Source organism: Pelophylax lessonae (genome assembly GCF_965119305.1).
Source record: "Pelophylax lessonae genome assembly, chromosome: 4".
Classification (NCBI taxonomy): domain Eukaryota; kingdom Metazoa; phylum Chordata; class Amphibia; order Anura; family Ranidae; genus Pelophylax; species Pelophylax lessonae.
Window position 1 is genome coordinate 142,248,858 of NC_138771.1, and position 144,179 is coordinate 142,393,036.

General features: G+C 43.6%; 3 protein-coding genes across 3 annotated transcripts in view; 2 read left to right on the plus strand and 1 right to left on the minus strand.

The window, feature by feature from the left end:
• Window positions 1-14,792: 14,792 nt before the first annotated feature.
• LOC309552080 (very-long-chain 3-oxoacyl-CoA reductase-like) lies at window positions 14,793-80,447 on the plus strand. Its single transcript, XM_082252854.1, has 11 exons — window positions 14,793-14,997; window positions 24,067-24,113; window positions 27,456-27,531; window positions 31,888-31,998; window positions 38,651-38,718; window positions 38,894-38,938; window positions 50,086-50,120; window positions 50,192-50,273; window positions 66,470-66,535; window positions 69,237-69,386; window positions 80,239-80,447. The coding sequence occupies exons 1-11, from the start codon at window positions 14,826-14,828 to the stop codon at window positions 80,356-80,358; spliced, it is 972 nt and encodes a 323-aa protein (XP_082108980.1). The 5' UTR covers window positions 14,793-14,825; the 3' UTR covers window positions 80,359-80,447.
• A 13,249-nt stretch (window positions 80,448-93,696) lies between these two features.
• LOC309552079 (hydroxymethylglutaryl-CoA lyase, mitochondrial-like) lies at window positions 93,697-128,871 on the minus strand. Its single transcript, XM_082252853.1, has 9 exons — window positions 128,717-128,871; window positions 121,407-121,490; window positions 117,457-117,564; window positions 115,256-115,351; window positions 111,996-112,144; window positions 106,061-106,124; window positions 105,774-105,962; window positions 102,723-102,848; window positions 93,697-94,191 (listed from the first exon to the last, which is right to left on the minus strand). Exons 1-9 carry the CDS (start codon window positions 128,774-128,776, stop codon window positions 94,090-94,092), a joined length of 978 nt encoding a protein of 325 aa, XP_082108979.1. The 5' UTR covers window positions 128,777-128,871; the 3' UTR covers window positions 93,697-94,089.
• A 171-nt stretch (window positions 128,872-129,042) lies between these two features.
• Window positions 129,043-144,179, plus strand: part of LOC309553832 (uncharacterized protein) — a 29,972-nt gene continuing 14,835 nt past the window's right edge. Inside the window, exons 1-4 of the mRNA XM_082255287.1 lie at window positions 129,043-129,192; window positions 131,390-132,051; window positions 134,157-134,798; window positions 143,402-144,064. Coding sequence (XP_082111413.1) covers window positions 131,517-132,051; window positions 134,157-134,798; window positions 143,402-144,064 — 1,840 coding nt within the window. The 5' untranslated portion in view covers window positions 129,043-129,192; window positions 131,390-131,516. The remainder of the gene's footprint in view (window positions 129,193-131,389; window positions 132,052-134,156; window positions 134,799-143,401; window positions 144,065-144,179) is intronic.

Genomic DNA, 144,179 nt, shown 5'->3' on the forward strand with positions numbered 1-144,179 from the left:
GTAGCAGAAAACAAATTGGCCTAAAATGTTAAAAATTTTGATTTTTACATTTTTTTTGGGGGGGGGAATTTCATATTATAAAATGTGAAAAATATTGTTATTTTTGCAAAACTGTCGCTCTTTTTTGTTTATAGCGCATGATCAAAAAATTGCACAGGTGATCAAATACCACCAAAAGAAAGCTCTGTTTATGGGGAAAAAAGGACGTCAATTTCATTTGAGTACAGCATTGCACGACTGCGCAATTGTCCGTTAAAGTCACGCAGTGCCGAATCGCAAAATAGGCCCTGGTCGGGAAGGGGGTAAAATCTTCCGGGGCTTAAGTGGTTAAAGTCAGTAAAACTGATATACCTATATTCAAGTGTCATTGTTGTTTCTCTGAACTACCATGTCAGAACCTATAGTGTCAAGCGGGTTGGAGGTGCCTCAGCGTCAAGGAAGTGTGGAGGAAACGAACATATTCAGCAGTCCCTGTGGGGGTCGTGCTACACAGGCATATGAGCTTACAGGCAGAAAAAACCCCATCAAACTCACATTTCGAGCAGAAAATATGCCTAAGCGCCCAAATACACGTGAAAAAACATGAAAAAGTGTGAAAAAGAGCTAGAAATGCGCACAAAGAAAGAAAGGAAAAATTTGCTGAGGGGAGGTTTTGTGAAAAAAAAAAACACTTCTGCTCAAAAACCTGCTATAAAAACACGCGCAAGAGCGCAAAAAGGCACAAGCTTCTCCAAGCGTTTAGGCGGAGAAATAAAAGCTCAAATGCCTGTAAAAGCAGCTTTTTTTGAGTTGCAGTGTGCATGAGCCCTATAAGTCGGTATTTAAAGTGAACTTGAAGCTGGTTTAAAATATAAAAGCTGGACTATGATCTAGGGAGTGCCAAACCTGCACCACTCAATATTCAAATGTGAATTTGCAGCTAAGAATTCAAAGATCTGCCACAGATAAGATATTAGATTACATTCCCAGAATCAGATAAGTGACCAGATGGACATTGCACTCTAAGGCTTCATTCGGATGGGTGTTGACACCCATTATGTACGCAGGCTGTGTAAGTGCAGCCAGTGCGTCTACATCTACATCCACCTCAATAGGCTGCCTGGGTTCAGCCCATGGAGGATGCATTCACAATACCAAACAACCTGCATGGAGAACAGGTATCAATGTCCATGTGGATGAAGCCTAAATATACCTCACGTTACGTACGAGTCTTACGTTCACTTTCCTGTTACCCCTAGGGTTGCCTCCTCATCCCTATAAAACCGAACACTTATTAACCACTTCTGGACCGGAAAATTTTCCCCCTTAATGACCAGGCCATTTTTTTGCAATTTGGCACGACGTTACTTTAGCAGACAATTGCGTGGTCTGCTGTACCCAAATAAAGTTGATATCCTTTCCCAAAAATAGAGCTTTCTTTTGATGGTATTTGATCACCTCTGTGATTTTTATTTTTTTGCTCTATAAACCAAAAAAAAGAGCGACAATTCTGAAAAAAAAAAACAATATTTTTTACTTTCTGCTATATAACATTCCCCAAAGAAAAGTGTAAAAATTAATTTTGCTGTTTTACCTCTTGTACATTGTGAGTACCCAGTATGGTGAATTTTTAATAAACACCGAGTCATATTACACTTAGAGTGGCGCTGTCTTCTCTCCTAAAGGCTGTGTCCTCAATCTCATCTCTGTGTCTCAAAGGGGAAACATCCGAGGTATGTTTAGACCCCTTATATTTTACCAAAGCCCCCAACAGGGCTCCTAAAAAAATTGTACAAAAAAAAAAAATTAAGATTGAAAACAAAACAAAACAAAACAAAATACATTAAAATGGTAAAAAAAAAATAAAAATAAAAAACTACTGACCCCAGTGGCAGAATTATCAGGGTTGCAGGGGCCCGGGCTTAACATCAACATGCGGGGGGGGGGGGGGGTTAGGATGGCAGGAAGGGGGCCTGCTGCAGAACATGTGAAAGGGTCCCACTGCGGGACTGTAATAAAGGACACCGCATTGGGAGTAAATGGCCCAGGTATAAGTGGGAAAGGCCCCCGGGCTTGGAGGGAAGGGCCCCAAGCTCATAGGGAAGAGCCCCAGGTAGGGTCCAGAGGGGCCCTTCATGGTTTCTTGCACTGGTGCAAAAAGGGTTCTAGTTATGCTTCTGGTGGTTAGAAGCGCCTAGTGAAAAGCAGTCATCTCCCTTGAAGGTTTTAATGAATAATTTATTTGAACACAATTCATATTTAGTATATTTTATTTTCTACTAAGTATTGCCCATTTTATAATATAGCAATTGGACTATCTAGAGATCATCTATACTAAGGTTAAAGTGGTAGTAAACCGAAAAAAAAAAAAATCTTCACCCTGCAAATCACATTAGATTAGTCTTACCTGACACTGGTAGTGCTTCCATCTTCACCCGGTCTTCCTTACCGGTTCACAGGCAAACGTTGTTTGACTGACCAAGCCACGATAACGTCACTCCATACATTCCGTCCATTGAGAGTGCAGTGCGCATGTGCCGGTGACATCACCAGTTCTGCTAAAGTAAATATTTCCTAAACGGTGCACATTAATTGATACCTACAGGTAGGCCTTATTCTAGGATTACCTATAGGTATAAATGAAAAAGAAAAACTGTACTACCACTTTAAGGGATATAACCTATGTGAATCTTCTGGGATGTATAAAAAGAATAAATCAATAAATACATCAAAGTAGTCCTTCTGGTCCAATTAAAATACACTTTAAAAAAAAAGTAAAGGAACACTCTGAAAACACATCAGATCTGAGTGGGGAGAAATCTCATGCTGGATATACTGGTGTATATACTGATATGGACTGGGTAATGGGTTAGGAATGAAAGTATGCCCCATTGTTTGATAGAAATGAAAACGATCAACCTACAGAGGGCTGAATTCAGACATCCTGAAAATCAGAGAGAAAAAATTATGCAGCAGACTAGTCCATTTTGCTGAAATTTCATTGCAGAAATTCAAAATGGTACTCAGTAGTTTGTATGGCCCCCACATGCTTGTTTGCATGCCTGACAATGTCGGGGGATGCTCCTAATGAGATGATAGATGATGTCTCCTGGGGTATTTCCTCCCAGATCTGGACCAGGGCATTACTGAGCTCCTGAAAAGACTGAGGTGCAACCTGGCAGCGTCGGATGGACCAAAACATAATGCCCCAGAGGTGTTCTATTGGATTTAGGTCAGGCGAGCATGAAGGCCATTCAATGGTATCAATTCCTTACTTCCTCCAGGAACTGGCTTGCATACTCTTGCCACATGAGGCTGGGCATTGTTGTGCACCGGAAGGAACCAAGGACCCACTGCACCAGCGTAGGTTCTGACAATGGGTCCAAGGATTTCATCCTGATACCTAATGGAAGTCACGGTGCCATTGTCTAGCCTGTAGAGGTCTGTGCGTCCCTCCATGGAAATGCTTACCCAGATCATCAGACCCACCACCAAACCTAACAGGCTGAACGATGTTACAGGCAGCATAATGTTCTCCATGGCTTCTCCAGACCCTTTCACATCTGTCACATGTGCTCAGGGTGAATCTGCTCTCATCTGTGAAAAGCACAGGGTGCCAGTGGCGAACCTGCCAATTCTGGTGTTCAATGGCAAAAGCCAATTGAGCTCCACGTTGCTGGACAGTGAGCACAGGGCCCACTAGTGGAGGTCAGCCCCTCATGCCACCCTTATGAAGTCTGTTTCTGATTGTTTGGTCGGAAACATTCACACCAGTGGCCTGCTGGAGTTCATTTTGTAGAGCTCTGGCAGTGCTCATCCTGTTCCTCCTTGCACAAAGGAGCAGATACCAGTCCTGCTGATGGGTTAAGGACCTTCTAAGGCCCTGTCCAGCTCTCCTAGAGTAACTGGCTGTCTCCTGAAATCTCCTCCATGCTCTTGAGACCGTGCTGGGAGACACAGCAAACTTTCTGGCAATGGCACATATTGAAGTGCCATCCTGGAGGAGTTGGACTGCCCGTGCAACCTCTATAGGGTCCAGGTATCAGCTCATGTTACCAGTAGTGACACTGACCCTAGCCAAATGCAAAACTAGTAAAAAACAGTCAGAAAAACATTTTTAGTAGTCTTTACCTGTAAAACCATTACTGTTTTGAGATTGTTTCATTGTTGCCCATCTAGTGAACCTGTTGTTAATTTAATTAAAACTAAAGCAGCTGAAACCAATTAACAACCCCCTCTGCTACTTAACTGACCAGATAAATATCCCAGGAGTTTAATTGACTTGATGCTATACTCTGATTAAAAAGTGTTTCTTTACTTTTTTTGAGCAGTGTACATTCAATTCAAGTACACTAATTATGCATTTGGGCAGATTTTTCTCAGGAGATCAGTTAAATCATGATTGTACTTTATAATCTAGCATTAGTAAAATTGACTGGTTTCATTTACATGGATTGCTTAAACCTCTTTTTTAAAAAAAATATTATCATAATTATTTGTATTATATTTCCAATATATTTTATTGTATTTTGCATGTTTTATATAATTGTATATGACTATTGCATATCTTAGATGGTATGATATATTGTATCTTTATTACCTTGTCGCATGTTAGCCCTGAAGAAGGGGGAGTCCAGTTCTCTTGAAACACAGTATATGTATCTAACATTTCTGTTCAGATAAACAATTCGAATGAAGCTCCAAGCCAGATGACTGTTTTTCTCATCCTAACCACATATTCAGGATTTTACCTTCTGATGAGCGATCTCCTTATCGCAAACCGAGAGGCGGCAGCCAAGGACGCCAACCAGGTCCACATACACTGCTGTTATCACGAGTAAGGCTGGGTTCACACTTATGCAAATTGAATGCAGGGTTCCCAGCAGGAAATTTGCATGACAGAAGAGTGTGGCCGGCTCCCCATGGAGCGGGTTCACAACCCTGCAGGGCGGCTGCGGTCCGCACTGGAAAAGGGTCCTGTGCGTCTTTGGCTCTGTTTCAGGTCCAAATTCAGGCAAAAATCATCACTGACTGTGGAAACTTAACACTGGACCTCATGCATCTTGGATTCTGTGCCTCTCCATTCTTCCTCCAGACTCTGGGACCTTTATTTCCAAATGAAATGCAACATTTTCCACAGTCTGTGATGATTTGGGGAGCCATGTCATCTGCTGGTGTTGGTCCACTGTGTTTTATCAAGTCAAAAGTCAGCACAGCCCTCTATCAGGACTATCTAGAGCACTTCATGCCTCCCTCTGCTGACCAGCTTTATGGAGATGCTGATTTCATTTTCCAGCAGGGCTTGGCACCTGCCCACACTGCCAAAAGTATCAATACCTGGTTTAATGATCATGGTATCACTGTGCTTGATTGACCAGCAAACTGGCCTGACCTAAACCCCATAGAGAATCTGTGGGTTATTGTCAAGAGGAAAATGAGAGACACCAGACCCAACAATGCAGATGAGCTGAAAGCCACTATCAAAGCAACCTGGGCTTCCATAACACCTCAGCAGTGCCTTAGGCTGATCGCCTCCATGCCACGCCACATTGATGCAGTAATTTAGGAGCCCCGCCAAGTATTAAAGTGCATACTATACTGTACATGGACATACGTTAAAGTAAGCCAACATTTCTGTATTAAAAAATCCATTTTTTTTTTTTATTGGTCTTACGCAATATTCTAATTTTCTGAGATACTGAATTTTCGGGTTTTCACCAGCTGTAAGCCATAATCTTCAAAATTAAAAGAAAGAAATGCTTGAAATATATCACTCTGTGTGTAACGCATCTATATAAAATATATGAGTTTCACTTTTTGAATTGAATTACTGAAATAAATTAACTTTTCTAGCTTTATGAGATGCACCTGTATGTGCAGGTGATCCTACATACTCACACCACCCACACTGGCATAGACAACAGATTGGACACAGATTTGCTGTCTGCCATGCGCTCTCTAAGCTGCACAGCAAATCTCTCTCATTAGTTTTAATTGACCTTAACCCTTGTATATGTGAGGGGGAATCTAGATACACAAACCTGCCAACACCGGTGCTATGAATTGTGTGCAGATCCACTGTCTACCATGCACCCTCCATTTTGTAAAGCACATTTCAGGAAGGATCCATTCTGCTTGTTATCTATTTATTATACACTTGTGCACAACTCGCTGCTAGGGTGTTTAAACTATTCTTTGTTCACCTCATATTTGGGTTTTCAACTGGATTAAGCCTAGAACACATTGGCTAAATGTAGGCCGGTTCAATAGAAACCATCGGACATTCTGCCCGTGTGTATGGCAGCCAGTCCAACAGAACCAACAGAAGCTGGCTGAAGGTCATGACCGAAAAAGGTCTGCCAACCAGCTCCCAATCAGCGCTCTCAGCCAATGGCAGAGAGCGATGACCAGAGGGTTCTGGCGGGGGGGTTTCGTACCCCTATCAGAACACAATAGTGTACAATAGTGTACCAGGCTTTATTCTCTTTATTACAGTTACATTGGTATGCTTACTTGTTGAGCCTTATCTTTAAACGTGTTTTGTGTTCTCTTTGCTGCTACAATTTTTCACTTTGTTTAAATAAATGTAACTTTTTTCTTTTTACCCTTAGTTTGTAATATTTTTTTTCTTTTTATAGCAGGTAGGCTTTATTGAACATCATAAAAGATTCCATTCTACAAACACGCGATAACATGAATTCATGTTTGCTCTGTCCTATCTCCAATTAAAACTGCAGTCACACCTGAGCGTTGTGTTTTTAAGCGATTTTGTACAGAGTTTTTGAAGCATTTTGAGCTTTGGCGGGTTTGTTATTAGCCATTTAGCCATTAGGAAAATATAATCTGTTTCACTATTTGTTGTTTGGTTTTATAGCTTTTTCATTTGCTTTTTACATTTTTTTTAAATTATTATTTGTTATTTGTTTACATATTATTATGATTTATTTTTTTAAACTTTTTTTGTAAGGTGTTAGGGTTAGCAGTTAAAGGTTATGGTTAGGGAATCATTTAATTATTATTTTGTATCTATATATATTTATTTATTTTGTTAGGTTAGTAATTAGGATTAGGGTTAGAGGTTAATTTTAGGGTTAGGGGTCAGGATTAAGGTTAAGACTAGAGGTTAATATTAGGGTTAGGGTTATTTTATTTATTTATTTTTATTTATTTCTTTAGTTGTATTATTTATTTATTTAAGTATTATTATTATTTATTCATGTATTTTATTTATTATTTATTTGTATTTAATTATTGCATTTGAGCAGAAAAATGCTCAAACATGTGCGACACGTGCACTAAAATGCTCAAAAACACTTGAATCAAGCATTTCCATGCATTTTTAATAGAACAACAAAAAAAAAAAAAACACTTTAAAAACGCACCAATCTGCCCGATTCGAGCTACTAAAAAAAAAGCTCCAGAACTTTTTTGAGCTTCAGGTGACTTGTAGTTCTTGCAGTGGAGATGTGAACCATACCACCCCTCCCCCCCCCCCCCCAGAGCATCCGTGTACAATACACATAAAATAAATATATATATATATTTTTTGCTCCGCACCAGGCACTAATGCATTGTTATTTTAATGATGCTGCCTGCTGTTACTCCACCTGTCCACCTGGAGCACCGCCCGGGCTGTAGGCTTGGCTTGGGATGAGGGAGGCTCTGGCTGACAGTGCTCTCGTCTGTCTGCTCCGCCTCCGCACCTCTTTTCTAATCCAGACTGAGACTCCAGAGACATGTCTTGACTTGTCCAGCCAGTTACAGAAGCTTCCAGGAGGACAGCAGAGTGGGAGGGAGCGAGTAGCACCTATCCCGCCCACTGACAAAAAAGATCGGCTCCTCCTCTCTTCCAGCTGCCACTTCCTGCCTTTGGCTGTTGCTTGGGGAAGGAGCTGCCTGAGCCTGAGTGTTGTTAGCTCAGCTAAGCATGCCTGCCTGCTTGCCAGTACCACGTGAAAGGCTCATCTCAATTTACTCTGAAGTGCTGCTGTGCTGGAGTTCCGACCTTAACCTTAACTCGAGGAGGACAGTTCACCAACAACCATCAGGTGTCTCTCTCCCTAAGTGCTGTGTTCTAGATCTGAACTTCAACCATGGATCAAGTTCAATGCTGCTAGAACAGTTGGAGTTCAGTTTTTTTCTTCTGTTCTTTTATAAACTCTTTCATAATATCTCTTCTTATCCTCCTCTTATTTCATGCTTCGAATGCATACCACAGTCTCAACATTAGAGTTTAAAATAGGTGTAAGGTTGATGATCTCTTACAAAAGCCAATCCTGCCATTCTGAATATAATAACAGTGGGCAGGATGGATTTTTTTTTGTTTGCTCTTGTGTTATCTATTTTATGATTGGCTCACAAAGGAAGGTGACCTACAAATGAACAGTCTCTCTCTCCCCATGTGTGTGCTATCTGCATATTCACATAACAATGGGAACATTCTGAGATTTACCCTTAGCTGTATGGAGTGCGGTGCTACTACATTTGAATGCTGCCCTAAAGGTTATTAATCCCTATATAAATGTGTGCTTCTAGCCTGCTACATTGTACAGTATAACTGCTGAGGAAGTTGTTGACCCTTTCCATGCAATGCTAGGCATACTGGTCTTAGCTTTAAGTGGTAGTAAACCACAAAGAATCTTCTCCCTGAAAGTTAATGGCATAATGTGCTAGTATGCATCGCATACATTATTATTATTATCACATTATTTTTATTATCACTTTATTTTTGCGTGGCTCTTTTGTTACATATTTGAATGTATTCTGTGTTAATTATCTCACAGCAGAGCAGAGTCGCTGCTTATATCACCAATTACTTGTGATTTTAATAATGATGTTTTCCAAGTGCAGTTTCAAGTTTTGGATTTTAAATATATATATATATATATATGTATATATATAAGTGTGTGTGTGCATGTGTGTGTCTATTTCCATTGTGTGCTCCTCAGGCTAAAACTGCAGCGCAGAATTTCTTTCTGTCATTGATTCATACTATAACTAGGTATCTGAGATTGTGGGAATTGCTGAAAAGTTTGTTGATTGAGGTGCTGGGTGCTGAGTCTTCTATAATTGCTGTTGTGTTAGCCTGTTGGGCCCTAACTGTTCACATGCAATTTGGGATTGTGGGCAGAATATCCCTGTGATTCCCCCCGCCGCCACACCCAGATTCCAATCCAACGGCACGGCAATGCTGGCAAAACACAGCACGTGTGTTTGTGTTCTATTCCATACATACAGAAAAAGAGAAGATACTTAGAATGCGGTGCACCCGGGAAACACAACAGTATCACAACAGCATTGGAAGACTCAGCCCAGCCTTAGTCGATGTCATTAAGGCTCCGTTCACATGTAGTGATTTGGGATCATGGGCTGGCAGTATCCCCGTGATTCTGCCTGCAATTCACACTGCAATGCTGGCAAAACGCAGCACATGGGTTTGTGTTCCATTCATTTTAGTGACACCAAAATTTGGTGCGGTTTTGCTGTGATTGTTGAGCGATTTATCACACAAGGATACAAAACCACACCATGTCTTGGTGCCACTAAAAATGCCACTGGTTTTCTGTATGTATGGACTCTGCGGTGTCTGCAATGTACCACTTCTCCTGCCCTGTATGCCTGTTTAACATAAAATCAGTGTGTGCTTTGCTGCTTTCTTCCACAAGATGGTTCCCTTTGCATCTGCCCAGTAAAGATTCCAAATTGCTACATGTGAAAAATCAGGGCCTAACAGGCTAACATAACAGCAATTATGGAGTCCCCAGCCTCAATGTATTTTATCGGTACAAGGAAGCCCAGGTTTTGTTTAACCATGTCTCTTAGACGCTCCCACTCTAATGTTTTACCACACCCACTTTTCTTGCTGCGGCGTGCTGCTAGGCGAGAAGCAAGTCACTTCCTCCCTGTCATGTCAGGTATGTTCTGTATGTATGAACAATGCACAGTGCCGCTTCTCTTGTCTGGTATGCCAGGTGCTTCCTTCCACAAGATGGTGCCATTTGCCCCTGCCCAGTAAGATTGGCTATTACAGTGCACCACCCTGTGGGCAGTTCAATGGCTTAACACAGTGAGTTTTAGTACAGTGATCTGTCAGTTGTTTTCCTTCAGCCAGTACCCAGCTTTAGACTGGACAATAGCCAACCAAACTGGGCAATGTTCATAAGAACTGGAAGAAGGCAAAACTGAAATCAAGCTCAATTTTCAAGAGGATCTGAGAAGATAGAATTAAGAATGTGATTGCTTACTATGAGCAACACATAGTTTTTCCTTTTTCCAGCTTTTTTTAATTTAGCACAATTTAAAAAGACTTTTACTTAGTACCTACTGCTGAACCTCCCCCCCCCCCAGAACAAAAATTTATCTGTTTTGTTCTCACTACACGTATGCCCCAGGCATGTGTGCAGCTCAACATACAGCTAAACTTTCAATCCTATTATAACCAGTCTTTTTGTAACTTTAGGCTTTATTCCAGTGAAAGAATGGTGGTCACATGAAACAGGATATAAGTCAGATAGAATGGATATGCAAATAGGATTGAGAATAGGATTGATGAGGTGAAACTGGAAATAAACAGATAAAGCATACAATCAGTATATAAACATAAACAAGATATGCACTGAGTATATAACTAACAGTTCATAGGCATACCAGCGATGCTTCCTAGAAGGGTTCAGGAATCTCCCACAGGAAAATGAGATGCTGCTTGGCTTGTGTCCATGAGGTCTAAAATGGAGATTTTCCAGAGAGAGGTGGAACTAATACCCAGTGATAGAGAGCAAGAAATACCATAAAGTACTGTCCAACAATAGTCTTTGTCACAGTGGCATCTTGTGGACAATATTGGTATTGCAAGTTCCAATAACATTAATTACCCCTAGGCTGAAGGCATGACATTATCTATGGCCCTGTTCAGGGCTTTGGTGTTTTGAGCATCAAGCTACAAAACGCTGGGGTGTGATGAATGTGGCCTAAGCCCTCGTTCATAATAACTGCATTTTTAAAATTGTGCGATTTCAAAGCGTACGTCAGTGCAACTTTTAAGACATCTGTGTGGCTTCATGCACAGATGTCTATAAAAGTCGCACCTGAAATCGGAAAAAGTAGTGCAGGAACTACTTTTTAAATCGTTGCGGCACCGCAAAGTCGGCATCCGATTTGAACAGTGCCATTGCCAACAATTGGGTGCGACTTGTCATGCGATTTGACCTGTCAAATTGCATGACAAGTCGCTCCGTAGTGAACGGGGGTACATGCATGCTGGGGTTAAAAATCGCTGTTTCTACAGGAGTTTTGCATTTTGGCTCTAGAAGCAGCTCCATATTATCCTATGTGTCCATGCAGATTAGAACATTTAGAGACATATTTTAAGCTCAGTGCTTAGAGGCAGAAAAAAATACCCTTCTGGATTGCCGGATTGCGTTTTTTAGGGGACGCACCTAAATGCGTGTTTGTGAGCATTTTCTTCGGCCAAAAGAACTGTTTTTTTTAAGCCCAGTGTGCATGGAGCCTTAAGGCACTCATTTTCCTAATGGTAATATTAGGATTTAGTAGACGAGCATGTATGATGATTTGTGTTTATATTGTTTGCAAATAACTAGTTATATGATAATAAGCAAAAGGACAGCCGGCAACTCTGTAAATCTTCTAATTCTTTATTGTCACAAGGTGGCTAACGCGTTTCGGTGATGAGCCTTGAACACAGCACTAGTCATATGAGGCTGCACCTTGTTTTTCCATAGTTAAAGTGGTTATAAAGGCAAAAAAAAAATTCTTACCCCCTTACTTCTATATATGGGTGTGACGTGCTGCTAAAGATAAATCTATCCTTTAAATATTATCTTTGTCAGTAACATCATGGGATGTCTGATCTTTTTATGAATATTACATTTATTTATATAGATCTCTTTTCTAGATCCCTGGGAGCAAAAAGAGGAACATCTAAAGAAAGAGGGATAGATAAATGACAGACTGAGGGGGGGGGGGGGCAGTGGCACATCATTAGGAGGTCTGCCAGCTGAACCTGCCAGCAGCCTCCTAATGATGTCACACAAAACATGGTGACGCGGGACGAGCGTTGGCAGAAAAAGAGGATCTCAGCAGAACAAGGTTGGATCAACTACCGCTTGGTACCTCTACGTGTTACACCACATCCATCATGGCTTCAACTGGCTTTTTTTTTTCCTCTCCTCAAGTTGAAGCCATGATGGATGTGACGTAACACATAGAAGTATCAAGTGGTGGGCAGGTTTGACGCTCTTCAATGCAATCACTGTTGGAACTGTGATTTTTAAGCTGTATTTTATCTCAATAAATGTGAGTTTAATGTTTGAAGCTGGGATCTGTCTTGATGCTTCCTAAACGGTTGGATTTTGCGCCATTGGAGATTGTCTCTTTATGTTTTTACATGTGCTATTTTGAAGCATTGTCAAGGACTGTGGAGTAGCCTAGAGCTAATTTAGAACATTACCAAGGAGTGTGGAGTAGCCCAGGAAGTGGACGGCAATGATTCTCTTTCTTTTTGTTTACAAACTTTTATTCAGGGTGTAAAAAAGACATTACAAAGAATCAATATGCATTAACAAAGGTGCATTACATACCATATTAGCATAATGACACTTTAAAGCGGAGTTCCGGGCACAAAAACGATTTTTTTTTTTGTGCCCCTCCGCTAGGTAGACCTGACCTGAAAAGGAATTGGATAGTTATTTTTATTTTTTTTTGTTTACTCACCTTTTTATTGAAGATCGTAAATACTCACCTCTGACTGCTTCCTCCCTAGGAGCCGCGGCTCACCCCGTCACTTCCTGCGCTGCGATGATTCCTGGGAGCTAAACGTCATCGCTCCCAGGAATCAATGCGCCGCACCGGCCCCGCTCGTCACTTCCGGGCGACGCCGCATTCCCCTGCTAAACAGCTTCTGGGCATGCCCAGAAGCTGTTTAGGAATGCGGCGCAGCGCCGGAAGTGACAAGAGGGGCCGGTGCGGTGCATTCTGGGAGAAGAAGACGCGGAAGAAGACGCAGAAGAGGACCGCGCCGGCTTCAGCTGCCCACAAGAGAGATGGAAACGCAGTGGAAGAAATTTTCTAAGTAAGTATTTCTTCTCAAAGGTAAGTGCGATTCGGGACAGATCAGAGGCTAGCCATTGTGGAATGTGCTAGCCCTGACTGTCCCGGGGGTATGTTCATCAAAAAATGACATCTGTGCCCGGAACTCCGCTTTAAAGAGTATCAACAATGAAAAACATACGTGGCTGAGTTATTGACATGGTACTCATCAATATCAAAGAAGTATCAAAAATAACAGAGCGGTATATAAATCAAAACCCATATGTAAATGAAGGATGTAAGACTTCCTCAGTCATCAAATCTACTGAAGAGAATCTCAGAGTGGCTAAAGCAAGTATTCCATTTGATTATCTTTCTTAATATTGCCTAATGCCCCATACACACGTGCAGATTATCTGCAGACTTTTGTCTGCAGACTTACCTTTTCTATGTAGTGCAAGGGCCTGCCGGATTGCATACAAATTGAAAATGTTTAGGTTTGACCTCATATTATATGGTTTTGGTAAGTCTGCAGACAAAAGTCTGCAGATAATCTGCACGTGTGTAGGGGGCATTAGACCTCTAGTGGGTTAATTATGGAGGTGAGCAGACACTTCACCTGGGTATTGCAACACAAGTTTTAGGGAGTGGACACATATGGAATGATTCACATATTTCACCGCTTATAGAGTTTTGGACTCTTTTTTGCACATTTTGCACATAGCAGTGCTGCATTTTTCTTTCTTTTTATTTAATATTTTTTGCACTTCAGGACTTATTGTCTTCACTTGCACCTTTTAATACCAGAGACGTTGTTTACGTACTATTGTTGCACTTTAGGAGGTGCTCACTTTTGGATTGCATGTATATAATAATTCTTTTTGTTGTTTTATCACATCAATATGTCATAATTTATTATTTTCTGTTAAGGTTTGTCTATTCATTTTAGTCAATTGGTTTTTGGTTTATGCTAGCACAGCTATCACATAGTTCTACCATTTATCACCCTGCAGATGTGGGAACACATGTAGGTGGTAGCAGCAGCTTTATTAGTTATCAACTTGGTTTTTCTAAAGCCCCGTACACACGTACCGATTGTCGGCCGTAAATATTCGGCCGACGACCGATCGGCCGATTGTAGGCTTGATAGTATGATGCTTCCGACAGCCAACAACGCATTTTCGGCCGAACGGAATCTGTCTTGCAGGCATTAAAATTTTTGTTGGCCGTCACCAGAACGGCCGATTGTTCGCCAGTCAGTACAGATTTCGGCCGACAGACAGCAGATTTGCAAGACTGGGCATGCTCAGAGAAGAAAAAAGACAAGGAAAGTTAACCATCACATGACATCACTTCTGCAGTCGGCTGTTGTTGGCCGAAAAAATTTGTGTGCAGTCTTTTGCAGTTTTCAACAGACATGACAGCCCTGGACAAAAGACGACCGATCGTTCGGCCGATGATCAGTACGTGTGTACGGGGCTTTAGGGTAGCGGTAGCGCACAATTACATACATTTTTTTCAAGATATAAATGAATGGTCACCCATGGGGCCCCTTCAGTTTGTGGGACCCCGGAATAATAATATGGCTTCCAGCCTTGAGGGGGGTGATAACTCACATGCTAAGATACTTGTACACAGAATTAGTATTTCTTTGCACTGGTCCGAAGGTGAGTGTGAGTACATTGTCCTCCCAGCAGTGTCCACACTCTGAGCTGTGCTGTGTCATCACTATTCAGTGATAAGGAGCCCTGCCTGGGATCTGTATCTGAACACATTGTACTTTCTGCTGTACACAGAAGAACATGGAGGAGTCCAGGGAGCCGAGCGTACATGTGAGAGTGTTATCTGTGCTGGGGCTGCTGGTGGCCGGGGCTCTGATACTGAAGCAGGTACTGAGGATCCTGCGGGGGCTGAGGATCTATGTGATGTCCGGCTGGTGGAGGAGCGATCTCACCCGGTATGGGCGCTGGGCAGGTAAGAGGAAGCCCATGTCATTGTATTATTATAGCCTATGAGCGGCGTGTGTAGGGGGAGCTCAGTGCCATGTGTGATCAGTGGACTGTGAGGACTGCACTGTCACATGGGCTGTCACAGGACTTACTATAGGGGCAATGTCCGGAGCACACAAACTGTGATGTATAATAATATAACATAACAAGAATACTATAATCGTATAAGATAACCTAACATAATAAAAAGCATACATTATATAAATATAAAAATATAAATAATAATAAAAATAATACATGATTATTATTATTAATAATAATAATATAAATTGTAATTATATAAGATAACATCATAATAATAATCATAAATTTTAAAAATATATGTATGTATGTGGATCGAGAGAGAGAATAACCACAGCAATGTAATATAACAGTAATAATATAAAATATAATATTATAACATTAAATAATAATACATACATGATAAAAAAAAACATAACAATAATAAGATAATATATTACATGCATTATAAAATAATATATAACAATGCTTAAAAAAACATACATTATAAAAATATATATCATAATAATAATACTAATAATAATAACATTATAATATAACATAAAAATATAAAAATAAAATATAAGATAAGATAACATTGCATAATAATAATAATAATAATAATAGTAGTAATAATAATACTAATAATACATGCATTATAAATAATATATAAGATAATAACATTAATAACACCATTATAATATAACATAACAATAATAATATAAAATATAATAATGTAAGATAACATAATAATAATAATATCATTAGTAAAACATACATTATAAATAATATATAATATAATAATAATAATAACAACAACATTATAATATAACATAACATAAGTTACAACCATAGGTGTGCGCAGCCTATTGCATTAGGGTGTGCACCCCAAATGTATTAAAACATGGATGGTGTTGGTAGGGCAGTGGATGGTGTCATTAGAGCAGTGGACTTGTCAGTAGGGCAGAGGTTGGCATCAGTAGGGCAGTGGACTTGTCAGTAGGGCAGAGGTTGGCATCAGTAGGGCAGTGGACTTGTCAGTAGGGCAGAGGTTGGTGTCAGCAGGGCCCCAGACTTGTCAGTAGGGCATTGGTTGGCATCGGTAGGGCAGAAGACTTGTCAGTAGGGCAGAAGTTGGTGTCAGTAGGGCAGAGGTTGGTGTTAGTAGGGCAGTGGACAGTGTTAGTAGTTTTTTATTTTTTACTATTGTTTTTAGGAGTCCCGTTGGGGGGGACTTGGTGAAGTATTAGCAGGGGGAATCTGCGCTGCACAGGGTGATTAGGGTGTGCCCAGGCACACCCGGCTCACCCCTGCGCGTGCCTATGGTTACAACATAAACGATGTGAAGCGTAGCACTAAGTATTACCAATTCACTAAATTGTGCAATACATTACCAATATAAACCATCCAATAAACTGCTATTTTAACAAATAAATGCAATACTATTCATTTGCTGCTGTGCCTGTGTTTTACACAGGAAAAATGTCCCTGCATCATTTTGAAAACGCAGCAGGCGGGACATCGCCATGTGATTTCCCTGCAGTTTCTGCACCCGCAGACATGCTGCGTTTTGAGGTGCATTGAAGCACCATTTAGGCTAGGTTCACATTATTGCACATGGTTGTGGGTGCAGGAATCACACCTGTTCCTGCACCCGCAAACACCTGCAGCCAAAATGCACTGCTCTTTAAAAATGGCAACCTCACACATCTAAAAACACAGCGCGGGAACCACAGGGAAAAAGCAGCATGCAATTTCCAGGGCCGCTGTATTTTCAAAATGCTGCAGGAACCTTTTTCCTGCATGAAACGCAGGCACAGCAGCCCATTCGAATGAATATAATGCCATGCCCACACAAAGGTGGCCCACAAAGCTGCAATAGTGTGAACCCAACCTAACAATGAATGGCAGCCCTGTGCATTTTTTAAGAGTAGCGCATTTTGGTTGGGTGTGGCGGAACAGGTGTGATTCCCACACCTGCCACCACCTGCAACAGTGTACACATTGCCTTAGGCCAGATTCATAGTTCACAGTATCGGGGGTCACGTTGGTGCAGGCACGGCAACCCATTCATTTGATCTGCGTTTCATGCAGGAAAAAGGTTTCTGCAGCATTTTAAAAACGCAGAGGCCGGGAGCTGGTGGCAGCCTCGCGCCTTTTTAAAAAGCAGTACGTTTTGGCTGCGGATGGTTGCGGGTGTGGAAACAAGTATAATTCCTGCACCTGCAACCAACCACAATAGTGTGAACCTAACCTTACCGATACCTAAACTAACATTAAGACTTGGGTCCAAACTGCTGCACCTCTGAAACATGGACCACGTTTGGATCGCTTTTCTAGGGTGCTTGAGGTGGCATAGAGGTGATATGACACTTCTTCATGGTCAGTTTAACTAAGCAAATGCCACACTAATTTGCAGCAAGTGTGCACTGCCCGCAGTTGCAGGGCATCTGTTGCTGGTTATTCGCTTGTATGGGTCACATTCAACAGTGGTACCCAGCAAAAGCAGCAGGAGTGATGATTTTTGCCATGGGCGCAAAGTATTATGACCGCAGCATGTGAACATCCCCATTCACTGTCTTTGCAGCTTACAGCTGATGAAGTGCGTCAAAAGGAGAGTCTGGGAGCCACTGTTATCAGTTAAGCAGCACTGAGTGGGGGAAGGGGCCACTAATCTGACTACAGGAGATGCAGGATGCCATGCATAAGCATGGCATCCTATACCAAGAAGAAAAAGCCGGGGTGTGCATACTGGCCATGTTAGCAGGAATCTGGCTTCATGCTTTCGGTGGTCAGAATGAAAATTCATGTACAGGAACTGGCAGGATCACCAGGTTTTGGTAAGAATTGAAAAAGTTTGAAAATCACAGGCGCTATTTACTGTATGTTGTATAACATGTAATCACATTTATTTGTTTGCAATACCATTTTTTTGTGGTCAAATACACTATAAAATGATAATAAAGCATGCAGATGTGTTTTTGAGCTGGGCTGTGTGCATCCATAGACATACACAGTGCCAGTAAGCCACACCTCTGCTCCCTCCTAACAGGAGTGTGACACAACAAGAGATGACATCAGTGTGTCCTAACTCTGTCCTACATGTTTTTGTCAGATTGTCCAGAAACATGAACAGAGGAGCCATGTCGTTACCTCTGCCAGTAATATCGATCGGCACTGTGTTTTTTTTATTTTTATTTTTTTATACAGATCAGTGCTTCTTTGATTTTTACCATGGGTGTTTTTAATTCAGATTTTTATTAAATTGTGTTGCTGAATGTACACTGCCGTGGGTGTCTCTTTCCTTATGCTTTCATGTATTTTACTGTTGTGAGTAGGAGAGTTTTAGGGAATGCGTGGTATGAGCTGATACACTTTTCATGCCTGTTAAGATCACTCCGTGACTGAGGGTCATGTCTAGACGTGTGCGGATCGTTTCGTTCTGAATTGAACTTCAGACGAGTTTTTTGTTATTTGGAAGTACAGTATCTGAATTTCTGAATGACAATAGTAATACATTTTAAACAAATCCGAAATAACAAAAACAAGGTTTTGGACGAAATTCAAATTTAAATCCTTTTCTAATAGCATTTGAATAGTTTTCAAATTGAATTTGACTTGTTTTCAAATCGAATTCGAATTTCCAAAGAGAATAAAATAGAATCGATTTAAATTGGAATAGAATATAAAAGAATAAAATATAATAGAACAGAATACAATAGAAAATAAAATGATAGAATAGAATAGAAAAAGAACAATAGAAAATAATAGAATATAACCTCTTCTGAAATTCAAATTTCAAATAGAATAAATTCAAAAAGAATATATTAGAAAAGAATAGAATAGAAAATAAAATAATAGAATAGAATAGAAAAGAATATAACAATATAGCCATCTTCCGAAATTTGAATTTCGAATACAAAACATTTGAATAGAAAAGAATAGAATAGAAGATAAAAATAGAATAGCATGAAATAGAATATAACCACCTTCCAAAATTCGAATTTCAAATAGAATAAAATTTGATTGCGAATGGAATTCGAAGTTGAATCGATTCAAAATTTTCTGAATTCGGTTAAACTGAGTTCAATTTTCAGAAGTCGGAAAGTTCGAATTGATTCAAATTTGAATAAATAAAAACAAATTCCAAAAAATAATTAAACAAATTTAACTAAACATATTTATGTAAACAACAAAACTAAACATTTTTTTTTATTCTGTACATGTTTAATCATGTCACTCTTGTAAGCATTTCGACTTCTTCATCTTCACCTTGGCATGTGGACTTCTGTGATGGACACTTATATAAAGTGCACTTGGGACTGAGAATATTTTATTTGGATATTTTATGCACATTGAGTGATTTTTCTAAACACAGATATTGACATTTTTTGTACAGCATTTTATGAAGTGATTTCATTTTTATAGCATATGCATTTGGGTACGCACAGTCTGTCTTCATTTTGTTTAGTATTATTTTTTAACTATATATATAGTGTCTTACCTATTTATTCACCATTTTATGATGAATTATCTGTATGTATATGAAATTTTACAGTTTTGCTCATGTTTAGTTATTGTGAGAAGTATACACATTTAGCATTGCGACAATTACCATTGCCCTCCTAACCGTCTGTATTTTCCAGTTGTCTGAAACCAGAATACAGAGTAAAAATAAATAATACCTATTTTAAATTGGCATACAAATATATATTTGAAATTAAATCTTTATCATTTTGTGGCAATAACATAGTGTGGTTGGATTTCTGCCAGTCACACCCCTCCAACTTGAGTCTTAGAATAAGAGGAAGGTGAAACCTCCATCAATCTGCATGAAATATCCCACCCCAATTGTGTTTAGCTGGTTAGTGGACATATAGAAGGAGGGAGGGAGTGGGATGTCATTTACCACTGTGTATATGCCCACATGTGTGACTCTATAGTCACATGGGCTTCTCAGATGTAATAGAGAGAAATAGCTCAGCATAGAAACTAACTGAAAACTGAGCATGTGCAGAGTTGCCACCACAGGTGCAAAATCCCTAGCTGAATTGGTGGACATGAACATAAGGGGGAGATAGAGAGCAGCAGGATCAACCAGTTTTTTTGCAGAATATAGAGAACGAATCTTATAGTGACTGTGTGAGTATGAACAGCATGTAATACACCATTTATAGATAACTTTTTATGATAAGGGTTTAGTGACACTTTAAGGTTAAAAAAAAAACTTCTGGGGGCAGCTCCCTCCCAGCCCCCCCCTTATACATACCTGGGCCCCATCTTGAGCCACTGATGGGCATGAGAGCAGCGGCTCTGCCGAGTCTCTCTCTCCTCATTGGCTCGCACAGCAGCGGGAGCCATTGGCTCTGTCAATCACAGCCAGTGACCCAAAGAGAAGAGAGCAGGGAGCGGGACTGGGCTGTGTTGTGTCTGTGATTGGACAATGTCCAGCGAGCCTGCTCGAGTGCCCTTATAGCAAGATATTGGGGGCGCTCAGCAGGTGGAAGGAGCCAGGACCATCAGCGGGAGACCCAAAAAGAAGAGGATTGGGGCTGCTCTGTGCAAAACCAATGCACAGAGCAGGTAAGTATAACATGTTTGCTATTTAAAAAATAATAATTCTTTCCTTTAGGCTCCATTCACATGTGAGCGTTCTGCCCGCAATCCGGAGATTTATGCAAATCGCGGGACGCCTAGCGTTGCCCGTTGATTTGCAATAGCCCCCCAAACGCCGAGCGATGTTGCCGCGATTTCCGCCTGCCGAATCGCGGCAACATCGCGCAAACAAAATCGCGGGACGCAATACGCTCCAAAGAAGCTCTTGTACTTTTTTGGAGCGTATTGCGTCCCGCGATTTTGTTTGCGCGATGTTGCCGCGATTCGGCAGGCGGAAATCGCAGCAACATCGCTCGGCGTTTGGGGGGCTATTGCAAATCAACGGGCAACGCTAGGTGTCCCGTGATTTGCATAAATCTCCGGATCGCGGGCGGAACCGCGGCGGTTCTGCCCGCGATCCATATGCTCACATGTGAACGGAGCCTTAGAATCACTTTATGTACAAAAAATAGCTCTAGCAGTTGCTACTGTCTGACCTGGTATTTATCAACATTGATTCAATGTCAAACAGAAAGATACAAAGTAATATTGTGACTCTTTTATCTACTCTGTTTCATTCTTGCTGACTACATTCACACCTGAGCGTAGCGTTTTTCGCGCGTTTTTTACCGCGATTTTACCGCGATTTTTGCGGCGTTTTTTACCGCGATTTTACCGCGATTTTTGCCGCGATTTTTGTGCAGGCGTTTTTAGATTGAATAGAGATCAATGGAAAACGCCTGTAATCTGCCCAAAAAGAAGCTCATGTACTTTTTTGAGCGTTGGGCGTTTTGTATACAGCTTCAAAACGCTCAGATGTGAACAGGGGCCATTGAAATGAATAGGATTTGTCTTGTTGGGCGTTTTGAGAGCTGATCCTAGAGCAGAAAAACGCCCCAAAAACGCCCCAAAACGCCTACATGTGAACGGAGCCTAAAGAACTGAGCTCCCATCTGCAGATGGTGTCAGGTAAAGCAACCTGGAAAGTAAAAAAAAAAAAAAATGTCTGTTTAACCCCTTATTAACTCTTAGTTTACTCTAATTAGTCATAATTAACTCCTCCTTCCTTTTCTCCATTCAACAATTATTTTTCAGCTGATCTTTTTGTTTATTTCTATTTTATCGACTTTTAGGCCTCATGCTCAAATGTTTTTTTTTTTCTCCCTTGGACACCTTTTCTCCAGGAAGGAAAAAAGCAGCTTAATCACTTGACCACTTGACCTCTAGAAGGTTTACCCTCCTTCATGACCAGGCCATTTTTTGCGATACAGTTACTTTAACTGGCAACTGCGCAGTCATGCGATGCTTTACTTAAACAAATGTCATTTTTTCCCCGCAAATAGAGCTTTCTATTGGGGGTATGCGATCACCTCTGCAGGCTTTTTTTCTTTGAGCCATAAACAAAGACTGACAATTAAAAAAAATAATAAATAAATATATATATATATATATATATATATATATATATATATATATATATATACATATATATTTATATTTACTTTTATACTTTTATTTTCTTCTATAAAACATATCCAATAAAACAATTTAAAAAATCAAATTTCTTTATCATTTTAGGCCAATGCTACATATTTTTGGTAATGGATTGGTGTCCCTGCTTAGCGGTGACACAGGATCCATGTCTTCTGTAGTGACAGAATGGCGATCTGCCTTGTTTCAATAGGAAGACTGCCGTTCTGACTGTGTACCGAACGATCAGCAGGTGCCAGCAGATGTCGAGTCCACCGTACCCATTGATCAGCTCCTAGCTGTGTCTAATCCCTGCCAACAGTGCGCACCCCAGACCCAGAAGTGCAGGATCATAGGTACATGATCCTGCGCAGGAGAGCCGCCTTGCCGCCGTATATATACAGTATACGGTTGGCAAGCGGTTAAGAAACATGCATGTTTTGCAAGCGCATCAAGAGTTTTTTTTAGCATTCATTCATCCCATTGGCCAGAATATTCATTTATTCCAGACATTGAAATGAATGAACACTCAAGCCCAAGTGAAATAAACACAATGTGTTAGGTATGTTTACATGCATTTAGGTGTGTCAAGCATTCTTTTCTGCTCAAGTGCTCCTCTCCTAAGGCTCCATTCACGCCAATGCATTTTTTCATGCTTTCTGAAGAAATGCAGGACATTTTTTTTAACATGGGTTCCTATAGAACACGTTCACATCAATGCATTTTTGTGCCTCTGTGTTTTTTTGAAAAGGGTCAGGGACTTTTTTTAAATGCAAAACAGTGCTTTTTTTTTTTTTTTACTTTTTTGATTCCTTAGACTTCAATGGAGAAGCTGCAGAAAAGCATGTAGTGCGTTGTTTTGTTTTGTTTTTAACAAACAAGGAGTGCTTTATTGAAAAAAAAAAAAGAAACAAGGCAAGTAAATGCAATACAAAAGATTAACAACACAGGGAATAATAAAAAGTGAGCATACAGTGAGGTAAACAATGGCGTAAAATAAACCAAAATTCCACAGCAAGAACAGTAAGTAGATGCCCCAGAAAGATAATACATGGTTCAATCAGCAGCAGCAAAGCCAGGTTTAGCTAACCTCTAGAGGTGCGGGGGGTGTAGTGCATTTTTAACTGCAATTTAGCATTTGTAAATCTGCAAAACAACTAATCCCCCCCCCCCTTCCAAACAAAAGCATAAAAAAAATGCAAATGCGGTAAAATAGTGGTAAAATCGAGGTAGAAAAATGTGGAAAGCACAGCAAGAAGCACTACAGAAACAAAAGCAACACGCATAGGTGTGAATCGAGCCTGAATGATGTTTTTTTTATTTTCTTCAGCCTCTAAAGGCTCCTCTTGTAATACATGTGTTTATGGTCACATAGGCTAACATAGAGGTGCAAATAGACCTGGTTCACATCTATGCATTTTTTTCGTATATTTTCAGTCCATTTCACATGGTTTCCTATGGGTCACGTTCACATCTGTGCATTTTATGGAAAGGACCAGGGACTTTTTTTCTGGTTTTTGATTCCATAGACTTTAATACATCAAAAACGTGTATTGAAAAACACAGAATGCACAAGGAATATGTAAACTGGAGCCTGCAAAGGTGTGGACCAGGCCTAAGAGGCTTAAAAAAAATTAAATGCTTGTAAAAAAAATGTTTTTTTTACGTCCTGTGTGAATGGGGCCTTATAACATTTTGTAACTGGCATTAGAAATAAGAGAACTTGTTTATTGCCTGAACTGCATTATAACCAATGAGTAGAAGTGAGAAATGTTTAAAAGATATGGAAATATATGGATGCTTTTAACATACTTCATTTAAGGCAACCACATAACTGACTACAGAGAAATAGTTGTTATATGATAACTTTGTCATACTGCAGTGTTGTGTACAAAAAAAGAAAAAGTAGCGTGTACTCACTGTCAGGGTGCATACAGAAAAGGCCTCATGCCTCTGTCTTCTTTTGCAGTGGTGACAGGGGCTACAGATGGCATAGGGAAGGCATATGCACAAGAGGTAAGTCATTGCGTTTAGATGATGATACACATCAAAGCTGAACTCCAGGAATTATTTGTATTATAGGCTTACATCGGCCATGCATTGCATAATTTGTGTGTGTGTGTGTGTGTGTGTGTGTGTGTGTGTGTGTGTGTATATATATATATATATATATATATATATATATAGTATCTCACAAAAGTGAGTACACTCCTTACATTTCTGTAAATATCTTATATCTTTTCATGTGACAACACTGAGCAAATGACACTTTGCTACAATGTAAAGTAGTGAGTGAGTGTACAGCTTGTATAACAGTGTAAATTTGCTGTCCCCTCAAAATAACTCAACACACAGCCATTAATGTCTAAACCTCTGGCAACAACAGTGAGTACACCCCTAAGTAAAAATGTCCAAATTCGGCCCAATTAGCCATTTTCCCTCCCCGGCATCATGTGACTCGTTAGTGTTACAAGGTCTCAGGTGTGAATGGGGAGCAGGTGTGTTAAATTTGGTGTTATCACTCTCACTCACTCATACCGGTCACTGGAAGTTCATCATGGCACCTCATGGCAAAGAAGTCTCTGAGGATCTGAAAAAAAGAATTGTTGCTCTACATAAAGATGGCCTAGGCTATAAGAAGATTGGAAAGACCCAGAAACTGAGCTGCAGCACGGTGGCCAAGACCATACAGTGGTTTCACTCAGAAAAGGCGTCGTCCAGGGTCGACCAAAGGGGTTGAGTGCACGTGCTCAGCATTATATCCAGGGATTGTCTTTGGGAAATAGACATATGAGTGCTTCCAGCATTGCTGCAGAGGTTGAAGGGGTGGGGGTTCAGCCCGTCAGAGCTCAGACCATACACCGCACACTGAATCAAATTGGTTTGCATGGCTTTCGTTCCAGAAGGAAGCCTTTTCTAAAGAGGATGCACAAGAAAGCCTGCAAACAGTTTGCTGAAGACAAGCAGACTAAAGGCATGGATTACTGAAACTATGTCCTGTGGTCTGATGAGACCAAGATAAACTTATTTGTTTCAGATGGTGTCAAAGCGTGTGTGGCGGCAACCAGGTGAGGAGCACAAAGACAAGTGTGTCTTGCCTACAGTCAAGCATGTTGGTGGTGTCATGGTCTGGGGCTGCACCAGGGAGCTACAGTTCATTGAGGGAACCATTAATGCCAACATGTACTGTGACATACAGAAGCAGAGCATGATTCCCTCCCTTTGGAGACTGGGCCACAGGGCAGTATTCCAACATAATAACGACCCCAAACACACCTCCAAGATGACCACTGCCTTGCTAAAGAGGCTGAGGGTAAAGGTGATGGACTGGCCAAGCATGTCTCCAGACCTAAACCCTATTGAGAATCTGTGGGGCACCCACAAATGGAAGGTGGAGGAGCGCAAGGTCTCTAACATCCACCAGCTCTGTGATGTCGTCATGGAGGAGTGGAAGAGGACTCCAATGGCGACCTATGAAGCTCTGGTGAGCTCCATGCCCAAGAGGGTTAAGGCAGTGCTGGAAAATAACAGTGGCCACACAAAATATTGACAAAGTTTCCTATGCTTCAGTGATGAATGCACACAGGAGTGATTGGTATCAATTACTCACTGAGTTCATTTAGGAAATTAAGGGGTCAGTAAATGACATATTTACTGGCCCCTTCCCCTGCTTTCCATTCTAAAACATCCCCCTGTGTGCCTGCAGCAACTGCCGGTGAAAGAGGAGAGGACGGAAGACAGCAGCACACGGGGTGCCCAGACAGCAGATGGAAGGGACGCATGTGCTAGAACCAATCCCCCTGCAGTGCAGCCAGAGGGAGAGAGGAGGAGAAGCTGGCACTGCTACAGGGGAGACAGCGGAGGATCAGTGTTTGCAATAAGACAGTACAGCTGCCCCTCCTGCTCATCAGGTGCCCTGGCCCCCCTTTTGAACTGATGGGGCCCAGGCCCAGTACAGGAGGGCTGGCTGTACTGCCTTATCAGCAGCCCTGTGTACTTGTGTCACTTGGTGGGAGAGCCTTAAGGAGAACAGAGACTAGTTCCCCATTGGGGGGGGGGGGTGCTAAGAGGGGGAATTGAAGGGGATTTGTGCTAGAAGGGGGGATTTGTGTTGGGAAGGGGGATTTGGGGGGGGGGGATTTCAAGACACCACCACTCGCTTGTCTTCTTTTAAGTGCTTTTCTTGCCCATTTTTATTAAAAGAAGGTTCGGAAAAAACAAACATAGGTTTCCCTCGCAGGGGTTTTCAGTGATTCTTCTCCAACATAAACAATATTCAGGCCTCCTGGCTTGTGCTTGCAGTACTGCCGCTCTGGTCTTACACTTCAGGCCTGTGTCTGCATCCTACAGACTGTTCACCGACCAACTTGGTGCACACAGCTAACATCCTCTTGCTTCACTGGCTCCCATGTGGAGCCCTCCTGACTCTTGGGCCAGACCTCCTGTCTCGCAGGGAGGAGCCCAGAACCATGGTCAGGTTACTACTAAAAGCCCAGCACACAACTGATCAATTAGTATGCTGGCTGTTCTGGACCCAGGATTCAAGCTTTCATCCCACCTGGATCTTTTAGAAATCTCCATGCTCCAGGCCCCAAACTGGACGTAGAAAACACTGAGGCGACTGAAAAGCCAGTTTCCTTTTCATGTCACAAGCCACCTGCAACCCCTCAACCCGTCTGGTTGAGAATTCTGGGTCAAAATTTCTTTCTAAACCCTGGCAGGGCAACGCTCTGCCACAGGGGGCATAGATTATGCAGGGTTGAGGATTGCATTGGGAGGTGGAACTTGTAGTGGGAAGAGGGGCAGATTTTGTTTGGGAGAATTTGGCTTTCAAAGGGAATTTATGCATAGGGGGTAAGTGTGCAGATTAGTGCTCAGATTTTTTCAGGGCTGTCAGGCAATTTTTGCTTACACACATCAATACATCTTGGGGGAGGGGGGGGGGGCGCCATTTGGCATCCTCGCCCTGGGTGCTAAATGGCCTTGTCCTGGCACTGTCGAACAGGGAGGGAGCAAAATGAGAAAGGATTGTGCAGTATGGACACTCCAACTTCAGTGCCTGGACATATACTGTACCTGTCTGAGGTAGGTGCATGGATTGTTCCACAAACACCAACAATTTAGGTTTAGTAGCTGAAGGAATTCTAAAGTGTATCTAAAAAAAGGAATTCCCTCCACTCTCTTTTTAGAGATATTATAATAGCGCTCCAAATAGCAAGTTCAGAGTTTTAACATGGCCAACTACAGTATTTTGTTCTTGTTAACTAGTGATAATATGTTTAGCAATGTATTTTCTTAATGTAAATGTGGTTTACATATTATTCTTTAAGTTTAAAACATTTCTGACGTGTTTCCTAGCTTGCAAAAAGAGGTCTGGATGTTGTGCTAATAAGCCGTACTTTGGAGAAGCTTAAGAAGGTGGCTGCAGAGATAGGTAATGTCTGTGTGATTGGTAGCAAACATTTTGTCTCCCACCTTGGGTCCTCTGTGTTCATTTATAATCGTATACACATATACACACTTTTAACAATATAAGTATTGAGAATAGTCTACCTCTTCTGTGAATTAGATGTTCAACAATAAAAGAGCCACTAAGAGTATGAGAAGCGTATGCATGAAAACCACCAAACACAGCTGTCCCTCATATTCATGTGCACTGTTTCACCAGTATATTCCTGTGTAATCTTGCCCACCTATCCTCTTGTTTATTGGCAGCCTCCTCCCTCTACTTATCTTTGCCAATGCTGCAACACACTTCATGAAATACAGCACTGATGCAAGCAGATAGGATGAGGCCATCTAAGATGAGAAGGAAAAAATACAACCTCAACATAAATTGCACCATGGTAGAAGAAGTACTTTCTAAGATAGCTAAGGATAATGTAGCACTGCCCCGTAGGGACTGCTTGATATTCACTCTGCAGGTTCTCCCTGGTTACCAGCAGCCAGCCATTAGTAAAGACAAGTCCTTGATTCTCCTTGGCTCACACTTCAATAATCAATCCAGGGGTATTTGGTTGTTTTGTGATTTATTGTAAAATGGGGATAGGAGAAGGAAATAGTGGGATACTCCAACCTTAACTATTCACAGTGATTGATGACTCCGATCTTCTCTGCTTTGCCATAGATTTGGAACAGCCAGGCTGTTGATTCATCCTGCCACTTTGGATGAATGTGAATTAAGCCTCTTATCCCTAAGATGACTTGGTGAACAACTTGTTATCTTCATTACACTCTCCCTAGTATCCTCTTTCTTCTTCGGCTGACACCCGTCCACTGATTGCCCTACTAGCAGGGGTGGCCCCCCTCAGGTCAGGCCCCTTGGCATAAGTCCCTGTACTCCTGATACTATAGTCCCAGGGTCTCCAGTGTCTCCCCTCTCAGTTAGCTCTCCTGGACCTCTAGGTTCAGCTCCTCTTAACTGCTCCTCTGGCCCTCAGGACGACTTCCTGTGGCCACATGACACTTCTACAGAGGAGGAAGCAGCCGTCCCCTCCCTCCGGAGCTCCACTCTTCAGCCAAAGAACCCATAGCACATGTGCTCCTGGCTTTTATACAGTATCCAAGAATGCACCGAGGCGACCTGCCCTCTGCCAATCACCAAGACTGTATCAAATGCCTATGCACCCATTCGTCAGGTTTCCTCCCACTGTCCAACATGCCTCCCTATTGGACCAGCGCAAAACACTCTCCAGACTGAATTAATCGCATACTGAGCACAATGAGCAGACCTCACTAACAGGTCCTGCTCTCTGATAGGCAGAGAGCAATATAGATTTACCTGCAGCTCCTTTGGTAAGCAGACAGAGCTCAAAACTATACTTTTTCACTAGCACCTACCTAGGAGGGTGCTACAATAATATTATACACTATATTGTCAAAAGTATTGGGACGCTTGCCTTTACACGCACATGAACTTTATTGGCATCCCTGTCTTAGTCTGTAGGGTTCAATATTGAATTGACTCACCCTTAGCAGCTATAACAGCTTCAACTCTTCTGGGAAGGCTGTCCACAAGGTTTAGGAATGTGTCTATGGGAATGTTTGACCATTCTTTCAGTAGCGCATTTGTGAGGTCAGGAACTGATGTTGGAGAGAAGGCCTGACTCGCAGTCTGCACTTTAATTCCTTCCAAAGGTGTTCTATCGGGTTGAGGTCAGGACTCTGTGCAGGCCAGTCAAGTTCCTCTACCAAACTCACTCATCATGTCTTTATGAACCTTGCTTTGTGCACTGATCCAAATCATTTAGTGGAGGGGGGATTATGGTGTGGGGCTGTTTTTCAGGGGTTGGGCTTAGCCCCCTAGTTCCAGTGAAGGGAACTCTTAAGATGTCAGCATACCAAGACATTTTGGACAATTTCATGCTCCCAACTTTGTGGGAACAGTTTGGGGATGGTCCCTTTCTGTTTGCGACACGACTTTGCACCAGTGCAAAAAGCAAGGTCCATAAAGACACGGATGAGGGAGTTTGGGGGGGAGGAACTTGACTGACCTGCACAGAGTCCTGACCTCAACCTGACATAACACCTTTGGGATGAATTAGAGCGGAGACGGTGAACCAGGCCTTCTCATCCAACATGTGCCTGACCTCACAAATTTGCTTCTGGAAGAAAGGTCGAGCATTACCATTGACACACTCCTAAACCTTGTGGACAGCCTTCCCAAAGGAGTTGAAGCTGTTATAGCTGCAAGGGTGGGCCAACTTAATATTGAATCCTACTGACTACAATTGGGATGCCATTAAAGTTCATGTGCGTATAAAGGCAGGTGTCCCAAAACCTTTGACAATACAGTGTATCATGCAATTAAGCTAATTGTATTATTCTAGATAAGTAATTCTCAACCAGGATATCGTGGAACTTTAGGGTTACTCCAGAGATTGCTAGGGGCTCCTCAAACTTTGGCTGACAGACATCCCATTTCATGGTGCCTTCTTAGTCTCGGGGCCAATGCCATATGGCAAAACCAACATCATGACACCAATCATCTTGTTAGCCATCTGCTGACATTCCTCCTACTGACAAGGTAAGGGGCATTTTCTCCATTGATCCCTGATGAATTGGTTTTAGTGAGGGTTCCTGAAAATTAGTTTAGAGGTTCCTCTGTGGATAGAAAGGCTGTACGAGGTTCCATAAATGCGAATACTTGTAGTATGGTTGTATAGAGATCCCTTAAAGCTGAATTTTAATCAAATTATTTTTTATTACTGATCTTTAGTATTCTAAAGATTTTTTTAAAACCCTTTTATTAAAAAATCTAAAGCATACCTGAGATCATTAGAAATGTTCGTTAGCAGTGTCCAAGGCCTGATTTCTTTACCTTGTGCTGCAATCTGTTATTAAGGGAGAAGCACAACCAAAGCTCGTGCTGCACTCCTGAGACCTGTTTTCAGTCGACAGCGTGTTTCACCTGCTGTCGGCTGACATCAAAGAGCCGTTCCAGGCTCGGGAAAGATCGCCACCATATGGTCAAGATCCACCCACATGCCTGGACTGGAACCCGGGTCACCCTCTCAGTGAGCCACTGAGAGCCTGAGCCACCGGCTCCACAGCCCAGCACTCCAGTGAGTGCGCGGGGGCAGAGCAGAGAGCGGGTAATATACTTTGTCAGTGACATTATGGGATGTCTGATCTTTTTATGAATGTTACATTGATTCATATAGATCTTATATAGATCTTCCAGGGCAAAAAGAGGTACATCTAAAGAAAGAGGGTGGGCGGGATTTAGTTCCAAAAGAGGGTGAGTCCCTGTAAATGACTGAGGGGGCAGGCCCAGTGGCACGTCGTTGGGTGGTTTGCCAGCTGAAAGCGCTAGCAGCCTTTCGATGACATCACACAAAACATGGCGGAGCGGGATGAGTGCTGGCAGAAATGAAGAGGATCTCAGCAGGACAACTGAGTGGGTGAGTCTCTGAAATGTGCAGAACACATCACCTGGTAAGCATAGGTTAAAAAAAATTGGGAGGTGGAAGATCTGCTTTAGGCCCCTTTCACACTTGCGCCACTTGTCCTGTGATTTGGGACTGCAAAGTCACATGACAAGTCATACCCCACGATTTTCAATGAGTACCATTCATATCTGTGGGACTTCAAGTCGCAAGGACTTCAAAGTAGTCCCTGCACTACTTTGGTCTTACTTTGATGCAACTTGAGGTCCACAGACCTGAATACACAGGCATTGCTTCAAGTCGTGTCAAATTCGTGTGACTTTCAGGGCGTACAAGTAACAAATGTAAAAGGGCCCTAAAGTGGTTGTAAATTCTTACATACACCCAATGAAGTGATTGACCAATGACCTCAGGTGATACACAGAGATTAAAGAAATCCTCCTACATACATTGTGCCTGTTTATCTGCAGTCTTCTCTTCTCTACATCCCTTCAATGTGCTGAATTCATAAAGCTTGTCTGAGAGTTCAGAAAAAAGGGGACAGAGCTGAAATGACAAACTGCAGAGCTCAGGGAGGGGAGGTCTGAGAGCTGATTGGAGGGAAGGGACACACTCCCCCCTTCACAAAGCACACAGGAACAGAGCTGAGGCTGTCCATCAGCTGGAGATCCCTCCCCTGTCACCTTTTTTCTCTTTGTGTCAGGAAAACTTGTCATAAGTGATTCATGCTGATAGCAGAGGAACGGCCGACAGACAGAAATTACATTTAGTGCTCTGGATTGAGACAAGTACACACTATAGAGGGATATGCTTTGTTCATATTTCATGCCCGAGGTTTACAACCACTTTAACAATTATACACATTTTGTGATTCATGTGTTGTTTTTCTATGTTTGAAAAAGAACAAGAATTTGGACGCAAGACTCGGGTAATCCAAGTGGATTTTACGAACGGATCACATATCTACCAGAAAATTAAAGAAGAACTGGAAGGACTGGAGATTGGAATTCTGGGTAATGACTGACATGTTGGATTGAATTATGTAAGAAGTTTTGGCTACTTCTTCATTCCATGGATGTACAAATGTAAGATGATAGTGTTCTGGTAAAGCCAAATCTTTCAAGCCTCAACTAGACATTTCCAAAATGTTCCCCACTTAGGATGTTGGGAATTAAGAAGATTTTAGTGCTGTCTTCCTCCAATTTCACCCCACTTCATCATATGCAGTTACATTGCCCTTAGACATACTAGTTCATACCTTCCAACATTTTGGGATGGGAACAAGGGACACCTATTAGCAAATGTATGTAGGGATAGGACACACCCCCTGCCACGCTGCCTTATAGGAGAATTATACAAAAAAAAACAAAAAGGTGGGTTAAAACCACAAGTACTTTTTTATTAACCTCTTCCTGACCGCCCACTGCCTTTCAACTGTGGCAGTGCTGCCCTCCTGTGCAAACCGACGTAGACCTACGTCGGTCATGCGCTTGCAGCTAGGGGGTGAAACTGTGAAAAATATTGTTTTTTCTTTTTCAGAATTGTCGCTCTCTTTTTTTGTTTATAGCGCAAAAAATTAAAATCACAGAGGTGATCAAATACCACCAAAAGAAAGCTCTATTTGTGGGAAAAAAGGACATTCATTTTATTTGGGTACATCGTCGCATGACCGCGTAATTGTCTGTTAAAGTATTGCAGTGCTGAATCGCAAAATATGGCCTGGTCATTAAGGGGGAAAATCTTCCGGTCCAGAAGTGGTTAACCACTATTATTCCTTTATACCAACTTTTGAACTGTATAAAAATGCAGCAATTTAGAAATTGGGTGGAAGGTTTAGCACTGAGAAACACTTTTTGAAAGGTAACAAGTACATTTTATATAGAGCTATAAAAATCAGACCGAAATGAGGGAGAAATGAGGAGGCAAGAGGGACAGAAGGACTTTGTTCCAAATCAGGGACAGTCCATCGAAATCAGGGACAGTTGGGAGCTATGCTAGTTACATAGTTACAGTAAGTTGAAAAGAGATAGGTGTCCATAAAGATTAAAAAAATGAATAAACATATCAAAATACCTGCACCCATAGAACCCTAAACCACTGATCCGCAGGAAGGCAAAAACCCATTTATTTTTTTCTTTTTATTTTTTTTCCCCATTTATAAAGTATAACCCAATTCGCTTCAATAACGCAAAAAATGCCTTTCTGATCCCGTAACGCAATCTCATATTTCTTGTATTGCTTTTAGAGATTATAATCCATTTATATTTTGTGTGTTTAGAACACATTGGGCTTCTTATAAAAAAAAAAACCCGTTTAGCTGCCTAGAACTGTGGAAAGCTATTCCAAATATTGCAAGCTCTTACTATAAAGAAACCTTTTTGAATGCAGACGTTACAACTTTTTCATCTAGACGTAAAGAGTGCCCCTTGTCATTTGCAATGGCAAGGGTCTGTATGTCCAGACTGCAAAACGGATATTCACGGACAGATGTAAAAATCATGGATTTTACAAGCGGTCTGTCAATTTACTGACAGTTGGCTCTTTCTATATGTGGAAGATGACACTGTAATTATTTTAATTAAAAAAAAAAATCGAACTACCTCTTTTCCTAGCGAACCAATGCAAACTTAGTGTGCCGCTGTTGAAGTGGGGTGTATATGGATCTTTGAGCAACTGTCACTGGGAGGGTTGGCGCGGGATGGAGCTCATCCCAGCTCCTGCTATGACTTGTACAGAAGAAACAGATCCCTGTAGCTGCACATCTGTGTGGTCCCTGAAATCAGTGTGAAAGGGGCAACTTCAGCCTGGACTCCAGCCAGGCCATGCCACCGATGCGTTTCGCTCTGCCACTCGGAGCTTAGTCATGGAGCCATGACTAAGTTCCAAGGGGTGGAGCTAAATGTGTTTGGGGCGTTGCCTTGCTGTAGTCCAGGCTGGGGTTGCCACTTTCAGCCCCTGTTCACACACATCGAGACAATTTGCCACATCCAATTGCAGGCCAAATGGCATCCTATTGTCGGCAATGGCACCGTCCGAATCGGTGTGACTCCAACTTGGCGGCGCCGTACTGATTTCCAAAAGTAGTTCCTGTACTACTTTTGGCGACCTTCAGGGCGATTTCAATAGACCTCTGTGCAGTGAAGCTGCACAGATGTCTTTCAAATCGTCCACCAACTCTCAATCAAATGCGGGTTTGAAATTGCGCAAGTTCAGCTCCAATGTTATTGTACCCTGGCCTTACACTGATTTCCAGGACCACATGTGTGACTACAGGGAAACCTTTTCTTCTGTACCTAATTAATATACAACATTCACATGACCCACCTCTTTCCCAGTCTGTCTGAAGAGAGCCAGGCCTTCTCAGCCAACAACAGTGCCTGACCTCACAAATGTGCTTCCAGAAGAATGGTGAAACATTCCCATAGAAACACTCCTAAACCTTGTGAACAGCCTTCCCAGAAGAGTTGAAGCTGGTATAGCTGCAAAGGGGGGCAACCAGTGGTGTATTTAGGTTTTGTGCTGCCCTAGGCCGGACTAAACTTATGCACCCCCTAATTTACCTACGACCCACCCCTTCCTTTCAAGGCCACACCCCTTCCTGTTTCAGACCCGCACTATCATCTGTAAACCACACCCCTTCCTCTTTAGGCCTCACCTCTTCCTCTCTGTACATTAAAAGTGGGTACAAAGTGCCTTCTAGTATATTTCGTTGTTTTATATGGGTACGTTGGCTCGTGGGAGCACTCCTGGGGGCCCCCACTAGGCAGCGGGGATGCCAATCCACGGGGGCAGCGGCCACAATTGCGGCCGGGCACCCGCGATCGCTCCCTGCTGAGAGAGAACGACGGCCTGCTGTTGTAAATGCAGCTGACCGTTGTTCTCCCTGAAATGATCACAGAGCGCCTGTGATCCTTCTATATAGGAACACAGGTCTCTATGGTCATTTCACAAGCCCCTCTCCCATACAGTTAGAAAACACCACCTAGGCTCACACTTAACCCTTTGATCACCCCCGGGTTAACTCCTTCCCTGCCAGTGTAATTATTACAGTAACAGGGCATATTTATAGCACTGATTACTGTAGTAATGTCACTGGTCCCCCCCCAAAAGTGTCAAAAATGTCAGTTAGGGGTCCGATCTGTCCGCCGCAATGTCGCAGTCCCGCTAAAAATCGCAGATTGACGCTATTACTAGTAAAAAAAAAAAAAATAAATAAAAATTACATAAATCTTTCCCCTAGTTTGTAGACACAATAACTTTTGCACAAACCAATCAATATACAGTTATTGGGATTTTTTTTTTTTTACCAAAAATATGTAGCAGAATACAAATTGGCCTAAAAGGATGACAAAATTAGATTTTTACATTTTTATGGGGGAATGTTATATAGCATAATGTGAAAAACAATATTTTTTTTCCGAATTGTCGCTCTTTTTTTGTTTATAACGCAATAAATAAAAATCGCACAGGTGATCAAATACCACCAAAATAAAGTTCTATTTGTTGGAAAGAAAGGACATTCATTTTTTTAGGGTACAGTTTTGCACGACCGTGCAATTGTCCTTTAAAGTAATGCAGTCCCGAATCGCAAAAAATGGTCATTAAGGGGGAAAATCTTCCAGGACTGCGGGCATAGTGCAGGGGCTGCAGACATGGTACAGGAGATGCTGGGGTTGCTGGCATGGTGCAGGGGCTGCAGACATGGTACAGGAGATGCAGGGGTTGCTGGCATGGTGCAGGGGCTGCGGACATGGTACAGGAGATGCAGGGGTTGCGGGCATAGTGCAGGGGCTGCAGACATGGTACAGGAGATGCAGGGGTTGCGGGCATAGTGCAGGGGCTGCGGACATGGTACAGGAGATGCAGTTGTTGCGGGCATAGTGCAGGGGCTGCAGACATGGTACAGGAGATGCAGGTATGGTGCAGGGGCTGCGGACATGGTACAGGAGATGCAGTAGTTGCGGGCATAGTGCAGGGGCTGCAGACATGGTACAGGAGATGCAGGGGTTGCGGGCATAGTGCAGGGGCTGCGGACATGGTACAGTAGATGCAGTTGTTGCGGGCATAGTACAGGGGCTGCAGACATGGTACAGGAGATGCAGGCATAGTGCAGGGGCTGAGGACATGGTACAGGAAATGCAGGGGTTGCTGGCATGGTGCAGGGGCTGCGGACATGGTACAGGAGATGCAGGGGTTGCGGGCATAGTGCAGGGGCTGCAGACATGGTACAGGAGATGCAGGGGTTGCGGGCATAGTGCAGGGGCTGCGGACATGGTACAGGAGATGCAGTTGTTGCGGGCATAGTGCAGGGGCTGCAGACATGGTACAGGAGATGCAGGCATAGTGCAGGGGCTGCGGACATGGTACAGGAGATGCAGTAGTTGCGGGCATAGTGCAGGGGCTGCAGACATGGAGATGCGGTGCTGTGGGCATGGTGCAGGCATGGTACAGGAGATGAAGGGCTGTGGGCAGCATGGTACAGGAGATGCAGGGCTGTGGGCAGCATGGTACAGGAGATGCAGGGCTGTGGGCAGCATGGTACAGGAGATGCAGGGCTGTTGGCATTGGGCAGCATGGTACAGGAAATGCAGGACTGTGGGCACTGGGCAGCGTAATACAGGAGGTGCAGGGCTGTGGGCACTGGGCAGCGTAATACAGGAGGTGCAGGGCTGTGGGCACTGGGCAGCGTAATACAGGAGGTGCAGGGCTGTGGGCACTGGGCAGCGTAATACAGGAGGTGCAGGACTGTGGGCACTGAGCAGCGTAATACAGGAGGTGGCTGTGGGCACTGAGCAGCATAATACAGAAGATGCAGGGCTCTGATCAGCATAGTACAGCCGATGCAGGTGCTGCAGGCATGGTACAGGGAAATCTCCTGTACCATGCCCGCAGCACTGGCATCTGCTGCGGAGGAGTCCGAGTCTCACTTACCTTGAGGCGCCTTCCATTTGAAAATGGCGCCGCCCGGCGCCATTACGTCACCGTGCACGCGCCGCCTGCCCGGGAATAGCCAAAGAGGTTCGGGTATTCCCGAGCGGCACCGGCATATGCGCAGTGCGCATGTCGGGCCGACCGCGGCCATTTGTTTTCCTTTCATGTTTTCGTAGTGGTACGGGGGTTTTTTCATGCAGGGGCCAGCTTTTTTGCCGCCCTAGGCCTAGGCCTTGTCGGCCTAGGCCTAAATACAGCAGTGGGGGCAACTCAGTATTGAACCCTACAAACTAAGGGCTCTTTCACACGGTCCGCATTCCGTTGCGGACCATGCTCTGCTCAGTGGGGATCGATCCGCCGATCCCCGCTGAGCTGGAGGATGACAGCTCTGTCTCCGCACTGTGTGCGGAGAGGGAGGTGTCAGAGCCCCGCTCTCCTCTATGGGGAATCGGATGAGAGCGGACCGCCTGTCCGTTCTCATCCGATCCCATCCGATCCGTTCCCCAGGACGGATGAAAAATAGGGTTTCCATCCGTCCGGATTTCACGCACAGGATCGGATGTGGATGGCAGCGGGTGTCAGCGGACATGTCACCGCTGACATCCACTGCTCCATAGGGCTGAATGGGGCATCCAATCTGATCCGCCTAAAAAACTGACAGGCGGATCTGATCAGAACGCCCGTGTGAAAGAGCCCTAAGACTGGGATGCCATTAAAGTTCACGTGCATGCGGCAGGCGTACCAATACTTTTGGTAATATATTGTATGGGGTATCACTGTGATCGTAAGGAGCGGGAGAATTCATTTTGGGTTGCTCTTAGGTGGTAGGTTATGGTAGTAACAAGAAATATACAGCTACTTTTTAAAAAAAAAATGATTTTTTTTTATTATCTTTGGCCAGTTTTCCTTTGATAATAATAACAAAACAAAAAAAAAAAAAAAAGGAGATATACATTAACATTTACTACCAAATGAGCCCAATTTGTTCTGAAAAAAAAAAAACAAGTTGTAATCCACCAGGATGCACAAAGTAGTTGTGATGTTTTATACGGCTTTACTAACACATGTCAAAGTTGCAAAAATGTGCATAGGCATTACGATTTGTTTTACCCTTAGGTGTGAAGGGGTTAATGATGTGGGTTTAATGACACTTTGAGAATTTATCACTGCCATAGTGAAAGAATCTTAAAGCGGCGCTAGTAAGAACTATTGAAGTTTACCACACATGTTACCATAAAACAATTGTAATTGTCTATACAGTATTGGCACTTTTCCACTGCAAGTACCGGCTCGGCTCCACTCGGCACTTCTTGGCCCAGCTCGGCTCAGTTTGCTTTTCCACTGCGTGGTACGAGTCGGGAACCTTTCAGCACTGTATAGGTTCTACTCGGCTCGATTTGCTTTTCCACTGTTGTAGTACTTAGTAGTTAGTGGGTGGGATTACAACGATTCTCTGACCAATCAGTGGCTAGTAGTGACAAACTGGCTAGTAGTGACAATGCTGCATGCAAAGGATTGTGGGATATGGTATCGGTATGGCCTGCTTGGAACCCCAACCCAGGTGGTACTGTTTAAGCGAGCCGTACGGACATCGTACCATGTAGTGGAAAAGCGCCAAACCGATCCGTACCATGCAATGGAAAAGCACCATAAGAGATGTACTTTGTGTGAAGAGAGAAATGGTTGTTTTTTGGTTGGTACATTGCTCATGGTATTAAAATCTTTCTTTTTCAGTAAACAATGTAGGTATGAATATAGCACTGAACCCATGCAGATATTTGGATATCCCCAATATAGATCAGGTATGTTCTTTGATATTAAAGAAGATTCTAAAACTATAATTGATTTGTTTGTAGAAAAGGGGATCTTCCTGGGTGACAGTTCTCTGTTATTCCTTACTATATCCTCAACTACAGAAGAATGTATTATGTGTAATGAAGGCATTGTGGATAATCTTCATTTCTGTGTATTTATTAGATGCTGGACAAAGCAATCAACTGTAATATCATGTCAGTATTATGGGTAAGTGTATGGCAAGATTTGCTGTTAACCACTTCTGGACCGGAAGATCTTCCCTTCTTAATGACCAGGCCATATTTTGCGATTCGGCACTGCGTTATTTTAACAGACAATTGCGCAGTCGTGCGACGCTGTACCCAAATAAAATTGATGCCTTTTTTTTCCCCTACAAATAGAGCTTTCTTTTGATGGTATTTGATCACCTGTGCGATTTTTATTTTTTCCGCTATACACAAAAAAAGAGCGACAATTCTGAAAAAAAAAACAATATTTTTCACATTCTGCTATATTAATAATAACATTCCCCATAAAAATATAGAAGGATCACACGGGCTCTATGATCATTCCAGAGAGAACGGTCAGCTGTGTTTACAAAAGCTGCCTGTCCTTCTCTCTTAGTCCCGGTTCACACTAAGGCGACCTGTGAGGCGACCTGGTCGCCTCACAGGTCGCCGTAGGTCGCCTCCCATAGGGAAGCTGTGGACCCGTTCTAATAGGAGCGACACGAAAAAGGGTCCGGAGCTTCTTTGGGGCGACCAGGAGGCGACCGCCATAGACTTCAATGTTATGAAGTCCGTGGCGGCCGCTCCGAGGTCGTTGCGCGCTGCTCGCACCTCGGAGGTCGCGGTGCGAAGTAGCGTCGCCCCTATGTGAACGGGGCCTCAGCGGGGAATGATCGCGGGTGTCAGGCGGCAATCGGAGCCACCTGCCCGCTGCATCGGCTTCCCCGCTGACCAGCGGCGGCGGGGGCGCCCCCTACCCTTCTGCGCCCGACCGACGTATAGTTACGGCGGTTCGCACAGGAGCGGCTGCCTGCCGCAGTATAACTCCGACGGGCGGTCGTAAAGCGGTAAAAAACATCCATATATCAATGATTGCAGATTACAAAAATAAATGTAATTGAATTTGCAATGTGATAAGAATTGACGTTCTTTTCCTGTTTCTGTAATTGCAAGAATGGGATGACCTTTTGTAACATGTTACATTCATATTCAGGGTGTAACATGTAACATGTTACAATCAGTGCCATCTAAAGAGCATTAAAGGGCCCCGGGCAATGCAGTGCACTGTGGCCCTGTCTACACAATCACCCACGAGAATAAAAATGCAAATTATGGATAAGGCGATATTTATTGGTACAGCAGTGCCAGGCTAATGACAGCTTCCAAGTTGGGCGGCTGGGTCCAGTGAACACACACACGGATGGGAGTCAGACTCGACTGTCCTGTGTGTGTCTGTTCCCATGCAGGCAGACAGGCATTCCTGCAGTTGTGGGCTCTCCCTCCACGGCCCAAGTGTCCTGACAACAGCGCAGGGCCCACTGGCATTAGCCACCTGCTAAGGGAATCGGGACTAATGCTTGGCTGGGGCTGGGTTGCTGGGCAAGTGGGGCCCCTGGGCAACTGCCCAGTGTGCCCATTTGGTAAGATGGCCCTGGTTACAATTGCACCAGCCACTACCTGGAGAAAATGCAGCCATGCAGGGCTCCGCCCACGTCATCCTTTCAAAGTGTTGTGTGAATCAGAAAATGACAAATACTGCTTTGCGGCTGTCAGCTTGTAGTTCTTTATGAACAACAATGGTGCTGTTGAGTGCTCTGCTAGTACATTGTTTCTTCCTGTCAGTGTGTAACAGCCTACCCATATGAGGTACGAGCAGACAGATACACTGACAAGTCATGCATGGTGCCCGCAATCTACTGATCACTGGTGCAATGCTTTACAGGCTCCTAGTAAAAATTAAAAAAAAAGCAAATTTTTTACCTGCAAAAAGATGTTAATTTATTATTATTGTAAAAAAGATGAACTGATCCTTGAACACTGACTTTTCTTTAGAATGTATCTAAACCATAAAGCAAAAACTGTGGTATTTTGCAGCTCAGGAATCCTCAGATGAGGTGGCTGCATTAATTTTAGTTTTTTAGGCTTTTTCCTTTATTTTCAGCTGGTGATCCAGCCAGTAAGTCTGTTATTTCTTCTCTTCCTTTAACAGCCCAAGCTGTCCTAGAGATGTAACAGTTAGAGGATTAAGACAAACCATTTTATACTGACGGAGTCCATGGAGTTGCTTACAATGGTCAACTCTTATTTCTTATATATAAACATTTTATCCCAAAAAGGAAAACCATAACTGCTTAAAAAGTGTTAGCTGCAGTTCAGCTTCAATTTGTTGTGGTTGTAATGTAAATGTAATTTTTTTTTTTTAATAACAAAAAGTTTTATACTTACCTGCTCTGTGCAATGGTTTTGCACAGAGAGGCCCTGAATCCCCTCTTCTCGGGTCTCCCACCAGCCCTTCTGGCTCCTCCCTTCTGCAGAGTGCCCCCAAAGAAAGCCGCTTTCCACGGGGGGCACTCTGCAGCCTCTCTCACGAGTCTCACTGTCTGCACTGCTGAAGTGTTATGGAAGCCCAGGTTGCTTTGATAGTGGCCTTCATCGCATCTGCATGGTTGGGTCTGGTGTCTCTCATCTTCCTCTTGGCAATACCCCACAGAATCTCTTTGGCGTTTAGGTCAGGCGAGTTTGCTGGCCAATCAAGCACAGTGACACCATGATCATTAAACCAGGTATTGGTACTTTTGGCAGTGTGGGCAGGTGCCAAGTCCTGCTGGAAAATGAAATCAGCATCTCCATAAAGCTGGTCAGCAGAGGGAAGCATGAAGTGCTCTAGAATTTCCTTGTAGAGGGCTGCGCTGTTTTTGGACTTGATAAAACACAGTGGGCCAATACTAGCAGATGGCATGGCTCCCCAAATCATTACTGATTGTGGAAACTTCACACATGACCTCATGCAACTTGGATTCTGTGCCTCTCCACTCTTCCTTCAGACTCTGGGACCTTGATTTCCAAATTAAATGCTAATGCCATGTCATCTGCTGGTGTTTGCCCACTGTGTATTATCAAGTCCAAAGTTAGCACAGCCCTCTACCAGGAAATTCTAGTGCCACAGGCTGATCGCCTCCATGCCAGGCCGCATTGATGCAGTAATTTATGTAAAAGAGCCCCGACCAAGTCCTGAGTGCATACTACACTGTATGTGGACAGACTTTTCAGTAAGCCAACATTTCTGTATTACAAATCCTTTTTTTTATTGGTCTTATGTAATATTCTAATTTTCTGATATACAAAATTTAGTTTTTTCACTAGCTGTAAGCCATAATCACCCAAATTAAAAGAAAGAAATGCTTGAAATATATCACTCTGTGTGTAATGCATCTACAAACCCAATTCCAATTGTGAGTAAAAAAGGAATGGACTAATTTACAAATCTCATAAACTTATATTTTATTCACAATATAATATAGATAACATATCAAATGTTGAAAGTGAGACATTTTGAAATGTCATGCCAAATATTGGCTCATTTTGGATTTCATGAGAGCTACACATTCCAAAAAAGTTGGGACGGGTAGCAATAAGAGGCCGGAAAAGTTAAATGTACATATAAGAAAAAGCTGGAGGACCAATTTGCAACTTATTCGGTCAATTGGCAACATGATTGGGTATAAAAAGAGCCTCTCAGAGTGGCAGTGTGCCTCAGAAGTCAAGATGTGCAGAGGATCACCAATTCCCCCAATGCTGCCGCGAAAAATAGTGGAGCAATATCAGAAAGGAGTTTCTCAGAGAAAAATTGCAAAGAGTTTAAAGTTATCATCATCTACAGTATATAATATCATCCAAAGATTCAGAGAATCTGGAACAATCTCTGTGCGTAAGGGTCAAGGCCGAAAAACCATATTGGATGCCGGTGATCTTCGGCCCTTAGACGGCATTGCATCACATACAGGAATGCTACTGTAATGGAAATCACAACATGGGCTCAGGAATACTTCCAGAAAACATTGTCGGTGAACACAATCAACTGTGCCATTCGCCGTTGCCAGCTAAAACTATATAGGCCAAAAAAGAAGCCAAACCTAAACATGATCCAGAAGTGCAGGCGTTTTCTCTGGGCCAAGGCTCATTTAAAATGGACTGTGGCAAAGAGGAAAACTGTTCTGTTGTCAGACGAATCAAAATTTGAAGTTCTTTTTAGAAAACTGGGATGCCATGTCATCCGGACTAAAGAGGAAAGGACAACCCAAGTCGTTCTCAGCGCTCAGTTCAGAAGCCTGCATCTCTGATGGTATGGGGTTACATGAGTGCGTGTGGCATGGGCAGCTTACACATCTGGAAAGGCACCATCAATGCTGAAAGGTATATCCAAGTTCTAGAACAACATATGCTCCCATCCAGACGTCGTCTCTTTAAGGGAAGACCTTGCATTTTCCAACATGACAATGCCAGACCACATACTGCATCAATTACAACATCATGGCTGCGTAGAGGAAGGATCCGGGTACTGAAATGGCCAGCCTGCAGTCCAGATCTTTCACCCATAGAAAACATTTGGCGCATCATAAAGAGGAAGATGCGACAAAGAAGACCTAAGACAGTTGAGCAACTAAAAACCTGTATTAGACAAGAATGGGACAACATTCCTATTCCTTAACTTGGGCAACTTGTCTCCTCAGTCCCCAGACGTTTGCAGACTGTTATAAAAAGAAGAGGGGATGCCACACAGTGGTAAACATGGCCTTGTTCCAACTTTTTTGAGATGTGTTGATGCCATGAAATTTAAAATCAATTTATTTTTCCCTTAAAATGATACATTTTCTCAGTTTAAACATTTGATATGTCATCTATGTTGTATTCTGAATAAAATATTGAAATTTGAAACTTCCACATCATTGCATTCTGTTTTTATTCACAATTTGTACAGTGTCCCAACTTTTTTGGAATCGGGTTTGTATATAAAATACTGTATATGAGTTTCACTTTTCGAATTAACTAAAATAAATTAACTTCTTGATGATATTCTAATTTTTATGAGATGCACCTGTATATACACAAAGAAGCTCAGATGCCAAACCTGGACCCAATTGAAATCAGTGGGAGTGTGTCAAATAAAAAATGCCCATTTTCTGGGCTAATAGGCGAGGGGGTGTCCAAAAATAGCATTAGGGTGGGAACTGCCTTGGGAAACATATACAAATGCACATTTTTTTTTTTTTTAACCCATTCGGCAAGAAGCAGTGATCATGTATATATACCCCTACTGTGATCAAAGGCAGCAGGAGCACAGTGGCAGGTACTGAGGACTTAATGTCCAATGGCACTTGCTGATGATCTAGCAGAGAGGCAGAATCTATGTAAACAATGCGGATTGTCGTTCTGACAGTAGGGAAGGCATGGATCCTGTGTCTCTACAAAGCAGGTACAAGGATCAATGTCTTCCCCAAGTAAAAGCCCCTCCCACACTGTAATAAAACACAGACTAGGCACACAGGTAACCCTTCGATTGCCCCTAATGCTACTCCCCTTCCCAGCCACTGTCATTAGTACAGTAACCACATATTTTTAGCACTGATCACTGTAGTAGTGTCACTGCACCCAAAAAGTTTCAGTTAGTGTCTGAATGTCTGCTGCGATATTGCAGTCCTGCTATAAGTCATTGATCACCGCCATTACTACTACTAAAAATAAATAAATAAAAATATCCCATAGTTTGTAGACGCTATAACCTTTGCACAAACCAATCAATATACGCTTATTGGGATTTTTTTTTACCAAAAATATGTAGCAGAATACATATAGGCCTAAACTGATGAAGAAATTCGATTTTTTTTTACCATTTTTTATTGGATAGGTTTTATAGTAGAAAGAAAAATATTTTTTTTTTTTTTTTTTTAATTGCCGGGCTTTTTTGTTTACAGCACAAAAAATAAAAAACGCAGAGGTGATCACATACCACCAAAAGAAAGCCCTATACATTGGAAAAAAAAAGGACATAAACTTTATTTGAGTACAGCGCAATTGTCAATTAAAGTACCACAATGCTGTATCGAAAAAAAATGATCTGGTCATGAAGGGGGGTAAACCTTCCGGAGGTCAAGTGGTTGAAGTGAAACATTATAAATTTCCAATTCCCTTAAATCGGAGTTCTGGCCTCAAAAAATTTTTTTTGATAAAAATACCCCTGGAACAGTTAGGGCTAGTGCATTTCAGCAATGATAGCCTCTGAACTGTCCCTGGGTTCACTTACCTTTTAGAAGAAATACTTACCTTGAAAATGTCTTGTCCAGCGCTGCCATCTCAGGTGTGGGCAGCTGAAGCCGAAGCATCCTCTTTGGTGTCCTCTTCGGTGACGTCGGAGAACCCAGAATGCCTTGCACTGGCCCTTCTCTTCACTTCCGGGACAGGCGCGTCATCTCTGCACAGCTTCTGGGCATGCCCAGAAGCTGTTTAGCAGGGAATGTCACGCCTGCACCGGAACTGATGAGCAGGGCCAGTGCAGGCCCATTGACTCCTGGGAGCGATGACGTTCAGCTCCCAGGAGTCAATGCAAGTAGGCAGGAAGTGGAAGGAAGGCAAGTATATTTTCTTCAAAAACAAGGTAAGTAAAGCAAAAAAAAAAATTGTGATTATCCAATTCTTTTTCAAGTTACTTAGAGCAAGCGGATGGCAAAATTTAATTTTGAGGCTGGAACTCCTCTTTAACTACTTGCCGACTGCCGCACGACTATTTACTGCGGCAGTCAGCCCCCTACAGGCAAAGTGACGTAGGGGTACATCGCTCGCCCACGAGCCTGTAGGGGGCGAGCACTCCCGCCTCCGCTCATTCCCTGCCTAGCCAGCGCGTGTGACCGGCGGCTCCGACATCCACCGGCCACTCGCAATCTCCCTCAGGAGAGGGAGAAAGACAGACGGCTGATGTAAACACAGCCGTCTGTCATTCTCCCTGAAGTAATGACAGAGGCTATAGGATCCTGCTATGTAGGATCATATTTCTCTGTGATTACTTTACTAGTCACGCCCCCTAACAGTTAGAATCACACCCCTAGGGACACACTTAACCCCTTGATCACCAATAAAGTTAACCCCTTCCCTGCCAGTGTAATTTTTACAGTAACAGTGCATATTTTTAGCACTGATTACTGTAGTAATGTCACTGGTACCCCCAAAAGTGTCAAAAATATCAGTCAGGTGTCCGATCTGTCCGCCACAATGTCGCAGTCCCGCAAAAAAATTCGCAGATCGCCTACCGGGCACTTTCACCCCCTTCCTGCCCAGGCCAATTTTCAGCTTTCAGCGCTCTCCCGCTTTGAATGACAATTGCGCGGTCATGCTACACTATACCCATATGAAATTTTTATCATTTTTTTCACACAAATAGAGCTTTCTTTTGGTGGTATTTAATCACCTCTGGGTTTTTTATTTCTTACAAAAAAAAAAAGAAAAAAGACAAAAAATTTTGAAAAAAAAAAGTTTTTCTTATTTTCTGTGAGTAAATTTTGAAAATAAATACATTTTTCTCCTTCACTGATGTGCGCTGATGGGGCGGCACTGATGGGCACTGATAGGCTGCACTGATGGGCACTGATGAGGTGGCACTGATGAGGAGGTACTAATATGCCGCACTGATGAGCACTGATAGGCGGCACTGATGAGCACTGATAGGCGGCACTGATGAGCACTGATAGGTGGCACTGCTGGGCACTGAGAGGTGGCACTGCTGGGCACTGAGAGGCGGCACTGACGGGCGGCACTGATGGGCACTGAGAGGCGGCACTGCTGGACACTGATGGGTGGCACTGACGGACACTGACGGGTGGCACTGATGAGCACTGATGGGCGGCACTGATGAGCACTGATGGGCAGCACCATCAGTGCCCACACTCAGTGCCCATAGTGCTGCTAGTCAGTGCCCATCAGTGCCTAGATGAGCAGGCACTGATGGGCACTGACTGGCAGCACTATGGGTACTGATTGTGGGCACTGATGGGGGGCACTGATGGTGGGCACTGTGGGTACTGATGGTGGGCACTTGTGTTATTTTATTTACCTCTTTTAATCAGTGCCCTGATTACATTTTTCTTTGTCCCCTAAGCGCTGATCGGCTCTGCTCCTTCCTCACAAGCAGTCTCTGTGTGAGGAAGGAGAGCTGGCGATGAGAGATGATCTCATATGTTTACATATGAGATTATCTCTCATTGCATGGTCCGATCACGTGGTAAATGGCCGCTGTGATTGGCCATTTACCACGATCTGTGATTGGCTGTGTCCAAGGGACACGGCCGACACAGATTTTCCCTGATGCGCGCTCGCGGGGAGCCTGTTACTGGGAGGCCGTTTAAAGACGGCCTAGCGGAAATTAGAGCCCGCGCTGTAGCCGTCTTTCGGCTATAGCGCAGGCTGGAAGTAGTTAAAAAAAAAACAATAAAAATGACATAAATCTTTCCCGTAGTTAGTAAACGCAATAACTTTTGCGCAAACCAATCAAAATAGGCTTATTGCGATTTTTTTTTTTACCAAAAATATGTAGCAGAAAACAAATTGGCCTAAAATGTTAAAAAATTTTGATTTTTACTTTTTTTTTTTGAGAATTTCATGTAAAAAATGTGAAAAATATTGCTATTTTTTTCAAAATTGTCACTCTTTTTTGTTTATAGCGCACAGAATAAAAATCGAACAGGTGATCAAATACAACCAAAAGAAAGCTCTATATGTGGGGGAAAAAGGACATCAATTTCATTTGGGTACAGCATCCCACGACCACGCAATTGTCTGTTAAATTCACACAGTGCCGAATCGCAAAATAGGGCCTAGTCATTGAGCAGCCAAATCCTCCGGGGCTTAAGTGGTTAAATAACATGCCTGGAGGGTGCCCTAATCCTGGCTGTGAAGAGGAACATCTCTGTAGTGTACAGAAAATGCAGCAGCAGCACTGACACATAGAAAGGAAAAAATAAAGTGCCAGCAAATTACCTTGACCAAAAAAAAAAAAAAAAAAAAAAGAAAACCGCACACAAAGTATCAGAAGTGATTATCAGAAAGTGTATCAGCCACTACTACTGACCTCCTTCAGTACTGTACTAATCTACACTATCCAACTTCCAAACACACACTGCATGTCATTTCAAATAAAGTAATAATAAAGTCTTTTTTTGCCGGTTGTCCATAGACACACACAGCCTCAGTAAGCCATGCCATTGCCATCTCCTCACAGAAATTTGACTTTGGAATCACTTCAAAGCTCTACTTTTAATTATATTCTAATTGTATTGAGGTGTATTGTAACTGTACTGTCTCCATTCACATTGTAAAGTGCTGTGCAAAAACAAAAAAAACTATATAATATTTTGATAATATTTTGCAGCTTGGTAGTCCTGGTGGCTGCATTTGTTTTCTTTTTGTAGACCTTTTGTTTTTTATTTCCCCTGGTGATCAGCCCACACTTCCTTTCTTCCTAGCGATCAGGTTCAAACTGAACTGTGGCAGTTTGGGCATTCACAGGAACACCTGAACTTTATCCTGTTCATAAGGACCCTTGCATCATATATAGAATTGGTATTTCTACCACCTTTAGGCCCCTTTCACACTTGTGCGACTTAAAAGTCAAGTGATTTTACCACGTTTCTGTTGCTGCGATTTTACCGTGATATTGACTGGGCTTGAAGCAATGCCTATGTCTTTGGACCTCAAAACGCATTAAAATCGGGCCAAAGTAGTGCAGTCGCACAGATATGAACGGTACTCATTGTAAAATAATGGAAAACGACTTGTCATGCGATTTTGCAGTCCCAAATCGTAGGACAAGTCACACAAGTGTTAAAGGGGCCTTAGATATGACAGCTGTCTACTGTCACGGCAAGCACCTGCAGCCCCCTTTTAACCACTTGCCGACCGCCGCAAGTACATATACTGCGGCGGTCAGCCCCTCACAGGCAAAGTGACGTATGGGTACATCACTAGCCTGTGAGGCTCTGGGGAGTGAGCGCGCGCCGCCGGAGGCGCGCTCCCGTGCGGTCACAGACCCCCCCCCCCGCGCGTGTGAGCGGTGGACCCGATGTCCGCCGCTCACTCACGATCGTCCGTGACAGCGGGAGAAAGGCAGGCGGCTAATGTAAACAAGCCGCCTGTCATTCTCCCCTGTGTATGCATGGTGATCATACGGTTCTATTATGTAGGACCGTTGATCACTGTTCCTACACCTCAAGCCACAGCCAATCACAGTTAGAATCACGCCCCTAGGGACACACACAGCCCCTCCCTCTCAAAAAAAAGTTAACCCCTTCACTACCAGCGTCATTTTACAGTAACAGTGCATATGTATAGCACTGATTACTGTAGTAATGTCATTGGTAACCCCAAAAGTGTCAAATATGTCAGTCAAGGGTCCGATCTGTCCGCCCCAATGTCGCAGTCCCGCAAAAAAGATCGCAGATCGCCGCCATCACGCGTTAAAAAAAAAACAACAAAAATGACAAAAATCTTTCCCTTTGTTAGTAAACGCGATAACTTTTGCGCAGACCAATCAAAATACGCTTTTTGCGATTTTTTTTTTACCAAACATATGTAGCATAAAACAAATTGGCCGAAAATGTTAAAAAATTTTGATTTTTACATTTTTTTTTTTGGATTTCATATAAAAAAATGTGAAAAATATTGTTATTTTTGCAAAATTTATGCTCTTTTTTTGTTTATAGCGCATGATCAAAAAATCGCACAGGTGATCAAATGCCACCAAAAGAAAGCTCTGTTTGTGGGAAAAAAAGGACGTCAAATTCGTTTAGGTACAGCGTCGCACGACCGCGCAATTGTGCATTAAAGTCACGCAGTGCCGAATCGCAAAATACCCCCTGGTCAGGAAGGGGGTAAAATCTTCCGGGGCTTAAGTAGTTAAGCAAAGGGGTGGGGACAGAGGTAGCACCACTGGCTATATTATATATTATTATAATAACAGCAAAAATGACATTTACAAAGAAAAAAAAGAAGATGCAGTTAAATTGCCAGCAAATTACTTTCATCGCCAGCTTCTTTCACACAAACCCTTCCAAAGGTCCCCCAAAATACATAGCAGACTCTGACACTCATCCTGTACTTTATTATTATTATTATATTATTATTCTATAGGATTTGTATAGCGCTGACAGTTTACGCAGCGCTTTACAACTTGAGGGTAGACATTACAAATACAATACACTTTAATACAGGAGGAATCAGAGGGCCCTGCTCGTTAGAGCTTACAATCTAAGATTTATAGGTCTCAGTATGTAATAATAGAATTTCTTTGTGTAAAATGAGTAATCCTTTTTTTTTTTTTTTTAGATGACTCGGAATATTCTCCCTCAAATGTTGCAGAGGTAAATATGGAGCTTCAAATTTGGGTAAGGTGCTGATGGCTGCATTCAGAATCTATGCTACTGTCTTTCAGAAAGAAAGGCCTGATTATAAATCTTTCTTCCGAAGCTGGAAGCCGCCCATATCCAATGTCACTTGTATATAGTTCCACAAAAGTAAGTCTTTTTTTGTGACAATTTAAACAAATATATGTTAAAAGTCTAATGTAACTTTCAGTTTAAATCCACTAAATACATTCCTGGTGCATCAAAACTCAAAAAGTTGTGCAAAGTTTTACAGTTGGTTTTCATTAGTACAGCCATAGCAGGAGTAGGAAAGCTTATCATTTGGCAGCATGCTGCAGAAAATGACCCTTGTTCTCTTTGTGGAAGCAGCAGTTTCTCTGCAGAGGTCTGACACGCCTCTCCCGCTAAGTTAAGCTAAAGCTGTCCAATTAGCAAGAAGTGTGAGCTTTATTGAATGGAGAACTCTAGTGTAGACTCAGCAGAACCCGTTTCCATAGCTTCCAACTGTCCCTGATTTCAAGGGACTGTCCATGATTTGGATCTAAGTCCCTCTGTCCCTCTTTCCTCCTCAGTTTGCCCTCATTTTGGTCTGATCTACATATTTGCATTTAAAATGCACTATATATCTTTCAAAAGTGTTTCTCTAGTGCTAAACCTTTCATCCAATTTCTAAATTGCTGCTTTTGTAAATTTCAAAAGCCAATATAAAGGAATAGTATTGGTAAAAAAAAAAGGACTTGTGGGTTTAACTAATATTTATTTGTGTATAATTCTCCTTTAGGGAGGCGTGGTAGGGGGTGTGTCCTATGCCTACATACTTTTTCTAATAGGTGTCCCTCATTCCCATCTTAAAAAGTTGGGAGGTATGCATTTCAGAACTCTGCAGAGAGACTCCTGCTTCCACACAAAAAACTGAAAATTCCTATCATACTTACCGTAATTTTCCTTTCCTGGTGGTCTCCATGGCAGCCTACGTGTGGGTTAACCCCGCCTCCTCTCCAATGGTATAGGACCCCCCTCTATAAATTTCAGCTTGCAGGCACAGCCAGTGTTCCATATCTTAGCCGAATCCAAGACCAGAGGATGGGAACTCTGGCTGCCATGGAGACCACCAGGAAAGGAAAATTACGGTAAGTATGATAGGAATTTTCAGTTTTCCTGGCAGTCTCCATGGCAGCCTACGTGTGGGAAATAACTAGCCCAAACCACACGGGTGGGAATGTTTCAAATCAAATTTTACTTCAAATTATTAGCAGACAAAACAGTCAAGCCAAAATTAACTGAAGATAAGGAGGCTGGCTCCACACAATAATGTGTCATAAACGTATTTACAGAAGACCAGGAAGCTGCTCTGCAGACTACTTCTGGTGCAACATGATGTGAAGCCGCCCAGGACGTTGAGATGCTTCTCGTTGAGTGGGCTGTCACCGCCTCCGGAGGAGCCAAACCCTCTACACAGTAAGCTCGCTGAATGGCAGACACAATCCAGGCTGCAATGGACCTTGACGAGGCCCGTTTCCCTCTATTCTTGCCTGAGAAAAGGACGAAGAGATTATCCGATTGTCTGAAAGAAGACGTTGACTGGAGATATTCCATAAGAGTTTTCCCTACATCCAAGGGATGAGGTTCATTATCCTCTGAAGAACGAAAGGTAGGAAGTACAATCTCCTGGTTCTCATGAAAAACCGATGATACCTTCGGATTAGAATTGAGCATCGGGATTAGGACTACTCGGTCCGGAAAGAACGTGAGGAAAGGTTCTTTATGACCAAGGGAACTGATCTCAGAAACTCTTTTAGCTGAAGTGATTGCCACTAAAAAGGCTGTTTTAATGGTAAGATCTCTGATGGAGTCCGACAAACTAGATCTTGAAAGGACGTTAAGGACAAGGGGAAGGTCCCATTTTGGGAACCTTGGCTTCCTCTGAGGTCTGAGTCTGACCGCACCTTTGAAGAATTGTTGTATGAGTATATGCTTGGCCCAGGAGAACCCTGAGAACACGGATAAGGCTGATATTTGCACCCTGAGAGTCCCAACTGATAGGGACTTATCCAGACCTGCTTGAAGGAACTTCAGGACTTCTTGAACTCCGAAATTCAGGGAAGGATTTCCCTCCGGGTACGTGAATTCCAAGAATCTAGACCAGACTCTACAGTAAACTCTGTTCGTGCTAGGTCTCCTGGAGTTCATTAAGGTAGGGATTGCCCCAGGAGGGCATCCGAGTGACTCCAACCTCTCCCTCTCAAGAACCAGACCGTTAACCTGAGCAAGGCGGGGCAGGGGTGTAATGTTGTTCCCTGCGAGAGAAGGTCTGGTTTGATGGGCAGGGGAATCGGGCTCCGATAGCTGAGTTGCAGGAGAAGTGGGAACCAGGGCCTGTTCGGCCAGTTAGGGGCTACCATGACAATCTCCACATCTTCTGCTTGGAGTCTCTGAAGAAATCTGAGGATGATGGGAAATGGGGGAAAAGCATATGCCCTGCTGAATTCCCATCTGTCGGTCAGAGCATCCGTTCCGCATGCTTGGTGACACTTGCTGCGTGTGAAGTACCGGACCAGCTTGTGGTTGCATGGAGATGCAAACAGGTCTACTTCGGGTGAGACCCCTAGGGACAGAATCCACTTGAATGAGTTTATGTGGAGAGACCACTCGTTGTGATTCAACTGAACTCTGGAAAGGAAATCTGCCTGAACATTCTGTGGCCCCGGAATGTAGGCCGCCGAGATGTTGGACAGATGGGCTTGGGCCCATGTCATGATTGGGTCTACTTCCTGAAGAAGGGAGAGACTCCTGGTACCACCCTGTCTTTTCACATAAGCCACTGCCGTGGTGTTGTCCATTCGAAGAAGTACGGATTTGCCTTCTATTAGATGATGGAAAGCTTGAAGAGCTAGAAAAGCCGCACGAAGCTCCAGGACGTTGGAAACCAGGGAGTGGGCTTGCGGAGGCCATTTCCCTTGAGCCACCTCTGTCATGCAATGGGCTCCCCAGCCAGAGTTGCTGGCATCGGTTGTAATGATGACCCATGTGATGGGAACTAGAGAATGGCAATTGAGCAGGTTCTTGCGTTGGAGCCACCATAATAAGCTGCTCCTCATGCTGTGGGAAATAAAGATACGCTGATCGTGATCTTCCGGATTCCACTGCCGAAGGAAGCCCCTCTGAAAGGGCCGCATTCGCCACAGTGCCCACTTGACCATAGGGGCCGTCGAGACCATTGTGCCGATGATCTTGAGACACTGGGATGCCATCAGAAAAGAGGATGAGAGGGCTGGAAGGATCCTCTCCCGAACCACCGGGATTTTCTCTAGAGGCAGAGAAAGTGTATTCTGAACGGTGTTGAATTGAGCCCCTAGATAGACCAGATGTTGAGAGGGCTCCAGATGACTTTTTTGAAGATTCAACAACCATCCGAACTCCATGAGAGTTGTAGTGACCAGGTCCCTGTGGGACAAAAGTTGATCCCCGGTCTTGTGACAACAGTAGAAGATCGTCTAAGTAGTGATGTAGACGTACACCCTTTGCTCTGATTAGAGCTACCACTGCTAGAAGGACCTTGGAAAACACCCTTGGGGATGTGGACAGGCCAAAAGGAAGGCAGATGAACTGGAAGTGTTGATGTTCTACCGCGAAACGAAGGTACTTGTGGAAGTTTACTGCTATAGGCACATGGAAATACGCGTCTTTGAGATCTATTGACACTAGCCAGTCTCCTGGAAGTACTGCTTTCTGGATGGTAGATAAGGTCTCCATTTTGAACTTTTCGTTCTTGATGAACCTGTTGAGATAGGTGAGATCTATCACAGGGCGCCAGGATCCATTCTTCTTCTGTACTAGAAAGAGGGGCAAATATACGCCTTGGAATCTTTCCTGCACGGGCACCGGAATTATTGCGCCCTGAGCTACCAAAGTGCTTACATAGTCGAGCAAAACACTTCTTTTCTCGTCCTGAGAAGGCAAGCGAGTGGGAATAAATCTGGACACAGGATCTGTTGAGAAAGTCCATGTGTGTCCTGTGGACACTGTCCTGATGGTCCAGAAGTCTGAGATTGAGGCCGCCCAGACACGCTGAAAGCAGAGCAGGCGTGCCCCCACCTGGCATGTCTGAACGGGCCCAATCTCAAAAGGACTTTGAGGTTTCTTGACCGGAAGGTGCTGAGCCTCTGACCGGCTTACGAGAGGATGCTTGGCTGCTCTTCCAATTTCTCCTGTAATCTCGCCCAGGCCTATATGAGCGGGCATCCTTTGATCGCTCTGCAAACTGCTTTCTTGGTTGCTGCTTCTTAGGGCCAAAGAGGCGCCTATCTTGGGGAAGGAGACCTGACTTTCCACCCGTCACTTTAGTAATTGCATTATCCAATTTTTTTCCAAATAAAGAGGAACCTTCAAAATTGGATTTTGCACCAAGCCTGTTTAGAGGCTGGGTCTGCCAGCCAGGGACGCAACCACAGGGCCCGTTTGGCTGTGACAGAAGCCAACATGGATCTGGATAAGAGACGTAACACATCAATGGATGCTTCTCCAAGAAACACAGAAGCTAACTTCAGTTCCTGAACAGGAGAGTTCTCTACTGCATCTTCAGACACACTTCTTAATTTTAGTTCAACATCAGAAACACAGGTTTCCATGGCCTTAGACATGGCTGCTAGTGCTAGCACAGGTTTACAAGCCGCACCGGCTGTGACATAAATTCTTTTTAAATCCAAGTCCATCTTCCTATCCAGAGGGACTTTAAAGGACACCGCATTATCCAGCGGGAGTGTAACGTGTTTTGCCAGCATCAACTAGAGGAGCTGATTCCAGGTGACTGACTTCCGATTTAAAAGGATACAACTTAGACAGTTTGGAGGATAAGGAGGTCTTGCTATCCCCTTTACTCCACTCTTCTAGGATGACATCCTTCAATTCTGACAGGAGCGGAAAGTTTAGCCGCTCTTTCCCCAAATGTTTGAAAAACCTTCTCTGTTTTACTTGTGGAGTACTGGGATCTTCCCATTTCAGAGCCTCTTTGACTGCTCTTATGAGAGGTGCAACAAGGGCAAAATCAAAACCCCCAACTGCACCTTCCTCTTCTTCCGAATCACTCTCTGAGGATTTCCCGGAAGTGAAGCTTGGCTGAGAGGGACCTTGCTCTTCAGGAGCATCAGCAGGAGAGCTGGGAGTAGCAGACCCAGGTGTGGGACTAGCATTCCACTCTTTCATGGATTGCTGGACAATCCGTTTCACCAGGGATTCCAATCTCTGATCTTCAGACTCTCTTTCACCAGATGCACGAGCGAAACAGGGCTCGCAAAGGGACTTGTCCTCCAGGACATGCGCCCCACAACCCCAACAGGCTCTCTGGGCCATATGGCTACTGTGACGATGTGTGCGGTGTCTGGAGGAGGAATGTGAGCGTCTCCTCTCATGTCTGCTCCCTGATGGAGACTCACGGCGTCTTGACCTTGAAGACGATTCTCTTCGTGGCCTGACAGGGTCTCTTTCTTGACCAGACCTGGAGGAGCTGGGAGAAAGAGAAATCCAGGGAGACACAGGATTTAGCCATGAATCATGAGCCAGCATCCCTCCCTTCATATCCCTCTAAATGTACCAGCACTCACCTGTTGTGAGAGGGCTGGCCACAAGAGGGCGGTGAAGCAGGATCCATGTTTCAGGCAAAACCATAAACTCACTAGGAAGTAGAGCATACAGCGGATCACTACAAAGCAATAAGGAACATTCAGGTGTTGTCCTAATATGCATCCAACTGCTCTCCCCCCCCCCCCCTGCACACCACAAAAAGGTATGCAGCATCCGGTCCCCACATACCTGGTAAACAAACGGACAAGGTACCGGGAATACAACGCTATGCCCACAGTGCATTCCCAAATGCTCTGGAGCTAACAGGCGTTTAAATTTTCGCAACAGGATGACGTCAGCGACGGCCGGCCGTAATCGCAAGTGCGCATGCGCGGACCGGGCCTCGCTTCCGATCTCGGCGAAGTGCGCATGTGCAGGCAGCGAGCGGAGCTCCATTACCATACAGCGCATGCGTCCGCCGGACTGAGCGGAGGGGAAGCAGGAAGGAGATGGCTGGAACGCATGGAGCGTTCCAGCCGCCATTGGGCCACCAGGGATAGCAAAGAAAGATAGTTTGGGACAAACAAACATAACAAAAACACTGCCATGGAGGAGACAAATCTTCAGACCCTGTCAGGATATCCGTCGGCCATCCGAAGCACAGCACAGTTATCAGCCAAAGGGGATTTTGAAATGTCACTCACCCGCCCATGGCTGGGCCCTGGACATAGACACCGACTTTTCATTCTGAGGTAAGCCGACCAAATTCCAACAGGAAATAATCCAAATAGTTGGTCCTTGGAGGAGGACAAAAAAGGAACACTGGCTGTGCCTGCAAGCTGAAATTTATAGAGGGGGGTCCTATACCATTGGAGAGGAGGCGGGGTTAACCCACACGTAGGCTGCCATGGAGACTGCCAGGAAAGAGTATATTTCTTTTTTTTCTGCAACTTGCAGACAGGGGGCAGGCTTTTATGCTCAGGTTTTTTGCTCAGGCTGTGGCCGATTTTTTTTAAAGAAAATGAACTGTAACACTTCAAGCATGTTTTTTTTTTTTTTGGTGTACTTGAAATGTTTTTAGCTGACCTGAAATTTTAAGTTCATTTGGGCTTTAAAACCCAACTCGAGGCAAATATGAAAATTATTCCTTGAACTGGGACTGTGCCTCACTGCAAGGGTTAATTACTTGTTTATGTCTAGGTCAGTAATTGAAGGAGATATACTTACATGATCTTCCGCTCCTCCCTGCAGCTAGACCGGTTCCTACAGTTTCTGCACCCCCACTTTCCACCGGTCTAGGGTCCTGACTAGGGTTGAGCGAACACGGACTGTATTATTCGTGTTCGTACCGAATAATTGGATTTTTGTTACCCGAACACGGACCCGAAAACTTTACTGTATATTCGGGTAAAAATCCGTGTTCGGTCGTTTTATTTCCGGGTTTTGCATGCATTGGCGCGCTTTTCATGGCGGGCTTTCAACAGCCAATCAACAAGCGTTTAACTGGTGTGCCTAAGCCATCCCAGCCATGCCTACAAATGTATTAGTAGCTGTGATTGGCCATCTGAAGCATGTGACCAAGTCTTTATAAGTTCGAGGCAGCGCCGCTGCGGCGTCATTCTGCTGTGTTAGTTCAGGGACAGAGCACACATCAACGTGCTGGCTGCTGATTAGGGACAGACAGAAAAAAAAAAAACATTTGTGTCCGGATAGAATTGAGGGACAGGTCGGTGTGTGTTAGGCAGGGCGAGTTGTAGGCATTTTAGGGCGAGGCTGCTGCTGATTTTTAGGGTCAGTGTGTATCCGGATAGAATTGAGGGACAGGTCGGAGTGTGTTAGGCAGGGCGAGTTGTAGGCATTTTAGGGCGAGGCTGCTGCTGATTTTTAGGGTCAGTGTGTTCTACAAACTACAATCGATATTGCTGTGTGGGGTGGGGTTTGCAGTCACCCGATCTACGATCATCATCTTATCAATCCTTTTAGGGAGAGAGTCTGCTGATTTTTAGGGTCAGTGTGTTCTACAAACTATAATCGATATTGCTGTGTGGGGTGGGGTTTGCAGTCACCCGATCTACGATCATCATCTTATCAATCCTTTTAGGGAGAGAGTCTGCTGATTTTTAGGGTCAGTGTGTTCTACAAACTGCAATCGATATTGCTGTGTGGGGTGGGATAGGAGATAGGCAGGTGTCAGTGGTCCACATCCATTTTGCTGTGTGTGGGCTGCTGTGAACACAATCTTTTTGGGGTGCAGTGAACACAATCTTTTTGGGGTGCAGTGAACACAATCTTTTTGGGGTGCAGTGAACACAATCTTTTTTGCCCACTGAGGGAGAAAAGTATTTTTCTATCAGTCACTGTGTGCAGCATTTTTCCTTCAGCTGTGCTGTGCTGACTGATCATACACTGCTGTGTTCAGTTCACATGTGCTATTATTGAGTGGTTTCAAAAATCATACACTTTTTTTCTATTCCACTATTCAATATACAGCCTTGGGTTAAAAAAAATTAAATTGTGGCCTGCAGCAGAGCTGAATGATATTTGGGGTTTTTGGGGTTCATCTCATACTTCTGAAGATTTGAGGGTGCTGCCTGTTCCAAACTCCTCCTACTCCTCATCCAGCCTTTTAGGGGTACAAACAATAGTAATTGGGGCCTAGTGTGCTTCTGTACGTGTGAGATACATACACTTTTTTTGATCATATTTCCTATTCCGCTATTCAATAAAAACCTTTGGGGATCAATTAAATTGCGGGATAGTCTGTGTTGGTACGTGTGAGATCCACCTTTCCAAGTTTTTGGGGTTCATCTCATACTTCTGAAGATTTGAGGGTGCTGCTTGTTCCATACTCCTCCTACTCCTCATCCAGCCTTTTAGGGGTACAAACAATAGTAATTGGGGCCTAGTGTGCTTCTGTACGTGTGAGATACATACACTTTTTTTGATCATATTTCCTATTCCGCTATTCAATAAAAACCTTTGGGGATCAATTAAATTGCGGGATAGTCTGTGTTGGTACGTGTGAGATCCACCTTTCCAAGTTTTTGGGGTTCATCTCATACTTCTGAAGATTTGAGGGTGCTGCCTGTTCCATACTCCTCCTACTCCTCATCCAGCCTTTTAGGGGTACAAACAATAGTAATTGGGGCCTAGTGTGGTTTTATACGTGTGAGATACATACACTTTTTTTGATCATATTTCCTATTCCACTATTCAATAAAAACCTTTGGGGATCAATTAAATTGCGGGATAGTCTGTGTTGGTACGTGTGAGATCCACCTTTCCAAGTTTTTGGGGTTCATCTCATACTTCTGAAGATTTGAGGGTGCTGCCTGTTCCAAACTCCTCCTACTCCTCATCCTGCCTTTAGGGGTACAAACAATAGTAATTGGGGCCTAGTGTGCTTCTGTACGTGTGAGATACATACACTTTTTTTGATCATATTTCCTATTCTGCTATTCAATAAAAACCTTTGGGGATCAATTAAATTGCGGGATAGTCTGTGTTGGTACGTGTGAGATCCACCTTTCCAAGTTTTTGGGGTTCATCTCATACTTCTGAAGATTTGAGGGTGCTGCCTGTTCCAAACTCCTCCTACTCCTCATCCTGCCTTTAGGGGTATAAACAATAGTATTTGGGGCCTAGTGTGCTTCTGTACGTGTGAGATACATACACTTTTTTTGATCATATTTTCTATTCCGCTATTTAATCAAAACCTTTGGGTATAAACAATTAAATTGCGGGATAGTCTGTGTCGGTACGTGTGAGATCCACCTTTCCAAGTTTTTGGGGTTCATCTCATACTTCTGAAGATTTGAGGGTGCTGCCTGTTCCAAACTCCTCCTACTCCTCATCCTGCCTTTAGGGGTATAAACAATAGTATTTGGGGCCTAGTGTGCTTCTGTACGTGTGAGATACATACACTTTTTTTGATCATATTTCCTATTCTGCTATTCAATAAAAACCTTTGGGGATCAATTAAATTGCGGGATAGTCTGTGTTGGTACGTGTGAGATCCACCTTTCCAAGTTTTTGGGGTTCATCTCATACTTCTGAAGATTTGAGGGTGCTGCCTGTTCCAAACTCCTCCTACTCCTCATCCTGCCTTTAGGGGTATAAACAATAGTATTTGGGGCCTAGTGTGCTTCTGTACGTGTGAGATACATACACTTTTTTTGATCATATTTTCTATTCCGCTATTTAATCAAAACCTTTGGGTATAAACAATTAAATTGCGGGATAGTCTGTGTCGGTACGTGTGAGATACACCTTTCCAATTTTTGGGGCGCATCTCATACTGCCGAGGATTTGAGGGTGCTTCAGTCTGCCTCCTGCCTGTTCCGAACTCCTCCTACTCCTCATCCTGCCTTTAGGGTACAAAAAATTGTAATCGGGGCCTAGATTGTGTTTGTACGTGTGAGATACACCGTTTTGTAAAATTTGTCCTATTCCGCTATTCAATATACACCCTGTTTGAGTGTAAAAAATTAAATTGCGGGATAGTCGGTACCAGTACATGTGAGATACACCTTTTTAAATTTGTTTGGCGCATCTCCTTCTACCACCGAGGAATGCAGGGCGCTTCAGTTTGGCTCCTGTTCCCAACTCCTCCTACTCCTCTTCCTCATCCTGCCTTTAGGGTACAAAAAATTGTAATCGGGGCCTAGTTTGTGTTTGTACGTGTGAGATACACCGTATTATAACATTTTTCCTATTCCGCTATTCAATATACACCCTTTTGGAGTGTAAGAAAATTAAATTACGGCATAGTCTGTATCGGTACGTGTGAGATACACCTTTTAAATTTGTTTGGCGCATCTCCTTCCACCGCCAAGGATTGCAGGGCGCTTCAGTTTGCTTCCTGTTCCCAACTCCTCCTACTCCTCTTCCTCATCCTCCCTTTAGGGTACAAAAAATTTTAATCGGGGCCTAGTCTGTGTTTGTACGTCTGAGATACACCGTTTTTTTATCCTTTTTCCTATTCCGCTATTCAATATACACCCTTTTGGGGTAAAAAACATTAAATTGCGGCATAGTTTGCATATTTGACTGTCAGATACACCCGTGCGATACTGTTGTTGTTTTGTTCCGCTATTCAATAAACACCTTTCTAGGGCAAGATCATAAATTACAGAAATATGAGGAGGCCGTCAAATAGGGGCCGTGGCCTGGGTCGTGGTGCTGCTGGTAGAGCTCCTGTTGCAAGGAGAGGACGTGGTCGATCTGTGCCAGCTACACGCACAAGTGAAATACCTTCCACAAGTGTGAGTAGGCGACAGAACCTGCAGCAGTATTTGGTAGGGCATAATGTGCCTCTAGACGTGATGAGGCCTGAAGAAGTAGAGGCGATAGTAGATTGGGTTGCTGACAGTGCCTCCAGTTCCTTCACATTGTCTCCCACCCAGTCTACTGCAGAAAGGTCAGAGTTGGCACCTGCAGCCAATGTCCAACCGTCTTTCACCTCACCCCCTTGGAAATCAGGCAAGCAGTCTGAGCCCCAATCCATACAGCAGTCTCTTGTTCTTTTTGAGGACTCTGTCAGCAGGGTTTCCCAGGGCCATCCACCTAGCCCTGCCCCAGAAGTGGAAGAGATTGAGTGCAGCGATGCCCAACCACTTATTTCTCAAGATGAGTACATGCAAGGACCATCGCAGCACGTCTCCGATGATGACGAAACGCAGGTGCCAACTGCTGCGGCGTTCAGAATTGTGGAGACCGACAAGGAGGGCAGGGGTGAAGACTGGGTGGAAGATGAGGGAGCAGGGTGCAGAAGCGTAGCGGCCGTGCCCTAGACACTAGGCCTGCTACTGCCCAACGCAGCAATGGACCGAGCACACCAAAGCCAGCTCAAAGGAGTTCTCTAGCGTGGAAGTTCTTTAGAAAATGTGCTGATGACAGGACACGAGTGGTTTGCACCCTGTGCAATCAGAGCCTGAAGCGAGGCATAAACCTTCTCAACCTGAGCACAACCTGCATGATCAGGCATCTAAGTGCAAAGCACGAGCTGCAGTGGAGTAGACACCTTCAAAACCAAGAAACGTCTCTGGCTCATCCTGCTTCCTCTTCTGCTGCAGTCTCGGCCGCTCCAGTCACATCTGTAGTGATACCGGCACCTGCCACCCCGCAAACAGAGGATCTGTCAGCAACACCACCACCTGGGTCACCAACCATCTCCACAATGTCCCGTGGAAGCGTTCAGCTTTCCATCTCCCAAACACTTGAGAGGAAGAGGAAGTACCCCCCTACCCACCTGCGATCCCTGGCCCTGAATGCCAGCATTTCAAAATTCTTGGCCTTTGAAATGCTGTCATTCCGTCTGGTGGAGACGCACAGTTTTAAAAACCTTATGTCAGTGGCTGTCCCACAGTACGTCGTGCCCAGCCGCCACTACTTTTCCAGGCAAGCCATCCCTTCCCTGCACAACCAAGTGGGGGAAAAAATCAGGTGTGCACTGCGCAACGCCATCTCTGGCAAGGTCCACCTAACTACCGATACGTGGACCAGTAAGCATGGTCAGGGGCGTTATATCTCCCTAACGGCACACTGGGTAAATGCAGTGGCAGATGGGCCTGGGGCGGATAGCAATTTGGCGCATGTCCTTTCACCACCGAGGATTGCAGGGCGCTTCAGTTTGCCTCCTGTTCCTAACTCCTCCTACTCCGCTTCCTCATCCTCTACCGCCTCCTCATCCGGACAGCGTAACACCTTCACCACCAACTTCAGCAAGGCCAGGGGTAAACGATAGCAGGCAGTTTTAAAACTTGCCTGTTTGGGGGACAAACCACACACCGCGCAGGAGTTGTGGAGGAGCATGGAACAGCAGACAAATGAGTGGTTGCTGCCAGCGAGCCTCAAGCCCGGCCTGGTGGTGTGCGATAATGGGCGAAATCTCATAGCAGTTCTGGGCCTAGCCGGTTTGACGCACATCCCTTGCCTGTCGCATGTGCTGAATTTGGTGGTGCAGAGGTTCCTTAAAAACTACCCCGAAATGTCAGAGCTGCTGCAGAAAGTGCGGGCCGTCTGTGCGCACTTTCGGCGTTCTCACCCTGCTGCTGCTAGCCTGTCAACGCTGCAGCGTAACTTCGGCCTTCCCGCTCACCGCCTCATATGTGACGTGCCCACAAGGTGGAACTCCACCTTGCACATGCTGCAAAGACTGTGCGAGCATCAGCAGGCCATAGTGGAGTTTCAGCTGCAGCACGCACGCGTGAGTCGCTCTGCGGAACAGCACCACTTCACCACCAATAACCGGGCCTCCATGCGAGACCTGTGTGCCTTGTTGCGCTGTTTTGAGTACTCCACCAACATGGCCAGTGCCGATGACGTCGTTCTCAGCTTAACTATCCCACTTCTATGCCCCCTTGAAAAAACTATTCGGGCGATGATGGAAGAGGATGTGGCACAGGATGAGGAGGAGGAAGAGGATGAAGAGGTAACATTTCCAAGGCTTTCAGGGCAGTCATTCGCAAGGGGCTCCGAGGGTGGGTTCCTGCACACACAAACACCAGGGACACAATTGTCCAGCAGGGGCACAGTTCTGGAGGATGAGGAGGATGAGGAGGAGGAGCTGGAGGAGGAGATGGAAGCATGTTCACAGCAGGGTGGCACCCAGGCCAGCTCATGGCCATCACTGGTGCGTGGCTGGGGGGATACAGAGGACACGGACGATACACCTCCCACAGAGGACAGCCTTTCGTTGCCTCTGGGCAGCCTGGCACACATGAGCGATTACATGCTGCAGTGTCTCCACAACGACCGCCGAGTTGCCCACATTCTAACTTGTGCTGATTACTGGGTGGCCACGCTGCTGGATCCCCGTTACAAGGACAACGTACCGTCCTTAATTCACTCACTGGAGCGCGATCGCAAGATGCGCGAGTACAAGCTCACTCTGGTAGACGCGATGCTGCTGGCATTCCCACCTGACAGCGGGGCCACAGTGGAAGCACAAGGCAGAGGAGGAGGAGGAGGAAGAGGTCGCCAACGCAACCAGGGCACCGCCAGCACCTCAGAAGGCAGGGTTAGCATGGCCAAAATGTGGAAAAGCTTTGTCAGCACACCACAACAAACAGCAGCACCAGCAGCTCATATGGAACGTCTTAGCAGGAGGCAGCATTTCACGAACATGGTGGAGCAGTATGTGTGCACACGCCTAGACGTACTGAATGAGGGATCTGCCCCCTTCAACTTCTGGGTCTCCAAGTTGGGCACATGGCCTGAGCTTGCCCTTTACGCCTTGGAGGTGCTGGCGTGCCCTGCAGCCAGTGTATTATCTGAACGGTATTTAGCACGGCTGGGGGCGTTATCACAGACAAGCGCAGCCGCCTGTCCAGAGACAATGTGGACAAGCTCACGTTCATTAAAATGAACCAGGCACTGATCCCACGGGACTTTTCCGTACCTTGTGCAGAATAGCGATGGATACCGACCTTACCCAGCCATTGTTCTATTTTTGCTCTTTCTCACTCTTTTGGGGTGTACCCTCATTTAAAATTTGTGAAAAGAAGCAGTGTTGGCTACCTCGTCCTCACCGCCGCTTCCAACTACACCGCCCATAGGTGTGCGCAGCCTATTGCATTAGGGTGTGCACCCCAAAGTTTAAATACACATGCATGTGTTTGCCTACATGTACATGGCCCCGATACATTACTCTCCCTGCTGGCAAAGTGAAATAGAGCAGAGCAGGTCCGAGGGAGATCTTTCCCATCTCCTCACTGGCAAACAGAGCGATAATGCTATGTGCCCTAGGTGATTAGGGTGTGCCCAGACACATCCGGCACACCCTGTGCGCACGCCTATGAGACCGCCACATCCACCACCACCTCAACCTCCCTCCTACTCCATATGGGCCTCGTCCTTCAGAGATGAAGAACATTGTTTTATTTTTCTGTTTTTTTTTGTTGTTTTAAGTTATTTCCCTATCCACATTTGTTTGCAGAGCACTTGCCATGCTCTTAACTACGTTTTGCTGCCATTTGCAGCACTCTAGCCCTTTCCATTGGTGTTTTAGAGCCATTTTAGTGCCTGAAAGTTCGGGTCCCCATTGACTTCAATGGGGTTCGGTGTCCGGGAAAAGTTTGGCAAAAGTCCGGGACACGGACCCGGACTTTTTTTTAAAGTTCGGCCGAACCCGCCGAACACGGACATCCAGGTGTCCGCTCAACTCTAGTCCTGACGTCATCAAGATGTGAGGACGCCGAGGGACAGTCCACTCTGGGATTGCGGTTGAGCACCGCCTGTCAGGGGAGCGGTCGATCAGGTAAGTTTAGTGTTTCTCCTCTCCCCTAGACAAATTGAGCTATTAACCCTTGCAGTGTGGGCGCAGCAAGGGTCATTTTTTTTATCTGCCCAGAGTTGGGCTTTACCAATTGGTGCATATTACAAGGTTCAGTTGGGATTTAAGTGAGGCTGCAAGTTTGGTAATGCACATAAAATCTTTGTATTTTTTACTGAACACAATTTCAAGAACAGAAAAAGTACCATAACTTGCAATAAAAATGTAGCCTTTACTACGGATATTTTCCCCCCTCATGCTGCATGTGGTCATATATTCGCCTGCCACCCTGGATAACTTATTTTCCCATAACCTCAAATCATGATCAGGGCACCTTGCCTCCTTGGGCGCATTGCATGTGGTTGCGGCAAATTCCCATTTAACTCAATGAACTAAATGGGCAGCACCACTTGTCATGACAAGGATAGAAGGCGCCAACAGGTAACCAGACCCTGTGTGAGGGGGGCAGTCTCTGTATAAACAGTTCATAAGGAACTAATTAGAAGTCCATATAAGTATGAAGTTCATAGGACAGGAGGAAGTGATCCAACAAGAATGGGGGGATCCTGAGACATGGTGTCCAAGCACTAGGGCAGGCTTGTTTGCAGTAGCAGAAGCAGGCTCTAAATGACAGGCAGGAGAGAGAAGAAAAAGTGCCTCTAAGTGCAGACAGTTTACAGGTTTATTAGGTGCAATAAAACACAAGGGGCAACTCACATGGAGTGAAGTAGAACGAGCCCATCAGGAAGGGGAGTCTGGGATGTCAGCTCTGGATGTCCGCGATGTGGGCCGCCAGGGTCCACTGCTGCGTGGAGGAGCACAGGCAGAAGTCCTCAGGTGGAAAGTCGAGCGGGGGGGGCGGGGGTGAAGCTGGAGCACGGCTTGGATCCAGGGCCCAGGACCGGCATCGCGCAGACTTAGAAACGCGTTGTGACCTCCCCCCCTCTGGCAATGTCATCTGCATGTGGTCCAGCTTCATCCACCTTGTTCTGCTTTCCACCCGAGGCCTTCCGCCTGGCCTCCTCCATACAGCAGCGGACCCTGGCGGTCCACATCGTGGACATCCAGCGCTGACTTTCCAGACTTCCCTTCCTGATGAGCTTGTTTTACTTCACTCCATGTGATTTGCCCCTTGTATTTGTACCTATTAAACCTGTAAACTGTCTGCACTTAGCGGTGCTTTTTCTTCTTCTCTTTCGAGTTCCACTTGTCAAACTCTGCACCCTGAGTTAAAAATGCCACAGCCACGAAGTAAAGCCTCTCAGCCACAGCATGTGAACAACTCTGTTCAGTTCAGGTGGGTGGTGATAAAACCGCAGCTCAGTTTTTACCGTTCTCCCACCCGTTTGAAAGAGACATTATTCATCTGTGTGCTGAACACAGTACCCTTTACAGTGTGTTCATTATTTATGTTGCATGTATCACAAATATATTTAGGAAATAACATGCTAATTGTGATAGTTTGATTTCCTTTTTGATAATAAAAGAAACCCATTAATCCTTTGTCCTTTAGGTCTTTGTGGATTTCTTTTCTCGTGGTCTACAGGTGGAATACAAGTCTAAGGGTATAACAGTGCAGGTAAATGGCTCTCAGCTTGAAGTAATGGGAAATTACATTTCTATGTATGATAGCATTCTCTATATTTGTGCACATTTTAGAGGTATTTTTCCAGCTCATAGGTGAATTTTACAGTTGAGGTGGCAAATAATTGAATATCACTTAGGCCCCTTTCACACATACAGTTCGTTCAGTTCATCAGTTCAGTCACGTCAAAATGTATCCGTTTTTCATCCGTTTTTCATCCATTCTTCATCCATTTTTCATTCGTTTTTAGTCCTTTTTCATCCGTTTTTTGTCCTTTTTCATCCAATTTTTTTCCTTTTTCATACGTTTTTCATCCATTTTTCATCCGTTTTTCATTCATTTTTCATCAATTTTTTTTTTACATCCACTACCAGTGCAAAAACGGATGAAAAACGGACCGTTTGTCCGTTTACATCAGTTTTTCGTCCGATCCGTTTTTTTGACGGATGAAAAATAGGGCATTCATCCGTTCAAAAAAACGGACATTGATGGAAGCGGATGGAAACAGATGTTAACGGATGATCATCCGTTTTTCCATAGAGATGCATTGATGTCCGTTTTTCATCCGTCAACGGATGGATGAAAAAACGGACGAACGGACAGCATGTGTGAAAGGGGCCTTATAGTAATAATCCTGATGTGTATGAATTCATACTGTAAGGGTGAGTGTTTTAGACCATGGAATTTCTCTTACATCGGTTGCAGTATACAACAAACAGGAGAGTAATTTGAAAGTAAACAGATTAGCAAAAGTATCGACAAGTAAGATTGTTGAAACATTTTACTGCCCACACATGAAGCAGAGAAACCAATTTGTTCACCATGATGTGCAGACAGTCACTAAAAGGCCGGGATCCCAGAATCTAGTCTCTATTAGGGGGACTGGCAGGGCCGGATCTAGCCTGTTCTCTGTAGGGGATGCAGTAAAAAATGTCAGAGAGGCAGAGGATAGGGTCAGCAGTTTGTAGGCCAGTGTACATGGTCTATTAGTTTGTATGACAGTGTAGAGGGTGTCAACAGGGCGGAGGACAGGGGTCAGCAGGGCAGAAGATGGGAGTTCAGCAGGGGAGTGTAGTGTTGTAATCAGTAAGACAGTATACTGTGTGTCAGTGGGGCGGAGGGCAGGGGTCAGCAGGGCACTGTACAGGGGTGAGCAGAGCCAAGAAAAGGGTTCAGTGGGGCAGAAGATGGGAGGTCAGTAGGGGAGTGTAAAGGAATTGGTAAGGCAGTGTATTGTGTGTCAGCAGGGCAGTGTACAGGGGTCAGTAGAGCCAAGGATAGGGGTCAACTGAGCCAAGGACAGGGGTCAGCATAGGAAAGAGGACAGGGGTCACCACAGGCAAGAGGGGGGCAGGAGTCACTGCTGGCAAATAGGGAGGACAGGGGTTACCGATGACCAGAGGGAGGACAGGGGTCGCTACTGGCAAGAAGGAGAGAGGACAGGTGTCACCATTGGCAAGAGAAAGGTCAGGGGTAACCGCTGGCAAGAGAGAGGGCAGGGGTCACCGCTGGCAAGAGAGAGCAGGGGTCACCACTGGAAGGAGGGAGGACAGGGGTTACCGCTGGGAGGAGGGAGGACAGGGGCAGGGCACAGGGCACAACTCTTTCTCCCATCCCTGCATGGTACACAGCCATACTACAGGCAGAAAGAACTCCTTCTCCCCACACAGCACACACTGTTGCTGAAATTTGATTCCATTATACACGGTTACGATGTGCACAGTCTGTAGCTGGCTGCTATGTTTCAGTTGTGACCTGTGAAATTCTGTGGTCAGAATGGTAGCTCAGTAACCAGCTATACACTGTGTAGATCGTAGCAGTGTGTAATGGAGTCAGATTTCACCTACAGTTTGTGCTGTGTGGGAAGGAGGAGTTCTTGCTGCCTGTGCATTTTTACTGCCCCTGACGGTCCACCTAGACAAGTCACTTAGGGCTGTAGCTTTGAAAAATGAAAGGCCGTTTTACATTTGACAACTGGTAGTGTCACAAGTAAACAGGGCAGCACTGCAATCGCCCTGCAACCAGGTGCAGTGCATGTGGTTGCGCACAGTAGGTCAGCGGTTTGAGGGTTAAAGAATGTGGTAAGAAAGTTACATATTGCCTCCTCACTGTCTGTCAAATGCCTCTGGAAAGCATTTCTCAGAGCGGCAAGTATTGCTGCAAGTCTGAACAAGCCCTTATGCCTGGTACACACTAAGTTTTTTTTCGTTCAGCTCAGCAGAAGGAGATGTACTAACTATGTGATGTTAGAATAGGGATATCCCTGCTAAGCTATTGTGTTCTGCCCCCACCCAGAATACTGCTGTACATACAGCCCGAATGTCAGCCGGTTTCTGCTGAACCGGCCGATACTGCCCGATATTCAGCCCTTGTGTAACACCCATAACTCTGTGCTCAGTGTAACAACCAGTCAGCCTCCCACCTGTTTTCATATGGTTAACTAAATCCTATAAGCAGCAGTTACACTTTGTGCAATTCTGTTAAATTTTACTGAATTTTATTGTATCTCAATCTAGTCATCCACACTCGCCTTTAGCTGCTGTTAGTTAGCTACCATAACCCAGTTCTCTAGTATTCTACTTTAATGAAGGGTACATTAATATTATGTACGGATTTACCAGTGTTTGAAATTCTGAAATCGTTTTTTTTAATGGACTTGCGTTGTTTTCCCTAACTGGTCAAATTGTTGTCACAGAGTGTGATGCCATTGTTGGTCTCAACGGACATGACCTATAGGATAAAGACAAACATATTTGTGAAATCTCCGGCAGACTTTGCTTGTGAAGCTTTGAACACTGTGGGATACACAAACAGGACCAGCGGATGTCTCTCACACGCTCTCCAGGTACACCAACTCTACTTTTTGTGGTTCAGAAATACAGATTGGAGCCATGCAATGGTGTGGTCTGTCACAGCCGTGTGTGTGTGTGTGTGTGTGTGTGTGTGTGTAATTACAGTATTTCTCTGGTAACTGAAAGGAAATAGATTTATTAGGGAAAGAACCTCTGTGCTTACTTTCCTAATAAATTATCATCCACTCCAGCACTCTATATATACAGTGTGTGTCTATATGGTTATATGTGTGTGTGTGTGTGTGTATATATAAATATATATTTCTCTAGCGCTCATCGACAGACGTAGTCCTCGGTGATACACCACCTTCGGGTTATGTTACCTCCGCAGGAGCAGGACTAGACAGGAAATTAAAAAGCTCTGGCCACACCCTAGGGGCAGTCCCAGAGGGTATATCCTCTCTCTCTCTGCCTCAGCAAATCAGTTATTTTCTGTCTAGTTAGGAGTAAGGACCTAGATACCTTGCTGGGATCTTAGGTCCTGGCAAGAATTTTTTTCTAAAAGGATTTTTAGACAACTTTTTCTTTCTCCAGTGTTCCTGTGAGATCTTCAAGCAAGAAAGCTGAACTGGGCGACGGGCTGGATGTTGAGATCCGGTGGTCACCCCAGTTCAGCCTACGAGCGCGTGCAGGCCATAGCTCCGCGCTGGGTCGGCCGCGACAAAGTCCCATTAAAAGGACTGAACCCGCGAGTTAAACGTCTCGCTGAAACGCCAAAGACCATGAGTCACGGCGTCCGTATCGGTCGACAGCCCTCCCGCCCCGGTGGAGAGGGGTACTGTCAGGAGTTGGTGCCCGCCTGGTTCCGGTATGGTGAGTAGTATGTTCCCCCTTTTTCCCTGACGGGTTTTGTGGTGAACGCGGGCCCCTCTCTGTATGGTAAGAAAGAGTTCTTTCTATCCTATAACATGTCACAAATCCTCCTATTTTGAGTGTGATTTTATGTGTGCAAAAAGCCAGGAGGCTTGATTTGGAAGCTAACAATCTATTGTATACATGTTTTAAAGATGTAATCTGTGGCATTCTGGGAATCTTATGGGTTAAGTATAAGCTACCTACCAGTCAGAAGCCACGGACATGTAGACTGCCTTTCAAATCAGATCTCCAGCTATAGCAGGCCTCCCGAACGGCCATGCGGTCCGCCAGGGCCGGTACCGCCAACCACGCCAGATCCCCATGCAGAGAGAGTGTTGTGTGCCCTGCAGCACACCGCTAGTCAGTACCGGCCGCCGCCATTTTTTTTGCTGGATCGCACGAGCCGCCATTTTGGCGTAGCCTCGTGTCTCCAGCATGGGGGCGGCCATGTTTGAGGTGATCCTACACCTCGTGGAGCTTGGGGGAGGCGCCGGAAGGCGTGCAGAGGGGCGGAGCCGCCTCCTTTCTTCCTGGGCAGCCAGCCAAAAGACTTCCTGTTTGTCAAGACAGCGCTGTAAGCTGTTGCAGTTTAACTCTGAGCATCAAGTGGTGAGCCTGGGGGTCTATCTCTCTCTCTCTCGATCGATAGGGATCCCTAGCAGGTAACACTAAGGGGTTTTTTTGTGGCGCTGGGGGTCAGAAAAAAAAAAAAAAAAGTTTTTTTCTTTTGAATTATATTATCCAGGAAGTAACTGGAGTTATCATGGACCCTGCCACACATATTCCCCCACCTGTTTCCCTCGAGGGGGCCTCGGGACCCGCCGGTGCACAGAGTATAGAATCATTTACAGCAATTTTGGAGTCTATGGTGGCTCGGGTGGAGGCGGCCTGTCAGGGACGGGGGTCAAGGAAGCGACCCCCGCCTACCCCTATACCATCTGACACCTCTGACTCAGATTCAGAGATGGTCACGGCAGTTGCAGGTTCCTCTGCAAGGGCTGTTATCCCAGGTAAAGCCCCCTCAGACAGTGAGGAGGACGCTTCTTCTCCTGCTATTATTCAGGAAGAAGCATTGGTGGACGCACTAGTTGTGGCAGTGCAAGAAACCTTAAAACTTGAGGCTTTACCGGCAGAGGCAACTGAAACAGAGAGGCCTTTCGGTACTAATAAGCCCATCAAGATGGCGAAGGCCTTTCCTGTACCTAAATGTTTTGGTAATCAGATTAAAGGAGAATGGGAGCATTCTAAACGTACCTTTACTATTTCCAAGCGTATTGCTAGACGCTATCCGTTTGAGGAATCCATCATTAAGAAATGGACGGTACCACCAGTCGTGGATCCGCCTATTTCCAGGCTGAATAAAGCCACGGTTATTCCAGTGGAGGACACTTCGTCCTTTAAGGATCCGGTGGATCGAAAGATAGAAGCAGAGTCCCGCACTATCTTTTCTCTGATAGGGTCAGCTTTCAGACCAGTAATTGTTATTGGTCTAGTTTCCCAGACACTTACGGAATGGGCGAAAATGGTACGCCAAGATCTTAGGGGAAAAGATATTCCCCAGGAGACATCTGATTTGATGGAACAGATCATACAAGGGCTACGGTTTATCTGTGATGCAGCCTTGGACACAACTCCCTTATTAGGGCATGCATCTAAGTTAGCAGTGATCCTCAGACGTGTGCTGTGGTTAAAATGCTGGTCAGCTGACCTAGGTTCCAAAAAGACCTTGACAAATCTCCCTTTTCAGGGGAATCGTCTATTTGGGGCCAACCTAGATGAAATCATCAAGGATGCCACTGGGGGCAAGAGCACTTTTTTGCCACAGGCTGCTAAAGCTAAGGGACCTCGCAACAAGCGAGGACCTTTCTTTACCGCCCATAAAGGGCGCCCGGCTGGTACTAGCGGGAAAGGCAAGACTCCTCCAGGAGGGTTCAAGAAGGGCTGGTCGGACAAACAGAGGACCAACCCAGCCAAACCTGAAGCAAAGGAGTACACAGCCTGAAGGTGCGCCCCCACCCGGTTTCAGGGTGGGGGGACGTTTTCACCGGTATTCAGGACATTAGATCGAGCATCAACCACTACTACCGGTGCGATTCTTCCCTTCCAACATTTAAGTTACACAGGAAGCGGTAGTTACCGTTCCCTGAATAGATCTTTTCCTTTACCTTTTCCTAAGATTAGTCCCTATACCTCACAGGAATCGGATCTGGTTGACCAGATAGGCCAAGTAGCCTCTAGTCGGGTGACTTCGGTCCCTGAGGTTCAACCAGAAAAGATCACCCTTCCTGATAACAATCAGGTATCTGATAAATGTGTGGGAACAGAAAACGACCAGACTTTCTCGGATGGTCGGGGCCAGATACCTCTAGGGACGCCTGGTTCAGATTCTATCAGCGCCAGTGGTCCTAGAAATTCTAGGCTGGCCTCGTCAAGCCGGCCTGGCCGACTTGGACATGCTAGTCGCAGACGTTCCGTGGGAACTTCGTCTCAGGGAGTGTCTGTGGTCTCTAGGACCAATTTACCATCATGCTTTACAGTCGCTGGGTTTAATGGCCTGGCCATTGAGACCCAAGTACTGAAGGACAGAGGTTTGTCAGCTTCAGTCATTCCTACTCTTATTAAAGCAAGGAAAGCGACTTCCAGCAAAGTCTATTATCACACATGGAAGACTTATATTGCGTGGTGCGAATCTTTAGGATTTCCTCCACGTACCTATTCGGTGTCTCGAATATTGGCCTTTTTGCAACAAGGGGTTGAGCAGAAGCTAGCCTTGAGCACCATCAAGGGTCAAGTTTCAGCATTAGCAATCTTCTTTCAGAAGCCTTTAGCTACCAAATCCTTGGTGCGGAATTTCATCCAGGGGGTGCGGCACCTGGCTCCTCCAGTCCGCGCGCCCTTACCGCCCTGGGATCTTAATTTGGTTTTGTCGGTTCTACAGAAACCTCCCTTTGAAAACATCAGGGAGATTCCCTTGCTTACTTTATCCCAGAAGGTGGCCTTCTTGGTGGCTATTACTTCTGCTCGCAGGGTGTCAGAACTGGCTGCATTATCATGCCAGTCACCATACCTAGTGATTCATAGGGATAAGGTAGTACTTCATCCTAAGCCATCTTTTCTTCCCAAGGTGGTTTCAGATTTTCATCTGAATGAAGATATTGTACTACCTTCCTTGTGTCCTCAGCCCAAGCATCATCGGGAACATGCGTTGCATTCCTTAGATGTGGTTCGGGCAATCAGGGTATACCTGAAAGCTACGGAATCATTCCGTAAGACGGATTCACTTTTTGTGATCACGGATGGCCCCAGAAAGGGTTTGCCTGCATCTGCCGCGACCATTGCCAAATGGATTAGACAAACGGTGGTACAGGCTTATTCTATTAAGGGTCAGAGTCCTCCGTTCCCTGTTAGGGCGCACTCCACTCGAGCGCTCAGTACTTCCTGGGCCTTTCGCCATCAGGCGTCAGTGGTCCAGGTATGTAAGGCGGCCACCTGGTCGTCGGTACATACCTTTACAAAATTCTATAAAATTGATGTGACGGCATCGGCGGATGCCTCATTTGGCCGCAAGGTTTTGCAGGCCGCAATTTGAGGAGACCGGTGGTCTACCTCGAGGGTTTTTTTCTGTTTGAAAAAAAAAAAAAAAAAAATTTTTTGTTTTCCCTTTTTTTGTTGAGTCTCATCATTAAGGATGAGCATTGTAAACTTCTAGTTGGCACCGGTTGGGCCTTCTAGATTGGGATTTGATTTTCATTTTCCCACCCCTCAGTTGTGATACTGCTCTGGGACGTCCCGAAGGTGGTGTATCACCGAGGACTACGTCTGTCGATGAGCGCTAGAGAAAAATGGATTTTTGTAAAATCTTACCGTAAAATCCTTTTCTCTTAGCTCATCGACAGACGTAGTCCCCGCCCCTCTGTTTTGGAGTTGGGTTGGGTTAAATTCTCTAAGCACTGCTTTTTCACATAACTGATTTGCTGAGGCAGAGAGAGAGAGGATATACCCTCTGGGACTGCCCCTAGGGTGTGGCCAGAGCTTTTTAATTTCCTGTCTAGTCCTGCTCCTGCGGAGGTAACATAACCCGAAGGTGGTGTATCACCGAGGACTACGTCTGTCGATGAGCTAAGAGAAAAGGATTTTACGGTAAGATTTTACAAAAATCCATTTATATATATATATATATATATATATATATATATATATATATATAAAATATTGTACTGTATATACAGCGGGTAAAATAAGGAATGAACACGTCACCATTATGCTAGGTAAATGTATTTCTATAGGTGCTATTGACATCAAATTTTCACTACAAGTCAGTAAAAACCCATGCAGTCCATACATACAAAGAAACCGAAACAAATAAGTTCAAAAATGAATTTATGTGTAATAAAATGGAATGATACAGGGAAAAAGTATTGAACACGCTAACTGAAATTTACTGTATTTACTACTTTGTACAAAATCCTTTGTTTGTAATGACAGCTTCAAGACACCTCCTGTAAAAAGAAACTAGTGCCATGCATTGTTTTGCCCATTCTTCCACAAAAAATTTCAAATCCACAAATCTTCCACGAATATTCAAATCTTGAATGTTCTGTGGGCCCCTTCTATGAACTCTGATCTTTGGTTCTTTACATAGATTTTCTATTGGATTCAAGTCAGATGACTGGGTCATTCTAGCAGCTTTATTTTCTTTCTTTGAAACCACTTGAGAGTTTCCTTGGCTTTGTGTTTGGGATCATTGTCTTGCTGAAATGTCCACCCTCGTTTTATCTTCATCATCCTGGTAAATGGCAGCAGCTTTTTATGAAGAATGTCTTGGTACATTTTTCCATTCATCCTTCCTTCAATGATATGAAGTTTGTGAGTACCGTATGCTGAAAAACAACCCCACACCATGATGTTCTCACCTCCAAACTTCACTGTTGGTATGGTGCTTTTGGGGTGATGTACAGTGCCATTTGACTTCCAAACATGGTGTATTATGGCATCCAAAAAGACGAATTTTGGTCTCATCTGACCAGACTTATATTCTCCCAGTATTTCACAGACTTGTCTAAATGTTGTGCAATCAATTTTAAATTAGCTTCAACATGCTTTTTCCTCAGCAATGGAGTCTTGCGTGGTGAGCGCACAGGTACAGGCCATGGCAGTTTAGTGCATTATTTATTGTTTTCTTTGAAACAATTGTACCTGATAATTCCATGTCTTTCTGAAGCTCTCCACAGTGGTCCTTGGCTGTTGGACTATTCTTTTGATAATTCTTTGCACTCCTCCTGTCAGAAATCTTAAGGTTAAATGATGTTCTTTCTATTTCCGGATTATGGCCCTAACAGTGCTCACTGATACATTCAGAAGTTTGGAAATCCTTCTGTAACCAAAGCTATCAGTATATTTTGCAACAATAAGGTTACAAAGGTCTTAAGAGAGCTCTTTGCTTTTACCCATCATGAGATGTTTCTTGTGTGACACCTTGGTAATAAGACACCTTTTTCTAGGCCATTAGTCGAGACTGGACCAACTGATAATAATTTGCACTGAGCCTACCTGAGCTAAGGGCAGATGGATTCCAGGAAGTAAATGACACATGAAGCATCTGTACTTACTTAAGATGGCCACGACCAGAAATGCTAGGGGTGTTTTTCAAAATTATTTCTCAGTAAAATAAAGCATGAAGACATGGATGGATGGGGGAGATTGCTTTGAATAATACAAATTAATTAAATAGCATTTTTGGTTTGTGGTGCTCAGATGCAGTGCAGTTCAACTTTAACTTCTGCTTTAAAATAGCCCATTCATTCAATGGGCTGCCTAACGCACCACAATGGACAAAAAATTCTGCATGCGGCACTTTGGACGGCACACCGAAACTCAGGGTGTTGCATTACACAGGTTCAATGGAGTGGGGGAGATATGTCTCTGCTCAAATCTAAATAGTTTACATATACAGGAGGTAGCACCCTCCTAGGTAGGTGCTAGAAGGGAGTATAGTTTTTGGGTCTTTCTGCTTACGAGGAAGATTGCCAGGTCAATTTATAGTGCTCTCTGCCTACCAGTAAGAAGGATCTATTGATAGGGTCTGCTCATGGTGCTCAGGTGAAGCTTAGCTTCTCTGAATGTTTTACACTGGTCCAATAGGGAGGCATATTGGACAGTGGGAGGAAACATGACAAGTGAAGGCACAGGCATTGTTACAGCCCTGGCTATTGGCAGAGGAAAGTGCCTTGTTGCATGCTGGGTGACTGTATAAATGCCAGGGGCAAATGTGCTCGGGGTCTTCGGCTGGGGAGTGGGGTCCCAAAGGCAGGGGGTGGCTGCCCCTCCTTTATAGAAGTTTCCAAGCGGCTTTGGGTAGTCGATCTGAGGGTCTGAAAGTCAGAGAGAAGCTGAACCAAGAGGTCCAGGAGAGCTGACTAGAAGGGAGACACCTGAAAGGATCTGATTCTGCCTACTGTGAGTACAGATCTGTGTCATGGGGCCTGTTCTGAGAGGGCCATCCCTTCAAGCAGAAGAGTCAGTGGATGGGTGTCAGTCAAGGGGATGCTAGAGAGTGTCCTAAAAATAAAGTAGTTGCATCAAGTCTGCTGCTAGAGAAAGAAAGAAAGAAGACTTTACTCTTTCATACAAGTGACAGTATGGTCAAAGGATTGTTTCTGCTTCCACAAGTAACCTGGTGAGGCCAAGTGAGAGTTGTCCTTATCTACTGTCAGGTCTGGCCCAAGACATTGCGCTGCCTGGGTTCAAGAATGAAATGCTGCCCCCCCACCTCCAAAAAAATATATCAGGCCCACCAAAAGGCCCCCACATCCATTATATATAAAATCTTAAAATTTTATTTATACTGTTATCTTCTTCCATAACTCACCACCGGACGGGTCCACCAAACACCCACTGTCTGTCCTCCTGTCACCCCTGTCACTCCCATCTCTACCGAACCCACTGCTCTAGAAGATCCAGCCTGCCCTGCGTGAGATGAAGTGCGCTGATGTCTGACATTGCGCACACCATGATTATGTGAGAGACGTTCCCGGAGGAGACACTCCGACTTCTCATACTAATCAGTTTGCACTATGGGCAGCAGTATGAGATGGGGAAATGCCTCCCCTAACGCCCCACAAACTGATGACACAGAAAACTGCTGAAAAAAAATCTTGGGAGTCAATTTGCTGCCCCTCTCGAATGAACCTAGCAGGACCCATGGTAGGGCCGGCCCTGTCTACTGTGAATAGTTCAGTTGGAGTATCCCACTATTCCTTTCTCCCATCCAAGTGCCACAATAAATACCAAACCAAATCCCCTGAACTGTTTATTGAGTAACGAGCAACTGGGAGTAAGGAGAGATATGTGAAAAATCCCCAGCAACTGTCTGCAGGTAATCAGAGAAGACCCAAGAAGTCCTCACACAGAAAGCCCTACGGGGAACGTGTTACATTTATATAACACATAAAGTGCTAAAGGGGCTGTGATACTGAAAATGAAGCCTCTTCACACTGCTGTGGACTGTCACATAATACTTGGATTGTTTAAGCGATGTGCAAAGTGGTCATTCAGAATTATTAAAGTGCGTTGGAGTGGCAGTCCAAATAAATGGTATTGCATTGCAACAATGCAGGGTACTGCAGCTCATTTGTGTGCATGGCCCATAATTAAATATTTTATACCTAATTGGTAATCGCACAGTCCTCTACAAGTTTACAGTGGGGGTCGAAAGTTTGGGCACCCCAGGTAAAAATTTGTATTATGTGCATAAAGAAGCCAAGGAAAGATGGAAAAATCTCCAAAAGGCATCAAATTACAGATTAGACATTCTTATAATATGTCAACAAAAGTTAGATTTTATTTCCATCATTTACACTTTCAAAATAACAAAAAAAAAAAAAATGGCGTCTGCAAAAGTTTGGGCACCCTGCAGAGTTAATATCTTGTACTGCCCCCTTTGGCAAGTATCACAGCTTGTAAATGCTTTTTGTAGCCAGCCAAGAGTCTTTCAATTCTTGTTTGAAAAGTCTTCCAGTTCTTTGAGATTTCTGGGCTGTCTGTCACGCACTGCTCTTTTAAGGTCTATCCATAGATTTTCAATTATGTTGAGGTCAGGAGATTGTGAAGGCCATGGCAAAACCTTCAGTTTACACCTCTTGATGTAATCCCCCGTGGATTTCGAGGGGGGGTTTAGGATCATTATCCATTTGTAGAAACCATCCTCTCTTTAACTTCAGCTTTTTCACAGATGGCATCAAGTTACCATCCAAAATTTGCTGAAATTTTATTGAATCCATTTTTCCTTCTACTCGTGAGATGTTCCCTGTGCCATTGGCTGCAATACAACCCCAAAGCATGATTAATCCACCCCCATGCTTAACAGTTGGACAGAGGTTCTTTTCATTAAATGTTGTGCCCCTTCTTCTCCAAACGTACCTTTGCTCATTCCGGCCAAAAAGTTCAATTTTAACCTCATTGGTACACAGAACTTGTTTCCAAAATGCATCAGGCTTGTCTATATGTTCATTTTCAAAAGTTCAAACGCTGATTTTTGTGGTGAGGACATAGAAGATGTTTTCTTCTGATGACTCTTCCATGAAGACCATATTTGTACAAGTATCTCTATATAGTGGAATAGTGTACCACAACTCCAGTGTCTGCCAGATCTTTTTGGAGGGATCGTGCAGTCAAACGTGGGTTTTGAATTGTTTTTCTCACAATCCTGCGAGCTGTTTTGTCTGGTATTTTTCTTGGTCTTCCAGATCTTGCTTTAACTTCCACCGTTCCTGATGACTGCCATTTCTTAATTACATTCCGAACAGAGGATATTGACATTTGAAAACGCTTTGCTATCTTCTTATAGCCTTCTTCAGCTTTGTGAGCATCACCTATTTTCAGTTTCTGTTTTCTAGACAACTGCTTAGAAGATCCCATGGTGCTGATTGTTGGGGCAAGGTCAGATGAGTCTGGGCATTTAAAACCTTTGAGATTGACATCACCTGGTCTTCCCAGACGATGATTGAGAACAATCCATGACATTGGCAGGTCTCAGCCTTGCAAAGGGGGCAGTGCATGCTATAAATTCTGCAGGGTGCCCAAACTTTTGCAGATGCCATTTTTTTGTTTTCTGTAATTTTGAAAGTGTCAGAGATGGAAATAAAATATAACTTTTGTTGACATATTATAAGAATGTCTAATCTGTAATTTGACGCCTTTTGGAGATTTTTCCATCTTTCCTTGGCTTCTTTATGCACATTAATACAAATTTTTACCTGGGGTGCCCAAACTTTCGATCCCCACTGTATGTAACCCCACTGTATGTAACCTTACATAACGCACTGCTGCCATGGATAATCCGATGTCATCGGGGTACATTTGGAAATGAGAGCATGCAGCATGTGAGCAGTAGTACATATTTATTTTGCCTGGTGACAAAATCATGCTCCCGTTCAGTTACTTTACTATTTAATATTCTTGGAAAGGTTCATCCAGGTCCCAGAGCAAGGAAGCAGAAGTGTGCCCCCCTCTACTGCTAATGCATGCTATAGCCCATTCTCTGCTACCTTACTGTTGCTGCCCATGTTTGGAGTATGCACTGCACATGCGTGGCCAATCGCTTCCTTTTTAGCAGCTAGAAGGTATTTGGAGCACAGGGTGACAGCAGTAGCTGGCAGAGCAGACGTGAAGCCAAGGTCCACTGATTGCCAGTCACTGGCCAGGAACCTGCATGTGGTAAGGGGGTGCCCCTGTTTCCCTGTGCCCTGAGCAGCTTTCCCTTCTGCCCACTCTTTGTCCCCGTCCTGCTTGGAAGGCATGTGCCAGTTATATAGATTGTTTACCAACTGGAATGTCATAGCCACATTTAGTTAGCCATCAAATCTGTGCCACATGTTCTACATACGTGTACATAGAGTATATGTTATGTACTGTATATTGTATATGACAGACAATGCCGAAGCTGCAGATCCATATAACTGGGCATTTCCCATCCTCTTTTTCTCCTTTCAGAGTTATGCTTTGGACCTCATTCCAGACAGTGTGTTTTATCCTGTGCTGTTTTCAGAAGCAGTTGGAAAACAATTCAACAATGTGAGGGAAGACTATGCCAAATACAAGAAATCAAACTGAGTGTTTTATGTTTTTCTTTATTGCATTCAATCACTTGATCAAATTGTGGTGTAAAAATATTAATGATAATAAAAAAAGGAACTTGGTTATGGCGTTGTGTGTTAATGCATTTTTCAATAATCCAATAAAAGGGATAAGACACTGGTATGTAATTTAAAGAAATTCTATGTTTAAACATTCTGACATGCTGCTTATGGAAGTAATGGCACACAATAAAAGCAAGCAAGTAATAATAAAAATAGATATTTATATAGTAGACATGTGCAGAACAAAAACATTCGCTTTGTTTCATTTCAAATCATTGTTTACATAAATTTGTTTAATTAAATTTGTTTAAATGGTTTTAGCAATTTGTTTAGTTTATTCAAATTGATTCAAATTTTCCGAATTCTGTTGAACTGAACTCATTTCAACCAAATTCGGAAAATTTGAATTGATTCAAATTCCTTTTGAATTCCAATCAAATTTAAATGGAATTCCATTCAAAATCTAATGTTTTTATATTCGAAATTCAAAATTTTTTTTCGATTCTATACTTTAATTTTCTAATCTATTCTTTTTTATTCTATTCCAATTTCGGGAAATGGTTATATTCATTCTATTCTATTATTTTTTTTTATTTTCTATTCTATTTTAATTTTTTTATTTTCTATTCTTTTCTATTCTATTCAAATTCAAAATTCTAATTTCTGTCGAAGGTTTTATTCTTTCTGTTTTATTAAATTCTATTGTTTTTTTTCTATTTTATCCTATTCTTTCGTATTCTATTCTTTTCTATTCTATTCGAACTTATTCCATTTGAATTTGGTTATATTCTGTCTATTTGAATTTGGTTATCTTCTTTCTCTTTTATTCTATTATATTTTATTTATTCTATTCCAATCTGTTCTGTTCCTTTGTCTATTCTATTTTACTCTGTTCTTTTATTTTATTTTCTATTTTGTTCTGTTTTACTCTATTCTTTTCTATTCTAGTCTATATTTTTCAACTCTATTCCTTTTGGTTCCTATTCTATTTTTTTTCTATTCTTTTATTTTCTATTCTGTTCTGTTTTACTCTATTATATGTTTTTCTTTTATATTCCATTATTTTCTATAATATTTTATTCTTTTCGGAAATTCAAATTCCATTTGAAAACTATTTGAATTCAAATTTCATCCAAATTGTGTTTCGTTATTTCGGATTTGTTTAAATTGGATACTATTTGAAACATTCAAATTTCCAAATAACTAAATAATTTGGTTTCAGAAGGAAATGAACCACACATGTCTATTATATAATTTTATTATTTTATTTGCATTTTATGTGATAGACCAACACAAAGTGGCACATAATTGTGGAGTGGAAGGAAAATGATAAATGGTTTTCAAAAATGTTACAAATAAATATCTGAAAAGTGTGGTGTGTATTTGTATTCAGCCCCCTTTACTCTGATACCCCTAACTAAAATCTAGTGGAACCAATTGCCTTCAGAAGTCAACTAATTAGCAAATAGTGTCATTTAATCTCAGTATAAATACAGCTGTTCTGTGAAGCCTTCAGAGGTTTGTTAGACAACCTTAGTGAACAAACAGCATCATGAAAGGCCAAGGAACACACCAGACAGGTCAGGAATAAAGTTGTGGAGAAGTTTAAAGCAGGTATAAAAAAAAAATCCCAAGCTTTGAACATCTCACAGAGCACTGTCTAATCCATCATCCGAAAATGGAAAGAGTATGGTACAACTGCAAACCAACCAAGACATGGCTGTCCACCTACACTGGCAGGCGGGGCAAGGTGAGCATTAATCAGAGAAGCAGTCAAGAGGCCCATGGTAACTCTGATGAAGCTGCAGAGATCCACAGCTCAGGTAGGAGAATCGGTCCACGGGATAACTATTAGTCGTGCACTTCACAAATCTGGCCTTTATGGAAGAATGGCAAGAAGAAAGCCATAGTTGAAAGAAAGCCATAAGAAGTCCCATTTGCAGTTTGCGAGAAGCCATGTGGGGGACACAGCAAACATGTGGAAGAAGGTGCTCTGGTAAGATGAGACCGAAATTTAACTTTTTGGCCTAAAAGTAAAACGCTGTGTGGCGGAAAACTGACGCTCCACATCATCCTGAACACACCATGGGGGGAGTTACAAGCACCGATCTCCCTGTGTGGCTTTCAGTGAAGCAGCTGACAGCTGCTTCTCCTCTTCTCCCTTCCACGGCTGTCAGCTGCTTCATTGAAAGCCACACCGGGAGATCGGTGCTTGTAACCCCCCCTCCCCCCCGCTACACAGATCATCTCCGAATGCCTAGCAAATGTCCCTAATCTCTGGGCCCTGTGCCCTTCTTTGGCTCCCTGGGTCCTCCTCTGGCTCCCCAGGTCCTCTGTGCTCCTCCAGCTCTCCCTCTATGCTCCTCCGGTACCCCTCTGTGCTCCTCCAGCTCTCCTCTTTTCTCCTCCGGTCCCCCTCTGTTCTCCTCCGGTCCCCCTCTGTTCTCCTCCGGTCCCCCTCTGTTCTCCTCTGGTCCCCCTCTGTGCTTCTCCCGATCACCCTCTGTGCTTCACCCGGTCCCCCTCTGTGCTCCATCGGCTCCCCTCTGTGCTCCTCCAGGTCCCCCTCTGTGCTCCATCGGCTCCCCTCTGTGCTCCTCCAGGTCCCCTTCTCTGTTCCTCCAGGTCCCCTCTGTGCTCCTCCGGTCCTCCCCTCATCCTGGATCTATCAGGATGGAGAGCAGAGGAAGGAGCCGGTAAATATGTAATTTACTGGCTCCTTCCTTTTCTGAATGAGCAGAGTTAGTGATCACTGACTGTTCATTCATAACTGAGCATCATAAACAGTGCCTAGGTCTCCTGTCCATTCATCTTCATAGCAGCTGAGGCTGCTGAGAAAGGGACTGGGGAATCTTTGTCCTTAGTCCCTTGCTCTGTCTGAAAGGCGAAAAGTCAGGGGTCTGTTTAGACCCCTGATATCTGACCAAAGCCCCCCAACAGGGCTCATAAAAAAAAAGAAGAACGAACTGTAATAAATAAATATTTAGAAATCACATTGTAAAAATAATAAAGAATAAAATAAAAAAAAACACTGACACCATCCATCCCCCCCCAAATATAAAAGAAAACAACTGTAAAAAAAAAAATATATAAATTGTAAAAAGATAAAAATAAAAAACTACTGACACCGACCACTTCTCTGCTGACACCATCCACTGCCTTACTGATACCATCCACTGCCAACCTCCTCCCCCCCCCCCCCCAAAAGAGGAATTGTGAAAAAAATAAAATAAAAAAATAAGAGATTAAATTGTAAAAAAAATAAATAAATATATATGTAAAAATTGTATAAATAGCCATAACCGCCCACAACTCCCAACCCCAACCAAAGCACTTTGCAATAAATTATTTGAAAAAATAAATAAATAAAATTGTAAAAAAAAAAAAAATACAAAATAAAATAATAAAAATAATAAACTACTGACACCATCCACTACTCTTCTGACACTGTCCACTGCCCTCACAAAATGTTTGTAAAAAAATAATACAAAAATAAAATTGTAAAAAAAATAAATAATAATAAACAAAAAAAAATTTACACCAACTATCCACTGCCCTACTGACACCATCCTGCCCACCTTATATACTCCACACTCTTCTCCTGCACATACTACCCACCATCATATACTCCACACTCTTCTCCTGCACATACTACCCACTGCTATATACTCTGTACTCTTCTTCCTTAGCTGATCATTATATTAGTGCCACTGTTGATGTCAGTTAGTCAGTTAAGCAAGCCATAGATGATTAGAATCTTGCCTGGTTTAGCAGGGACCAGCTAAGATTCGAACCATCTCTGGGTGCAGCCCTGAACTCTGCACTCTGTACATAGTGTACCTCTGCTGGTGACAAGCCTCATGTATTAGCGTTCCCCCTCTCCGGATAAAGGAGTGCAGGGAGCCCATCAGACAGCAGAATTGTCAGTAGGGGGAGGGGAAACATTAGATGTTCTAGCATATTTAGATACACTAACAAGTTGAAGCTAAAATTCACAACACAAGCAATTACAACTTTTTTTTTTCTTTTTGAATACAGGTTTAACATGAATAAATAGTCAAGTCCATCTAGATCTGGTCATAGATAGGTTCATTTTTTTTGTTCATTCGGCGGGTTGAATGTAAAAATGACCCAATTTCTCCATCCACATACTTGATATGGATGGGGGAATCCTCCCAACTGTGTCACTGTATTCTGACAGCAGGGAGACTTCCCCACCCTAAGCACCTGTTCACATTTGAGCATGACAAGTCGCATCCTATTGCCGGCAATGGCACTGTTCAGGTTTTGAAAAAGTAGTACATGCACTAGTTTTGGCGATTTCGGGTGCAAAATGACATCTGTGCATGAAGCCACACAGATGTCGCACCTGAAGTTGCACTGAGATGCGGCTTTGAAATCATGCGATTTCAGATGAAGTCCCATGATTTCCAAGCCGCAGTCAATGTGAACGGGGGCGTAGAGTACACAGATCAGCAGAGCAGTCTATAGCCTGCGGCATTGATCCAGTGCGAAAATACTGACAGGGTGGTTGAACAGAAGTTGATCAGTAGATCAACCACAGTGGCAACACATGGTTTGAAATTCAGCTGGTCTCTGCTGATTGGCTGAATTTCCATCTATGTATGGCCAGCTTAACACCCCCTCCCCAGACTGACAAGGCTGCTGTCTAAAAGCATCTCTGTTGCTCCTATCTGAAGCCTAAGGTCCATTTCACACTGGTAGTATATAATATGTGGGGTAAAAATAGGTGTTATATCCACTCACATTGTAGGAGTTCACTTTCAGCATGCAGGGTCCGCCAGGCCATGTCGCTTCCGCGTTCCACCGGTCCGAACCACCGCTACCGGAAGTGACGTACTGACGCAATAAACCACGCCCTACGTGTTTCGTCGCTACGATGTCATCTGGAGCGTGACAAAATGCATAGGGCGTGGTTTATTGCATCAGTACGTCACTTCCGGTAGCGGTGGTTCAGACCGGTGGAACGCGGAAGCGACACGGCCTGGCGGACCCTGCACGCTGAAAGTGAACTCCTACAATGTGAGTGGATATAACACCTATTTTCACCCCACATATTATATACTATGCAATGGAGGCTATTTTCTATTACAGCATCTGAGGGGATTCGAGCTACCCATTACAAGGTGTGCGGTAAGCCAATACACCCAGTGGTGATCCACGGGTGCTTACTTCCTTATTACAGCAGTACTTAACTGAGCACTCATTGCACTGGCTCACAGTAAGCACTAAAGCACCTTGTATAAACCCAAGTGGCGACACTATATGGTTTTATTGTATGCACAATATGCACTATGATTTTAAACGTATTGTTTTAAAACGCACAGCACATGTTTACGTTTCATGTGCACTTTCTATGGTTATAAAACGCATTGTTTAAAACGCACAGCACTTTTTAACTTATGGTTTAAAACGCACAGCACAATTTAACCTTATGGTTTAAAATGCACATTAAAAATCTCTGTGGTAGCGCCTGGCACCAACACCTTTGCAATTTCCCATCTATATACTGCCTCAGAGGCAGGTTGGTGGCAGCTTACTCCACCAATTTTCAGCTAATTATTCGTACTGAAAACTCCTTAGCGCTGGCATAAAACTCACCCCCTATATGCTCTAAAGATGCTGCATGCAGGATTGTTTTCACTACACTGCCAGGGCACCGCCCCAGTGTGAAAACATTCATGGGAAGCATTTTTCTTGAGCTTTTCAGGTGCTTTTTTATGCAAAAGCAATTGAAAAACTCAGTGTGAAAGGGCTCTTACTGTTTACCACCAAATTAGGGCCTAATTAATCCTGAAAAGCAAATATATAATTCCCCTGGATACACTATAGCTATACTATTGTAGCAGGATTTCCAGGCATTGGGCCTGATGAGGGTCTGCCATTGTTACCAGAAACGCAAGCAGCCCCTTTAAGCTGAATACCCAATTGTGAGATTGGAATCAAAGACCAGTCTGGCATCTTTGGTTTGTTTTGTTTATTTGATATAGGGGATGGGAAAAGGGAATGAGTGGGATACTCCTCTGGCTCAACTAGGTTCAAATGGGACACTTTGCAGAAAAATGCCTTTCAGCGCTGTCTTGACGCTGGCTGGATGCCGACCAACACTTGCTGGCACTTGAAAAACGCTGACTTGCTGTACTGTACTTGAACTTGACTTCTGACACTCTGGTTAGCTCAAAAGTCCTGAACACTGCTCCCTCCAGTCTATGCTGGCTGAGGTAGCCTCTGTATACTGCTTCTGCAACTCTCAACACTGTACACTGCACGCTGTACACTTTAACAATTCAGGGTCCAACCACTGGCCCCCCCCTCTACACTTCAGGGTCCTCTCACTAGGCACCCCCTCTACACTCCAGGGTCCTCTCACTGGCACCCTCTCTGCTTCTCTTCAGGGTCAACACTGGCACCCCCTTTATTTTTGCTCCTTCACCGGCTAGCTAGCTCCTGGATCCCCACGACCTTCACCGGAGTGGTCCCCTCTCTCTCTAAGCAGACCCCCAGGGGCAGTTTGCAGTACTCACAAACTTGGAATGCTTTCCTGAAACTGGACCCCTCTCAGCTCCGCTGGTCCTCCACACTGGATCCTCTCTGCAGCTCAGCTCAGCCTTCTGTCCCCTCAGGCAAGCCGCCTGGGACACCCGATCCTGCTGACAGGAGGAGAGACAGCAGTACTCTCCCTCCTGGGACTCTGCTTCCTGCCAAAGACGCTGCTTCATGCGCTCCCCTCAAACTTATACCCACTCCCAGAATGCTGTGCGGCAGAATCTGCCTTTCTGGGGTAGATACAGGCCTGAGTGTGCCATTGCATGGGTTTCCTCCACTGCCCAATGAGAGTCCTCTCATAGAGCACAGTGGGGAGACTCCCCAGTCTCAACAGTCACACCTGGGAACCATAACAACCTGACTGAAACATGGCCCTGCTGTCAAGCAGACAAGGCCCACCATACCCCCACCCAGCAGCCACCTTGTAGGGCGCTACACTATCAAAATATAAAAAACCCAGTTTTTGTTACAAATAAGTCCTACCAGAAAATAGTTGTGCATTTGTTGCACATACCATGTTTATTTACTTTAGAGAACCTAGAGATAAAAATGTAAGCTAATTAATAGATATCTTTTTTATTATTTTTAAATGAAAACTGGTTCAAAATAGTTTTTTAAAAAAATAACCTTTTAAAATGTAGCTTTTTATTTCTTGGCATCACCTTGACACACCACAAAAAAAAAAAAAAAACCCACAATAAAGTATCCCACTCCTGAAGGTCTCAGCAAAAGCATATATGTGTATATCATTTATTGTTTGTATTTGTAGTAGGGCCAAGAAACAAGAGCATGTGCAGCGCTACCCCCATAGAAGACCTGGGATAGAATAGGTCCTCTGTTCTTTCCCTCAACCTTCTCAAGAACCTCAGCCCCTCTGACACACCAGGTTGAGTGTACAGACATACAATATCACAGCAAATCACAGAAAGTAATATTAGTAGTGTTATATCAAAGAAAACGGGCACCAAACCAGGTAGTAAAGGCAAACTTAATATATTATCACCTATATGGGGTAATTAAGCAAGCATAAAAAGCAAGCATAAAATGGATTAACCATGGTAATAACACAATTTAGCCTACAATGCGATTAACAGTCGCTGGACTAGGCATAATACGACAGTTGGCATCCAAATCCGCAAAAACAGCAGCAAGGCCACCTCAAGTGCAGCAGTGAGCATTAGGAAACTTTTATGTACCGAGTACTGGAAATATACTGCTAGAGTGCATTTATGGCAGCAGTGTTAGTTGTAAATCAACTGGGTATGCACTGTCAAAAAGAAAAGGAGGATGGTAGTGGAAGGGGCAGGGGAACAAATGGGGCTTGCAGAATAATTATTATAATAGGAGGGGTGATAATTGAAAAGTTCTTCTGCAAGTTTTTGTTGGGGCCCGTTAGGAGTGACTTTGCATTTAACGACAGTCCCAGTTAATCTGCATACAGTATCTCACAAAAGTGAGCACAACTTTCAACATTTTTTGAAAATATTTTATTATATCTTTTCATGTGACAACACTGAAGAAATAACACTTTGCTACAATGTAAAGTAGTGAGTGTACAGCTTGTATAACAGTGTAAATTTGCTGTCACTTCAAAATAACTCAACACACAGCCATTAATGTCTAAACCTCTGACAACAAAAGTGAGTACACCCCTAAATTAAAATGTCCAAATTGGGCCCAAAGTGTCAATATTTTGTGTGGCCACCATTTTTTTTCCAGCACTGCCTTAACCCTCTTGGGCATGGAGTTCAACAGAGCTTCACTGGAGTCCTCTTCAACTCATTATGAATGTTAGAGACCTTGTGCTCCTCCACCTTCCCTTTGAGGATGCCCCAAAGATGCTCAATAGGGCTTAGGTCTGGAAACATGCTTTGCCATCACCTTTACCCTCAGCTTTCTAGCAGGGCAGTGGTCATCTTGGAGGTGTGTTTGGGGTCATTATCATGTTGGAATACTGCCCTGCGGCCCAGTCTCCAAAGGAAGGGGTCATGCTCTGCTTCAGTATGTCACAGTACATGTTGGCATTCAGGGTTCCCTCAAGTAACTGTAGCTCCCCAGTGCTGGCAGCACTCATGCAGCTCCAGACCATGACACTCCCACCACCCCTGGACCACACCAGGCCACATGCCCTCAACATGGGGGGGGTGTTGGTGCTTTGGGGCAGGGGGAGCTCTGCACCCCCCACCTCAAAGCACCTTGCCCCCATGTTGATGAGGACAAGGGCCTCATCCCCACAACCCTGGCCGATGGTTGTGGGGGTCTGGTCTGCGGGCAGGGGGCTCATCGGAATCTGGAAGCCGCCTTTAACAAGGGGGCCCCCCAGATCCCGGACCCCCTCCCTATGTGAATGGGTATGGGGTACACTGTACCCCTACTCATTTACCACATAAAAGGCAGTTTATGGAAATAACGACAGGAGACGTTTTGGAAAGTTTATTAAAAATCTTCATCCGGCTCTTCTTGTCTTCTCCTCTCCGGGGTCTTCTCCTCTCCGGAGTCTTCTGCTCTTTTGCTGTCCGCTCTTCTCCTCTCTGGGCCTTCTGCTCTTTTGCTGTCCGCTCTTCTTGTGTTCTTCTCTCCGGGGTCTTGTGCTCTTTTGCTGTCCCCTCTTCTGCTGTCCTCTCTTCTTTTCTTCTCCTCTCCGGTCTTCTGCTCTTTTGCTGTCGGCTCTTCTTCCTCCAGTCCTCCTCCAACGACGTCTCCGCTGATTATGCCGGTCTCTGGTCTCTGCAGCTTATTATATAGCCATTAGGGGCGTGGCCCAGATGACGTCATCAGGAGGCCCCGCCCCCTCATGTCACAGAAGACGTCATCTGTGACACGAGGGGGCAGGGCCTCCCGATGACGTCATCGGGGCCACGCCCCTAATGGCTATATAATAAGCTGCAGAGACCGGAGACTGGCATAATCAGGGGAGACGTCGTCGGAGGAGGACCGGAGGAAGAAGAGCCGACAGCCGACAGCAAAAGAGCAGAAGACCGGAGAGGAGAAGAAAAGAAGAGAGGACCGCAGGAGAGGGGACAGCAAAAGAGCACAAGACCCCGGAGAGAAGAACACAAGAAGAGCGGACATCAAAAGAGCAGAAGACCCCGGAGAGGAGAAGACAAGAAGAGCGGACAGCAAAAGAGCAGAAGACCCCGGAGAGGAGAAGACAAGAAGAGCCGGATGAAGATTTTTAATAAACTTTCCAAAACGTCTCCTGTCATTTCCATACACTGCCTTTTATGTGGTGAATGAGTAGGGGTACAGTGAACCCCATACCCATTCACATAGGGAGGGGGTCCGGGATCTGGGGGGCCCCCAGATTCCGATGAGCCCCCTGCCCGCAGACCCCCACAACCACCGGCCAGGGTTGTGGGGATGAGGCCCTTGTCCTCATCAACATGGGGGCAAGGTGCTTTGAGGTGGGGGGTGTAGAGCCCCCCCTGCCCCAAAGCACCAACACTCCTCCATGTTGAGGGCATGTGGCCTGGTGTGGTCCAGGGGGGGTGGGGCCGCTCGCTCGTCCCCTCTCCTGGCCTGCCGGGCTGCATGCTCGTATGGATATTGGGGGGGATGGATTTTGGGGGGGACCCCACGCTGTTTTTTCGGCGTGGGGCTACCCTCAAATTCCATACCAGACCCGAAGGGCCTAGTTTGGAACCTGGGGGGGACCCCCATGCCGTTTTTTTTCCCATTTTGGCGTGGAGTTCCCCCTCAAGATTCCCACAGCGCAAGTCGGATCCGACTTGCGGTGCGACCTCCATTCAAATCAATAGGCTCCCATAGAGAACCATTGATTTTGAATGGAAGAAAAAAAAACGTATAACGTGGCTTAACGCACGTTAAGCAACATTATAGCAACATTATTCAGCTTTTAGCAGCGTCAGGCGTTTTTAACGCTCTAACGCTGGTCCTCAGAACGCGCAGGTCGTGGGTTCTTGTTGCAGCTTAAAAATGCCTAGGCCACTTACAGCTCAAAAACGTCTGAGTGTGCATGAGGCCATAGAATAACATGGAGGGGCGTTTTTAGGCTGCAAAAAGAAAACGCCTGACGCTGCTTACAGCGGCGTTAAAAACGCCCCGTGTGCATGGGGCCTAAGTCTCCCAGTAACTATAAACAAAATGATTACATTGTATCTTTTCCTTCTCTCTGCCAGGGAGAAAGGAAGTTTAACCTCTTAAAGACTAGACCTTTTTCTGACACTTGTTGCTTGCAAGTTAAAATCAGTTTTTTTTGCTAGAAAAGTACTTAGAACCCCCAAACATTTTATATATTTTTTTAGCAGAGACCCTACAGAATAAAATGGCGATTGTTGTAATATTTTATGTCACACTGTATTTGTGCAGCAGTCTTTCAAACGCAATGAATAGACTTTAATGAATAAAAAAAAAAACGTAACAGTAAAGTTATCCCAATTTTTTTTTGTTACATAGAGAATCGTGATCTTTATTCCAAGCTAAAAAAATCGTGAGCTCTAGGGTGTACTCGCTTTTGTTGCCAGCGATTTAGACAGTAATGGCTTTGTGTTCTTATTTTGAGGGGACAGCAAATTTACACTTTTATAAAAGCTGTACACTCACTACTTTACATTGTAGCAAAGTATGATTTCTTCAGTGTTGTCACAGGAAAAGATATAATAAAATATTTACAAAAATATGAGGTGTACTCACTTTTGTGAGATACTGTATATAAACAAACATATATGTTATGCTACCTTCAGAATCTATGTCTCATCCCTTTTAGTTCCATTCCATACTAAGGGATTTGCTACCAATCATTAAATTAAATTGTTTGCCATCAGATTAGGATGTCCAATTTCCTTGTAATCACAGAAATGGAAACAGAGGAATTTAAGAATATTCTCTATTTTATTTTCATCTTTGCTCAGCTACTGCCACTTGTTTAGTTGCAATATCCTTTCCTAATCTGCCCATCAGTCAGCCAAGTGCCACATGTATGCACAAATTCTACAATCTGCAGTAATTTTCAAAAGCATATGCCTGTAACTTAGTTTTCAAATAAAAAAAATCAGTTTGATGTAAATAATCATAATAGTGGTATGCTATACTTGCTTTAGATATTGAGTTTATTAGGGATCATTTTTTATAGGATAATGTTGTAATAAATTATTCAGAGAGTGCATTGTAGGTTTTTTGGTAATCATTATGGCTGTATTAATTGCAAGATGGGCTGAGGACAACTATCAATTTACTTTTGTATATTACAATAGTGTGCTTGGTGGTTTGCTTGGCCGAGTTTTAAGTCAACAGCTAATGTGTAACAGGAAGACAGTTAAACATTAAAGCAACCTTTCCCATTAAAGCAACCTTTCCTTTTTCAATAAAAATCACATTATGATATGAAATCATCTTGCATTTATTAGTTAAAAAACCTTTTTTTATTTTAATTACAATTACGGTTCTCCACTCCCTAGTGGAGTAAAGGCCCGTACACACGATAAGAAAATTTGTAGGGAAAATTCGTCCGACGACTGATCTGACGATTTTCGGATTGTTAGTTTGGTGCTTTCGACAGCCGACTCCGACTTTTTGGGTGACAAAATCCTGATGCGCAGGCTATAAAATTTTTGTCGTCCGTAATACAACGTCCGATTTTCATCTCATTAGTACAGATTTGGACGGAAAAAAATCTTAAGAGCAAGACTAGGCATGCTCAGAGACGAAAGAACACATACAAAGCAATCCAACACATGACATCACTTCTGAAGTAGAATTCTGTCGTACGGGAAAATTAGTTTGAAAATAACCTCTTCACTTTCCACATCAGACTAGCATGCCACAAAAAACAGACGACAGATCGTTCGATAATCTGATCGTGTGTACGGGGCTTAAGGCACTGGTGATGTAGCCAGGGCCTCACAGATGCATTATGGGAAGGCTTTAACACCAGAGCCTGACATATACCCATTTACTTGTCAGGAAGCCATGTATTTTATCAATGAATGTAAGGCTTCCTCTGCCTGACTGAGGTGGAGAAACGGGCCAGAGGAATCCTTGTATTTATTGATAAATACAAGGCTTAATGTGAAAGGCTGAGCAGTCTGGCTTCATTTTACTCTGGCAGCAGATGGGAAGTGCCTGTATCGCTGCTGGAATGTCTTGCATTTAAAAAATACTAAATGATTTACAGAACAGGACAATGATTTACAGAACAGGACAATGATTTACAGAATAATACAAATTTATTACATTGTATGTAATGATTCACAGGTATAAGTTGACAACCATCTCTTCTTGATGACATGTTTTGCAATTCAATGTTAAGCTTTGCTTTCACAAGTTAAAAGCCTTTCCTGCACAGTGATTCCTCTTATTTAAACCCCAAATATCTACCAGCCCATCGTGGATTTTGAAACATTTAACTCGTCTGACTTTTTTTTTTTCGGGGGAGAATGCAGAAGATGCAATAGAAGGATGGCTTTCTGTAATAATGCTGGTATTCTTCACAAAAGGTCAATAACTTTTACATTCTACTGGCCACTAATATGGAGAACACTTAGTAAAATGTATTGAATAAAATCAGAAGGATCTTGCTGCAGAACATGGCTAAAAGGTGTATCCAACTTTTTCAAAAGAGAAAAATAATTTTAAAAGGGAAACCTGTGCTAAGAACAAAAACATGTTGCCTGCCATTGCTGATAGCTTTAATGTGAAAATTCTAGTTACCTGGCTTCCTGCTGAACCAATAGTTTAACCAATTTCTGGGACACTGTATCAACTCAGATTCCTACTATATTAAACTGTATTGTAGTTGTACCATTTGACCTTATGTTGTAAAGTGCTGTGTAAACTGTCGGTGCTATATAAACCCTGTATCATAATAACAGCGACATTCAGCGTCTAGCATTTTCAGAAAAAAGTCAGCAACGGAGCCTATACATTTTTTTCAGTAGAAATTTCCTTTAGGGATTTATTTAAATATGCTGCGATTCCTGCACTGGCCTGCTTTCTTAGACAAGTTCTTTCCGGGCAGCCAAGTTAGAATTGCTTGGCAATGATGCACAATCTACCGAATCATATGCTGGAAAGCAGAAGATCTTCCATACACCAGCATCGTGATCTCCAGAGCCCCAAGTCATTTAGCTCATTGGCGGTATTACTGTATACAGAGTGCATACTGTATCAGTTTTGCTGATCATAGTTTGCATGTCGCTTGAGCTACTTTAGAATTACTTCTCCTTCCTAGAGCATTGCATATGTATGTTCCAGCCTCTGTCAGCTTCTTCAAATCAATGCCCTAAAAAAAGACACATCAATAAAATAGATCAATCAGTACCTTTACATGAATACATTCATGGCATATCACAACATACAATAAAAAGTATCATTTGCCTAAAAACCAGGACCATTTATCATTAGAAGGTGTTCACAGAGCTTGAATCAGATGACATTGCCTAGGTTGAGAAAATATAATCAGTCTGCTGCAGGCAAAAGAAGTATTTTCTCAGTCTCTTCATGTGTTGGTAGAGCCTGACTGGGCCTAATGGGAGGCTCATCAAAAGGCAGACTGAGGTACTGTTTAACAACTTGCCGAGCGCCGCCCGACTATAAACGTCACTAGCCTGGGTGCGAATAGGGGGCGAGCGCGCGCCGCCGGAGGCGCGCTCCTGCCCCCGCTCGTAACAGAGGAAGCCCGCGATCGTCGGGCAGAGAGGGAGAAAGGCAGGCGGCTAGTGTAAACAAAGCCGCCTGTCACTCTCCCCTGTGTAAAAACACAGATCACTTGGTCCTGCTATGTAGGACCGTTGATCTGTGCTATTACAGCACTAGCCACATCTAATGACAGTTAGAAGCACGCCCCTAGGGACACACTTAACCCCTCCCTCGCCAATAAAGTTAACCCCTTCCCTCCCAGTGTCATTTTTACAGTAACAGTGCATATTTATAGCACTGATTACTGTAGTAATGTCACTGGTACCCTGGTACCCCCAAAAGTGTCAAAAATGTCAGTCAAGGGTCCGATCTGTCCGCCGCAATGTCGCAGTACCGCAAAAAAAAAAAAAAAACGCAGATCACCGCCATTACGCGTTAAAAAAAAAAAAGACAAAAATCTTTCCCTTAGTAAACGCAATAACTTTTGCGCAAACCAATCAAAATACGCTTATTGTGATTTTTTTTACCAAACATAGGTGGCAGAAAACAAAATGGCCAAAAATTAAAAAAAATTGATTTTTACATTTTTTTTTGGGGGGGGGGGGGAATTTCACATAAAAAAAATGAGAAAAATATTGTTATTTTTGCAAAATGTACGCTCTTTTTTTGTTTATAGCGCATGATCAAAAAAATAAATAAAATCGCACAGGTGATCAAATACCACCAAAAGAAAGCTCTGTTTGTGGGAAAAAAAGGACGTCAAATTTGTTTGGGTACAGTGTCGCACAACTGCGCAATTGTCCGTTAAAGTCACGCAGTGCCAAATCGCAAAATACCCCCTGGTCAGGAAGGGGGTAAAATCTTCTGGGGCTTAAGTGGTTAAACATACATATGAATACGGACTGATTTTTATTTAGATCTTTCCAAAATCCAGTCATGTTCCCTAAGGCTTGGGATCCGACTTGTAATACCCCAGGTCGCATGACATCTGACTTGTAATACCCCAGGTCGCATGACATGTGAAACCCCATGTTAGTCAATGAGAGCTGTCCTAATTAGCACTACTGAAGTCTCTTCGACTTTAGAAAAAGGTTCCTGTACTACTTTCAAGGCGACTTCTATCCGACGTGTGCCCATAGACTTTTATGGTCGCCTCCAAGTTGGATCCTCATCTATATTGATGTGATTTGGATCCGACATTACAGGAAGATTACCCAGGCAGTTCATGGTATCTTCCTGTATGCTGGTATCTCTGCATACCTGCACAAGACAAAGTCGTTTCTAAGTCGCATCAAAGTAGTACTTAAGTCGCCAGCAAATCGCCAGGAAGTTGCATGGCAAAGTCGCATTTTAAGGTCGCAGTAGTGTGAACCAAGCTTAAGGCAATACAGATATAAATCATACAGTACAGTATCGCACAAAAGTGAGTACACAGCTCACATTTTTGTAAATATTTTAGGATATCTTTTCATGTGACAACACTGCAGAAATAGCACTTTGTTATAATGTAAAGTAGTGAGTGTACAGCTTGTATAACAGTGTAAATTTGCTGTCACCTCAAAATAACTCAACACACAGCCATTTAATGTCCAAACCGCTGGCAACAAAATTAAAGTACACCACTAAGTGAAAATGTCCAAAATGGGCCCAATTAGCCATTTCCCCTCCCCTGTGTCATGTGACTCGTTAATGTTGCAAGGTCTCAGGTGTGAATGGGGAGCAGGTGTGTTAAATTTGGCGTCATCGCTGTCACTCTCTCATACTGAAAATGAACCGTTGCTCCGCATAAAGATGGCCTGGGCTATAAGAAGAATGCCAAGACCCTGAAACTGAGCTGCAGCACGGTGGCCAAGACCATACAGCGGTTTAACAGGACAGGTTCCACTCAGAACAGGCCTCGCCATGGTCGACCAAAGATGTTGAGTGCACATGCTCAGCGTCATATCCAGAGGTTGTCTTTGGGAAATAGATGTGCGAGTGCTGCGAGCATTGCTGCAGAGGTGGGGGGGTTTGGGGGGACAGACTGCCAGTGTTTAGACCATATGCCGCACACTGCATCAAATTCGTCTGCATTGCTCTCATCCCAGAAGGAAGCCTCTTCTAAAGAGGATGATTCACAAGAAAACCCGCAAACAGTTTGCTGAAGACAAGCAGACTAATGCCCCGTACACAGGTGCAGATCGTCGGCCGAACGATCGGCCGTCTTTTGTCCCCGGACCGTCATGTCTGTTGAAAAGTGCAAAAGACTGCACAAGAATTTTGTCCGCCGACTACAGAAGTGATGTCATGTGATGGTTAACTTTCCTTGTGTTTTTTCTTTTCTGAGCATGCCCAGTCTTGCAAATCTGCTGTCTGTCGGCCGAATTCTGTATTGACTGGCGAACAATCGGCCGCTCTGGTGTCGGCATAAAAAAATTTTAATGCCTGCACGACAGATTCTTTTCGGCCGAAAGTGCGCTTTCGGCTGTCGGAAGCCTCATACTAACAAGCCGAAAATCGGCCGATCGGTCGTCGGCCAAATCTTTTCGGCCGACAATCTGCACGTGTGTACGGGCCTTAAGGACATGGATTACTGGAACCATGTCCTGTGGTCTGAGCTACAGTTCATTGATGGAGCCATGAATGCCAACATGTACCGTGACATACTGAAGCAGAGCATGATCCCCTCCCTTCCGAGATTGGGCCGCAGGGCAGCATTTCAACATGATAATGACCCCAAACACCCCTCCAAGATGACCACTCCCTTGCTAAAGAAGCTGAGGGTAAAGGTGATGGACTGGCCAAGCACGTCTCCAGACCAAAACCCTATTGAGCATCTGTGGGGAACCCTCAAACAGAAGGTGGAGGAGCGCAAGGTCTCCAACATCCACCAGCTCCGTGATGTCGTCATGGAGGAGTGGAAGAGGACTCCAATGGCAACCTGTGAAGCTCTGGTGAACTCCATGCCCAAGAGGGTTAAGGCAGTGCTGGGAAATAATGGTGGCCATACAAAATAACAACACTTTGGGCCCACTTTTGTTGCCAGCGGTTTAGACATTAATAGCTGTGTGTTGAGTTATTTTGAGGGGACAGCAAATTTACACTGTTATACAAGCTGTACACTCACTACTTTACATTGTAGCAAAGTGTCATTTCTTCAGTGTTGACACAGGAAAAGATATAATAAAATATTTACAAAAATGTGAGGGGTGTACTCACTTTTGTGAGAAACTGTATACAATATGAAATGACCCATAGTAATTCAGTTTGCTGTAGTTAAGTAATTTATTTTGGTCGGTTGTTATGTTCTACTTGTCTTTGCATGCTGCTTCTGCAGTCTTATGGAATTGGCCCACTACAGCGCCTGAAATGTATTTGTTCTAAAAACAAATTTGAAACTACAGAATGTTGGAATAAGACAAGCATACACTTCCAAACATTACCATTAACAATCCCAAAGCTTTATTTTAGGGAAAACACATTTTTTTTTTAAGCACAGATCTGATTTAAAATAAAAATGTTGATCTATAGGTACATTATGTAGAAATTGTTGGTATATTTTTTGAATTTTGATAAAATTAAGCAGTATAAAAATAAACATGGATATATTATTTAAGTGATCTACCAGTTCATTTCTCCCTGCAATTTGAAATACATAGGAAAAACCTGAGGATTCTTGTAGGTGAACGTGGAAAGGCTATACAGTCAGGTCCATAAATATTGGAACATCGACACAACTCTAATTTTTTTGGCTCTATACACCACCACAATAGATTTGAAATGAAACAAACAAGATGTGCTTTAACTGCAGACTTTCAGCTTTAATTTGAGGGTATTTACATCCAAATCAGGTGAAAGGTGTAGGAATTACAACAGTTTGTATATGTGCCTCCCACTTTTTAAGGGACCAAAAGTAATGGGACAGATTAACAATCATAAACCAAACTTTCACTTTTTAATACTTGGCTTGCAAATCCTTTGCAGTCAATTACAGCCTGAAGTCTGGAATGCATAGACATCACCAGACGCTGGGTTTCATCCCTGGTGATGCTCTGCCAGGCCTCTACTGCAAATGTCTTCAGTTCCTGCTTGCTCTTGGGGCATTTTCCCTTGAGTTTTGTCTTGTAGCAAGTGAAATGCATGCTCAATCGGATTCAGGTCAGGTGCTTGACTTGGCCATTGCATAACATTCCACTTCTTTTGCTTAAAAAACTCTTTGGTTGCTTTCACAGTATGCTTCGGGTCATTGTCCATCTGCACTGTGAAGCGCCGTCCAATGAGTTCTGAAGCATTTGACTGAATATGAGCAGATAATATTGCCCGAAACACTTCAGAATTCATCCTGCTACTTTTGTCAGCAGTCACATCATCAATAAATACAAGAGAACCAGTTCCATTGGCAGCCATACATGCCCACGCCATGACACTACCACCACCATGCTTCACTGATGAGGTGGTATGCTTTGGATCATAATCAGTTCCTTTCCTTCTCCATACTCTTCTCTTCCCATCACTCTGGTACAAGTTGATCTCGGTCTCATCTGTCCATAGGATGTTGTTTTTTTAGAACTGTGAAGGCTTTTTTAGATGATGTTTGCCAAACTCTAATCTGGCCTTCCTGTTTTTGAGGCTCACCAATGGTTTACATCTTGTGGTGAACCCTCTGTATTCACTCTGGTGAAGTCTTCTCTTGATTGTTGACTTTGACACACATACACCTACCTCCTGGAGAGTGTTCTTGATCTGGCCAACTGTTGTGAAGGATGTTTTCTTCACCAGGGAAAGAATTCTTTAGTCATCCACCACAGTTGTTTTCCATGGTCTTCCGGGTCTTTTGGTGTTGCTGAGCTCACCGGTGCATTCTTTCTTTTTAAGAATGTTCCAAACAGTTGATTTGGCCACACCTAATGTTTTTGCTATCTCTCTGATGGGTTTGTTTTGTTTTTTCAGCCTAATGATGGCTTGCTTCACTAATATTGACCGCTCTTTGGATCTCATATTGAGTTGACAGCAACAGATCCCAAATGCAAATAGCACACTTGAAATGAACTCTGGACCTTTTATCTGCTCCTTGTAAATGGGATAATGAGGGAATAACACACACACCTGGCCATGGAACAGCTGAACAGCCAATTGTCCCATTACTTTTGGTCTCTTAAAAAGTGGGAGGCACATATACAAACTGTTGTAATTCCTACACCTTTCACCTGATTTGAATGTAAATACCCTCAAATTAAAGGTGAAAGTCTGCAGTTAAAGCACATCTTCTTTGTTTCATTTCAAATCCATTGTGGTGGTGTATAGAGCCAAAAAGATTAGAGCTGTGTCGATGTCCCAATATTTATGGACCTGACTGCAGGTTCAGGCAATGAAAAGAGCCCAGAAGCAATGCATTTTATGATTTACCATAATAAATCACTGAAAAAATTAAGGTGAAAGGGATTTTTCTTTTAGATACAAGTCTGAGAAGAGGGAGTTTAACAGTTTTTGTCACAGAAAGAAAGTGTTTGGATCGTTGGTCGAATAAGTCTTTATTCAGAAAGTTCAAAGAAAATACTACAAGAAATACAAGATATTAGGTATACAGTGTACAGACGGTATCACTGTATATCCATGAAGAACGTCTGAGGCATTGAAGTGTTTGGATATTTGAATGTTCGACCCTTCATGCGAAGGGCATCAAATCATGAGTTAAAGCTGTGCTCCTATATTCGATAATTGAAAGAATGTGGAGTAACATTGGTAATAAATATATGTACTGACTGGGATCAGTTATTATAAAGAAAGAGTAAGAAGGAGAGATGTAATACGGTTAGCCAATAGGGATGGAGGATAATGGCCTAACCACCTAAATATACACATAAATAGTAGGATCTAGCACATGTGCACACAATCGGCACTGTACTGATAATGCCAGAAATGTCCACGGAGAGAAAATCAATACCGTATTGACACAGCGGTAGTGTCGTAACACCACCAGAAAGATGTCCGTGCAGACACAACACAAAATTTATAAAATAAAATATATAGCTGATAGTGTTTGAAAAAGGGGAGGCATTTTTATGTGATTATATAGGTTTTGGTTTTTTTTTAACTGAGTCTACATGGGGCCAATTTGTTATTCTAAAGAGACCTTTCATTACCTACACAAGATAAAGAAAAAAACTGCAGAGACAAGAAGATTTTTTGTGCACACCTACCTGCAAGGCCGGCTCCAAGATAAGGCAGGTTTGACAGCTGGCCAAGTTACTGAGCTGGGGGGAGGGGGGTGGTAAAACATACCTCCCAACTGTTTCTAATTTGCTGGGACCATCCTGAGATTCGATTTAAATCCCGGAGTCCCAGCACTGGCTTTGGTAACTGGTCTGACACAGGGCACGCTAGCTTGGGCACCCAGGACACCTACCCCACAGCTGCATCTGTTGCAGGGTACCAAGGGGTTCCACACGAGGCGATCTCCCCCTCTGTGACAGCCAGCATGTCTCTCCTCTGGCTGCCTGCACAATGCACACTTCAAGCAGGCCTCACTGAACTCGGCTCCGATGTTCTCCTCTGCACAGACAGGAGGAGCCGGAGTCGGGGAGGAGGGACATTGCACTGGAAGAGCCACCCTGACCTAAGGTCTGTGTTTCATATGCATGAATATAAAGGAGGGGGACACAGTAACCAGGAAGGGGGGTGGAGGAAGGGCTGGTAACAAGGATGTACACTTGCAGGATTGATTGGGGGGGTGGTAAGAAGACATGTGTTGGGGGGTGCTTTGGGAGGAGAGAGGACTTGTGTTAAGGGGGGGGGGGGTCAGATTTGCAACCCCCCAACCTTCTAGCAGTCCCCTCCCCTCCCAAAGTACCCCCCAGCAGAAATCCTCTTAGCCCCCAACCAAAGAGATGCCACCTGCCACAGAAGGGGCAATTGTAGCATCTGGGAGCCCACAGGAGATGGAGGTAAGTGCACCAGGTGCCCACACTCAGGCCCCATTCACATATCGTGCAGCAGGAATGAGAATTCCCACTAGATAATTTTGACAGCTCGATTATCACAGAATTCTGTGCATCGCATAGGACCATTCACTTGAATGGTCTGCTCTATGCGCATTTGTCACCCGCAAAAAAAGCCCCTGCTGCCTTTACAGTGACAAGCTTCACATGATTTTAAAAGGCGCAATTTGCTGTGATCCTGTTGTGTGACAATCGTGGCAGAATCACATCGCATTTGGAGTGCCACGAGAGGCTATTGGCACTCAAACACAAGTTTCGGCACTGGCCTCCAAAACTCAGCCTGGATTCATTGGACACCAGGATTTTGCTCAAATCTTGGGAAGGTCGCACCAAAACCGGTACAGTTGGGAGATATGGATTTGTACTAGAATAGGGAAGAGAATTTGTGTTCGAGGGGGATCTTGTAAATTGCACCTTTGCCTGTGTAGACAAAAATGGCTGGCCCCGCACACCTGTCTTGTTTCTTATGCTGCCAATCTTTGTTGTATTCAAAAGATACTTTTGCATCAAGAAACTTCTGCATCTGACTCTTCCATTTGTCCGATGCCTTTGTCCAATTTGGAGTGCTGCTGTTCCATCCACTTACCATCGCATCCATAAAGGAAGTAGTCAGATGCCCAAGATTATCCATCCAGTGGTATAGTGAAAATTGGTGGCACTGGTAGCAGGACAGGTAAGAATAAATGGCATTCCAATTTTCATATGATTTTTTTTGTAATTTAAGTTTGTTTTTTTTAACTAATAAGGCTCTGACCTAAAGGAGTACTGTAGCTCTATGCAAGTTCTGCATGGGACTAGCCACAGCTGGCACCACCACCTTAACTTGTGTCAAACTGCTGGGCATTACTTTTACAGAAGTGAAGGCAAAGCAGGACATCATATTCAGTACACTTCCAGTAGCCATGGCATCCTAGCCAAAGCCTAGTGGCAAATTTGGCTTGGTCTCTAATCATGGCTGCCCATAATTCCCACCAACAAACCACTGCGTAGGAAAAAGTCCAGGGTGGAATAGTACTTTATCTGCCAAGCAGGTTATCCGAATCCAAAAGAACAGACACACGTGAACAGGTTATATCAGTACACCTATTAAGGAATACTGTGATGACCAGGAGTTCTCTGTGAAGGACGTTTTCATTTTAGAGACAATATGACAGTAGTGGCATGAAGGCACACCAAAATAAAGGTTATTTATACAAACCGTGTGAATGCCAAGGCCCTGAAGCATGTAAACCACATCTTCCGTGGCCACATTTCCCGAAGCTCCTTGTGCATAAGGACATCCTCCCAGGCCGGCAATCGAGGAATCCACCACATGTATTCCCATCTGTCACACAGAGAGCAACAGTGTCAGATAACCAGAACCGTGCAGCAGAATAAGAAGTATAATGTCATTCTAAATTAAACATATAGAGAGGAGTTTCCCCTTAAACAAAAAGAAAAAAAAAAAAAAAAACAGCTCAGGACTGCTTAATAGAATCTATCGTTTCAAAGCGATGTAAGAAATGTGTAAAGAAAAGAACCTGGTCTATAATCACAGCACAATGTTCTGATCAGAGTTCTTCTTATGGCCTTAAGTAATGAAGAAATATATTCTTTGTACGTTTGTGGGAAGCTACACCATCTGTGTATCTATCCTTATTGCCAGAAGCTAAACTAAATGTTATTCAGCAGCACAGTATTAGGATTCCATAATTTTATGTTTTGAAATGCCATATGTATATTCAACTGAATAATTAGAAGACAAATCCGCACATCATATCTAACAACCCTTTAGAGGACTTTTGTTGACCACATACATTGCATCTTACAATCCAATTGTTTATTAAAATTGTTGGAATTGTAAGAAATTTTTTAAACACCGTTGTCACACTAAAGTGTACAATTTGAAAACAATGGTACTTAAAACATTAGAAGATTACACAGCACACATAAAGCTCCTGTACAATATGATGGATGTATAAATTATAAAGCTTTGTTTTAATCTGCCTAAAGCTGAAATAAAACCATAGATTTAACAGTTTAAAAAAAACAGCTACACTCCCAGTACATGCCGGAAATTTAAATGTCACATTGGTTGTGCTCTTAACCAAACTGTCAAACCATCAAATGTCTGATGTCTTAAACGGATCACATGTGCACAATCATGGCAGTTAAAGATCAAACAGAGGCTAAAATGGCAGCTTCCTTGGCTGAAAAGGATAGGCATGTTTAGATCTGCTTTAAAACCTTAGGAAACATTTTTCAACTAAAATAACATTGGTCTTATACATCTTCCAAGATTTGTAATTGGGTTAGATCTCAGGTCCTAAAACATGATCAACTCTAAACACATGGGGAATTACCGCATGTACAATTTAATCTATACTTAAAATAGAAATATGGACAAACCTTTTTTTTTCCATTTTGGAGTAAGAAAGGGTAAGGGCTCTTTCACAAGGGCGTTCCGTATGTCCGTTTTTCATCCCATCCGTTTGCGGATGAAAAACGGACATAATGTATCTCTATGTAAATACGGATGTCAGCGGATGATCATCCGTTGACATTCCGTTTTTCGTCCTTTCCGTTCAGTTCAGTTTTTTGGAACGGAAGAGAAACCTATTTTTTCTTCCGTTCAAAAAACGGAACGGACGCAAAAACGGATGTCAGTGGTGTCATCCGCTGACATCCGTATTTACATAGAGATACATTATGTCCGTTTTTCATCCGCAAACGGATTGGATGAAAAACGGACAGACGGACCGGATGATACAAGTGTCATCCGTGTCCGTTTCAAAAAAAAAAAAAAGGACCTGATCGGGCAAAAAAAAACTGAACGCCCGTGTGAAAGAGCCCTTAGAATACCTGTCTGATTTATTTACTTATTTTGCCATCTGTGTCCCATTGGAGCGATTTCTCCTCACGTCCTATAGCCATAATTGGAAGTGAAGAGAAATCCCTCCAAAGTTGGGAATAATAGGTTATCACTAGGTTCACCAGATCTAGTGTCTCCAATTGTAGATTGTTCCCTCTATTTCTGTTCCGGTAACATCCCAAAATGTGGGATTTTCTTTTACCTTCACTTTAAAGGATAATGGTATACAGGACAAATAGAGAGGGTGAATTTCCCTAAGGGGGCACTGACCGCAATGAAAACCCAAATATATTCAAAAAAAGGTTTTGTCCTTAGTTATACTTTAAGGTGGCCATATACAGGCAGACATTTCCTTTCAAAAATGTAGTGTCATCATTTGTAGTGCAAGTCCCTGCCACTATACATCATGTTACTTACCCAAGAAACTAAAGAGACACACGATTGTTCAATGGTTGGAAGAGCTCATTATTGCCTCCTAGACTAACCCTAAATGACTCTATCCTCACCTAAGTGACATATTGGGTTTTGGATGGGGTGGGTCTGAGCCGTTTATGGCCACCCTTTGGTAATATAATCCAAATATAACAAATGTAGTGGGTTTCATAGCTGACGTTATATGGTTGGAGGGAGAGGGGACAGAAGCACCAAGCAGACTCTTGGTGTAGTACAGTTCTAATATACAATGAAATAAAATGTCAAAGCCACGAACTTCGTCTGTCAACCTGGAAGGGAGTAGCCAATAGGGACGTGTTTTGGAGGCAAGCCTCTCCTCCTTCCTCAGCCAAGTTTGAAAGGAGGTGTGGCTTGCCTCCGAAATGCTGTTGGTGTACAGAACACCCCCATTCCATTTCCTGCTTGTGTGATTGGCCCACTGATTTCCCCAAAGGTCTGCACTAAGATGCAAGTGAAATTCTAGGCATTCCCTGCAATAGGAATTTCAGTTTTGGTGAAACACTCCCCAAAGGTTAAATACTTCCTAAAGGACAGTTTACAAAAGGGCTGCAAAATGCGCTGGAACACAAGAAAAACTACTTTTTTAGAACACACTTTACCAAACCACAATGTACCGCGGTACCATGGGATCTGATGTCCGCAAACGCGCTGGGGTGTTATTAACAATATTTGGCACACACATGCGTTTCGCAAGGGCAGCGCATTCAATGGCATTAAAGGAAACACGCTATTCCCGCACCGCCTTTTGGCGTAAATGGGCCCTTAGGGATACAGACCCTGCAGATTTTCTCATTAAAAACACAGACAGAGCGCCAGGTGATTATAATGAACCATACCCTCCAATTCAGAATCAGTATTCACAGGAAATGATGAACGTTTTACCTTTTAAAAAGTGAATGTTTAAACACTACAGATGTGAGAGATAGGTAAAAGGCATAGTGTTACCTGCAGAGCTACAAGTATATTGGCCAGAGCCTGTCCGTACGTATCATGGCAGTGAACAGCTAAGGCTTTAGATGGAATAACATCTAGGACAGCAGTCAACATGTCTCTCATACTGCCTGGTGTCCCCACACCAATTGTGTCCCCTAAGGAAATCTCATAGCAACCCATAGAAAACATCCTGTGTGCCACCTAAAGGAAAAAAAAAAGAATAATAAAGCTTTTATTTATATCTGTGCTTTGTGCAGAAGGTGTAGTTGTTTTAGAAAAGAGATCATATATTATTTTACCTCTGCCACTTTACTTGGTGATATTTTCCCTTCGTATGGGCACCCAAGAACACAAGACACATACCTGCAAAGTCACCAGACACAACATTTCAGGAAATCCACTCAGATTGGTTTTATAATTTAATAAAAAGAATAGCAAAAAAAAAAAAAAAAACCATATACGGTACTTTATGTAGTAACAAATTAATTAAAAAAATATGTTTTTCTTTCAACATTGTAAAAGCCTGAATAGGAATAAATACCCTCTTGTTGTCAAATGCAACATATAAAGCTCCAACAGGGATCCTAAAAAAAAAAAAAAAAAAAAAATGCTGGCTTTACATGCTGACCTAGTTGTCGTTCTCAGCCATGCAAGGGTTATTTTACACTTGTGGTGTTCTCCAAAGTGCGATCCATGGTGGATAGCTCTTCAGAGAGTGTTTGACAGGTGATGAGGTGACATTATGTTGCCCCTTCACTGCCTGCTTTAACCTTTAAAAACCCACCACAATACACATGGTTGTGGGGTGGTTATGGCCTCGTTCATGTGAATGGGTAATGTTTGCAAAAGGGAACTTCATTTTTAGCCTCGAAATATGTGTTAACTTCATGTACAAGGGATATAGTTGTTTAATATACTGCCATCTTGTGGTCATTTCGGTTACTGCATCTTTTTCAGTGTTCCCTCCTATTCTATGATGTATTTCCCCTTCCTGTTCAGTTAGTGTGGAGGAGAAAATAAAGTACTGAGTGCAGAACCACGTCGTGTCTGTGGAGTTTATCAATGGTAGCAGAGGATGGTTTCCAACTATAGAGTACCACCTAAGTTTGACGAAATCAGACCATACGAGTGCTGGAAAAATGAAATTAGTATTTGGAAACTTGTTACGGATTTGGACAAGAAGAAGCAGGCACTAGCGGTGGTGTTAGGGCTCGAGGGGCGAGCCAGAGAGACCGCTTCGGAAATACCCGCGAGCGATCTGAATGAAGATAATGGTATGGAAACCTTGTTAGCTAAGCTGGACTCTGTATTCTTGAGAGAAGAAAAAGACCGCGCTTATGAAGCGTACTCTCATTTCGACTCGATTTCCAAAGACAGCGCGATGTCCATGGCAGACTACATCATAGACTTTGAGCAGAGATACAACCGCATGAAGAAATACAACATGACCTTGCCTGACGCTGTGTTAGCATTTAAACTACTGGACACGGCTTGCCTTGAAGAGAAGAGTAGGCAGCTAGCACTTACAGCGTGCACGGATTTAACATTTGCATCCATGAAGTCAGCGTTAAAGCGGATTTTCGGAGGAAAAACCAGTGGAGCAAGTGGAGGCAGCTTGACTCAAGATGCAGCGTTTTTCACGGAGCAGAGGCCACCAGGTAAATTCAGACGGAACAACAGCCAGTCACAGAATAGACAGTGGCAGCCACAGCAAGGTACAAACCCGCTCGACAAATATGGTAAGCGAACAAAATGCGTAATTTGTCAGAGCACGTACCATTGGGCCAAAGACTGTCCTCATCAGAGAAATGAAGTAAAGCTAGCAGAAGATGAAAATGTCGAAGAGTGTAACATTACACTGTTTACAAAAGTTATGACGGACTCGGAGATTTTCCTAACTGAATCACTGGGATCAGCTATCATTGACACAGCATGCACACGTACTGTTTGTGGTGAAAAGTGGCTGGATAGTTACATGAAAGACCAAATAAACAAACTGATGCAAACAGAATCTTCAAGCTGTAGACCTTTCAGATTTGGTGATGGTCAGGTGGTACACTCCTACAGAAAGGTAAAGCTTCCCGCTAAGATCGGACCAACAAAATGTCACATTGAAACGGAAGTTGTTCCTGTTGATATCCCTTTACTGCTGAGCAAAATGGCTCTAAAGAGAGCAGGAACTGTTTTAGACATGGAGAATGACAAAGTTGTCATGTTCAAGCAACCAGTGCCTCTTGAGCTCACTAGTTCGGGACACTACTGTGTCGACATTAGAGATGGTAATACTGAAGTGGACACCAATGAAAGTGAAGTTCTTGTCACCACAGCAGAGATGTCTACAAAAGAGAAGCGTAAAATTCTCCTGAAGCTTCACAAACAGTTTGGCCATGCCTCTGCAGACCGGCTGCAGAGGCTTATCCTCAGCTCTAGAAATACTGACAAAGACTATCCAGTTATTCTGCAAGAGATTATCCGTGACTGTGAGGTATGTCAAAGATATAATAGGACCAAGCCCAGGCCTGCTGTGGGTTTGCCTTTAGCCTCAGAGTACAATGAGACGGTGGCAATGGATTTACATGAGCTGGAACCTGGTATATGGTACCTTCACATCATCGACCATTTCACACGCTTCAGCGGTGGAAACATTGTGAGAACAAAGAAAGCCTCTGAAATTGTCAACTCTTTCATTCACTCGTGGATAAGTGTTCATGGTGCCCCAAAACGGATATACACTGACAACGGTGGTGAGTTCAATAATGAGGAGATAAGAGAGATGGCAGAAAAATTCAACATTGAGATGAAGACCACAGCGGCATACAGTCCTTGGAGCAACGGGCTGCTGGAGAGACACAACATGACTCTGACTGAGATTCTTCTGAAGGTGAAAAGGGAAAACGGGTGTGGCTGGCAGATTGCTCTAGACTGGGCTTTAATGGCCAAGAACAGTATGATTAATGTGCATGGTTATAGTTCACACCAGCTGGTGTTTGGTCACAGTCCTAATCTTCTCTCCATTTTGGTTAATAAACTGCCTGCTCTAGAAGGCACTTCTATGAGTACTAGAGTAGGACAGCACCTAGCAGCATTGCATGCTTCCAGAAGAGCAGAGGTGGAATGCTCAGAAAGAATAAAAAGAGCTTTACGAAAGCAGCTTAGGCCTACAGATGAAAAGTATGAGACAGGAGACAGAGTGTACTACAAACGAGCAGACAGTACAGAGTGGAAAGGTCCTGCTGTAGTTATCGGTCAAGATGGCTCTGTAGTGTTTGTCAGACATGGTGGTATCCTTGTCAGAGTACACCAGTCCAGACTGAATAAAGTTAATGCACAGGATGGGGATACACCTGTACTACCTGATATTCCTGGAGATAGTACAGAAAAAGAAAATGTAATACACACTGATATGTCAGAGAATTCAGATGATGAAATAAGTGTTAATAGAGAAGTGCAAATCCATGAAAACACAGAAACAGATGATAGAGAAGATGTGAGACAAACTAATACTACTAATACAGTGGGTTCCACGGGTGTCAAACTGAAAACAGGTCAGACAGTGACATTTACAAACAGAAATGATGAGACAAAACACACGGCCAGAGTTTTAGGCAGAGCAGGGAAAGCAAAAGGGCAATATAGAAACTGGTACAATGTGCAGTATCTTGAACCAAATGGCAATGAGGGTCAAAAGGAAGCTTTAGACATGTCACAAGTTGATGATCTTCTCACTGAATGTGAGAACACCGATGGCGATGTACTTATTACCAAAGACATCTCTTTTGATGCTGCTAAACAGCAAGAGATTGACAACTGGCAAAATAATAATGTTTACGAAGAAGTCACAGACAAAGGTCAGAAATGTATCTCTACTAGATGGGTCTGTACGTTAAAGGAAACTTCTAGTGGTGTTGTTCCCAAAGCCCGCCTTGTGGCGAGAGGTTTTGAAGAAGTCAATATGCATGAATTACAGAAAGATTCTCCCACATGTGCATCAGAGTCACTCAGGCTGCTGTTAGCTGTTATTTGTCAAAACAAATGGCAAGTGAACTCTATGGATATTAAGTCTGCTTTTTTGCAGGGAATGGAACTCTCAAGAGACATTTACATTCGTCCCCCACCAGAAGCGAGCGTGGACAATGTGTTGTGGAAACTAAAGAAATGTGTGTATGGACTTGCAGATGCTTCCCTCTACTGGTACAACAAGGTCAAAGAACTCATGCTGAAAAGTGGGGGTAAAATGTCACGGGTTGATCCTGCAGTGTTTTATTGGCAGAATGAGCAGTCTGAGGTAACAGGAGTACTGGCATGCCATGTGGATGATTTTTTTTGGGCAGGTTCAGAGCATTTTGTAACCAATGTCATCCCTGTGCTTAAATCTGCATTTCACGTGGGTCGTGAAGAGTGTGAGAGTTTTTCATATGTGGGGATGAACATTGCTACTGTGGGTGGTGTAGTGCAGGTGCATCAGCACAGTTATATTGAAAACCTACAACCAATTCATTTGCAGGCAACACGTGCTGTACAGAGAGAGGCCCCACTGAATGAGAAAGAAAGAGAACAACTCAGATCCAAAATAGGACAGGTTCTGTGGGTTGCTAAACAAACAAGACCAGATGTTATGTTTGACACATGTAGCCTAGCATCCAACATTAAGAATGCTACTGTTCAGTCCATACATGAAGTGAACAAAGTGCTCCGTAAACTTAAGTCAGAGAAGGTAACACTTAAGTTTCAATACTTGGGTAACAGTGAGGATTTGAGTTTGGTAGTATTCAGTGATGCTTCACTGGGCAATCTTCCAGATGGAGGTACACAGGGTGGGGCTCTAATTGCCCTCATGGAAAAATCAGGAAAGTTCTCCCCACTGTTTTGGCAATCTAAAAAAATTAGACGTGTGGTAAGAAGCACACTGGCAGGAGAAACCCTTGCCATGTCAGATGGTATTGACAATGCTATGTTCTTGGCTATGCTCTACTCTGAACTCACTACTGGTAAATCTGATCTTAATGCTCTTCCTCTTATCTGTGTTACTGATAACCATTCCCTGTTTGACGCTCTTAAGTCTACAAAACAGGTCACAGAGAAGAGACTAAGAATAGAAATAAGCGGTGTCAAAGAGCTCATACATGCTAATAAAATCAAAGAAGTGCGTTGGTCAACAGCCAAGTCACAACTTGCTGACTGTTTGAAAAAAAAGGTGCTTCCGCTCTTATGCTTCTTAAAGCGCTGTATGAGGGTGTATGGAAACTGTAAAATCTGGTCCATTGAGCATATATCTTGGTATTTTTATTTTGTTTGTTTAAATACGCAAACTCACTTGAATGCTACTGTGTTCTGAAAATCATTTTTGTGTGACAATGTTTTATGTCAAACTCACTCGTTCTTTTTTTTTTTATCTTAAGAAGAGAGTGAGATTGTTAACTTCATGTACAAGGGATATAGTTGTTTAATATACTGCCATCTTGTGGTCATTTCGGTTACTGCATCTTTTTCAGTGTTCCCTCCTATTCTATGATGTATTTCCCCTTCCTGTTCAGTTAGTGTAGAGGAGAAAATAAAGTACTGAGTGCAGAACCACGTCGTGTCTGTGGAGTTTATCAATATGTACCCCCCCCCCTATCTTCAAAGTGGTAAAATTGTGGCTTAACTACATGTTTTTACTGCAGACCCCAACCAAAATTGTATGAGGGCTTAGGCCAAGACAATACTGTATACAGCATCCTTTAAAGGAGAAGTGGGGCCAATGCTCTTTTGGCCCTACTTCTCCTGTGGGTCAAAGGAGTGCACTTGGTTCTGCACTCTTGTGACCCATATTCTGCCGGTTTAATCTCCACCCAGGAAGCTGCTGAGAGCCTGAGCAATCAACTTCCACCCCCTGCACAGCCTGGTGCTCCAGTGAGCACTGGAGAAGGAGAGCAAAGAGCCAGTGACTGCTCCCTTAAGACCAATAATTGAGCGATCAGGGGTGTTTGATCAGTCAGTTCTCAATGTAGAGGCGGCAGGGGACAGATGCAGCATCAGACCAATGTTGCATCCACCTAGGTGAGTATGTATGTTTTTTTTTTTTTTAATTCCCAAACTTCCCATTTAATAAAGTGATTCGAAGGAAGTGAGCTGCAGAATACATCAACAGTAGCTGAAAGAAATTTCAATTTATGGACAGATGTGTTGCACACAGTTATTGAACTTACTAGAATCAGGTAACATTGCTTTCTTAATAAAAAGAAAGGTCCTTACCCTCGCACCGGTATATTGGCTTCTTTTGCTGCATCGGTAACCGCTTTGAATCTCTGCAAGCTTTCTTCTATGGTGCAGTTAATATTCCTTTTACTAAAAAGTTCAGAAGCTGCTCCAAATATGGCTACTTCTTTGGCACCACATTCAACCTGACAAGAGAATGACTCAGAATGATCCTCTGTAGTTTAACATACAACACACATCATGCCTGCATTAAAATAATAAAGAAAGAGCAGTTATAAATACAAGGGCAAGCTGAGGCCAACATTCAGGGTGCAGGAGTGATCAGGACAAGTTTCCAAACCTGACCAAATCCCATGTCCACCCTGATAATGCTGCTCCTGTGGTCTGACATGTCCCACTGAACTAGGGTTGCTGAACAATTTAGTGGTGGACAGCAAATTTATTTATTTATAAAGGAGGAATGCTGTGGACACTGTGGACACTGGTATAAAGGGAAACTCCGATGTAAGGGGGTTTATGCTCACTAAAGCCCCCACTTACATCAGAGTTCCTAGCATTACCCCTAAATCAGGGTTCCCAAAGCCCCACTTACACCGGAGTCCTTAAAGCACCCTCACACCCGAGTCCCCCTTCCCTTTGTGTACTCACTCGCTCAGAGAGATAAGGAAGGGAGGGGGAAAGTTCAGTCACAGACAGTGGATGGTGAGCTCACTCACCTGAGGATGGAGGCTCAGGCATAGGCACCTTCCACAAAGTATCTGCCGGCTGCTTGGCTTCAAAATTTCCTGCCCACACATCACTTTGCATGGATAAAAAAAATTTTCTCCAAACTGCACATTTTAAGTTCGTGAAGTCTCTCCTGATATGTTTTATCTCCCAAACCTTTCATCATTTTTGTTACCTGTCTCTGGACTCGTTTTGTAAGCAAGATCTTTATAATTGGACAGTATTCTAAATTAGGTCACACTAAAGGTCTATTTAGGGGGATCAGGACCTCCTTCCTTCTGTTGGTGACCCCTCAAATGATGAATCCCAGAATTCTATTCACTTTTTTGCCTGTCCATTTTGCAATCATCTGAAGTAAGTATTCCCAAATCTTTTTCCTATGTACAGTACAATGGTGTACTCTCTAATGGGATTATTTTTGCCTAGGTGCATTATTTTACATATAGAAACATTGAACTGCAATTTTCACTGTTTTGGCCAATCTTCCAGCAATGCCAAATCATGTTCCATGTTACAGACACTTCTGGGACCATCAACCCTATTACACACCTTTGTGTCATCAGCAAAAAGACAAACCTTGCCCATCAACCCTTTAGTTATATCACTTACATATATACAGTGCCTTGCGAAAGTATTCGGCCCCCTTGAACTTTGCGACCTTTTGCCACATTTCAGGCTTCAAACATAAAGATATAAAACTGTAATTTTTTGTGAAGAATCAACAACAAAGTGGGACACAATCATGAAGTGGAACGAAATTTATTGGATATTTCAAACTTTGTTAAATAAAAAACTGAAAAATTGGGCGTGCAAAATTATTCAGCCCCTTTACTTTCGGTGCAGCAAACTCTCTCCAGAAGTTCAGCGAGGATCTCTGAATGATCCAATGTAGACCTAAATGACTAATGATGATAAATAGAATCCACCTGTGTGTTATCAAGTCTCAGCATAAATGCACCTGCACTGTGATAGTCGCGGGGGTCAGTTTAAAGCGCAGAGAGCATCATGAAGAACAAGGAACACACCAGGCAGGTTCGAGATACTGTTGGAGAAGTTTAAAGCCGGATTTGGATACAAAAAGATTTCCCAAGCTTTAAAAATCCCAAGGAGCACTGTGCAAGCAATAATATTGAAATGGAAGGAGTATCAGACCACTGCAAATCTACGAAGACCTGGCCGTCCCTCTAAACTTTCAGCTTATACAAGGAGAAGACTGATCAGAGATGCAGCCAAGAGGCCCATGATCACTCTGGATGAACTGCAGAGATCTACAGCTGAGGTGGGAGACTCTGTCCATAGGACAACAATCAGTCGTATACTGCACAAATCTGGCCTTTATGGAAGAGTGGCAAGAAGAAAGCCATTTCTTAAAGATATCCATAAAAAGTGTCGTTTAAAGTTTGCCACAAGCCACCTGGAAGACAAGCCAAACATGTGGAAGAAGGTGCTCTGGTCAGATGAAACCAAAATCAAACTTAATGGCAACAATGCAAAACATTATGTTTGGTGTAAAAGCAACACAGCTCATCACCCTGAACACACCATCCCCACTGTCCAACATGGTGGTGGCAGCATCATGGTTTGGGCCTGCTTTTCTTCAGCAGGGACAGGGAAGATTGTTAAAATTGATGGGAAGATGGATGGAGCCAAATTCAGGACCATTCTGGAAGAAAACCTGATGGAGTCTGCAAAAGACCTGAGACTGGGACGAAGATTTGTCTTCCAACAAGACAATGATCCAAAACATAAAGTAAAATCTACAATGGAATGGTTCACAAATAAACATATCCAGGTGTTAGAATGGCCAAGTCAAAGTCCAGACCTGAATCCAATCAAGAATCTGTGGAAAGAACTGAAAACTGCTGTTCACAAATGCTCTCCATCCAACCTCACTGAGCTCAAGCTGTTTTGCAAGGAGGAATGGGCAAAAATTTTAGTCTTTCTATGTGCAAAACTGATAGAGACATACCCCAAGCGACTTACAGCTGTAATCGCAGCAAAAGGTGGCGCTACAAAGTATTAACTTAAGGGGGCTGAATAATTTTGAACGCCCAATTTTTCAGTTTTTTATTTGTTAAAAAAGTTTGAAATATCCAATAAATTTAGTTCCACTTCATGATTGTGTCCCACTTGTTGTTGATTCTTCAAAAAAATAACAGTTTTATATCTTTATGTTTGAAGCCTGAAATGTGGCAAAAGGTCGCAAAGTTCAAGGGGGCCGAATACTTTCGCAAGGCACTGTATTAAATAGAACATGACCTAGTACACTGCTTTGTAGAGGCGGGTCTCTGTTCCAAATGAACCCCTTTTACAAACCACACTTACATCCATCTTTTAGGCAAATGCATATCCACTGACCCAGCCAAGGGTTAAGTCCTGGCATGTACAACTTCTTTATGGGTTCATTATGTGGAACTGTATCAAATGCTTTACTGAAATCAAGATAGGCTATGTCCACAGCACTACCCTGGTCCAAAACATTAATGATCTTGTCAAAAAATGAATGATATACAGTATACATATAAGCCTATCTTGTTATCAATGTACATAGAAATAAATATAGTACTTACCGCTGCTTGGAATCCAGTGAGGTTTGGAGTTAGGACAGGATAGCTGACACCGGGATACTTCTTTATTCCTTGCATAACTGTTACATGATCTGCCATCTAATCAAAGTAATAAACATTCTTTTAAAATTACAAGTACAATTATGACGTGTAAATAGCACTTACCTGTTCAAAATGTATGTAGGTCTTAATTATTATCAGCAATTTGAAAGACTGAGATACTTAAATCTGAATACCAGGTCAAATGCTAATCACACAGGTGAAACATAGAGCTAGACAGTGAAGAAGGCATTCTCATTGAAGCAAAAACAGAATATCCACCACTTTCTTGGAGTATCCAGTCATTAAGGATCTCGCCTCCTTTCAGATCACCGATTCCAGATAGAGCTGCTAAATATATTTGATTCTACACTATAGTCATGCATAACTGCACTGAGGCCATGAATGGCTTTCAAATGTATTTTAAAATAAAGTAAAAATGTTATGAGAGAGCTGTAACGACTGCATACACATCAGCAAAGTCAGAGAAAGTCTCTCAGTATTGAAACAAGGGGTGCAACATCACATCCTGGCAACTAACATTTTCAGAATACTTCTCGGTTATTGATGATAAATTCCCATTCTGAAGTGAATGGAAAAAGTGCTCAATATTCACTCTTCAATCTCGTGCAGCTCAACACTTTCACCTTGTGACATTCACAACTTCTCACCTCCACAATATCACCCCTACATAAACATGGAGTCAAATCAGCACTTCCCCTTTAAGGGATAACCAACGTGAAGCCACATGAACTGGGCAATCCGGATCATTTACATCATCATATGTCAAACTAAGACATACATGGATCGAATACTTCCTGGTGCCTGGTTCCTCTTGTTTTGGCTGGATCGGGAAATCCTGTCCCCTCTACAAAGCTGGCAAGCACAGTATACAGGGATCACTCACCACCTCAGGACTGCTATATGGAGTCGCCTAGCGTTATGTCGGGGCCACCCCTATAACCCCTATACGCGTTGCGTCCAATGCAGGACTTCCTCAGTAGGTCCTCTCCCCGCTATTGGCTGCAGCAGCTGATTGAATGCTGGTTTTCCAGTAGGACTCTTCGATAGAAGCCAGTCTAAAGATGGGCTGGTGTTGAACAAAGAGGACTACATACAAATCAAAATTTGTTTGGTTCCTGCCAAGCCAGCCGAGTTCCTGTCTGTGTGTACCCATCATTACTCTTTCCCATAAGAACAGCAAGACTGGAAGACTATCATCTAATGTTTAAAGTGTAAACCAGTCTATCTTCCTATACAAATGCCAGTCAGTCAATCTACCAGTACCAAGTAGTCTATCACTGTGAAGGTATTTTAATACTTCTGTTTGTGCAGTTACAAAGTCTGTCAGTAGCAAATGGGATGCATTGCCAGTGACCGGTCTGGCATCGTATGTCCACCAATGTACATGTGAATGTCAGTAAAGTGGCAGTCAATCCTAACCACAATGGTTGTCGAAGACATTGAGTCTGTTCATTTATTTTTGTTCATCTATTTGTTTGCCTCAATAGCAATAGATTTGTCTGCCAATGCCGATCAGGTTTTCTATGTCTACCTATTATCTGCCCACATCACAAAGAAAAAAGGAAAGGGGGTGGGAGAAGACTGTGCTACGTTTTAAGTATTAAACCATACAAGCTGTGCCCCTGTAGTGTTTATTAAATTTTTAAACTGTTGTTTTATATCTTTTTTTTTTTTATCATATATGCAACTTTTGTTTCACAAAATGCATGGCAATAAAATCTCAAAGCACTTGGGAAAAGCTAAAGAGACATCACAATAAAGCTAGCTATGAAGTTCAATTTGTCTGATTCAAGGCTCCCTCTACTGAGCAGTCTGATAAGGGATTGGTCACTGCTGGGAAGAATTCTGTAAACATTGTGCTTTTTTTTTAAACAAAGCTGAAATTAAATAGCTGAATACATGAAACGTAGACTAGAGTTCCACCTGCTGGCTGGATAGAAAAATTGATCAGCATATGCAATAGTTGTTTTTTTAACAGACTTCATTCTGTCCATAATGCCTAAAGAAAGAACATATGTACAAAACCACTATATTCACATTCTCTTTAAACAAATATGATGCAATTTGGTGAGGGAGACTTGCAAAATTATTGGTTTGAGAATGTTCCTCTGTCACTCCACATCTCAATAAAAGGTACATACCTGAGGAACCCATTTTGGAGATACAAAGCTTGTTGCTTCAATTGATTTCAACCCAGATTCGGATAGCATGTTAATGAGGTTGATTTTCACTTCTGTTGGTACATTAGTCTACAAGACATACAAGGATAGGAGCTTAAACAAACTGAATGCTGTGAAATATTCCGGCTACAAGAACATTTAAAGCTAACATTTGGGCAAAAAATCTATTGGTTGTTTAAAAAGCCCCTATATACTTTTAAATACTTTATTGTTATTTTGGCACTCACAATCCTGGCAGTGAGAAAACCTGCCTTCTTTGTTCCTGAAAAAACCCTTTGAACCTTTTTAAAGGCTAACTTGACTTGATTTTGCAGGTAAAAAGAAAATGTGCATTTATTATTTTTTTCTTAGGGGCCTGCAGAGCATTTCACCCACGATCAGCAGATCACAGGCGCAATGTCAAGCTCCTGAAGACACTCAATACAGTTGTATGCCCATACCTCTAGTACGGGCAGATAATTATTGAATTGCAGGAAGAATCAATGCACTACAAGGACACTGACCAGCGCCTTCACAGTTCGTTGAAACCTACAATCTAATGGGCCAAAGACTTTCCTACAGTCAACCTCGTGGACAGAATATACTACAACATAGTCTCTGCTGTGATCAAATAAATGTGGAGAGAAACCCAATTTAAACTACTCCATGGTGCATATGTGCCCTCCTTTATTAACAAGGCCTCTTGCACAGGCCTCACCAACTCTTCTTGCCCAAAAAGTGGTCAAGCAAAACCTTTTTTAACTCACTGTTTATGGATCTGCCATCCCATCATAAGCTTTTGGAACCAGCTGAGGTTGTAAATACTGTCCGTTACTCACCCTCTACCACCATATGACCCACTTATTCTTTTATTTGGCTTTGAGGACAATTACATATTCTTGCTTGACACCTCATCAATCCAAATCAATTTGAATACAGATCTACGTAAAAAACTTAAAAAAGCAGTTGGATCCAGGTAGGTCCAGAATATGTAGGGCCAGCCACAGAGTAGTACCGACACACATATCAATATGTAGGTGATGCCCCTAGGACATGATGAAAAGTGGACAATAAAAATTGGGAAAGAACCCAATAATAGTTCTATAAAGGGGCAGACTGGAATCTCTCCTAAAATATCTTTATTAACATTCAATATAACAAACATCATGTGCAAAAGGTTGGTGACACAACAACAAATCTAATTTACAATATTGTCAACACTACCCCCCACCCCCATCACTCAGATTAATAAACCTGGGAAAATACCCTATTGTTGTGTTTGTCCATGCACAGCCATACGCATCAATGGGTTGCATCAAGGCTCACAATCTAACCCATAACAATAAATCCAACACTGAATGGTACACTTTAGATATTAATCAAGTGGGTTCCCTCCAAATGTCCTCTGAGAATGTCAGCGCAAATGCAACATAAGATGCTTGATATACAACCTGTAGTTCATCCTATGTAGCTAAGAGCAACAAAGTGCTAATGCAGGGATCCAAAACTGACAGTTCAAATAATCTGATGCATGGAGTCAGGTAGTGTACTGAATGTAGCCCAGTATGTCAGTCAGTATGGCAGACCATTGATGGCCAACAGTAATGGCAATGGAATGATCATATTATGGCTCGGCAATATACATCATAGGCAGCCAGCTGAATACTCTTTGCACAGATAGATGTTCCAGGCTGGCAGTCACTCACTCAAGTGGATTCATTGCCTGTGTCTATTATTCATGACTATCAACTGGTATGTGCCTGCAACCCACATAGTGATTGATATGACTATCATTCCTTGCTGGGTTTTGTACTCAGCCAATACAGGATATGTCATCACTAATGATGTAGACACTTCGTATTGCCGAGCCATAATATGATCATACCATTGCCATTAATGTTGGCCATCATTGGTCTGCCCTACTGACCGACATACTGTGCTACATTCAGTACACTACCTGACTCCGTGCATCAGATCATTTGAACTGTCAGTTGTGGATCTCTGCATTAGGACTTTGTTGCTCTTAGCTACATAGGATTAACTACAACTTGATTGATATCTAAAGTATACCATTCAGTGTTTGATTTATTGTTATGGGTTAAATAGTGAGCCTGGATGCAACCGATTGATGCGTATGGCCGTGCATTGGCAAACACAACAATAGGGTATTTTCCCGGGTTGTCACTCTGACCCTTAGTACCTATTCTATCACTGTACAGTTTCAGCTGGTCACTTTATTAATCTGAGTGATGGTGTGGATGAGTCCACGGGGGGTGAATTGCAAATACATATTTCATTTTTAAGGATTTTATTAGCTTATGCGAGTATATGGCGATATTGTGATTTTGCGATTATGCCATTAAGTTGCAATTATTATTATTTTTTTTTTCACAGTACATATTGTGTTTCACATTAAGGGTCCTTTCACACGGCCGCACCGTGTGTCCGCAAATCATCCTATTTTTTTGCGGATGATTTGCGGACTTTAATGTAAGTGAATGGCACTGCGGATGTCAGCGGAATACCATCCGCTGACATCCAATTTTCCTCCTTTCAGTTCTGTTCCGTTTTTTGGAACGGAACAGAACCCTATTTTTTCATCCGTGTAAAAAACGGAAAGGAAGGAAAATCAGATGTCAGTGGTGTCATCCGCTGACATCCGCAATGTCCATAGACTTACATTATGTCCGCATATCATCCGCAAACAGATGGGATGATATGCGGGCACACGGAGCGGATGACACAAGTCATCCGCTCCGTGAAAAAAAAAAAAAAAAAAAGTCCCACAGCGGACTAAAGCAGCGGAGCGGCCGTCTGAAAGAAGCCTTATAATCACTATATTCGCGTTTACCTAGGAACCAGTGTTTGATTTTATGATATTGACTTTTATATATATCACCCACTTATATTTGTGTATTACTATTTACCAAGGACACTAAGGAGGAAGATTTTAGACTTTGCACTTTAGAACACAATTCTTTCACGGACACTACTAGGGACATTAGGCACAACAACACACACTCTCATTTTTAGGACACTTACTCATCCAAGAATCCAGCCGTGTCTTCATCCCAGCCAATTTTTTTTCCATAGGCTCTCGGGTGCTGCCGTCGCCATTGTTTGTAAGGGAGACCGACAGCGAAGCCTTGCGGCTTCACAGCTGGTTCCCTACTGCGCATGCGCGAAGCACACTGTGCTTTGATAATGACCTGGCGGCGGGGGAAAGAGGAGGGGGCAGAACTTCCGGAGGACCTCACTGTGGCGATCACCCGGAAGTGGGAACAGGTACCTATCAAAACCAGGTACCCGTTCCCACAGAGCCCCCCCCTCCCCTGAAAGGTGCCAAATGTGGCAGCAGAGGGGGAAAGGAGGCAGATAAGCAGAGTTTTCCCTTTTGGGTGGAGCTCCGCTTTAATGACAACATTGTGAATTTTAATTGTTTTTCTGTCACCAACCTTTTGCCCATAATTTTGTATATTGATTGTTAATAAAGATATCTGAGGAGAGATCGCGGTCTGCCCCTTTATAGAACTATTAGTGGGTTCTTACCCAATTTTTGTCTATTGAATACACATCGGCCTGCTAGCGGTTAAGACACTCTATTATTAAAAAATAGAACTTGGCTGTTTGGCTGTAAAAACGTGCCAAAACACGTTTAGCGTTTTACATTTTATAGGATAGTGTAAAATACGAGGAGTGTTTTTCTTTTTTGGTAAAAACACTGACGCTCAAAAACGCACAAATGCTCATTAATATTTTTCAAAAAATGTGGCTAAAAGCGTGTTTTTAGCACCGCTTTTACCTGACAGCAGAGCTGCTGTTTTTTAAACTTCATGTGTGCATGAGGCCTTACAAAAATGCTCAAGCTAAATAATTAGGCCTGTAAAATGATTGAAGGCTCAAGTGTGAATGCAGCCTAATGGTCGGCTTACCTTCTCATTCTGTAATCCATCCCGAGGTCCAACCTCAACAACCTTCACCTCCGAAGGGAAGGAGTATACAGGCAATGAACTGACCTGTCAACACACATTGCTTATCATTAGTTAAGATCTAGCTGATATCTGAAGTATGAAATCTGTGACTGCGTATTATCAGGGAACTTTGTACTTTTATTTATCAGCATTACAAAATCACAATATGCTTTTGGATTTTAAAAAACTTTTCTGCCATAATGCTGCATACATATGAGATAACAGGGTAATTAGAGAACTCATATGACCACATCTTCATGTTTATAAGATTGCTTACAATGTTTTCTTTTATAATTGTTTATTGAATATTAAAGTGGAACTCCAGCTGTAAGTGTTCCCCCCCCCCGCCACCATCCCCCAGGTCCTATACTGCTGAATAATGAGCCCCCCGGGGTGTGTAAATGATAGGCCTGACTAAAAGGTTATGGGCAGAGTTCTGATTGGAGGGGGGAGCATGGAGTGTGGAGAGGATTTGTAAGGCTTGGGCCTTTTTTTCTATTTTTAGGACCGGTTCACACGGTCACACCACAATTAAAGCTTTCTGGATGCGTTTCTGCATGTGAGTTTATGGTGTGTTTTGATGCGTGGTGGTACGTTTTCTGTGTGTTTTGATGCCCCTATTATTTGCATTTGCGTTCCAATGCTTTTTTGATGCATTTAGCTGTGTTCCACACAGAAAAAAATGCAGCATGTTCTACTTTTGTCAACTGCACTGGAACGCACTGCACTGGTGTGTACTAGGGCCATTGGAACCCATGGTAAACACAGCCAATGCATTTTTGATACAGAATAAAAAAATACACTGGACTTTATCTGGTGTGAATCAGTCCTAAATACAGGAGGTGGAAGGGATTACAAAGCAAAAACAAATATCGAGTTCCACATCCATTTTATTACTGGCTTACAACTAATGCTTTAGCAGAACAGTTTATTACATTCAGTGTGATAAACTGTATCTAAAGGCAGACACTTTGTGTTAGTTTTGAATAGAAAACGGAATGGTTAGAGCCCCTGTTAAGTTTTTTATTGTTCTCTGTGTCCCTATTAGTGCTCTGAAATAAGATATACCTGTGCTCAAATCAATCTGCATATACAGGCTCATTTTACTGTTGTGGGTTTAGTAACACTTTAACCACCTCCCACCCGGCCATAGTACATATACGGCCGGGCGGGAGTCTCGTCCTTCTGAATGGACGTTCCGGAACGTCCTTCAGAAGGAGAGAGATCGCGCCGCCGCGGGCACGCGCATCGGCGCGATCTCGATGTGCCTGTGTCGCTCGGACACACGGCAACAACATTCGGCAGGAGGGCCCTGTGATTGGCCCTCCTGATCACATGACAGCTGTGTCCAATCACAGCTGTCATGTAATGTAAATACAGCCGTTGTAACGGCTTTGATCTCTTCTTTTCCTCACACAGATCCTGTCAGTGAGGAGAAGAAGAGACAATCTGTGCTGCAGCCAGGGAATCAGTGAGTTTTAAGCATTTTTTTGCTATTTACACACTGATCACCCTGTTAGTGTCCCCAAACACAGTGTCCCCAAAACACCAATATAAAAATCATCAGGCGCACATCTATCCGTGGATCATCCCGCGCACACCGTCACCTGATCTGCTACACCTGTCTGATCTGACACATCTGTCCGTGGATCATCCCGCGCACATCGTCACCTGATCTGCTACACCTGTCTGATCTGACACATCTGTCCTTGGATCATCCCACGCACATCGTCACCTGATCTGCTACACCTGTCCGTGATCTGACGCACCTGTCCCAGTGAACATCTGCCGCATCTCACTTCAACACCTGTCCCAGAAATCATCTGTCCACATGGCGAAAAAATTTTATAGCGGTGAAGAGGCTGTCCAAATTATTCCGAGTATGTCGGATGAGAGTACCGGGGAACTCTCTCCGTCAGACTCGGATAGCGAGTATGAGCCAGTAGAAAGCAGTGGCTCAGAAATGGAAACGGAGGATGACAGAATCCTTACAAAGAGGATCAGGAGATTTGAGCAGGCGCAGGCTTCCACCAGCAGCGCAACAACTCCGCAGGCATCCACCAGCCGCGCAACAACTCCGCAGGCATCCACCAGCCGCGCAACAACTCCGCAGGCATCCACCAGCCGCGCAACAACTCCGCAGGCATCCACCAGCAGTGCAGCACTCCACGCAAACAGGGCATCATCCCTGCATGACAGGCCAGCTGCTGGTAACGGGGCGTCCCACCCACAACGAGGCAGGGCCCATACTAGCCTTCCGGATGTTCTGTTATATCCGACATGGCTGCCCGATACTTCAGCAGAACCTGTAATTCCCCCTTTTACAGCACAGCCAGGCCCTCAAATCCAATCGGATAATGTAACCCCACTTTATTATTTTAATTTGTTTTTCACAAATGATCTGCTGAACTACATCGTGGAGCAGTGTAATCTGTACGCCAGCCAACATATTGCCAGCAATCCGGATTCATCCTATGCCCGCCCCTTTGTTTGGAAACCCCTCACCATGGAAGAATTTAAACTTTTCCTTGGACTGACCCTCAACATGGGTCTGACAAAAAAAAAAATGAACTCCACTCCTACTGGTCTACCGTACCTTGCCATCATATGCCAGTCTACTCCTCTTTGATGCCCAGACACCGTTATGAAATGATAATGCGATTTTTACATTTCAACGACAATGCCCAGTGCCTCCCCCGAAATCATCCAAATTATGATAAATTATTCAAAATTCGGCCCCTAATCAATTTTCTTTGCTCCAGCTTCAAGCAAATGTTTACCCCTGATAAAAACATTTGTGTGGATGAATCCCTAGTCCACTTCACCGGAAGGCTTGGGATAAAACAATACCTCCCAAGTAAACGTGCCAGATATGGGGTAAAGTTTTACAAAGTATGCGACAGGGCCACGGGCTACATTTTTGATTTCAAAATTTATGAGGGAAAGGACAGTCAGATAAACCCCCCTGGGTGCCCTACCTATATCGGGACAAGTGGCAAAATTGTCTGGCAGCTGATTGAACCACTGCTTGGGAAGGGTTACCACCTATATGTTGACAATTTTTATACAAGTCTCCCACTTTTCCGCCATCTATACCTAAAAAACACTGTGGCCTGCGGGACAGCACGGTCCAACCGCAAGGGCTTCCCACAGAGATTGATCAGCCAAAGATTAAATCGGGGGGAAAAAGCCAGTATGCGCAATGAAGAGGTACTAGCGCTGAAGTGGAAAGATAAAAGGGACGTCTACATCCTTTCCACAATACATGAGGACACCCTGGTGGAACTTCAGACAAGACGAGGTCCCATCCAGAAGCCAAAATGCATCCATGACTATAACCTATTCATGGGGGGGTGGATATGAGCTACCAGCTGATGCAGCCCTACTTGGCCACCAGGAGATCACTGTTCTGGTATAAAAAAGTAGCCATTTATATCATTCAGGTAGCCCTGTTCAATTCCTATGTCATTTTTTCCAAGTGTACCCAAGGATCCCTAACCTATTTAAAATATCAAGAGGACGTTATCATGGCCCTTCTCTATCCCCATGGCCACCCCCCCGAACAAATTCGCTCTGATGGATTAGCCAGACTTCATGAAAGGCACTTCCCGGATATCCTCCCTCCTACCCGCACAGGCCGCAGACACCAAAAAAAATGTCGTGTATGTTCAAGTAGAGGAATTCGCCGGGACACCAGATACTACTGTCCCCAATGTCCCTCCCAGCCAGGCCTCTGTATTGTAGGGTGCTATCGTGTTTATCACACTTCAGTACACTATTAGTAAAGACATTTTCCCAGTTTCCACTATCTGCTATTTCTGTGTATGACCCGGACTGTTTATCGACTATGATGTGAAGATATTTTTCCAGTTTCTGCTATTTTTGTGTATGACCCGGACTGTTGAATGACCATTCTTTTTGCCTGCCTCCTGGAACTGATTATTTGCTCTGCCACTGTACTATTCAACACAGGGGTCTCACACAGGTGAGGGGATCCAGAATAGAATTACGAGTGGAGAAAACTTTTTTTTCTCCATGTTTTTGTTTTCTCGGATTAGGGTCTGGATCTCGGAGGCTTCAAAGAGATTTGGGTGGGAGAAGCCTCTACCCCTGTCCTCAGGTCTTACCTGACCAAGGCCCCCAAGCCTTATAGTGCTGCCTGCTGCCACCTGAACTGGCCATGCCTATGCCTGCCACCTGAACTGGCCATGACTATGCCTGCTAACTGAACTACTGCCAGGACCAATACTTTGGAATATCCCTGCCTGCTGCCTGGAAAATTCCTGAACTTCTCCATTGGCTGCCTGGACCAATGCTTTTCCTGTGCTGGGACCGTATTCGTGCCTGCTAAAACCACAGGTAATCATTATTTTTTACCCTTTTGGGTTGTAATTCTTGATCTGTACATGCTATGTGTTAGAAGCCTGACTGTGCTACTTGGATGTTGGGCCTCTGTATGTGGCCAGGCTGTGGAAAAGTGTCACACATGTGGTATCGCCATACTCAGGACGAGTAGCAGAATGCATTTTGGGGTGTAATTTTTGCTATGTACATGCTTTGTATTAGAAATATCTTAGAAATTGACAACTTTGTGTAAAAAAAAAAAAATACGTTTTTATTTTTTCCACATTTTCCAAAAACTTGTGGAAAAAAATGACATCTTCAAAAGACTCATAATGCCTCATAGAATATACATTGGGGTGTTTTCTTTCCAAAATGGGGTCATTTTGTGGGTAGTTCCATTGTCTTGGTGCTCCAGGGCCTTCAAAAATGTGATAGGTACTCAGGAAATGAAATGTGTAATTTATGCCTTTAGAACGCCTGACTGTGCAACTTGGATGTTGGACCTCTGTATGTGGCCAGGCTGTGGAAAAGTCTCACACATGTGGTATCGTCATACTCGGGACGAGTAGCAGAATGCATTTTGGGGTGTAATTTTTGCTATGTACATGCTATGTATTAGAAATATCTTATAAATTGACAACTTTGTGTAAAAAAAAATACGTTTTTATTTTTTCCCACATTTTCCAAAAACTTGTGAAAAAAAATTACATCTTCAAAAGACTTATTATGCCTCATAGAATATACATTGGGGTGTTTTCTTTCCAAAATTGGGTCATTTTGTGGGTAATTCCATTGTTCTGGTGCTCCAGGGCCTTCAAAAATGTGATAGGTTGTTAGGAAATGAAATGTGTAATTTATGGCTTTCGAACGCCTGACCGTGCTACTTGAATGTTGGGCTTCTGTATGTGGCCAGGCTGTGGAAAAGTCTCACACATGTAGTATCGCCATACTCAGGAGGAGTAGCAGAATATATTTTGGGGTGTATTTGCAAGTTTATGTATGTCATGTGTGAGAAATACCTTGTTAATTTAACAATTTTGTGGGGAAAAAAAAAAAAAAAAAAAATCTTCATTACCAAAACTATTGTGGCCAAAAAATTGCAACTTCAAAAAACTCACTATGCCTCTTACTAAATACCTTGGACTGTCCTCTTTACAAAAAGTGGTAATTTGGGGGGTATTTGTACTCTCCTGACATTTTAGGGCCTGAAGAAATGAGATAGGTAGTCAGTACATCAGTACTGTTAAATTTTCAATGATACGTAGCCTAGCTTGAGGGCGCTCTAACTTTCACAAAAACCTATTTTCATACACTTATCAGGATTTTTTTTACCAAAGACATGTAGCAGAATACATTTTGGCCTAAATTTATGACAAAATTTGATTTTATTGGATTTCTTTTAAAACAGACAATAGAAAATATAATTTTTTTTTTTTTTTCGCTATTTTTTCGCTTATATCACAAAAAATAAAAAATCCAGCGGTGAATAAATACCACCAAAAGAAAGCTCTATTTGTGGGAACAAAATGATAAAAAATTCATTTGGGTACAATGTAGCATGACTGAGTAATTGTGATTCAAAGTGCGAGAGCACCGAAAGCTGAAAATTGGTCTGGGAAGGAAGGGGGTTTAAGTGCCCAGTATTGAGGTGGTTAAAGAATAAAAAGAGAAAAAAAAAACAGTAAACTGTGTGATGAATTGTAACAATGCGTCCCAGCACCCCTCACTGCCCCTGCACATCACACAGCAGAGTGCACACATGTTACTGTGAAGGCGCCATCAGCACAATTCACTTTATCAGTGTGTCCTGAAGGCCGGGGGTCCCCAGTGCTAGAAGAGCTCCTTCACACAGCCAGCGGTTAGGACCCACTCACACCGGAGTGTAGCGGGATCATGTATTCCCGCTCAGGTTTTTCTGTATTTTTCATGCCCTAGGTGACAAATGCCCAAAGTACCTTGTCGGTTGTGGAGCATCAGATGTTTTTTCAGCGAGCATTTTGCCGCATTTTTTATTTCGCTACCCGCGCTTCATGCACCATTACCAATGAACGGCACCACAAGTGTGATCCGCAATTGCAAGGCGCTTACAAAAGGCATATTTATGAATTCTAGATTGTTCTCTAGAAGCTCTACTGAGCAGGGCCCTCTGATTCTTTCTGTATTAAATTGTATTGTAACTGTACGGTCTGCTCTCATGTTGTAATGCGCTGTACAAACTGTTGGCACTATATAAGTCCTGTATAATAATTTCTGTGTTTTGTTGCATGTTTAAATATTGCCCAGGTGTGAAAGCAGCCAAGACACGGTTCAAACTTGGGTGGTAAACGCAGGCGACTGAGCTGTGGTTTTACCATTGTAACTGCTTAGAGATATGTCTGTTGTGCGGATGCAAGGCTTTGTTTCATGGCCAAAAAAGAAAGCGGCATGTCGCATTCAGCACACCGCCAGGAAACTCGACCCATTGCAGCGGATGGGGCCATGGCACCACCGCACTCAGTGGGTGGGCATTTTTAGGGTTAAAACAGTCAGTGAAGATGGAAAATATCTCCCCTCCCCCTGTACAATGCCCTTTAAAAAGCGATCCGTCCTGTTTTTCAGGGGGGCAGCAGTGTGTGAATGAGCCCAAAGTGAGGGAAGATCCAGAATTGTCAGTTGTCACTGTAGCAGTAATGGAGGTGAAATCCTTCTATGGGGATACTGGTATGGGTGGATCCCCTTTGGGGAATTTCAGGAAGTGGGGACATCTCCTTAATGGGACACAAAGAATCAAATCTTATCAGCTGTGTTCTATTAACCATTCCCCCCCCCCCCCCCCTTTACCCATAGCTAGGACTGGCCTGTCATATACTTGTATGGATGTGTGGGGTCACCTCTTCTACACCTGGAGGACAGACACAGCTAAGGTGAGACTATACTTTATATCTGACCTGGCGGAGCACAGCCCCGATCCCCCACGGAGCCGCTCTCCGGACATTCATCGCAAACATCCTCCGTGACAGTGACACCTGTAAACAAAGTCACACTTCCGCTCAGTCTTCCTGCCGCACGCTGATTGGATACAAATATGGGCCAATCCCGAAACACGCTATAAGACACACCCCACCCGCTGCTGTTGTCTGGTGCTAGTCATATCAGGTCATTTATTAGCAGAGTGCGACATCTATCGGCAGTTCCGCCTCATGACAAGCCTGCGCTGCTGTTTATAGAAGAGGCGGCTGTGGTGGTCTTCAGTGTTTGCTGGGTGTTGTAGTATCACAGTGTTCCCGTAACCCCCACCCCGTGCGGTGTACAGGTCCGCCTGAACTACAACTCCCAGAAACCCTCACGGTTCCTCCATGAACACCGGATATAGAAGGTGTGACGCGCCAGGGTGAGGAGGCGGAGCGGTGAGCTGTGTTGCTATGTGAGTGTCTCTATCTATGTGTGTATGAATGATTGGTGTGCTGTGTTCATCACATCTCCATGACTACGCAGCTTTACAATGTGTTCATAGCTTTATATTACAGTCTGTGTTGTAGGATGGACCACTGGCTGCTTTTTATGTTATCACTGGGGAGATCCTCCCCCCCACACACACTTCCTATGTAGTCACCAGGACATGATGGGCAGGTAGCCTATAATGCTTTATACTACAGCCTGTGTTTATGGATGGGCCACTGCCATATTTTTCTTGTGGTGTCCCCATTAGGGGACATTTCCCCCCCCCCCTTCCTTTGTGGTCACCAGGACATGATGGACAGATCCCTATAATGTTACAGCCTGTGTTTATGGATGGGCCACTACCATATGTTCTATCAGAATAGCGCTACCAATCAGATTCTGCAACCAGGAGTGACGTACGGACTAGAACAACTTGGAACGCATGTGCCATGCATTCCAATAGGTTTCCTAATTTGACCAAACACGGAGCAGCGGCAGACATCTTCTTACACCCACGCAAGTCTTGAGTTTTACATTTATTTTAGCAGTAAACTCCCCTTATATACTGAATCACAGTATTACATTTCTATTATTCTATTCTAGTAAATATAGGAAGAAACCTGCAGGTGGAAGGTGGCAACGGCCATCTTGGTACACCCTGCACTGCTCAGCGACAAACTGAATATATAGTGAAATAGACTATTTCACTCGGTCGTGGTTCTATTTCAGTATATAAGGTGAGTTTACTGCTAAAATAAATGTAAAATTCAAGACTTGCGTGTAAGAAGATGTCCGCCTCTGCTTCGTGTTGTCACATTAGAAAACCTATTGGAAAGCATAGCGGCCATGTTGGAACGCATGGCACATGCTCAGTAAGTTATCATCCAAGCGTCACTTCCGGTTGCAGAATTTGATAGGTAGCAATATTCTGATAGAACACCATATTTTTCTTGTTGTGTCCCCATTGGGGACATTCCCCCCTGTGGTCACAAGGACATGATGGGCAGATCCTTAAAACACTTTATTTTACAGTCTGTGTTTATTTATGGGCCACTGCCATATTCTTCTTGTGGTGTCCCCATTGGGGACATCCCCCCCCTCTCTCTCTGTGGTCACCAGGACATGATGGGCAGATTCTTATAATGCTTTATTTTACAGTCTGTTTATGGATGGGCCACTGCCATATTCTTCTTGTGGTGTTTCCATTGGGGACATTTCCCCACACTTCCTCTGTAGTCACCAGCCCATGAAATAAGCAGGTTCTCTCCAGAAGGAAGAATCTTTTATCTGGATTTGACATCCTGAGGAAGATGTATTCTGCCATTGCTCCTTTTGTCTCCTTTTCACAATGCTAATTTCCTGGCTGTCGTGCTAATGCTTTGCCTTCAGGAATTAAAAGGGTTAGTTTACCTTTTCCGAAAAATGCTCACCTGTCAGTGTCCAGCGGTCGGGTGATTTGTAATCCTGGCTCTTCTCACTTTTCTTTCTACACTACTTCTGTAATTGATCAGAGACGGTGCTGACCAATCAGAATCGCTCTGATCCGCTAGAAGTGCTGTACATTGAAGAGTCAGGATTTCAAACTGTGGAGCGGCTGCATGGGCACTGACAGCTCAGGTAAGTACAGCAGGGACTGGGGGGGGGGGGGGGTGTACAGAGTTAGTTGACCTTTTTATACCTTTTCTATAAAGGGGATCCAACAGTCTAACCTCTTCCCGCTGCCTTGCCCTGGCCCTTTAAGAGGTTTTAAATGGCGGGAGGTGGGCATTCCGATTACATTGGCTGTCACAGCAGTCACATTATCGGAAAGCTCCCAATCGCAAGTATGCTTCAGGAGCTTTCCGGTACCCTCTGATCTCTGTGCTGGGAGCGCGCAGCGCGTGCACTCTCAGCACAGAAAGAAGCTACATATGGCTGCATATATGCGTTAAAGCCTACCAGTAAAGAGTTCACAGCCACTGATCTGGAACATGTGGTTGGGGGGGGGGGGGGCATTACCCCACCACCACTACTGCACCCAAGGCAGTTGTCCCTTCTGCCCACCCCTTGCCCTGGCCCCTCGGGTCAGAAACTTGTGGGTTTTTCTGAGAAAACTCTACTCACTCCTATATTGCTTGGTATATTATGTCCTGCTCTACCAGTAATATTTAATAGTTCATTGTTTTATTAATCTTTTTCAGTAGAAGAAAATCCTTGGTATACGTCTGGATTTGATTATGACATGCAAGAGCATAGCATGGTTAGAGGAACAGAAAGTGAAACATCCCTCAATACTAGTACACGTAGAACTGTGGTATACAGGCAGAAATGAATGAAAAGGTGGAAAATGGTGATCATAAAACCGACCTGGAGAAAGAGAACCACAATGGTCAGAAGAGATATATCTGTACTCAGTGCGGGAAAAGCTTCACCCGGAAATCTTCTCTTATTGTCCATCAGAGAGTCCACACAGGGGAGAAACGCTTCATGTGTACACAGTGTGGGAAGAAGTTTGGTCTCAAGTCTTCCATGGTCAGACACCTGAGAATCCACATCCCAAAGACTGGGAATTTCATATGTCCAGATTGTGGCAAGTGCTTCCCCCGCTATTCCAGCTTTTTTCGGCACCAGAAAGTCCATAAAGGAGAGAGACAATATAAATGCCATGAGCGCGGGAAGAGTTTTGTTCAAACATCAGAACTTGTGGTCCATCAGAGGATACATGAAAGAAAGGGACATAGTGAAAAGAGTTCTAAAGCTGTGGAGTATGTCCCCATCCTCCGCAGAGTAGAGGAAGCCAATGTGTGCAAGAAAGGCTTTAGAAAGAGCAATTCCCTTATCAGACACCGGGGGAGACACATCGGTGAGGAAAAGTATATTGGCTGAAAAGTCACTTCCTATCAGAAATAAATGGGATTATAGTTACACATCCAACAAGTAACAAACTCCAATTTTGTTAGGACTGGTCCATGCCAGGCATGCTGGGACTGCTGAAGGCAGGTCTGCCAAGCACAGTCCCAGTGCAGGACAAGTTAAAAGCCCCCTGTTTCCTATAGTGCCAGTGGTGTGCACTGCAAAAAAAAAAAAACGTATGCAGCTGATTGCAATGCAAACTACTGCATTCCAATGTCACTATGTAAAAAGCACTTTATGAAATTTCATCTTGACATTTCAATGAAGTTTGCACAAAAAATGATAAATGGTGCTATGCTTAGTATTGGCGCATTGACAAGCTTTCTGCCAGCACACACCAGCAGCCACGTAGTCAGCATGGCTGTCTGGAGTCAAGGAGCCCTTGAAGGCTAACTTTATTGTTTTCACGTTACGGGTGTAATATGGTGCAGTTTTTTTTTTTTTTTTTTTAAAGCCCATGGTGTGTGAAACACACTCAAAAACTTACACCCGGTGCATAAAAAAGTGCGCACATGCAAAACGTGAGACACATAAAAAGTGCACAAGGTGTACACATAGCCCTCCTCCGAAGAGGAAGGGCCTTAACCCTGATCCCCCGGGGCGCAAAGCTCCTGACTGGGCCTGAGGTACTCACTATGGCCCGCCCAGCTGAAGCCAGGCAGACCCCGTTCTCCAGGGGGACTGCCGAAACAGCCCACCCCAAGTACTTGGTGGGGCTCCCCCGAAGGGAGACCCCATGAGAGAGGGTGAACTAAGCCAGAAGGCCATATCCACCCCCTCCCAAGATGTTCAGGGCAGGCCCGAGGACCTACGCCATACTTGTCGTGCCAGTGACAATACAACCAAAAAGGGACAAATGTGAACACACAACAAAGAAAAACAGAGAGGGGAAAAGGGAAGTGGAGAAGTGCTGGGTAGTGTCAAAGTGCAAGACCTTGATAGGCCCCCCGGCCAGGAATAAAAAATTCCTCTGGTGCTGGTCAAAAGGCCCATCCCAAGAGGCAGGTGCAGAAAAAGTGTGATGGTGCAGTGACCAAGGTGCCAAAAAACTCAGGTGAGCTGCCCCTCACCAGTGAGAATTGAGGCACCCCTGGGCTGCCACCCCAGGGGCACATACACCACATGCTTTTTCGGGCCCAGCCCCTGGCCAGACCCAGTGTAGCCCTTACCTACCAGGAGGCTTGGAACGTAGACAGCTTAGGGAGAGCCTGCCTTCAACTGGGGAGAAGCCTTTTGCAAGATTCAACCCAGGAGGAAAAGTCCTCCCACCGCCATCCCAATTCCTTACTAATTACATCCAGGAGCAATACAAGCTGGCCTCCATGACGAACCAGCTCTCTTGCTCCCTTCAAACTGATGGGGGCGGACCCATTCAAATCAGAAGGCGGCGGACTCATCCGGCTTTCTCTGACAGTGCCTACTTCCCAGTCCTCCAGTTTCGCCTGGAGCGCCCTGGTTAGTTTCAGCTACTGCCCCCACCTATAATTGGCTTTCACATGAAGGAGCACATAGAAAGCCAACACATGTGGGACAAAACCAGAAAAATTCCCAGCTCAACTCGCCAACCAGTTTGCTTTTTAAATTTAGCACAGGCCATTTTAAAAAGCCATAGTGCCAGAAAAGTGCTGTTAGAGAATTTTTTTTTTTTATTCCCCCTGATAGAGGTTGGGCGCTGTTTTTGCATATTAAGTGATTAGGCTGGATGCATGAAACATTTTCACAAGGGTATTTGTGGTGGTATACAAGACGGTACAAACAAACGGCAACCATCCCAGCCCGTAACTGGTCTTTACAGCAAGGAGCACAATGAAGGGCGACTCATGTCAAGAAACAACAAAGAAAAATTCCAAGCTCACTTACCGTCCAGCCTGCAACAAACCGAATTGTCCCGTTTGACACTTTACTTTAAAACCAGGGGTTTAGTTTGCACACATTTGCAAATTTACACGTAGGCTGCAGGGCCACAAGACACGTTTGCTTTAAAATATAGAATTATTTTTTATAAAGATCTTAAACATGGGATTTCTAATAGTGCATTTGAATTTTATTTTTCAGCCAAGCCTTTGTTGCCTGCTGTCAGCGTTTATGGACTCACAAATGGCAGCTCTGTTGGCCACAAGTCAGATTCAGATACATCCTCTCAGCTGGTTAGGACTAATGGCTCTGGTCAGTTAGAAGATGAATATAATCACGCTGAGGGGAATGTGAACAGTATAGAGAGACGCGTTGTGTGTGCTGAGTGCGGGAAAAGTTTCACCCGGAAGTCTTCCCTTCTTGTCCATCAGAGAGTCCACACTGGAGAGAAACGCTTCATGTGTGCGCAGTGCGGGAAAAGGTTCGGCCTCAAGTCTTCTATGGTCAGACATCTGAGAACTCATTCTCCAAAAATTCTAAACATTTGCCCTGACTGTGGCAAATGCTTTAGCCGCTACTCAAGCTTATTTCAGCACCAGAATGTTCACAGGAGGCAAAAATCATTCCAGAAGAGCTTTCCTGAAGCATCACAGCTAGTCGCACACCAGAGAAAACACACAACCCTAAGGACGTTCCTGGAGCCAGATGCTGAAGTGGACTCTAAAGATAGAGATACATTGACCAGTAATGCAGGCACTGCAGAAGAGCCTCACATGGGCCCATCATGTGGTGAGAGTTTTCTGGAGCAAAGTATGTTCCAAGAACACCAGAGCATACACCAAGGTGAGCAAAAGGTGCCTCAAATCCTAATGCTGATAACTAGGCTATTGAGCACACAGCTGGTTTTAGCTTGTTTTAGTATATATGTGCAGACCTGATTATTAAGTTAAAGAGCAACATACAGCAGCCCTCAGGCTGGCCACACATTTTACAATTTTCTTATTCAATTTCCTTTAGATTTACTTTCAACTATGTAGTGCAAGGTCCTGCCTGACTGTATACAAGTTGAAAGTGTTTAGGCTTGACCTCAAATTATATGGTTTTGGTAAATCTAAAGGAAAATTGTACAAGAAGAATTTATAATAATGGCCAGCCTTAGGCTAATGTCAAATGGGCGACGTTGCCACTAGCGATTGTCAATCTCCACATTCGGTCACAGTTCCATTGGATTATATGATGTAATTAAAATTCAATCATTTCCAAAACAGTGCTCAAAGACAAAAGTTTAAGCCATCATAGTGCTTTCTGTAATTTAAAAATGTATTTACAATTAATAATAAAAGATGCATTCACTTGATCATGTGCACAACAGAAAAATGGCATTCACTTTTCCTTAAACACCAATAGAGGCAATGTGGATGGAGGCTGCCGTCTGTATTCATAGGGCCATTGGCATATGGAAACCCTTTTACTGTCATCTTAAAGTGATTGTAAAGGTTCGTTTTTTTTTTTTTTTTTTATACTTACCTGCTCTGTGTAAGGGTTTTGCACTGAGCAGCCTCGATCCTCCTTTTCTGGGGTGCCCTGTCGGCGCTCTTGGCTCCTCCTCTTTATCGGGTGCCCCCACAAAGAGCCACTTTCCATGGCGACACCCGTGCGGGCACATTCACGAGTCCCGCTGCTGCGTCCATTGACACAGATAGCAGGACTCGGCTCCATCCCCTGCTCTCGTATCACTGGATTTGATTGACAGAAGCGGAGCAATCAGTGTTATCAGTCTATTCAATGAGGACTCGAGACAGTGGCTGCTGGGCTCATGCTCGTCGCTGGAACGTTCTGATTCAGGTAAGAATAATGGGGGGTCTGGGGGGCAGCTGCAACCAAGCTTCATTCCCTTTTATTTTTTTAAGGATTCTGTAAGAAGCAATGGGCTGCACTCAGCTTATCGGTATCTAAGCTGAAGTAATCTCTAAACATAGAATGAATAGTTGTATGCATTCATGGTCATGTAAACAAAAATGGCTTCTGCATCAGCTTTTACTATGCACATGCAAGTAAGGCACTTCTTCACGAACATGACAATTGGTAAGGAGAAGCATTGTATGCACATGCATGGGTGAAACAGTGGTGTAAAAGCCATCAGTGCACAGTCCTTCACTTGCTTTGAAGGCTGTGTGGCTCCCGGGGCACCAGAAGACGTCTGGGATTTTACACCTCAGCACACAGAAGTTGCTAAGAATCCTAGTGAATGAGGTCTATTTTCTTTGCCACTTTGAGTCCAGCAAGGTGTGCTAGAGAGTTCTCTTTATCTAGCCAATCAGTAGGCTTGGGGGGGGGGGGGGGGGTGCATGCTTAGAGATCTGTTAAATATTTGTCACACTTCCTGTTCCTGGAAGATCTGTCTTTCTCCCTCGGTCCACACACATAGGGTTTGAAAGTAAGCATGGGTCTCCCCTTCTGGAAGGTATTCCTGCAGATGCTAGGGGCTGGAGTATAGGACTAGAATGCATTAAGGTGAAAAACCTTAAGACTTTACAACTCCTTTTAAGTGTTGGAGGTTGCTCTGTTCAGATGTCGGCATCGAGCAGGGTTGCCTTCCTCCCTACTTCCTAGGATTGCATATTACGTCACTGGCTACGTCCCTTATGCTTTATGCCACAGTAACATGGCTTCATCAGTCAGTGTAATGCGCAAGGAGTGAAGTTGGTGATGTAGTGTGTGGAAATGTGGAGTAATCCTTAGGATCGATCTAAGCTTCATGTCACACTATGGCACGTTATTCCTAGATCCCGGACAGGTGACTGGTAGATTGCAGTCTGGGCTTCATGACCTGCCATCCCAGAGCATCATACAGTGCAATGCAGAGGGACTACTTGTAAAGTTGGAGCTGTAGTAGGGAGCAAAATCCACATAAGCCGATGCCTCCTCTGTAATGCTGGCTCCTGTATCATGCAATACCAAATACACTCCACCTCTTATCCCTGGTAGCGGTCTCCAGAGTGGTGCCAACAGCAGGAAAGAAGAGATCTTCAGGTCAGTGTGAAGCAATGGAATAGTATAGGGCTGCTTTCATGATGTGTTGCAGTTTACCCACACTGCGGGTGCAGGGCAGTGTACCTGCAGCTTTCCTGTGGGTTTGCTGCGCTTAACCATAGACTTCAGTTATATCCTGCAGGTTTTGTGCACTTTCTGAATGCATGAGTGTTGGTGCGCTCTCAGAAAGTGTACCACACCTCAAGGATATGATAGAAGTCTATGGCAAAGCACAGCTTACCCAGGAAGGTCGAAGATGCGCTGCACCCGCGGTGCAGGTAAACTGCAGCAGATCAGTGTGAAAGCAGCCTTCTAGGGGGTTCAGAGCAGTAAGGGTTAATTTGCAGTTTGGGGGTTGATCAAGCCCCATTGTTAAGATGTGTTTTTACCACCCCTGCCCCAACCGCACTTTTAGCTGCACTGGCCAGAAGTGTACACATAGCGCAGCAGGAGTTATAAACCCTGTCATGGTTGGTGGGTGTAGCACCTGCCAAGCATGACCCATTCAAGTAAATGAAGCCACTCTGCAAGTTCCTTGCAACCTTGTGCAGTACGGCAAACAGGGGGTTAAAACAGGCAGTGTGATGCTTTCTCACCACCTGCTTTAACCCCTTTGGACCTCGCAGAAGCATGCAGTTGCAAGACGCTTGCAGAATGGCCCCATTTACTTGAAAAGGTTGTGATTGGCAGCAGAGGGTTTTATTCCTTCTACAGCATGTGTACCTTTGGTTGCTGCCTCAGCAGCTAAAGGGTGTAGGAATGGGAGCGGTAAACGCAACCGCAGGGTTTACCACCCCCCCCCCCCCAACTTTATGTGTGAACTAACCCTAAGGGTGCTCCTGCAGACTGCAACAAAGGGCTCATTCACAAGTGCAGCAGGCAATCCAGGTGTGTTTGACAGGTATTGAGGAGGCGATATGTTGCCTCCTCACCACCTGATTTAAACCCATGATTGCCGTGCAATGCACGCGATTGTGACATGGTAGTACAACAATTAGAGGTTTAAATTGAGTTTGAGGAGGCTACACTGTACCTGATGATCTTTGAATTCTCCCATGTTTTTCAGGTTGATCTCAACCTCTTTAAGGTTGCCTACCCCTGTGTTAAAGGGACAGGCACATTTTGACCCGATTTCAATAGGTCAAAACATAAGGTGAGCTGCTAGTGGTAAAGGTGTGTGCATCACGCGTTGTTCACAGAAGATAAGTATGAAGCAGGGATTGAAGAAGTTGTTAGAATTATATTAAATTACACGGAACACTTAATTTATCTCTTTAGCAACCATGTCTGTGATTTGTCTCCAGCAGCAAAATCGCAAATCTGACATCAGCATTAAGCATTACTGTAAGCTGGCCATTCATTAGTAGATTTTGGAACAAACGTTTGTAAGCAATTTCATTTGAATTTTCATTCAACATTTGATTTTTGAGTGAATGGACTTTTCCAAACTAAAACCGCATTTACTGTTGGAAATTTGTTTGAGAAAAAATTTCCTTACTGCTCCTTCAAATTTTCAATTATATTCAATTAACAATTCGAAAGTTCAACTAACATTCCTAAAATGACATTTTTGAACTGAATTCTACTAGTGTATGATGAGCTTTAGTCCGAAGATTGCTATCGTTCACTATTGTTCATCAAGGCTGGCCATACACTGAGATTTTTTGCGCAGCCTGCAGAATCCTCCAGCTATGCTATAAAACACGGATGGATGGATTCCCTGCTGGATTTGGATGCAGCCTCTGTTGGTCAGACCGTTTTCTGCCTGGATCCTTTGATTTTACAAATGATGTCAAATGGGAGAGGGTGGACAGGGCCACCAAGAAACAAAATTTTGTCTAGTTCATCAGGAACTAAACAAAACTCAAACCGTATATGTCCAGCTTAATCTTCTAACATGTAATAAAATCTACATTGCTTTGTTTTTCTGCTCAGTGCATTTTACTGTCCTTTTATAAATATAGCTGTGATGGAATGCTTGGCACCCCACTTAGGTGCTTCCGCCAAATAGGGCCTCCTCCCCTCCAAACCGTTCTGAGCAGACCGGGCACTAATACCAGCCCTTTTTACCCCAAGAATCGTACACAGACAAGATGTTGGACTAGATCCAAAGGAATGACTGTTTATTGAAACTCGGACACGTACGTTATACCCCACAGGAGGACATTCCCCTCTTGACCATATTACTCTAACAATACAAACTATAAACGGGAATATAATTATGAGAGCTAAGGTATAGCCAACATAAACATAATGCTAATCCACACCTACCAACTAATAGCTGACAGTGATTTAATTAACATGAGCTAATTAACTAGTCACTTAAACAAACCTAGGTGCCCATACTGTTCTTTGATCAGGGATCCCACCTCCTCTCAGACTTTGTGGCACCAGTCTACAATAGTCTGAGACAAACCCCTACAATGTTCCAACAGTCTGCAAAGGCGGAATTAATTTATTCACAGATCCCTTGAGGGATATTGTTGTTAAATATTTCTGTCCCAAGTGAAGAAGCCTCTTCAACCCAGTCTGCAGGAGGGCCACTCTAACCATTGACCTGTACAAGATTAATATTACCTTGTAATGCACTTGGGGGCCAGAAACCAGAAAGCAAGCTACTCACTAGGGGGGGGAACCTCTGGGTGAGTCTAGGATGGAAAAGGACTTGGGGGTACTGGTAGACAACAGGCTTGGCAGTGGCATGCAATGCCAAGCCGCCGCAAGCAAAGCCAACAGAATACTGGGTTGTATAAAAAAGGGGATTCACTCCAGAAATAAAGAGATTATTCTCCCACTCTACAAGACTCTGGTCCGGCCACATCTGGAGTATGCTGTCCAGTTCTGGGCACCGGTCCTCAGGAAGGATGTGCTGGAACTGGAGAAAGTCCAGAGAAGGGCAACAAAAATAATTAGGGGAATGGAGGACAGCAGCTATGAGGAAAGACTACAAGCACTGAACCTATTCTCTCTGGAGAAGAGAAGATTGAGGGGGGATATGATATCAATGTACAAATACTGTACTGGCGACCCGAGCATAAGGAACAAACTATTCAGAGAGAGGAGATACAATAAGACACGTGGCCACTCACTAAAACTTGAGGAAACGCGCTTTAACCTTAAAGTGCGTAAGGGGTTCTTCACTGTAAGAGCGGTAAGGATGTGGAATTCTCTTCCACAAGCAGTCGTATCAGCAGGGAGCATTGATAGTTTCAAAAAACTATTAGATGGACACCTTAAAGACCACAACATACAGGGGTATACAATGTACGGTTAATAGCAAACACACACACACATCATAGGTTGAACTGGATGGACTGATGTCTTTTTTTCAACCTCACTAACTATGTGTTTCCTCTTTACATCCACTTCAGAAGGGAAGCTTTATGGTCCTTATTTAGAGAAGTAATCCAAGCCTTGCTCTCAGCATCTATTAAGTGGTGGTTATCCTTCCTTTGAGTAGGGATGGGTTCAGGCATGTTTGGATCATACCCGCCAGGAAGCCATCACTGCACACCACCAATCTTAGACAATGAGGCATTTCCTGGCCCGCAGCTGCACATACACATGCTCTCTAAGATTGGCAGTGTGCAGTGATGGCTTCCTGGAGGGTACGATCCGAACATGCCTGAGCCCATCATTACATTAGAGAATGATATGCTCTCTCTATGGGCCATAATCAGTGGGAAGGAGGCTTGCCCCTAGTCCTCTCCAAAAGCCCCTGTCCTGGTTGGGTCTGTCACAATGGTTGTTGTATACATCAGGAGAAAGGTTTGTGGACTAAACGTAATTCTGTATCAGTGTCACGGTCTGGAGTCAGGCTCGAAGACCAGTAGCTATAGCAGCTTACACAGGAACCAGCAGGATAGGAACACAGGCAGGTCACTCTGGCAGATGACGCAGGCTCACCTGAGGTGCAGAATCTAAGTCCTAACCACTGTTCACCAGTTCTCCAGATGGTGGAGATGGATTTTGCTGCATGTTAGTATCAGGTCGCAGTCCTTGGGATAGCCCCACCAGGAGGTGAGCAAGCCAGGGTCCAGTAGCAGATATTTCAGGTTGGGATCAAGCAGAAGCATAGTCTAGGAGTAGCCAAAGGTCAGTAATGAGTAGTTGCAGGTTGGGATGAAGCAGAAGCGTTGTCGAGGAACAAGCCAAATGTGGATAATGAATGGTAGTGAAGATACGGACGGCAGCAGGAGAGACAAGCGAGATATTGGCTGGTGAAGGCACAATATTCTGGCAACCAGGAAGTACAGAGACATGGCTTAAATCAGGAAGTTTATGGGAGGAGCAAAGGGTTCAAGGCTCAAGGAAATTAAGATTCACGGCAGGATCGTTCAAGGATTTGTCCAGGGAGCTGTCCAGTATTCCAGGTGGCTCAGTAAGTCGAGTCATTGCCAGGCACAGTGGAGGTCCCAGGTTCAGGTCCGGGTCCTGACAATCAGTTTATGTTACCAGGGCTTGAACTAATGAAAAAACTAACCAACTCCTGTCTGTGGCTGTACATCTGGAGATAGAAGACTGAATAAAAATGACTTCTATCTTTTGCCTCCATAGATGAGGACAAGGATTATTTTTACAATATGGGCCATTGCAGTATCTTCCAATATAATCCCCTTGCTTTTGTGAATTTATTCTTGTCAATAGATTACCCTCTCCAGACAATGCTGTTGTGCAAGGGTGTCTCTGTTGATAGAGGAGCCACCCTAAGACAGGAAATGTGTTACTGGTCATACCACCAGGTGAAAGAAAAGGGAAAAAACATAAGAATAGAACACTAATGCAGCTACCAGATCTTAGTACTGGTTATCTGCAATTATATAGCATTTTTGGTTTTGGGTTTAGATATGCTTTAACCACCTCCCACCCAGCTTATTATAATACAGCCTGGTTGGAGCTTCCTTATCCTGGGTGGACGTTCTATAATGTCCTCTCATTCTTGCTGCTCCTGCCCACCCCTGGGGGCGTGGAATAGACTGCTCTGTGAACACAGATGGACACAACTGTGTACACAGCTGAAGACAGATCATTGTACCGGGCCGGCCCTTGAACCATGTGATCGCTGTATGGCTTTCATTCATAGCCATTCATTGCGTACAATTGTGATCTCTGTGATTGGTCACAGTGATCACTTGGTACAGGGCCAATCAAAGTGGACCTGGATAGCTGTGACCGATCAGATAGACCATCAGTACGTCAGGCTTGATTCGTTTTCAAGAATATACATACCATAGTTTGTAGACTCTATAATGTTCACAAAGACTAAAGAATAGACACAGATTTGGGTTATTTTCAGCATAACACATTTTGGCCTGTTAAAGATAGAGAGATTATTTGCAAAAATTTTGAACAAACTAAGAAAAATGTGCTTTTGTTTTTCAAAATGTTCGGGTTTTTTTTTTTTTTTTTTTTTTAATATAGCAAAAAATAAAAAGCCATGTGGTGAGTAAATACCATCAAAAGAAAGCTCTATTTATGTGGAAAAAAAATGAATGATAAAAGTTTCCTTTGGGTACAGTGGTGCATGACTGAGTAAGTATTTATTAAAAGTGTGACAGCTCTGAAATATGAAAATTAGCCTGGGCAGACAAGTGGTGAAAGTGTCCGATATTTGAGCGGTTAGGAGCTATGGCTTCATTATTATCAGGACTTCAAGATTGGAATATTATTAAAAGTGGTTGTAAAGTCAAAGAAGGATTACTGTCAACCCCTCTGTTTTACCAAGCCATACTACATAGTGTAAGTGTAAATACCTTTTTTTAGATCGTTTGTGTTCGGTCATGTGATTTCTGGCCGTTTCTCCTCCCCCAATCAAAGGGCTACAGCAGGAGGTGCTGAGATCCCCCTCTGATATCAGCCGGGAGGTCACATGACCGCTGTGCTGTCTGCTAAGCTCCCCCCGCTGTAGCCGTTAGATCGGGGGAGGAGAGCGTCAGAAGGTCACATGACCGAATATAATTTTATACAAACATTTACACTATGTAGTATAGTTTGGCAGAACAGAGGGGCTGGCAGTAATCCTTCTTTGTCTTTACAGCCAGCTACTAATCGCAGTGGGAGGGGAGGAGCTGACAGGCTGAGGGGGGAGAGAGGAGAGCAGTGGGATGACGGGGGCACATAACCTGACCACGGAATCATGGATCAGCAGCCATCATTACCATGGTCAGTTTACATGGGGGATACAGGAACAGGCAGGATCAACCAGGTTTTACAGCATAGAAGGGGACAGACTAGACAGCATAAGTACTGTGCTGTTTTTTTTTTTTTTGTTTTTTTTTAGGGTTACAGCCTCTTTAATACAAATGCCCATTTTTGACTGGTTTCCTTTATGTATTTTACCACTCTTCACATATACTGTGAGTTGACTAATGTAATGAAAATAATGTTTCTATTTATTTCTCTTTATTCTGCAGGTAAACACTTTATTGGCACAGTCCTTGACACAAAAACATGTTCCAGTGGCTGTGAAACTGGTCAGAAAGGTGAAGAAAGTAGGAAAGCCCAGTATAAAGACGCATGCAGTACCTCCCAGCTAAATGTGGTAGAAAAGCATTCTATGTACATTGGCAATAAAGCAGATAAGAAGGTCAGAAGCGATAAGGAACACTTTCTGTGTGCCGAGTGCGGGAAAAGCTTCACTCGGAAGTCGTCTCTTATTGTTCATCAGAGAGTCCACACTGGGGAGAAACGCTTTGTGTGTACACAGTGTGGGAAGAGGTTCAGTCTCAAGTCTTCCATGGTCAGACACCTGAGGATCCACATCCCAAAGACCGGGAATATATGTCCAGATTGTGGCAAGTGCTTCCCTCGCTATTCCAGCCTTTTCCAGCACCAGAAAGTTCACAGAAGAGTGAAAACCTATAAGTGTTCTCAGTGTGAAATGAGCTTCGGTCACATATCACAGCTTGTAGTACACCTGAAAACACACAGAACTGAGACATTGAATCTGAAAGCAGAAGACAAAAGAAGCAACAATGTAATTAATAGCGGTGCAGGGCAATCTTATGTGTGTTTTCAGTGTGGTCAAAAGTTCTGGCAGCAGGATCTATTAACGAGACACCAGATAGTACATACAGGTATGTCTTCATGTTCCATGAGGATCATGTGTAATGAGGATCACACCCGTGGCTCAGCAATCTTCTGTCAATCTTCCCCAGCAGGTTGTCTGGGAGAGAATGACTGAACTGCTGA

Excerpts from the sequence above, each read along its gene's own strand:
- LOC309552080 (XM_082252854.1), top strand. The coding sequence starts at position 14,826 with ATGGAGGAGTCCAGGGAGCCGAGCGTACATGTGAGAGTGTTATCTGTG. Across the intron at positions 31,999-38,650 it reads ACTGGAGATTGGAATTCTGG|TAAACAATGTAGGTATGAAT; the intron begins GTAATGACTGAC and ends TTTCTTTTTCAG. Across the intron at positions 50,121-50,191 it reads CTCCCTCAAATGTTGCAGAG|AAAGAAAGGCCTGATTATAA; the intron begins GTAAATATGGAG and ends ACTGTCTTTCAG.
- LOC309552079 (XM_082252853.1), bottom strand. The coding sequence starts at position 128,776 with ATGTTTGCGATGAATGTCCGGAGAGCGGCTCCGTGGGGGATCGGGGCT. Across the intron at positions 105,963-106,060 it reads CACCAAGTAAAGTGGCAGAG|GTGGCACACAGGATGTTTTC; the intron begins GTAAAATAATAT and ends TTTTTCCTTTAG. Across the intron at positions 94,192-102,722 it reads AGGGCCTTGGCATTCACACG|GGCATTGATTTGAAGAAGCT; the intron begins GTTTGTATAAAT and ends GTCTTTTTTTAG.